We start from the raw sequence: 144,179 nt of genomic DNA on the forward strand, positions 1-144,179 counted from the left end.
CGATCACTGGCTCGCTCTTGTCATCTGCACCTCAAAAACATTTCTAGAATTCGACCTTTTCTTACTTTTGACTCTGCAAAAACTCTTACTGTTTCTCTTATTCATTCTCGTCTCGACTATTGTAACTCTCTTCTAATCGGTCTCCCTCTTACCAAACTCTCCCCTCTCCAATCTGTCTTGAATGCTGCAGCCAGGATCATATTCCTCACCAATCGTTACACCGATGCCTCTACCTTGTGCCAGTCATTACACTGGCTACCCATCCACTCCAGAATTCAGTATAAACTTATTACACTCACCCACAAAGCCCTCCATGGCTCAGCACCACCCTACATCTCCTCCCGTTGTTTCAGTATACCACCCTACCCGCGCCCTCCGTTCTGCTGATGACCTGAGGTTAGTATCCTCAATAGTCAGAACCTCCCACTCCCGTCTCCAAGACTTTACACGTGCCGCGCCAATTCTTTGGAATGCACTTCCCAGGTCAATACGATTAGTCCCCAATCCCCACAATTTTAAGCGTGCCCTGAAAACACATTTATTCAGACTGGCCTATCGCCTCAACACATTAACCTAATCTATCCCTGTGTGGCACAGCCAAAAGTTTTACCATAACCAGATTTCCCGCATCATGTTCCCACATGCTTTATGCATCCATTAGCCCTCTGTGTCTGTACTGTCACACACTTAACATTATGGCTGGTCCATACAATCAGGGCAACTGTTACCACCCACCTTTCGTGTCTACCTCTTTCCTCATAGACTGTAAGCTTGCGAGCAGGGCCCTCTTTCCTCTTGGTATTTGTTATAATCTACTGTATGTGATTATTGTTATGCTGTAATGTCTATTGTCTGTACAAATCCCCTCTGAAATGTAAAGTGCTGCGGAATATGTCGGCGCTATAAAAATAAAATGTATTATTTATTATTATTATTACATGTTGGAGGAGTGTTGGAAGGGAGCATTCCATCTGACCTGGAAGTTGACTGAGTCCCTGACCCGGAGGACACAGCATGGAGGCAGGCACCTGTGTGTACTACAGACTGTGAGTAAAGCTTTGGAACTACAAGCCCTGGTGTCCTCCATTCATTCCTGCACTAACACACTCAGTACCGCTACATCTGGGTACCAGCATCTACACCGCCTGCTCCTCTCCTCTACCCCCATATCTACACTGCCCTGGGACTACAGCTCCACCTGTGGGGAGCTTCACCATCTTGGCTGCAACCCACCACCAGTCCCAGAGGATCTGCATGCAACGCCGGCTTAACAGCTCACATGCCGAGCACCACAGGTGGCATCACGAACTATTCATTCAAACCATTACATTTCCCCATTACTTGGGTGCCCAGGGCCGCTGTGACACATCCCGCTGACCCCGGCCTGGTACCGAGCACCCCACAGCCCTGGGAGGGCGACCCATCAGCGTCCTCAAATCTCTAGTGAGATCCAAATTCTCACCAATCCTATAGACACCCTACACCTTGTCATACACCATCCAATTTCAATTTGACATAATCCAACATATCAATGAACATAGTACTTTTTCTATCTAGAAAAAAGAACGTTCAAAATGGCTAAATAAGAAGGCAACTCCCTTAGAAGTATATGAACCTATATAGAAATGGAGTATAACGCCAAAAAATTCAACAAGGAAATTATATTATAATATCAAAATTATTTGCTCTTTATTAGTACAGGTGCAAAACAAGTACATTAAAAAGTACAATCAAATGATCAGGGAACAGAGATGACACAGAGGAATGGAATCACCGCACATGTATGGTAAATACAATGGTACAGGAAAATAAATAATCCCAAATCTACATGAAGACTCATGCCCATGCTGCAAAGTCTCACACATGGCCATCTATTTTTTTGTACAAAAGCAAGGTTACTGCCAAAGGGCATAGGGAATTCATACAGAAACTTCCATTAAAGTGCTGTGTGCAGAAAAGTATGGAAAGAGAAATAAACAGTCACCATGCTTTCCCATGGAAGAAATACGTGTGCGGAGTGTCCAGTCCCCAGAGCTCCTACACACGTTTCGCGCTGGGCTTCATCGGGGGGCGTATGTGGTGCTGTTGGATATGCGGGGGATAAAATGTGTGTAACACAGGTGTCCAAAATTAGCATCGCCGCGGGAGGATGTGAGCGCATGAGAGGTGGGCCCCAGTCGCGGAACGTCACTTCCGGCCGTCATAGCCTGTGGGAGGGACAAGGAGAGATGCCACTCTCCTGACGTCATTGTCCCGCCCCAGGTAGTGCTGACGCCTTCTGGGATGCCTGCTCACAATCAAGGATCGTAAGGCCATGAGTAATTTAGATATGGCCTTACGATCCTTGATCTTGGAACTGCTTGAGTTTATTTTAACTCATAACTATTTTACTTTTAAGGACAAATTCTATCTGCAGCGACGCGGCACTGCAATGGGCGCGGCCTGTGCGCCATCTTACGCAAACCTCTTCCTGGGTCACTGGGAGAGGGAGGTTTTCGGGGATGGTGCATGCGCCGCGTCCTATGTGCAGTGCTGGTACTGCTATATCGACGATGTCTTTATGATTTGGCAGGGTACCGAGCCTGACCTCATCGACTTCATCTGTGGTCTAAATCAAAATTGCCGTAACATCAAACTGACCCACAGGGTGGCGGCGAGTGAGATTGATTTTTTGGACATCAAGATCACGTTATGTGGGGATGGTGCAATTCAAACTGACGTGTTCCGGAAGGAAACGTCTGTCAATTCTTTATTGCATGCATCATCTGCCCACAATGCATCAACCATTCGGGCCATTCCTGTGGGTCAGTTTTTGAGAATGAAGCGAATATGTTCCACCGATGAGGTCTTTGAGGATAGGGCTCGGGATCTTGCCCAGCGGTTCCGTGATTGTGGATATAGTATGAGAAATATTAAATCGGGCTATTCTCGTGCCAGGAGGACTCCTCGCCAACAACTCCTTGACTCTAAACAACATGCCGGTTCTGCAAGGGAACAACCACTGAGGTGTATTATGACCTATAATAATCAGTGGAATAAGATAAGAGAGATCATGGGAAAACACTGGTCTGTTTTACAAACAGATATTACATTAAAGGGAATCCTGCCCGATAGACCCCTTTTGACCGCTAGAAGGGGAAGAAATCTGAAAGATTTTCTCGTGAGAAGTCACTATGTGGCTAGATCCACTAACCCTTTTTGTGCTAGGCCCCAGAGGTGGGGATGTCACCCATGTGGCTCATGTCTGGCTTGCCAAAATATTGTCAGGGCAACTACGTTTAGGGCGGCCGATGGTAGTATGGAATACCATATCACAAATTATATCTCTTGTAGCACCACATATGTGGTATATTATGCTACATGTGCATGTGACTTGATCTACGTGGGACTCACCGCTAGGGAGCTTCGCACTAGGGTTAGGGAACATGTAAGGGACATAAGGGCGGCAAAGGAGATCTCAGATGTTACAATACTGAAGACTATCCCTCGGCACTTTAAGCAAGTCCATAATTGCGATCCACGGACAATCAAAGTTAAAGGGATTGACAAAGTACCTTTTGGGACTAGGGGTGGAGATTATAAGAAGGTCTTAGCCCAGCTGGAGTGCCGGTGGAAAGTCACCCTAGGGTCCATGACACCTCATGGACTCAATGAGAAGCTATCCTTTGCCCCCTTTTTGTAGTGTTAATATGTCTTTCTGGCTTTTTATATGTGTATGTATATATAAGTTGTTTTTTGTTCTTGTTTTTAATTGCTGTTTTTTTATTCACATTTTTTCAGTGTACAATTAGTATGAATTCTTGTATGTATTGCGGGGTTTATTCTGGGCGCATGAATTGGAACCATGGAGTAAAGGGTGGAGAAACAATCACGTGGAACCGTCTTTCCTGTCTGTATGCAGGATATGGAATTGAAGAAAAAGGAAAAAATTCCCTTAGTTTTTATACTGATCCTGGGGTCAAACAGACTTTGCAGAGTCATCTGTGTGTTAGCTATTTTTGTGCTTTAATGTTAATGTTTGGAGATATAGCATATTAAATGATATTTTGTATCTTAATTAGATGAGATGACATATTGCACTCTTTAGATATAATGATTAGAGTTGAGCGAAACGGGTCGAACAATTTCAAAAGTCGCCGACTTTTGGCAAAGTCGGGTTTCATGAAACGAAACCCGACCCTAGGATGAGGTCGGCCACGAGGTCGGCGACTTACGCGCCAAAGTCGCGTTTCAAAAGTTTGTTTAGCGCTCTTTTTCAGCCAATCAGGATCCCCGGACACTGTGGGCAACGTGATGACATAGGCAGGGGTCGCCACCATCTTTCAGAAGGGCATGCAAGTGATTGGCTTGCTTTGGTGGGCGTCACAGGGGTTATAAAAGGGCGTGCACGCCGACCGCCATCTTACTTCTGCCGATCTTAGCATAGGGAGAGGTTGCTGATTCTGTAGGGAGAGCGTTAGGCAGGGAAGAAGACAAAAAAACTGCTTCTGCTGCTAGCGATTTTGCCTGTGCAACACACCAGTCACTGTGTGTGCAGTGCAAGGGGAGGCTATATTGTGGTGGATCAGCGGTGTTGGTTGTTAGGCTGCCTTCTAAGGCTTCCTGACAGCTGCATTGCTGTTTCCCCACTGCTCTGCAAACTGCTTTTTTAAAACCAATCCCAATTTTTTTTTTGTCCTGCTAAGGTACTAAGCGTGCATTTATTCACACCATACAGCGGTGTACGCTCCTCACACAGTACCGGGTAACGGCTGTTATCACAGCCACAGTGAAGCTATCTGTGTGTCACTGTGGAAGGATAAGAGGAGGACTTGTTCCGTTCTTACAGACCTACACTCTAGGGAGATTCCTATTCTGCCCAATTCTACAATTCACTTTTTTCACACCTGTGCCATCGAGCCTGTGACATAGCGCTCTGATATTCAGTGGGCCTCACACAATCCAAAAGTGTCCAGTGTCCACAAGTGTCTGCAGAAATTCAAAATCTCCCTTATCCTGTAGTCACTTTTTTTCACACCTGCTGCATCGAGCCTGTGACATAGCGCTCTGATATTCATTGGGCCTCACACAATCCAAAAGTGTCCAGTGTCTGCAGAAATTCAAAATCTCCCTTATCCTGTAGTCACTTTTTTCACACCTGCTGCATCGAGCCTGTGACATAGCGCTCTGATATTCATTGGGCCTCACACAATCCAAAAGTGTCCAGTGTCTGCAGAAATTCAAAATCTCCCTTATCCTGTAGTCACTTTTTTCACACCTGCTGCATCGAGCCTGTGACATAGCGCTCTGATATTCATTGGGCCTCACACAAGCCAAAAGTGTCCAGTGTCCACAAGTGTCTGCAGAAATTCAAAATCTCCCTTATCCTGTAGTCACTTTTTTCACACCTGCTGCATTGAGCCTGTGACATAACGCTCTGATATTCATTGGGCCTCACACAATCCAAAAGTGTCCAGTGTCCACAAGTGTCTGCAGAAATTCAAAATCTCCCTTATCCTGTAGTCACTTTTTTCACACCTGTGCGATCGAGCCTGTGACATAGCGCTGTGATATTCAGTGGGCCTCACACAATCCAAGTGTCCAGTGTCCACAAGTGTCTGCAGAAATTTAAAATCTCCCTTATCCTGTAGTCACTTTTTTCACACCTGTGCCATCGAGCCTGTGACACAGCGCTGTGATATTCAGTGGGCCTCACACAATCCAAGTGTCCAGTGTCCACAAGTGTCTGTAGAAATTCAAAATCTCCCAGAAATTCAAAATCTCCCTTATCCTGTAGTCACTTTTTTCACACCTGTGCCATCGAGCCTGTGACATAGCGCTGTGATATTCAATGGGCCTCACACAATCCAAGTGTCCAGTGTCCACAAGTGTCTGCAGAAATTTAAAATCTCCCTTATCCTGTAGTCACTTTTTTCACACCTGTGCCATCGAGCCTGTGACATAGCGCTGTGATATTCAGTGGGCCTCACACAATCCTAGTGTCCAGTGTCCACAAGTGTCTGCAGAAATTCAAAATCTCCCAGAAATTCAAAATCTCCCTTATCCTGTAGTCACTTTTTTCACACCTGTGCCATCGAACCTGTGACATAGCGCTGTGATATTCAGTGGGCCTCACACAATCCAAGTGTCCAGTGTCCACAAGTGTCTGCAGAAATTTAAAATCTCCCTTATCCTGTAGTCACTTTTTTCACACCTGTGCCATCGAGCCTGTGACATAGCGCTGTGATATTCAGTGGGCCTCACACAATCCTAGTGTCCAGTGTCCACAAGTGTCTGCAGAAATTCAAAATCTCCCAGAAATTCAAAATCTGCCTTATCCTGTAGTCACTTTTTTCACACCTGTGCCATCGAGCCTGTGACATAGCGCTGTGATATTCAGTGGGCCTCACACAATCCAAGTGTCCAGTGTCCACAAGTGTCTGCAGAAATTCAAAATCTCCCTTATCCTGTAGACACTTTTTTCACACCTGTGCCATCGAGCCTGTGACATAGCACTGTGATATTCAGTGGGCTTCACACAATCCAAGTGTCCAGTGTCCACAAGTGTCTGCAGAAATTCAAAATCTCCCTTATCCTGTAGTCACTTTTTTCACACCTGTGCCATCGAGCCTGTGACATAGCACTGTGATATTCAGTGGGCCTCACACAATCCAAGTGTCCAGTGTCCATAAGTGTCTGCAGAAATTCAAAATCTCCCAGAAATTCAAAATCTCCCTTATCCTGTAGTCACTTTTTTCACACCTGTGCCATCGAGCCTGTGACATAGCGCTGTGATATTCAGTGGGCCTCACACAATCCAAGTGTCCAGTGTCCACAAGTGTCTGCAGAAATTCAAAATCTCCCAGATATTCAAAATCTCCCTTATCCTGTAGTCACTTTTTTCACACCTGTGCCATCGAGCCTGTGACATAGCGCTGTGATATTCAGTGGGCCTCACACAATCCAAGTGTCCAGTGTCCACAAGTGTCTGCAGAAATTCAAAATCTCCCTTATCCTGTAGTCACTTTTTTCACACCTGTGCCATCGAGCCTGTGACATAGCACTGTGATATTCAGTGGGCCTCACACAATCCAAGTGTCCAGTGTCCACAAGTGTCTGCAGAAATTCAAATTCTCCCTTATCCTGTAGTCACTTTTTTCACACCTGTGCCATCGAGCCTGTGACATAGCACTGTGATATTCAGTGGGCCTCACACAATCCAAGTGTCCAGTGTCCACAAGTGTCTGCAGAAAATCTAAATCTCCCCTGTCCTATAGACACCTTGTACCTTGTTTTACATTACTATATAGTTTGTAGGATTTTGTCTTCATTTCTACCAAAAATGAGGAAGGCTGGTGGAAGAGGCCGTGGAATTGGGCGGGGGTTGGCAGCTGGTAATGATGGTGTTGGTGGTGGATCTGATGGTAGTGGCAAGAGCAAAATAGGACCGAATGCAGGAGGTGTTGAGCCTGCGTCATCGTCTGGCTACATAAGGCCTCGAACGCTTAGTTTTCTAGGAGTTGGCAAACTGCTTTTAACGCCAGAGCATCAGGAAAAAGTTTTGTCTTACATTGCTGACTCAGCCTCCAACTCTATTGCCTCCTCTTCTGAAGTTGTAAAAAGTAAAAGCACTGAGTCGTCATTGGAGGCTCATGTTCATGAACCACACCTTTCCTTGTGTCCTTCACCACAACCAAGATTGAAGGATGACGCAGGCCATACTACTGATTACTCCATGGAGCTGTTTTCACATACCATGCCTGGATTATCAAGTGAAATGGTGAATTACCCAGGCCAAGATGAATCTGACATGGAGTGCACAGCCGCTGATAGATGATTCTGCTGGTACATTCACTCAGAGCACTACATTGTCCTCGCAGTGTACAGAGCCAGATTCTGACCCTGATGAGACTCAGGTGCCCCTTCCCGCACACTATACCACCATACACGGTGACACAGAGGAAGGTGCACATGACATTGAAGAGGAGGTGATGGATGACCCAGTTGTTGACCCAGATTGGCATCCATTGGGGGAAGAGGGTGCTGCTTCCAATAGCTCAGATGAGGAGCATCCACAGCAGACATCAACATCGCAACAGCTGTTATCTGGCAGGCCCGGAGCACTCCAAAGACAGGTTCCAAAAATCAAAAGAGTTGCTGGACAGCTTGTCCAGAGGGTCAAAACATCACAGCGTGCTAGGCCGCAAAATATCTGCCGAAGTAGGAAGAGTGCAGTGTGGCACTTTTTTGAACAAAATCCTCATGATCAGGCCAAGGTTATCTGTAAGAAGTGCGCAAAGACCTTTAGCCAAGGGAAACATCTGAAAAATTTGAATACCAGTTGCATGCTTAGACATTTAACCAGCATGCACTTGCAAGCCTGGACACAACACCAAACCTCAAGTGCCACATGTGCAACTGATCACAAAGAAGGTAGTCAGCAACGCTACATTGTTTCCCCCACTGTAAGCCCACCGGTTAGCACAGCAGCAAATGTTGAGGTGTCATTGCAAGGCCACAGCAGTCAGGGAATCCCACTGTTATATCAACGAAATACTGAATCTAGGCCATCAGAAAGAACACTAACTCCATCACCATCATCAACCCTCTCTCAGTCCGCCCTGTCCACCACTACTTCCACCATATGCAGCTCTCAAGTCCAGCTCACTCTCCCAGACACTATGAGTAGGTCAAGAAAGTACTCAGTCTCTCATCCGCGTACACTGGGTTTGAACGCCCACATTGCCAAACTAATCTCGTTTGAGATGATGCCCTATCGGTTGGTGGAAAGCGCAGCTTTCCGCGAACTCATGGCCTATGCAGTACCACGCTATGACCTACCCAGTCGCCACTTCTTCTCTCGCAAAGCCATCCCAGCCCTCCACCATCATGTGAAAGGCCGCATTGTCCATGCACTCAAGCAGTCAGTGAGTGGAAAGGTGCACCTCACAACTGATGCATGGTCCAGTCGGCATGGCCAGGGCCGTTACGTGTCCATCACTGTGCACTGGGTTAATGTCGTGGATGCAGGGTCCACAGGGGACAGCGGTGGTGGGATAGTGCTGCCTAGCCCACGGTATAGGAAACAGTTGGCTGTAGGCGTTCCACCCTCCTCCTCCTCCTCCAGAAGCGAAAGCTCGTCCACAGAGCGCAGTCGTACGAGCACTCCATCTGCAGCTGCCACTGTTGCACACGAGGTGTCCCCCTATCGAGCAGCTAGTGGAAAGCGTCAGCAGGCTGTGTTGCAGATGATGTGTTTGGGCGACAGACACACCGCCGAGGTGCTGGCCGAGTACTTGAAGTGACAAACTGCGTCATGGCTGGGCAGTGTACATCTTGAGGCAGGCAAGGTAGTTAGTGATAACGGCCGTAATTTTGTGGCAGCCATAGCCCTTTCAAAACTCAGCCACATACCTTGCTTGGCTCACACCTTGAACCTGGTGGTGCAGTGCTTCCTCAAAAATTATCCGGAGTTAACAGCCCTGCTCCATAAGGTGCGAAGACTGTGCGCGCACATCCACCGGTCGCCTGTACACTCCGTTCGTATGCAGAAGCTGCAGCGATTGCTCCACCTTCCCAACCACCGCCTCATTATCGACATTGCAACAAGGTGGAACTCCACCCTGCACATGGTGGAGCGACTGTGCGAGCAGAGGCAGGCCATAATACATTTGTGGGAGGATACACAGCCAGGCACTTTGAGAGCAGACATGGAGTTGACAGGTGTGCAGTGGTCGAAGCTGAAAGACCTCTGTAAAGTCCTTCAGTGTTTTGAGGAATGCACACGGCTGGTAAGCGCAGACGACGCCATCCTAAGCATGAGCATCCCACTTATGCCTCTGCTCATGCAAACTTTGACGCACCTTAAGGAGCAGGCGTCTGCAGTCAATGTTGACGAGGAGGAAGAGGTGGAGGGAATCCTTGATGACATTCAGCCATTGTCTGCTCAGGGACCTCTCCTGGACGAGTTGGAGGAAGAAGAGGAGGATGATGATGGGGATGATTACTTAGGGGAGGAGGATGCATCTCGTGGGGCAAGTGAAAATGTTGGCGTGGCAAGGTCTGGTACAGGGTTTGTGCGTGACTGGAGGGATGTGGATTTGACCGAAAAAAGTGCTCCTCCAACCAGCACTCACAGTGCATCATTGACACCGGGAACATTGGCCCACATGTCAGATTATGCCTTGCGGATCCTAAAAAGGGACCCCCGCATTGCCAAAATGATGAACGATGACGACTACTGGTTGGCCAGCATCCTGGATCCACGCTATAAAGGCAAATTGCAAAACATCATGCCACAGGAGAACCTTGACCTAATATTGGCTAATAAACAAGCAACTCTGGTAAATCGGTTGCTTGAGGCATTCCCAGCACACAGCAGCGGTGATGGTTCTCACACGAGCCGTACGGGCCGGGGGCAGCTTGGCAGAGGTGTTCATGGTGCACACAGCAGAAGTGGCGTTGGAGACAGGGGTTTCATGACAATGTTGTGGATTGATTTTTCAAGTACCGCTCACACAACTGGTAATACAGCATCGATGGAAAGTGACAGGAGACAGCAGTTGTCAACTATGGTTACAAACTACTTTTCCTCCCATATCGATGTTCTCCCACACAGGTCATTCCCCTTTGACTATTGGGCTGCTAAACTGGACACCTGGCCTGAATTGGCACAATATGCCTTACAGGAGCTCGCTTGCCCAGCTGCAAGTGTGCTATCGGAAAGAGTCTTCAGTGCAGCTGGATCAATCCTGACAGAAAAAAGGACCCGTCTGTCAACCCAAAATGTGGATGATCTAACCTTCATTAAAATGAACCATGCATGGGTTTCCAAGGATTTTATCCCACCTTCCCCTGATGACACATAGGGTGACAGAAAAATGGCTTGCTTTGGTCCACCTCTTCCTGGGACTTGACCTATTTCGCCTTTTGCATCAGCTGAATGTCCAACATCAACATTTGCCACTTTCTAAAACTCCCTAACTGTGCTGCCTCCCCCCCCCATGGCCGGGGTCACCACCTAGCGCACGACACCGTGGGAGTGCCGTTGCCCTGGACAGGTGCGTAGGCCGACTCTTGGGCGCGGGCACTGGCACAGGGTCCCTCATAGTGCAATCAAGTGTCTCTGACAGTGGTGGTGGTGCACACCCGCCGTCAGACACACCGCCGTACTATGAGGGGCCCAGTGCCAGTACCGACGCCCATGAGTGGGCCCCCCTTGCTTGGGCAGGGCCCCAGCATTTGCAATCTTTACCTCTCCCTGCTCCTCCGCTGTGTAGTCTGGGCCGTCAAATCCATACTGTGCCTGACACCGTCTGAGCCTGCCTCCTGATGTATAGACATATCTTTTGAATGTGTACGCTATCCATACATGTTATCCGGGGATACGGTACCCTTTCTCACCTTTGTGCAATCACTTGCAAGCCATACTGGGCCTTACACCGTCTGAGCCTGCCTCCTGATGTATAGACATATCTTTTGAATGTGTACGCTATCCATACATGTTATCCAGGGATACGGTACCCTTTCTCACCTTTGTGCAATCACGTGCAAGCCATACTGGGCCTAACACCGTCTGAGCCTGCCTCCTGATGTATAGACATATGTTTTGAATGTGTACGCTATCCATACATGTTATCCGGGGATACGGTACCCTTTCTCACCTTTGTGCAATCACGTGTAACCCATACTGGGCGTGAGAACGGCTGGTGAGCTGTTAAGCAAGCTACAGCTCCTGTGGTTTGCACACGTAAGTTTTTCATTTTTTTCAGGAATGACGGTTAGGCCTAATTCCGGAACTGCGGTTGACCTGCACTTACTGGGAAATCATCGTTCGCGAGTAATAATTGTAATCAGTGATCCCCATCACTAACGTTGTTCAGCGACAAACGCTGGCCTTTTCAGTGTAGCGCACATGCAGCCACAGACATGTAAGGGCATGACACACCAGTTATTGGCCAATCTCATGTGCCAGAGCCTCACGTGTCCCTCTAGTAAGTCGGACTCGGACCGCGGGGCATGACGGAGTCTCGTTCGTTAACGGAATTAAGCTTGCAATGTGTGCATCTGTTCTGTAGCTGGCATGGTTGAGGTTGCCCGTGTTGAGTCAAATTACGGCGTAGGCTCCACTCCTGGTGGTGCCCTTCTGGACATTCCTTTAAGGTTCAGCTTTGCAACCATACTGCCCACGTAAAACAAACACTTTGCCTTCATGAACGCTGTTTGGAGGGTCATGACTCGTGGGAATAACGCCGCCCAATCAGTTAACCTGCTAGAGAGATCCTTCGTTGCTCCCAAGCATGACATCACACTCCCTAGGAGGAAGGTAATGCCACTGTGGCGACCGTACTCCTGGGGCGACACAAGTGCACTGATGCCCAGCCACTGCTCGATGAATCTGCTGGTACATTGACCCAGACCACTACATTCCCCTCGCACGCTACCCGGCCTGAATCTGACCCTGATGAAACTCAGGTTACCCTTCCCCTATACAGTTCCATCTTACACGGTGACAAAGAGGAAGCTGCAGATGAAAGTGCAGGTTCGGCCCACCCGCCATCAGACACACCACCGTACTATCAGGGGCCCTGTGCCAGTGCCGTTGCCAACGAGTGGCCCCCCCCTGCTTGCTCAGGATCACAGCACTTGCAAGGTTGAAATACTGTGCAGTGAGATGGAAGATGGGGACGACGAGGAGTCCAGACTAGTACAGGGATTCCCTAGCGAGGAGACTTATTTCTTTGTTTTCAATGTTGGGACAGCAATTTTTGGGGAGGACTATACTCTGGAGAATGATAGATGGGGCCCACCATACACTGGAACATTCCAAAGGTGGACATCAGACACTGGAGCAGCATTTACAGGGCCCATTATACACTAGAGCATTAGAAATGGGGCCCATTATGTTTGGAGCATTATTTGGGCCCATAAGACAGTGGAGCTTCATCCATGGGGACCAACATATACTGTAGCATTATGTGGAGCTCATCATATACTGTTTCAAACATTATATGGGACCAATGATTCTGTATGGAGAAATAGATGGGCCTCGTCATGAGATGTAAAAAGTGAAGTATTTTTCATTGTACTATACCGCTATTTCTCTGCCGTATCGGAGCATGATGAGTTGTGGTATGTGTTAAAGGGGCGCTCTTTCGCCCAGGGCACATGAAAACCTGGAGCCAGCCCTACCCCCCCCCACAACTTTAGCCAAATAACCCCCATTTTTCAGTGCGTAACTTGTATTATGAAGTTAATTAAGGTTGACCAGCTTAAGTAAGAAGAATTGATGCTTTTGGCATTCAAATGAGCACTGTAGGTGTGTTTCCTGTCCTCCTCTCACTGCCGACTTTTATTCCCCATTGACTTACATTGGGTTTCGTGTTTCGGGACGACCCCGACTTTTCCCTATGATCGGCCGATCTTGCTCGACCCGACTTTTGGAAAAGTCGGGTTTCACGAAACGAAACTCGACCATAAAAAAACAAAAGTCGCTCAACTCTAATAATGATCAGTAATAAATTGACTATGAATAATTTCTGCAGGGCTATGTCCTGATTGAATGATGTCATATTATATATGAGAAAATGAGTGCTTTGATTATCATCATAATATTTCAATATTGTTTATACAATTGAGATATCTAGACATCATCGTATGGTGCTATTTACATAAATAGTTACAATTGTATATATCTAGACCTTTTTCTTGTTATTTGCACATTATTGCTTTTTCTTCTGTAATCACAATGGCTGTTAAGCATATTTTGTGTGGGTTCTGAGAATCACGCTAATATTGTTTGTGGAAGATTGCAGTTATATATGACCATTGGCATCAGTGTTGAACCCCTTCCCCTTCTTCTTTTTTCTCTTCCTTTTCTTTTCCTTTCTGTGCCTCTCTGTAGGCCGTGTTATTCCACCCTAACTTGCCCTTCCCCTTGCCAACCCTAGAAATGGCCGCCGCAGGGTTGCGCATGCGCGGCTGGTCCCGTTGTGAGCGGGCATCCCGGAAGGCGTCAGCACTACCTGGGGTGGGACAATGACGTCAGGAGAGTGGCATCTCTCCTTGTCCCTCCCACAGGCTATGACGGCCGGAAGTGACGTTCCGCGACTGGGGCCCACCTCTCATGCGCTCACATCCTCCCGCAGCGATGCTAATTTTGGACACCTGTGTTACACACATTTTATCCCCCGCATATCCAACAGCACCACATACACCCCCCGATGAAGCCCAGCGCGAAACGTGCATAGGGGCTCTGGGGACTGGACACTCCGCACACGTATTTCTTCCATGGGTAAGCATGGTGACTGTTTATTTCTCTTTCCATACTTTTCTGCACACAGCACTTTAATGGAAGTTTCTGTATGAATTCCCTATGCCCTTTGGCAGTAACCTTGCTTTTGTACAAAAAAATAGATGGCCATGTGTGAGACTTTGCAGCATGGGCATGGGTCTTCATGTAGATTTGGGATTATTTATTTTCCTGTACCATTGTATTTACCATACATGTGCGGTGATTCCATTCCTCTGTGTCATCTCTGTTCCCTGATCATTTGATTGTACTTTTTAATGTACTTGTTTTGCACCTGTACTAATAAAGAGCAAATAATTTTGATATTATAATATAATTTCCTTGTTGAATTTTTTGGCGTTATACTCCATTTCTATATAGGTTCATATACCATCCAATTTCAGCCTGTTACATTGAGGTGTAATCTCTACTGGGCCAGAGACAATAGTTCAGCATCCTCAAATCTATAGTGAGATTCAAAATCTCACAAATCCTATAGACACCCTCCACCTTGTCATTCACCATCCAATTTCAGCCTGTTACATTGAGGTGTAATCTCTACTGGGCCAGAGACAATAGTTCAGCGTCCTCAAATCTCTAGATTCAAATTCTCACCAATAGTAGATACACCTTCTACCTTCTTTTACAGTACCATATAGCTGGTGGTATTTTGGGTACATTTTCACAAAAATGAGCAAGTATGGTGGAAGACGCCATGGAAGTGGGCAGGGGTTGCCAGCTGGTCCCAATGGTGTTGGTGGTGGTATTGCATTTGTTTGTAGTGGCAAAAGCACAATAGCACCTAAGGCAGGAGGTGTTGAGCCTGCGTCATCGTCTGGCTCCACAAGGCCTCGAAGGCTCTCTTTTTTGGGAGTAGGTAAACCACTTTTAAAGTCGGAGCTTCAGGAACAAGTTTTGGCTTACATTGCTGACACAGCCTCCAGCTCTCTCGCCTCCTCTTCTGAAGTTTCAAAAAATAAAAGCACTGAGTTGTCAGTGGAGGCTCCTGGTCAGGAGCAACACCTTTCCTTGTGTCCTTCACCCCTACCAAAAGTGAAGGATGTGGCAGGCCACACTACCGATTACTCCATGGAGCTCTTTTCACATACCATGCCTGGGTTAGCAAGTCAAATTGTGAATTCCCAAGTCCAAGATGAATCTGACATGGAGTGCACTGATGCACAGCCACTGCTAGATTTTTCTGCTGGTACATTCACTCAGAGCACTACATTGTCCTCGCAGTGTACTGAGGCAGAATCAGACCCTGATGAAACTCAGGTGCCCCTTCCCGCATATTATACCACCTTACACGGTGACACAGAGGAAGGTGCACATGAAATTGAAGAGGAGGTGATGGATGACCCAGTTGTTGACCCAGACTGGCATCCATTGGGGGAATAGGGTGCCACTGCCAATAGCTCAGAAGAGGAGGAGGAGGATCCGCAGCAGGCAACGACATCGCAACAGCTGTTATCTGGCAGGACCGTAGCAGTCCAAAAATATGTTACAAAAACCAAAAGAGTTGCTGGACAGCTTGGCCAGACTGTCAAATTAGCACAGCGTGCAAGGTCTCAAAATGTCTTCCATAGTAGGAAGAGTGCAGTGTGGCACTTTTTTGAACAAAATCCTAATGATCAGGCAAAAGTTATCTGTAAAAAGTGTGCAAAGACCTTTAGCTGAGGGAAAAATCTGAGAAATTTGAATACCAGTTGCATGCTTAGACATTTAACCACCATGCAATTGCAAACGTGGACGGACTACCAAACCTCACATACCCCATGTGCACCTGCTCCAAATGAAAGTAGTCAGCAATGCTACATCGCTTCCCCCCCTGTAAGCCCACCGGTTAGCACACCACCAGAATGTTGAGGTGTCGTCGCAAGGGCAAAGCAGTCATGGAATCACAATGTTATTGCTACGAAAGACTGAATCTACGCCATCAGCAACACCACCAACACCATTACCATCACCAACCCTCTCTCAGTCCGCCATGTCCACCGCTAGTTGCACCATATGCAGCTCTCAAGTCCAGCTCACCCTACCAAAGACTCTGAGTAGGACAAGAAAGTACTCATCCGGGTACACTGGCTTTGAACGACCACATTGCCAAACTAATCTCGTTAGAGATGATGCCCTACCAGTTGGTTGAAAGCAAAGCTTTCCGCGAGCTCATGGCTTACGCAGTACCATGCTATGACCTACCCAGTCGGCACTTCTTTTCGCTAAAAGCCATCCCAGCCCTCCACGTGCATGTGAAAGACCGCATTGTCCATGCACTCAAGCAATCAGTGAGTGGAAAGGTGCACCTCACAACAGATGCATGGTCCAGTAGGCATGGCCAGGGCCGTTACGTGTCCATCACTGTGCACTGGTTTAATGTGGTGGATGCAGGGTCCACAGGGGACAGCGGTGGTGGGACAGTGCTACCTAGCCCTTGGTATAGGAAACAGTTAGCTGTAGGCGTTCGACCCTCCTCCTCCTCCAAAAGCGAAAGCTCGTCCACAGAGCATGAGCACTCCATCCGCAGCTGCCAGTGTTGCACATGAGGTGTCCCACTATCAAACAGCTAGTGGTAAGCGTCAGCAGGCTGTGTTGAAGATGATGTGTTTGGGCTACAACAGACACACTGCGAAGGTACTGGCCGACTACTTGCAGCGACAAACTGACAGCTATAGCCCTTTCAAAACTCAGACACATACCTTGCCTGGCTCACACCTTGAACCTGGTGATGCAGTGCTTCCTCAATAATTATCCGGAGTTAACACCACTGCTCCATAAGGTGCGAAGACTGTGCTCGCACATCCACCAGTCGCCCGTACACTCCAGTCGTATGCAGAAGCTGCAGCGATTGCTCCACCTTCCCAAGCACCGCCTAATTATCGACTTTGCAAAAAGGTTGAACTCCACCCTGCACATGGTTCAGAGGCTGTGCGAACAGAGGCAGGCTGTAATTCATTTGTGGGAGGATACACGGGCAGGCAGTTTGCAGGCAGACATGGAGTTGTCTGTTGTGCAGTGGTTGAAGCTGAAAGACCTCTGTAAAGTCCTTCAGTGTTTTGAGGAATGCACACAGCTGGTAAGCGCAGACAACGCCATCATAAGCATGAGCATCCCACTTATGCATCTGCTCATGCAAACTTTGACGCACATTAAGGAGCAGGCGTCTGCAGCCGAGGAGGAGGGAAGCCTTGATGTCAGTCAGCCATTGTCTGCTCAGGGAAGTCTCGTGGACGAGGTGGAGGAAGAAGAGGAAGAGGAGGAGAAGGAGGATGATGGGGATGATTATTTTGGGGAGGAGGATGCTTCTCAGGGGGCAAGAAAAAATGTTAGCGTGGCAAGGTCAGGTACAGGGTTTGTGCATGACTGGAGGGATGTGGATTTGCCAGAAAGTGCTCCTCCACCCAGCACTCGCAGTGCATTATTGACACCTGGAACATTGGCCCACATGTGTGAGTATGCCTTGCAGATCCTAAAAAGGGACCCCCGCATTGCCAAAATGATGAACGATGACGACTACTGGTTGGCCAGCACCCTGGATCCATGCTATAAAGGCAAATTCCAAAACATCATGCCACAGGAGAACCTAGAGCTAATATTGGCTAACAAACAAGCAACTCTGGTAAACCGTTTGTTTGAGGCATTCCCAGCACACAGCGGCGGTGATGTTTTTCCAATGAGCCGTAGGGGGCAACATGGAAGAGGTATTCGTGGTGCACACAGCCGAAGTGGCGTTGGACACAGGGGTCTCATGACCATGTTGTGGACTGATTTTTCAAGTACCGCTCACACAACTGGTAATACTGCACCGATCACAAGTGACAGGAGACAGCAGTTGTCAACTATGGTAACAAACTACTTCTCCTCTTATATCGATGTTCTCCCTCACCGGTCATTCCCCTTTGACTATTGGGCCAGTAAACTTGACACCTGGCCTAAATTGGCACAATATGCCTTACAGGAGCTCGCATGCCCTGCTGCTAGTGTGTTATCTGAACGAGTCTTCAGTGCTGCTGGATCAATCCTGACAGAAAAAAGGACCTGTCTGTCGACCCAAAATGTTGATGATCTAACCTTCATTAAAATGAACCATGCATGCGTTTCAAAGGATTTTGTCCCACCCTCCCCTGCTGACACGTAGGTTGCCAGAAAAATGGCTTGCTTTTGTCCTCCTCTTCCGCGGACTTCTCCAATTACTCAATTTGCAGCTGCTGAATGTCCAACATCAACATATGCCAATTTTTCCACCTCCCTAACTGGGCTGCCTCCCCCCACAGGGCCGGGGTCACCACCTGGCGCATGCACCCATGTGAGTGCCGTTGCACTGGACAGGTGGGTGGGAACACTCTTGGGCAACGGCACCAGCACAAGGTCCCTCATAGTAGAATCAAGTGTCTCTGACGGTGGGGGTGCACACCCGCCGTCAGACGCACCGGCATACTCTGAGGGGCCCCGTTGCCAATGAGTGGGCCCCCCCTGCTTGCTCAGGATCACAGCACTTGCAAAGTTGAAATACTTACCTCTCCCTGCTCCACCGCCGTGACGTCTTCCGCGTTTCCTGACAGTGACATTCTAGTCAGAGAGCACGATGACATCAAATCTGTACGCCCTCTGCCTAAATAGTCCAATGCAGTGAGATGGAAGATGGGGACGACGAGGAGTCCAGACTAGTACAGGGATTCCCTAGCGAGGAGACTTATTTAATTGTTTTCAATGTTGGGACAGCAATTTTTGGGGAGCACGATACTCTGGAGAATGATATATGAGGCCCACCATACACTGGAGCATTCCAAAGGTGGACATCAGACACTGGAGCAGCATTTACAGGGCCCATTATGCACTGGAGCATTAGAAATGGGGCACATTATATATGGAGCATTATTTGGGCCCATAACACAGTTAGTCCTCCCTCACAGTTAGTCCTCCCTCACAGTTAGTCCTCCTCACAGTTGGTCCTCCCTCATGGGGACCAACATATACTGTAGCATTATGTGGAGCTCATCATATACTGTTTCAAACATTATATGGGACCAATGATTCTGTATGGAGAAATATATGGGCCTCATAACTCTGTATGGCGCACTATGCGGTGGCCATAATACTGTATGGAGTAATATATTGTCCGATTTTGGAGCTATTGGAGAATTTAAAATGGATATCAGTCATGAAATGTAAGAAGAGAAGTATTTTTCATTGTACTATACCACTATTCCTCTGCCGTATCAGAGGATCATGAATTGTGTCATGTGCTAAAGGAGCCCAGTGACACTCTTTGGCCCTGGGCCCACGAAAATCTGGAGCCAGCCCTACATCCATGGGGACCAACACTACTTTAGCCAAATAACCCCCAGTTTTCAATGCCTAACTATTATTATAAAGTAAATTAAGGTTGACAAGCTGAAGGAATAAGAATTGATGTTTTTGTCATTAAAATGGGCACTGTAGGTGTGTTTCCTGTCCTCCACTCACTGCCGACCTTGGTTCCCCATTGTCTTGCATTGGGTTTCGTGTTTCAGTCGGCCTTCGACTTTTCACGATTATTGGCCGATTTCGTTCGACCCGACTTTTGAGAAAGTCGGGTTTCATGAAACCCGACTCAACCCGAAAAAAGGCAAAGTCGCTCATCTCTAGTAATAATGATTGGAAACATTATAGATAGAATTCTGAAATGAATTTAATATCTTAAACTGTACACAGTAACATTAAAACAAGGCAATTCCCTTTGTTTAATCCATTTATGATCAGTAATATACACCAAAGAGTCATTCATCTTACTCATACACATATTGACCAGGCAGTAAAAAAGTGGTGTAGGCAGCAGATACAACACATTTCTATTAGTAAATATTAGCAAATAAGATAAATATATAACAAAATATAATCCATAGCACTGAACAGTGGAAATCAGTAGCTTTGAAAATATTTAGCTAGCTTAGATACAAGATTCAACTAATCTCTGTAAAGTCTCACATACTGCATCAGGCAATTCATTTATACTTTATTTCATAGTTTTGATCATTGTGTAACATGTAGGTTATTAAAGACAATAATGCCTTGTTCTTTTTCCAGAACTATATTTTTTTATCTAAAATAAGAGAAAATGGCACAAAAAACATAAAAGTTAACTAGACTTGTACTGCTGTATATACTATAGAAGAAAGGCATATAACTACTATAGGGTCGTGGATGGACTGACAACACAGCAGGGGTTCCTCCTAAGTTCAATACTAGCTGTATAAATTCATATTCAGTTAGCTCCCTCTAGTGGTTGCTGCATGCGGTCAGATATTTATGATTGAAAGGGAATTTGTCATCAGATTTTGCTACCCCCTCTGAGAGCAGCATGATATAGGTGCAGGAACCCTTATTTCAGCAATATATCACTTACTGGGCTGTTTGCTGAAGTTTGATAAAATTACTATTGAATCTTCTGCAAATGTACATGTTTTCTGAATGCTGAGCTCTGTATAACCTTGCCCCCAGCACTGATTGACAACTTGTTTTCTTTACTCAGTGTATGCAGAAAGTTGCCAATCAGTGCTGGGGGCGTGGATGAACATGGCGGATTAGATGGCAGCAGGTTTACTAGTCCTCTAGTGATAATCTTCTGCTGATTAACTAGGGATTTTCTCAAACCTAAAGCAGCCCAGTAAGTAACCCATAACAGGAATCCGGGTTTCTGCCCTTACATTATGCTGTTCTCAGTTTAGGTGGCAAAAAATCTGAAAAATTCCCTTTTAGAAGTCAAAATTGAACAATGAACTTGGCACTGAAACAGCACTGCAGTATCATGTTTGAAAGAAGTTTGAAGCTTGATAAAAGTAAAATAGGAATTATAAAGAATTATGAAAAAGTAATAACTATGCAAAACTGAGGAGATAATTAAAATAAAAAGTGGAGTTACTCTTTACAGCTCTCTTATACACCCATTTCTAATATTGAGTCTTAAAGGGAATCTATCAGCAAGTTTTTGCTATGCAATCTGAGCACAGCAGGAGGTAGGAGCCCAGACACAGATTTCAGCAATGTGTCACTTATTAGGCCTTGTGCAGCTGTTTTCATACAATGAATGTTTTATCACCAGGAGATTATTACTATCCAGGTTAACTCCCTCCTGCCAAGTGGTGCAACCACGCCCCCTCCTCTGATAAGCAGCTCACTGTCAATAGACAATGTACACAGAAAGCTGTGGTGTGGGCGAGGGAAGCTTTTCAGCTCTGCTGCATTGCTACATCTAAAAACTCAGTTTGTGTCACAATTGCTGCATCCAATAAACTAAGTGTCACCTTGCTGGAATCATGGTCTCTTTTCCTACATTGTGCTGATCTCATATGATGAATAAAAAGCCTGCTAACAGATTCCCTTCCATAGAACAACTACAGTGGCTTGCAAAAAGTATTCACTTGGCTTTTTACTTATTTTGTGACATTGCCACCTGTGTTTAAATATTTTTGCAATCCGACTTGTGTGTGATGCATCAGCACGAAATAGTCGGTGAAGTGAAGTGAGAACAATTTAGGCTTAAATTTATCCAATCAAATAACTAAAAATTGGCATGTGCATATGTATTGACCCATGTTATTATTTAGACTTTACCTTTTCTGAAGGGCCACAAAGGCTGAAACACCATTAAGCAGGAAGCAACACTAACCAAACACCATGAAGAGCGTCAAACAAGTCAGAGACAAAGTTGTTGAGTAGTACAAGTCAGGGATGGGTTATAAAAAAGATTGCAATCTCTGATGATCCTGGAGAACCATCAAATCCATTATCATCAAATGGAAAGAACAACACAACACAAAAACCCTGACGAGAGAGGGCCGCCCACTAAAACTCTCAACCCGGGAAGGATTAATTAGAGAGGCAGCACAGAGACCAAAAAGGTAACCCTGAAGGATCTGCAGAGTTCCCAAGCAGAGACTGGAGTATTTGTCCATACAACCACAATAAGCCGTAAACTCAAGGAGGAGGCATTTATGGAAGAGTGAGCAGAAAAATCCTTTACTTACAAATAAAAATTGTAAGGCCATTTTTGAGTTTGCCAAAAGACATGTGTGAGACTCCCAAACTGTATGGAGGAAGGTGCGGTGACTCCAAAATTTTATATTTTGGCCACTGTGGTAAACACTACGTCTTGCACCACACCAACACAAGTCCTCACCCCAGGAATGCCATCTCCACAGTGAAACATGGTGGTGGCAGCATCATGCTGTGGGGATGTTTTTTTTGGCAGCTGAGAAAGGGAAAACGGTCCATGTCTGGGGTAAGTTGGATGGTGCGAAATACAGGGAAATTCTTGAGCAAAATCTGGTCAGTTTGTCAGTGATTTGAGACTGGGACGGTGATTCACCTTCCAACAAGACAATGACCCAAAGCCTACTGCTACAGCAACACTCGAGTGGTTTAAAGGGAAACGTATAAATGTTTTGGAGTGGCCAAGTTAAAGCCCGGACCTTAACCCAACTGAGAATCTGTTGTCAGACTTGAAAATTTCTGTTCACCAGAGGAAACCATCTAGTTTGAAGGAGCTGGAGCAGTTTTGCCTTGAGGAATGGGCAAAAATCCCAGTGGCAACATGTGGAAAGCTCATGGAGACTTATCCAAAGTGACTTTCAGGTGTAATTACCGCAAAAGGAGGCTCTACAAAGTACTGACTTTAGGGGGGTGAATAGTTATGCCCTGTGAAGTTTTCAGTTATTTTGTCCTAATTGTTGTTTGCTTCATAATAAAAAGAAAAGCAAATGTTCACAGTTGTAGGCATGTTCTTTACATGAACCCATGCAAACCCTCAAAAAAACAAGGAAATTTTAGGTTGTGAGGTAGCAAAGCATGAAAAATGTCAAAGGTGGGAGGGGGTGAATACTTTCACAAGCCACTGTATAGATGTTTTTGATGTGTGCAAAGCTATGTAAGTTAATAGAAAAAAAACAAGTTTCTCAGTCATATAGTTGTATAACATACAGAAATAACATCTCAACAGATTACTATAGATGGTAGCATCATAATAATACTAATACAATAATTTACACATGATACATTCCAGAATAAATATTCAGTAAAAATAATATAATTGAATGACTATTATTACAGTATCAGAAAGATCTGGATATTGGAGATGATACTTTCAAACAGTAGTGACACAGTTAACAATATATGGAAAATATATAAAACGTAGTACATTCCAGCATTGCACAAATATGCTTGTAGGGAAACTAAATGTAAAAATTTAGAAAAAAAAGATGTTGATAGCTTGTGTACGATATGTCTGAGCACTTTATGTCCACTGGCAATACATCGTGGCATACCAGTCATCCAGTAATTTTAGAACACTGTTTGGGTTGCTATGGCACCAATCTGCAGGAACCTAATGATATAATAAAAGCACCATAAATTCCTCTAGAACAAGCCAAGGAAGGGCTTTATAACCGCATCAGGGTCCGATCCCCACAATTTAAAATGCACAGTACAGATAAAGAGCAAAATGTCTGCTTGTATTCACTGTAGATACGTAACAATTTCATGATCTTTACAATTAATCTTCAGGCTTCGAAAAAGAAGTGGCCCGAAAGACCTCCAGGCAATTGACAAAGATGAGAGTCCCAGTCAGCTCCCTCCATTGCCTGGTCACCGGATATTTCATTCTGTCCAATGCACAATGTAAGTCCTGTAGAACGTCCCTGTAACTGTCCCCGTAATGAGCAGCCCAAGTAAACAGGAAGTCAAAAGCAGGCTTCCACATCATCTGCGAGAGAGAAGTCAAGGGTTAAATGAGAAGGAAGCAAGTACATTGTAGAAGCCAGGTAACCCCAGGAGGGTCATGGACAAGTGTCCTGTCCTCAGCTTAGGCAAGCCCACATAAAGTTCGGCGTCTGAACACCTAAATATCAGTAAGGCTGTGTTCACATGTTGCGTTTTGTTTTTTTTCTACAAATTAAAAGCTACAGTACCAGCAAAGGCTATGAGATTTCAGAAATCTTAAGCGCACACCTTTTTTTGTCTGACTAAATTGAAAAATTGCAGCATGCCAATTCTTTCAGCGTTTTTTCACCCTTAAAAAGCAATGAGGCAGTGCAAAAAAAGCAGCAAAAACATTACAATCAGTCTTTACAGCATTTTTTGGTGAAAAACAATTAGGTACAGCAGGATGTGAAACCCATTCTTTGTTGTGATTTTCCAAAGTTTAAGCCATAATGTCTTGGTGTCGTGACATGAGCATTAATGTTAGTATTACAGCTTCATTTAATTACTGATGTGTGAAAGTAAACCAAGCATGAGCATCGGCCAATGTGTGAAAGTGAACAATGCCCCACCAACTCAATGCCATGCCAATGTGGTAGGCAAGTAATGCCGGACCAATTCAACTCCCCACGCTGTTTTTACATGAGCAATTGTGTATTTTTTAATGAACTCATAAGAACATTTTTGTTCAGTATAGTCATTATTTTTTCAGCTAAATAATTTATTCAAGCTGCCCTTTTTTTTCAAAAAATGGGAAGCAGGGTAACCCGATCGCAGGGGAGCGCAAAAGAAAGGGAGAAGCTTGAAAGGTTTTCTTCTTTATTAAGTTCCACTACGCGTTTCGACGGATAACCTCCGCCTTCATCAGGTAGCAAGCTTTCAAGCTTCTCCCTTTCCTTTGCGCTCCCCTGCGATCAGGTTATCCTGCTTCCCATGTTTTTATCCTCTCTAGAGGTACCCGACAGGAGCAGCATCGGATTACATTTGCCAGCGCTCTGAGACCTGTCAGCCTGGCGCTCCATATATAAGTCTCACTCTGACTATTTCTTCTTTTTTTCAAAAAAGGCTGTACTGATATCCCTTGTGGACATTGCTGCAATGTCTGGAGCCTAGGGCTCAGTCCAGGTACTAGAGAAAGTGTCTGGTCTTCTGACATCTCAAGGTCAGTGGACATGGAATCTTATGAAGGGCAGGTGGCAGGTCCTTGGTGCACTGCTTAAACGGACAGAAAATTTCTGAGGCTAACAGAGTCAGTGGACTTAGGGATAGTCCAGGATGAATGAGTGGTATTGCTGAAGATGTATTGCGCTAAAGAAGTAAGAAACATGAAGTGTTGTACCCTATCCCACATTACATCCTGAAGAACTTGAACTGACCAGTAAACGTTTACCTATTGCAATGAACTTGGAGTCCCTTCAGTTGTGTGTGGCGGCTCCTGGAGACAGTGGAGGCCTGTGGCCTACAAGTGAGTGTGATGCACGCCACACCTGACAGCACACTGGGACTGGGACACGGCTTTCCTGTTAAGTGCCAGAGCGTAACCAGACAGCAGCTCGATTTCGACTACCGCTCTTGGCAACATTACACGAGTGCAATCCGATTTTTTTATAAGATTGCACTGTTACGATTTATACACTAGACCCCTAATGACAACTCTCTTTTTCTTTGCTGTGACAAGGCTGCTCAATATGAGCAATAGATATTCTTGCCAATCACTGTTTAATGTAGTAATGACATCAGTCGCTCTTTTTTGAATGCTGTCCTCTCATGAGAAGAGGCTATATCTAATATGTGAATATTGCCTAAAGGGACATCTGATAAAGTATTGTGTCAAATACCAATCTTTATTCTTCACTATATTGACAGCCAGTGGCGTAGCGTGGGGGGGGCGGGGGGGCGGTCCGCCCCAGGAGGCACATGTGTGGGGGCGGCGCGGCGCGGCAGGAATTCAATTCCTCTCCTCTGTCACTCAGTCTGTGGCCTGTGGGAGAACAGCGCGGACTCCACGGAGGTGCACAGTGCAGGCGCTTTCAAATTCTTCTACTACCTGGCTTGCTGGACTGGAGCCTCGGCTGCTGTCCGCTCCTGAGCCAGTGCTGGGCGGCGGGCGCACTCACTGCTATTGCTTTTAATGGTGATACCCACCATCTGTTTTGAGAAAATGAATTAGGCCGGGGTCACACTTGCGAGAAACTCGCATGAGTATCGCGTTTCAATACCCGGCACTGCCGCCGGCACTCGTATTGGAGCGCTCAGGTGCACAGAAATACATGCAGCCGCACACTACGGTCCCGAGTGCCGGCGGCAGTGCCGGGTATTGAGGCGCGAGACTTGTGGGAGTTTCTCGCAAGTGTGACCCCGGCCTTAAAGTTAATCAGCCAGCAGGTTTTTGCTATGTAAACTGTGAACACCATGAAGTAGGGGCTGAGGTATTGATTTCAGCGATGCGTCACTTATTAGGCTTTGTGCTAATCAGGGATATGAGAAGGGTTAGCTTCTGAGCACTGCTACATGCTACATCTAAAAACCCCGTATCACAACTGCTGCACCCAGTAAAGTAAGTGATACATCACTGGAATCAGGGTCTCTTTTCCTGCAATATACTGCTCTCAGATGAGGTAGCAAAAACCTGCTGACAGATTCTCTATAACTGTTACAAAATTGTATAATCTGTAAAGGTGCACAAATATTAAAACATGGTTGAAAGGTTTCTATCGAAATTTCTAATGCTCAGTTTTGATGTAGAAGTGGGTATTATTTGATATTTCTATAGCCAGTCTTTTATACCTTTAATGGGAACCTGTCATGCTTCGATTCTGGTTATGGGAAAGGTGCAGGGAGCGGTAAGTCATTACACAGTAAGCATAGCGGAAATCACTCCCCAGCAGTTTGATTGTCTGCTCTGCACACATATGCTGCACATACACACTGCAGAACTAGTAGGGAGTGATTCAACTGATATTTCCATGCTCCGCCCCAATGACTGATATTGTACATGGAGAATATATGTTCATTTTTTTCCCTGTAGCTGCTGCTCCAGTAAGGCAGCCTAACATTATTTTAATGCTATTTCCCTGCAGATTAGCGCCATATTTTCTGATATAAGCATTTCTGGATATTCTAGGTTCCCTTTAACATTAGAAAATAAATTTGGAAGATACCTGCAAGTTGACCTCTCCGCTCTTTCCCTGATGAGGAATCTCATAGGCCTCGATCTGTTGCTTTGTAAGTCTGGCCAGTTTCTCAGCCAGCTCTCTCCAGCGTACGCCAAGCTGTACGGCTGCAGTCAGGATTACAGTATCTTGCGTAAGGCGAGCTACTAAGCCTTGACAGTCAATCTTCAAAAGACCCTGTGCACAGTTGACACATAGGAGAAAAAATTATATTGAAATTGTGTTTAGACATCTATGCTGAGAGACGTAATCAATTCTTAGTCGAAAAAAACCTGAAGTTTACTGACAGAAGCCATGAGAAAAGTACCACGCCTAACTTGTCTAGCGAATTGTTCCAAATATGTTATTACGTCTGCATTATTATTCATCAATTGTGCCCATTTTTTGGCTGACTAAACATCACGGACCCTATGACGCTATTTAAACTCACCCCCACTAATATTGCTTTAATCTCTAATCTTCCATTTGCTCTTTATGAAAGTCTGTAGGAAGAGCCACATTTATTTATGAGTTTTGTTCACTGGCTAGCTTGGACATCATCAAATTTGACATGTCCCCATCCAAAATTTTATATTTTTCAATATCTTTTGCATGTGTGGGTGATTTACATCTTATATGTTAGGGGACTCTTGCAGCTCACTACTATTTCATGTAACATAAAGCTGGTGATGAGCACTAGAGGGTTACCACAGGTCCAGAATTCTGACATTTAAAGGGCATCCGTGAGTAGGATCAACCCTCATAAGCCATTCTATATGGGCATTGTTACGCACGTGGTTGTAGAACCAGTCCGGGGTGAGTCTGGAGGGGCGTAACTAAGCAGCCATCTTACTCTTCGCTAGAGCCGCTGATGGTGTGGGTTAGACTTGGCTCCAGATGGACACCAGGTGCCACTCCAGGACGGACCCATGGAGCTGTGGCAGCTGACCCTCAAGGGGTCAGGGAAGCAGGACCAGCCTGAACTGGTTATCAGAAGGGTATGGCTGGTAGATGGGTGAGGCATCAGGCACAAGTAGGACTGGTACAGGAGCACAGGACAGCCACAAGTATGGGATCATGGGTGTAAGTGACAGGGGTTTTTACTAGTGTGAGACATGTAATGACCAATAGGCTGCTATCCTTATCTACAATTCTCATACTGGTAATGCCACCTTTCATTTAATATAAACCCTGGATTCACATTCTCAGGGAGATAAATGTCCAGCCCATAGATCTTAACAGTTCATTTACATATTAATAAAAATGTTGATTTCTCTGGAATAGGACATCTGATTGCAGATATCAAGGAATCATTTGATTTAACTTTCTATGGCCTACATGCCCATGTAGACGGCTTAGGAGGGTTGATCCTACTAAAGTATATGTTTGTTGTGACTATTTTTTCTTGTTGGCTGAAATTTTGGATTTTTTTGTTAATTTTTTAGATGCATTCAAACATTTATGGTACAAAGAGTCAATGGCAGCTAATATTTTACAATGCAGCATGCTTTTATTATTTCTTCCTGACATTAGGAGTCATGTGAATGGGCACCGTTAAACCAAATGAAAAGTATAGATTTATAGGGATAACATATTGGACTGTGCACAATCATGTAATGTGAATTCCATTATTTGCCTAATTCACGTACAGCATGCATATGTTTTCAGTAGACCTATGCATAGAATGCTGAATATGATTAAGACTAAAATACCTACCATAACAAGATCATAATGAAATTTCCTCTTTTTGGAGTCGGCATGACAATCTTCTTTCAGCTTTTTCACAACACATGACACTCTGTCAGACTCTTTCTCGGGAAGAGTGTGACTGAGGTCGTCCAGGGACAAGTGTGAGTAACCAAGAGCATCAGCTAAAGCTCTCCAGTCCTGTACTTTGTCGGAGACATTGGATAGCACAGAAGAGTATATGTAAGTCAATTTCTTAAATGGCAGTGTGATCTGTTCCAAAAGCATCTTGGTTGTAAAATGAACATCGGAAAAATCAATGACTTGATCTTTGGAAATAATCTTAACATTTTTGCAGTGTACAAGGCCAACCTTCCCTCTTAAAACACCCACGTACCATTCTTTAACCTTGTTTTGACCTATTGCCTTAATTTTATCTTCTCCAAGAAGAGCAATTGTGTCTCCTTTAAAATATTCCAAAAAGTAGTCAATTTTCTGTTGCCTCAAAACAGTTTTTAAAGTTACAGCAAAGTTGAGCATCTTCAGGGTTTTATCCTGGAATTTAGGATATTTCACAGTGTTTCTGACCGGCATGACAGGTGTAGACAAAATTTGCTTCCGTTTCTGTAGGCAAGTTTGACTTTTTGGAGTGCAATGTATTTTTGGAGCAGGGTTAGGGGTACTGATTGGAAATTCTGATATTATTGTTGAACCCTGGCTGTCTTTGAGCTGAACAGTAAAAATAAAAGGGTTGATATCCTTGCCACCTTTCAATGAGAAAGGGAATTGGGCCCGAATGATCTTACCGGCCTTCAGCTGCTGCAATTTTATTTCATTACTGTTATCTGTCATTTTCACTGAATAACACGAGTCATTTGTAATAAAATGAATCAATAAGTCTTGCATTTGGTGAAATACAAACTGGTGCTTCCCCCAAAGTTGAAATACAAGTGGCGGCAAATTTTTTCTATGTCTTTTAATGTCATCCACGGTGAGTTTATCTGGAGTATAGTTATGTCCCATAATAGCTAGCACCGTGGTGAATGCTGGATGTATATGCTTGGGTCCATACACAGCTACAGTTAATGATTTCTGAATGTAGTCATAAACACTGCTGGACTGGTTTTGAACAGACTTGGCCTGTGCCGCACTCACAATGTATGTGACTCGACTAAGAATTGATAACTTGATTTGTAACATGTTATTGTATACGTAGCCATCAGGGACTTTTTCGAATGGACCTTCTTTGTTATAGCTGTAAAAGGTTACAATATCAGTCATGACTTGACTGTATGGATCGTTCTTTACCTCAACTGCAATTTTCATTTCCAGTAAAATATCCTCTACTGTATTGATGTTGCTTAAAGTTATTTCTAGAAGAGGACTAACACTAGTTGACAGGTTGTTGTTGAGCAAGACTGGTGGATCAAGAAAAGCTTTTAAAGAGATGTCCTGAAATTCCCCAGTTCTAACATGACCTTCAGGAACATGGAGAGTTATATCAGAGTTTGGAAGCTGTAGAGACCCTCCTTTATGTTCTATTCTGCAAAATATATGAGCATCTGATGCTTGTGTTTGCCCCCATCCAGGACTTTGACTCATTACATCCAAGTCAAGACATGATCGAGTTAATTGTCTGTGACTCAACCAAGCCATTTTGTAGGCCTCTCTATCATTCTGGAGCCACTCTAAATCTGGGGCCAAAATCTGCCCGTCAATCTCCTGAACATTAGATTGTTTGCTGTCAAAAGCATCCAGATATGAAACACTTTTAGATCTTCCATTCTTTATTGTTGCTGTTTTATCCAAGAAATGATCAATGTCAAGTTCGTCTCCTGAACTTGATACTGAATTTCTGGTTTCTGAATCCCTAAAGAGGAAGAAAGGATCTTCTTTTAAAATAGACACTCTTTGATCGGTTGATGTGTTGGCTTGAACCACGTCATCCAGAAAAGGGTTGGATTCAGAGAGTCCGTTCCAAAATGGATTTGTCTGCTTTTGAAAATTCTGGGAATGGTCTTGGAACACATCTGACCAGTTTATAAGAAGATCCAATTTGTTTCCCAAATTTTCTGTGAAAAAAAAAAGAAATGTGATAAATACAATCAGATATTCCACCATATTAACAGCCGACACTGTGGCCGCCATTATTCTGCACGGCTCATTAATGACACCTCTCAAAAATGCTGGATATTCTTGAGACATTTCTGCTATTCCTCTCTGAAGAGGCAATTTGCATATTTAATTTCTTAGAGGAGCATTGCAAATAAGTCTCCTTACATTAGCATGTCAGGACCGGTATGTCACTCTCCACAAGGAGAAACCTTACCCCTTAGACATGCTCAAAATTCTGAAATTTAGTATAAGCATGATGAAGCCTTATGTATAGATTATGCTATAATATTTGCTTCCTTGTGCTATTTATAATAGTTTTCCTTTTTTCTTCAGAGCTTCCATAGGGTTGTCTCATGTCAAAAACTTACAACATATGGATAGGAGATATGCAAACAAGTGAGTGAGCACGCTACTGTATTTCCAAATCTCCAATAGTAGTAAAAGGGAACCGGTCACAATATTTATAGCCCTTAATCTGACACTAACGCTTTATACTTAAAGGATATAGGCTCATAAACATGTTCCTATATATATTATTTGCTTCGGCATTAATTCATAAAACAAGTTTTGCACCTTAGTCAAATTAATGATCCTCGGGGTTTGTGACAACTCACTTGAAGAGTCACATGTGTTGGTTCATTGAAGTTCTCCAGCCTGGTATATGGCATTACTGCCCTGCTCCTGTGCCAGCTGGTACATGCAAGGAAAGACAAGGTGTAGTGGCACTGTGAATGCATTGGATGCTGTCAGCACTGGCTTGTGGTGACGTTTCACAGCTTGAGGGACATCAAGCCAGAAAGGTTAATTTCTCCAGAAGCTAGTGTAAAGCCCCCGTCACACATAGCGATCTCGCTAGCGAGATCGCTGTGTGTGACACTTACCAGCGACCGGCCCCCCTGCCGGTTATCGCTGATCATCCTGGAATGGCCAGGACATTTTTTTGATCGCTGGTCTCCCGCTGGCCAGCACGCATCGCTGGGTGTCACAGGCAGGAGACCAGCGATCAGCAAGCTGGCGCTGGTAACTATGGTAAACACAGGGTTTCTAAGTGGCGTGCAGCGCTTAGAAACCCAATGTGTACCTTAGTTACCAGCGCGCTGGTGCAGGGAGCTGGTAACCAAGGTACACATCGGGTTTATAAGTGCCGCGCGCCACTTAGAAACCCGATGTGTACCTTGGTTACCAGCTCCCTGCACCAGCGCGCTGGTAATTAAGGTACACAGTGGGTAACTAAGCGACGTGCATCTCTTGTTACCTCCGTGTCGCTGGTGCTGATCGCTGGTGAAGCTGCCTGTTTGGCAACTCACCAGCGATCATGTTGCGACACACCAGCGATCCTGACAAGGTCATATCGTTGTCGGGATCGCTGGTGCGTCGCTATGTGTGACGGGGCCCTAACTTTTCGGAAGAGCAGAAGCAACCCACCCCCATTATGTTTTAGCAGTAATTTATTGTATGTTTGGGCTATGCTAAAGCTTACTTTATTTTTTTAATGCATCAAAAAATAATGTATTAATATGTATACATATATGGTTATAGACAAAAGTATTTAGGAACGTCCATTTTTCATTCAAATCCATTGCTAAATAGTGATCTAGAAAATGTGAGATGTGAAATTTTATAATAGGGTTACATTCACTATTTCAATCCCAGTTTATAATGTTATAAGAAAAATACCTTAAATTTGGTTTAAAAATGTGTGATTGTCCAGTTACTGGTGCCAGGAATTTCAGATTTTCAATCACGGAAGATATAATTAGTAAATCCAATATAAGAGACTTCTTAAAACTTGGCAGTCCTCACAACTTGGTACTTATAGTAATTAAACTTTATTTTGAGACTTGGATTAACTTGAACATGAGACATTTTGCTGTTTAAATGAGATTTGAAAATTTGCACTTAAAGGGGACCTGTCACCTATAGAGATTATCTGCAAGTGTGGCACCTGGTAGAAAACAAACTTTATTCCTCTCAGGAGTTGCTGGTTACAGTCAGTACAGGTGTGCTTCAGACATCGCTCACTATACTTTTAGCGATGGCTGTAACCACGCCCTGGTACTTTGACTGACAGTAGGTTCTGCACTGATACACTGCTGAGTCAGTACTCAGTCACAGTGCCAAGACAGGCTTAAAGCAGCTCAGGGCTGTGAGTGATGAGCGGGCCCCAAGAGGAATAAAGTTCATTTTCTCCCAGGTGCCACCCTCCCAGCACATTAGCTAGGCATATTCATAACACAATTAACCTGCAGATTAACCCTATATCTGCTGGTTAATAGCATTATCTGACAGGTTCCCTTTAAGAGGGTCTGTCACTAGATTCCACAATACAAGCTACATGCATTTTTATTCCCTTAAGAAAATATGACATAACAGTACATCATTTGTCGGGTCTCTTTCTTTGCCAGCAGATAATAGCTGAGATTTCCAAAGTCAAATGGCGCTCCTTCCCTTCTGAGCCCTGTAGTGCACCCAAACAGTAGTTTTCTCCTTCATATTGGGTATCAGCGTACTCAGGAGTAATTGCACTACAAGTTGTATGGTGTACTTGCTCCTGTTAGCCTTATGAAAATGCAAAATTTGGGGCTAAAAAACATACAGATGACATATCAACGTACTCAGGAGAATAGGTCCAACAAATTATGGGTTCCATTTTCTCCTCTAACTCTTGTGAAAATATAAAAAATTGTGGCTAAAATAATATTTTGTGGGAAAAATGATTTTTTTCATGTTCACGGCTCAACATTATAAACTGAGTGTGTGAAGCACCTGAAGGTTCAGTGTACTCACCACACATCTAGATCTGCTCTCTGAGGGGTCTAGTTTCCAAAATGGTGTCACTTGTGGGGGATTTTCACTGTTTAGGCACATCAGGGGCTCTCCATATGCGACATGGTGTCCACTAATTGTTCCAGCAAATTTTGCATTCAAAAATTCAAATGGTGCTCCTTCCCTTCCTAGCTCTTCCGTGCTCCCAAACAGCACAACTAATTTTCGGGTCCATTTTTTTCCTGTTACCCTTGTGGAAATAAAAAAAATAATTGGAATCTAAAGTCAATTTTTTGTGAAAAAAAGTTAAATGTTCATTTTTTTCATCATTCCAAAAATTCCTTTGAAGCACTTCTTGAATGTGGTTTTGAGCACCTTGAGGGTGCACTTTTCAGAATGGTGTCACTTTGGGCATTTTCTATCATATAGACCCCTCAAAGTCACGTGAAATGTGAGATGGTCCCTAAAAAAATGGTTTTGTAAATTTTGTGGGAGAAAGGAGAAATTGCTGATCAACTTTTAACCTTTATAACTTCCTAACAAAAAAGTTTGTTTCAAAAATTGTGCTAATGGTAAGTAGACATGTGGGAAATGTTATTTTTTAACTATTTTGTGCGACATCTCTTTGATTTAAGGGCATTAGAATTCAAAGTTTGAAAATTGCTAAATTTTCCAAATTTTCACTAAATTTCTTTTTTATCACAAAGAAAACGCAAGTTATATCAAGGAAATTTTACTAATATCATGAAGTGCGATATGTCTTGAAAATACATTCTCAGAATCAGTGGGATACATTGAAGCATTTCAGGGTTATTCCCTCATAATGTGACGGTAGTCAAAATTGTAAAAATAGGCCTAATCATTAATGTGCAAACCACCTTCAGGGGTAAAGGAAGAGGTTAATACCATTTTGGGGTAGATATGATTTTTTAAACTCCTGTCATTGAAATTTATTGCATTGTTGTGGCAACCAAAAAAACATAATTCTGGCATTTATTTATTTTTTTCTCGTTTACCAATCAAATTAATTATTTTTAGATTTTGATGGATTGGGAGTATCTGAAAGCAGCGACACCAAATGTGTATTTTTAATTTTTTTAAATTGTCTTCTTTAGAATTGGGCAAAAGGGGGGGTGATTTGAACTTTTATAATTTTTTTGTTTTATATTTTAAAAACAATTAACTTTTTTTGTTTCAACAGACTCATTAGGAGACCTGACACTGCGATCTTCTGATCGCTTGTGCTACACATAGGGCTTCAGCCCTGCTATGTATAGCAGAAATGTTCATCTGTTATGAACAACGGCCATGAGGCGGTGCTCATAGTAGGTCTGCAATGTCAAGCACGGGGCATTCTACAAACCCCCAGTTGTCATGCAAACACATATGCACCCTGCGATCATGTGACAGGGCGCAGATGGGCAGGGCTTGTGACACGCTTCTGGTATGCACATATTTAATGCAGTTGTCATAGATTGTCAGCAGCATTTAACATGTTAACAGCTGTGGGTGGATCGCGATTCCACCCATAGCTGTTAGGGAAACATTACAGCTGATCAAATAAGCTGTCAAGTGCCTGAAAAGATGCGGGCTCAGCACCGGAGCCTGCATCAAATGTCGTGACACTACCTATGACGTATATACATGTCATAGGTTGTGAAGGGGTTAAAATTCACCTAAAATACAAAGGAACAGTGCAATCTTTAACGTTAGGCCTTTTAGAGATTATTTCATCTTCAATTTGCTTAACTATTCAGAATAACCCTAATTTTTATCAGTGGTGCCCAAACTTTTACATGCCACTGTATATGCCCCCAATCCTGTCTGCAAGACAAGAAAAATAACTTTTATAATAGTCACCTATGGAGTGGTCGGGTCCAATGGGTGTCGCTAGTCTTGGTGCGGTGCCTCCTCTCTTCTTGCGATTACCGTCCTTTTATCCTGCTTCGTGTAAATGACGCATCCTACCTCATCCACACAATGTCCCCCATTGTGCTCCTGAACATGCGTACATCTCTCTGCCCTGCTGAGGGAAGAGCAAAGTACTGCAGTGCACACATGCAGGAAAAGGCCAAAGAGCTCCGGCACATGCGTGCTGCAGTACTTTACACTTCCCTCAACAGGGCAGAGAGAGGAACGACTGGGCAGGAGTGCGCTGGTGGACACTGTATGTACGACATAAGACGTGTCATCCACATGAAGCAGGAATGGAGGACTGTGATCACAAGAAGAGAAGAGGCGCGGAATCAAGACCAGTGATGCATATCAGACCCAACCGCCCCATAGGTAAGTTTTGTAAAAGTTAGTTTTCTTGTCTTGCAGGCCCAATTAAGTGTATATATACAGCATATTAGATTGCCGTATATGAGGGCTTACAGGTCCTGGCCTTATCTGGCCGGGTCTCCTAAGACTTGTGTGACGTTGTTATGCCACATGAGCCCTGCAGCCAAACAGCGGCTGCTTCACTCTCAGTGCTTCTGGTGGAGGTCAGAGAACATCAGCAGCTCTCAAAGGTTTTTAATGCAGAAATAGTAAAATTTGAATGTAATGTACTCACTATCTTTTTTAAAGTAAAACCAGAATACTGATATTTTTTCTAAGCTTACTCCAATTCTCTCAGTGTAGGGCACACTGTGCTGTGATGGCATTTCTACAGTAAGGACACTTGCATGAATACTATCTTTATTTTGATAACCATTTAATTATTGGATAGTAAACTTGTGTGATCAGCCCCAACTACTATGAAAAAAATTATAAAAATGTGATGCTTTGTGACCTCATTTTAAATATGTAAAAAAAGATCAAATAAAAGTTAAATCAAGTAGAATAAAAGAAGCCACAGATGCTAGCCCTGCCCCTAATGATATCTAAATATTCAAATGTTATCCAAATATTCCTTATGTTAAAGTGGTCGCAGCGGCAGCGGCAGATAGCCATATGCTTTCTCATCAGAGAGAATCATGATGATTAGGCAAATCACATTCTGATCAAACTCAGATCCAAGAATCAGCATAATATGTTCTCTCGGATGAGAGAACCGTAGTACACTGTGAGAAGATGGAGATAAAAATTTCTCCATCTTCTCTATTGTGTCAGTGCGAGGAAATCAGACTATGCTCAGATGACATCTGTTGATTTCCACACAATCATTTCTCCCCTTGAGAAAGCAAGGAAAAATCCATGTGAAATGCGCTTTAGGGTTGAAATCATCCGGTTTTGTGCACTATGCCCACTCGTCCCACAGGGTAAAATGGCTTCATACCTTTTAGATTGAATGTATTATACAGCGCTGTGTATGGTCAATATAAAAAATTGGTCACTACTGTCTAATTAGCACTTAGCTTTCTAACTGTATTACACCGACCTGTGCAGTTTTTATTTATATATACAGTGAGTAGGAAAATATTCAGACCCCTTTAGATGTTTCACTCTTTGTTTCATTGCAGCCGTTTGGTAAATTCAAAAAAAGTTCATTTTTTTCTCATTAATGTACACTCTGCACCCCATCTTGACTGACAAAAAACAGAAATGTAGAAATTTTTGCAAATTTATAAGGAAAAAAACCCTGAAATATCACTTGGTCATAAGTATTCAGACCCTTTTCTCAGTATTGAGTGGAAGCACCCTTTTGAGCTAGTACAGCCATGAGTCTTCTTGGGAATGATGCAACAAGTTTTTCACACCTGGATTTGGGGATCCTCTGCCATTCTTCCTTGCAGATCCTCTCCAGTTCTGTCAGGTTGGATGGTGAATGTTGGTGGACAGCCATTTTCAGGTCTCTCCAAAGATGCTCAATTGGGTTTAGGTCAGGGTTCTGGCCACAAAGTTGTTCTGAATTCATTCCTTTGCTATTTTAGTTGTGAGCTTAGAGTCATTGTCTTGTTGGAAGGTGAACCTTCAGCCAAGTCTGAGGTCCAGAGCACTCTGGAAATGGTTTTCAGCCAGGATATCTCTGTACTTGGCCACATTCATGTTTCCTTCAATTGCAACCAGTCTTCCTGTCCCTGCAGCTGAAAAACACCCCCATAGCATGATGCTGCGATCACCATGTTTCACTGTTGGGATTGTATTGGTCAGGTGATGAGCAGCGCCTGGTTTTCACCACACATACCTCTTAGAATTATCACCAAAAAGTTCTATCTTTATCCCATTAGACCAGACAACCAGGTCTAGGAAGCCTTCTGTTGGTCCCAAACTTCTTCCATTTAAGGATTATGAAGGCCACTGAGTTCATAGGAACCTTGAGTACTGGAGAAATACTTTTGTAACCTTGGCCAAATCTGTGTCTTGCCACAATTCTGTCTCTGAGCTCCTTGGCCAGTTCCTTTGACCTTATGACTCTCATTTGGTCTGATATGCACTGTGAGCTGTGAGGTCTAAAGGGCCTGTCACACTAAGCGATATCGCTAGCAATATCGCTGTAACGTCACTGGTTTTTGTGATGTAGCAGCGATATTGCTAGCAATATCGCTATGTGTGATACTTACCTCCAACCGGCTCCCCGCTTTTTATCGCTGATCGCGCGAGAACGTCCTGGGCCGTTTCTCGTCGTCACCTTCCTGCTGGGCTTCCTGTGGAGCCGAACAGTGATGCGTGGACGCGGGCTGGAGGACGTCAGGATCGCCTCGTCTGACAGGTAAGTAGCGACCCCAGACCCCTGCGATGTCGCTGGTGAGATCTGCCTGTGTGGCAGCTCACTAGCGACCACTTAGCGATGCCCCAGCGATCCTGACTGCGTCATATCGCTGGTCGGGATCGCTGGTGCATCGCTAAGTGTGACAGTACCTTTATACTGTATAGACAGGTGTGTGACTTTACAAATCAAGTCCTATCAGTTGAAATAAACACAGCTGGACTCCAACAATGAAGGCGTAGAACCATCTCAAGGTGTGAATTAAGTATGAGTGTCTGAGCAAAGGGTCTGAATACTTATGACCATGTGATATTTCAGTTTTTCTTTTTAATAAATTTGCAAAAATTTCTACATTTCTGTTTTTTTCAGTCAAGATGGGGTGCAGAGTGTACATTAATGAGAAAAAAATGAACAGGGGAACCAGGGGAAGAGTCTTGAGGAGATCATTTGCATATTCCCAGTGCCTTCTGGGATAAGTGAAGAGTCTCCGCGAGCTCAACGATCACTGGGTTTTGGCCGTTGCAGCTGAAAAGAGGAAATCGTAATTTGGGCTCATCTTTCATCGTTTTTAAGAAATCTCAAGATGGAAGAGGCCAGGAGCCATTTGGTGAGCTGCATTTCTTGCTACATGTTCACAGACTTACCAGTGGAAAAGCCAAACTTCACATGCCACAAATGCAAGCTTGTGTCCCTGTTGGAGGAAAAGTTGCAAAATCTCGAAGAGAGGTTAGCTACGTTGAAGATCATTAAGGAAGGTGAAGAGTTCTTGGACAGAGCAGAATTATCTCTTCATGTTACAGAAAGAGAAGAAATTCGAAGTGCACCTGAAGAAACAGAGGAATGGAGACATGTGACCCAGAGAAGCAGGAGGATCAGGAGGCAGTCAGCACCCATACTGCTCAGAAACCAGTACCAGGCTCTCACGCAGGAAAACAATGAAGAAATACATCAGGATAAGACTTTGCCAACAAGCAGCAACCTTGTACGCCTTCAGAGTCCTCCTGGATGGAGAAAGAAAAATGTTGTGAAGAAGAAACGGAGAGTGGTGGTCATGGGGGATTCCCTGTTGAGAGGAACTGAGGCCGCTATCTGCAGACCGGATATAACTTCAAGAGAAATGTGTTGTCTTCCAGGTGCAAAAATTAAAGATGTGTCTGACAGGATATCAGGACTCTTCAGACCTACAGATGACTACCCATTCCTGCTACTACATGTGGGGACAAATGACACTGCAAGAAACGACCTGGAAACCATCTGTAGAGACTTTGAAGACTTAGGTAAGAAAGTGAAAGAACTGGGAGCGCAGGTGGTCTTCTCTTCCATCCTCCCAGTGGATGGCCATGGAACAAGGAGGTGGAATAAGATTCTGCAGGTGAACAACTGGCTACGTCGATGGTGCCGTCAGCAACGATTTGGATTTCTGGATCACGGAGTGAACTACTTATACGATGGACTACTTGCTAGAGATGGGGTGCACCTTACGAAGACTGGTAAGCATGTATTTGGAAGTCGCCTTGCTACACTTGTAAGGAGAGCTTTAAACTAGAACAACATGGGAAGGGAAGCAAAAGACCAGAAAAAGCCAAACACCTGACAAATGCTATTGAGAACTCTGCTATTAGAAGTGGAAAGGAAGAACAAAGACAAAAGAATCTAATTAATAAAAATATTGGAGAAAGAGAAACCAATCACAAACTAAAATGTTTCTATACTAATGCACAAAGCATGGGCAACAAACAAGGAGAATTGGAACTACTAACACGGGAAAAGAAATATGATGTCATTGGAATCACTGAAACTTGGTGGGACAATACACATGATTGGAATACAAGACTAGAAGGATACAACTTATTTGCAAGAAACAGACTTGATAAACGAGGAGGAGGTGTCGCATTGTATGTTAGAAACGCGTATATCTGCACAGAGATTGAAGCTTCAGAGACTGGGAGTTCTGTGGAAACTGTTTGGGTAAGAATACAAGGACAGAACAATGGAAAGGACACCATTGTAGGCATTTACTACAGGCCGCCTGTGCAAGCTGAAGCTATGGATGAACTCTTTATGCATCAAATGGCCAAGTTCTCCAAAAAATATGACATAGTTGTCATGGGAGATTTCAACTATCCAGACATTTGTTGGGAATCTCTCTCAGGCAAAACTAACAGGTCAAGGAAATTCTTATCCTCTCTTGCTGACAACTTTATCTTCCAAAAGGTAAGGGAGAAAACAAGGGGAACTGCTACCTTGGATCTAATCCTTATAAACAGGGAGGAAATGGTTGAGGAGGTAAAAGTGGCTGGGACCCTAGGAGGTAGCGACCATGCTATTTTAGAATTTTGGATAACTAGAGGCGGAAGACCTGTGAAGACTCAGACGTCAAGGTTAGATTTCAGAAAGGCAGATTTTAAGGGATTCAGAAAGAGAATTGGAGGGATCCAATGGCTGGATATCCTTAAAGACAAAAATGTCCAGGAAGGATGGGAAATCTTGAAAAATGAAATTCTCAAAGCACAGTTGTTAACAATTCCGAAAAGAGGGAAGAATAGGAAGCAGTTAAGGAAACCAGGATGGATGAACACAGAACTTAAGCACATGCTAAAAAGGAAGAAAAAAATGTTTATAAAATGGAAAGAGGGAGGCATATCTAAAGAAGAATATAATGCTGTCTGCAGAACCTGCAGGGCACAAATCAGATTATCTAAAGCTGAAAATGAATTGAGGCTTGCAAGAGATGTCAAAAGCAATAATAAAGGATTTTGGGGATATGTCAAAAGTAAAAGAAAAGTCAAAGATGCTATAGGATTTTTACAGGATGAAAATGATGAAATGGTAAGACAGGATGTTGAGAAGGCTGAACTTTTAAATTCCTATTTTGCATCTGTTTTCTCTCAGAAAGGAAATGTAACATCAACTGTTATTCACTGTCCTATTAAGGGAATAGAAGAATCCAGGATATCTATAAACAGAAAGATAGTGAGGAAACACTTAGCTAGCCTAAATGAATTCAAGTCTCCAGGTCCAGATGAATTACACCCCAGAGTACTGAAGGAGATAGCAGAAGAAATTTTTGAACCCCTCTCTATAATCTTTGAAAATTCTTGGAGAACAGGAGAAGTGCCAGAAGACTGGAGAAGAGCAAATGTTGTTCCTATCTTCAAAAAGGGGAAGAAGGTGGACCCATGCAACTATAGGCTGGTGAGTCTGACTTCTATACCAGGAAAGATCTTTGAACAAATTATTAAACAACATGTATGTCAATACCTGGATAAGAATGAAGTGATTAAACAGAGTCAGCATGGGTTTGTAACTAATAAGTCATGTCAGACTAACTTAATTTCCTTCTATGACGGTATCACTGATTGGGTGGATCAAGGAAATGCTGTAGATATAGTATATCTTGACTTCAGCAAAGCATTTGACAAAGTCTCTCATACAATCCTTAATGAAAAAATGATTAAGTATGGAATGGACAAGGCAACTGTTAGGTGGATTCATAACTGGCTTAGTGATCGGACCCAAAGAGTGGTCGTAAATGGCTGCACATCCAGTTGGAAGAATGTCTCAAGTGGGGTACCACAGGGCTCTGTCCTGGGCCCTGTATTGTTCAACATCTTTATCAACGATTTAGATGAAGGCATTGAGGGTAAACTGATTAAATTTGCTGATGACACAAAGCTAGGAGGGATAGCTAATACTAGAGAAGAGAGAGAGAGGATTCAAAAAGATTTAAATAAACTGGAGAAGTGGGCAGCAACAAACAGAATGGTTTTTAACAGGGAGAAATGCAAAGTACTACATCTGGGCAATAAAAATGGAAAAAGCATATATAGAATGGGAGGAATAGGGCTAAGTGACAGCACATGTGAAAAAGACTTGGGTATACTAATAGATCACAGACTGAATATGAGTCAACAGTGTGATGCAGCAGCAAAAAAGGCAAATGCAATTCTAGGATGTATTAACAGAAGCATACAGTCTAGATCACGTGAAGTCATTATTTCCCTCTACTCCTCTTTGGTCAGACCTCATCTGGAATATTGTGTCCAGTTTTGGGCACCACATTTTAAAAAAGACATCAACAAACTGGAGCAAGTTCAGAAAAGAGCGACCAGAATGGTGACCGGTCTGCAAACCCTGTCTTATGAGGAAAGGTTGCAGGATTTGGGAATGTTTAGTTTGCAAAAGAGAAGACTGAGAGGAGACTTAATAGCTGTCTACAAATATCTAAAGGGCTGTCACATTGTAGAAGGATCAACTTTATTCTCATTTGCACAAGGAAAGACTAGAAGCAATGGGATGAAACTGAATGGGAGGAGACACAGATTAGATATTAGAAAAAACTTTTTGACAGTTAGAGTGATCAATGAGTGGAACAGGCTGCCACGAGAAGTGGTGAGTTCTCCTTCAATGGAAGTCTTCAAACAGAGGCTGGACAGACATCTGACTGGGATGATTTAGCGAATCCTGCTTTGAGCAGGGGGTTGGACCAGATGGCCCAGGAGGTCCCTTCCAACTCTACGATTCTATGATTCTATGATTCTTAACATTTAAGAATTTGCCAAATGGCTGCAATGAAACAAAAAGTGAAAAATTTAAAGAGGTCTGAATACTTTCCATACCCACTGTATATACTAAATATTCTGTTCACCTATGTTATGAATATTACCCTGTCCGAGATAATTCTTTTACTGTTTGTTGTGTCTGTTTGTCTTTTTGTACACTTTTTTTTACTTTTTGGCTACCTGTGTCCAATAATAAAAATATAAGTTTTTGAAACCTATATACTCCGCATTTGCTCCTGTTTTGAATATCATTCACTTGCATGGCCGAGAACGATCCGATAATCAGATCAAGCTTGGACATGCAGCGTTTTATTCCTCAGGCCAGCTCTGTCCGTGGAAAAAGAAAAGCGGACATGTGCACAGCTCCATGGACTAACATTGGTCTGGGTGCAATCCAATATTTTGTTGGATTGCACTGGGACTGATAATACGGCCGGCTGGACCTGTCCTAACAGAAAGGGGACCCAATGTGATACACTATTTTATTGGCACTTTATGCTACAAAACATTCGGAAAAAAAAACTTTTTTTTTCATTCTACATTTACAAAAATGAAAAATACTAATATAGAAATTGCATAATAATAAATCTCGTAGGTATTACAAAAAGTACTGTTTGCACATTTATAAACCCATCACTAATTTCATTAAAAAAAATGGAAGAGTTTCACATTATTAGCACTTTATATCTAAAGTGCAGCAATTTTTGCTATTTCTATATAATTTTGAGTCTTGCTTAAATACCAAAAGCAGTACCAGATGAGACAACATAAATTATCTCTTAGCCACTAAGAAAGTGATGCATGGACGCCGACAGTTTTCCATTAAATGTATCTATATAAAAAAATATTACATTCACTCTTTGTGGAGGCTGGCTGGCAAACAGCTGACAACGAACTCTTACGCTTAGTATATCATTCACTGTATATTCTTCGTATGTTGAAGAGCAAAGAATGCAGAAAGTTACTATAGTTAATTATTTTTCTACAAGAATGTCTCAAGATCAGTGTAATCTTTGTGTTACTCTATGGGCTATCAGTTACAATGAACAATGGCCAAATCGGAATCTTGGGTCTTTAACCCTTTCCCTACAGGGCGATTTTACATTTTATGTAGTTCTATTTTTTCCTCTCCTTTTTTTTTTTTTTTTTTTTTTTTTTTTTTTAAGAGCCATCATTTTTTAATTGTCCTGACAAAATAGAGGTGTTGTGGTTTGTTTGTGTGTGGGATGACTTGCAGGTCTCATTGGCGCCATTCTTTTGCCATTCGATTCCAAGTGCGTTGAGATTGCAAAAAAAAAAAGCAATTTCAAATTTTTTTTAGGTTTTGACTTCATCGGATTCATTATATGGTCAGAATGACTTGTCAACCTGATTCTCCAGGTCAATCTGATTACAAAAATACCAAACTTTTTTTTTTAGTGGTGAATAGAAAATTGGAAAGTCACATAAAAGATAATAATAATTTTCATGTGTCACCATTTTTTACGTTCTATTACTAATTTTTTGGTGTGATGGAGCTGTGTGAGGGTTTATATTTTGCATGGAAAGCGGACAAAGATGGACGGTGGCATTTATGTGAGTAACAGCTGAGTACGGAGTTCAGCTCCTGAGCTTGCATCAAAGACAAGGACCCGACAAATGACGTAATAATATGTGTCGGAAAATGGTTTAAGCGTACTTGTTATTTCACCAGAAACAAGATAAAAAGAATGGTCTTGTTTTCCCAATACCATAAAATAAGTTAAAAATTGCTTTAGGGGCAGAAACCAGTATTGAAACACAAAAAGTCCCAAAATAATATTTCCAAGGACAAAAACTCACAATACAATTGAACCACAGAACAACGAGAGTAAGTATATGAGCCACCACCACAGAGTATAGACCATAAAATCAATTTTATTATTCTATCAAAAATTTAAAATTAATAAAACAGTGCTGGACACCAATATGAACAGGAACACATTGTTTATCCTGAACAATATAATATTGTGGACAGAAAAAGAGCCAAATAAGTCAGCTCACATAAAACCTTAGACGTGAACTAGCCACCATTTTAAAGAAAGTGCAATATGCTAATAAATAGACCAGACTGTGTAAACGATAGACAAATAAAGTGCTGTAATGCTAAATGCTAGTATCAGGATCCTGTCAACGCTGGCGGACTGCTGTGGCTGAGCAGGGTAGCTCACCCAGACTACAGGGGCCCGGGGTCCGAAGCTACAGACAACAGGACCTGCGATACTGAAGATAGAAAGAAGTACAAGGACCTACGATCATGTGACCACAGGGGGCGTGGCTTTGCATCCTGTTGCAGGAGATGACTGTAGGATTCTATTACAGGAATCCTGGAGTACAGGCTAGGGAAACTCAGGTCAGACAAACGAGGGGTCATACACCGAGAGGGCGGCACGGTACCAGAGGAGCAGACAGAGAATAGTCAGAACGTAAGCAAAGAATCATACACTGAGATAGCAGACATCTCTCTGTCATCCCCTGAGGAAGAAGTAGCTCATACTTCGAAACGCGTTGGGAATAAAAACATTGATCTTTCATCTCAACTGTAATCTTGCATGTTATTAAAGCAGCGCACGAAGTCCAAAAATAGCTCCATTGGATTTTATACTTCGGCGGTCATTTATCTGACCCTTGGACGTGCAGCAGCTTATCATTAATCCTATGTGCCTTTTCTCTCTGACAACGGGTGAGTAGAATTTATATATTTCTATAATCTTATCATCGGATAAGACCCTATTTGCGCTTTTCTGTTTCTATAGTGCAAACTACTGTGCTTTGCACATGTCAAATTCGCTGAATACCAGAGTTTGATCCGAAATTCCGATTGCACTTGGCCAAATAAGCCAATGAGTCCGTAGAAACATCGGACTGCACTAGTATGACATCTGAGCGCATTATGATTTCCAAGTTCGGACAGAATGGAGAAGACAGAGAAATTATATTCTCCATTTTCTCATCTTAGGGAATCAGAGTACACTATGATCACACTTTGATCAGAGTTTGATCAGCGTGCCATTTGCATAATCCACCCAATTCTCTCATATGAGAAAACACACAGTCATTTGCACAGGCCTTTAAATGCATTTTTTTAACTACTCATACTTGAAAAAATGTTCAGTGTAACTTTTTTATTAATAAAAAGGCAGGGATTTCTATCAAATAAGATCAGAATACCTGAAAGTGCAGTGACCAAATAATGTATCATAATGGGAATGGTGCAACATGCAGAAAAAATAAAATCCAGATACTTGTGCTTACCTGGATTGTTTGTAGGGGCACTTGGCCCATCAAGATCAATGAGTGTTCCTTCCGATTTGCTTCTTGAAATGCCACCAGAGCGAAAAGACTGTTGCCGCCTTGACATTTTCCTGCCAAATGAGATACATAGCAAATTCATTAAAGTTTGCACTAAACCATGTCATAGAAACCTGACTTCACTTCTAACTCCTATCGTGCGGTAACTGTTTGCAATGTTATTATTATTATTTATTTCTATGGCACCATTGATTCCATGGTGCTGTACATGAGAAGGGGTTACATACAGATTACAGATATCACTTACAGCAAACAAACTTACAATCACAGACTGATAGAGAGGGGAGAGGACCCTGCCCTTGCGGGCTTACATTCTACAGTATTATCGGGAAAAATCAGAACGGACTGCTAACAGAGGCAGGGTGCCAAGATATGAACGTAATCAACATATTCTGTGATTTTAAATAATAGCCCTGCAACCGAAAGACTGGACCATATGTAGTTAAATGTGGACAATCGGAGTATGCCAAAGGAAAAACAAGAAAAGAAAACCGACCATTAAGTCCAAAGATAGTACGGTAATAACATAATGTCTAGTAGTTATAATAAAATACAGGAATGATAATGGGAGCAACAACAAAAAAAAAATCAATGTGTATAAAAATAGTTAATTAAAAACAAGGCCGAACACCCATATAAGAGAATTGGCCATAAGCAGAAAATGCTGCAAAGTATTCAGGCCAAAAGGTGCGATTCTCATGAAAAAAAATCATGGACAAAGAATGGTGGTTTACTATCAAACATGGATGTAAAGTGCGTACAAGGAGTGGAACAATAATCTATCATAAAGTGTTTAGTGCTGAGGTGTCAGGATGAGGGAAACTCCAGTGTAAAAAGGATATCAAATGAGGTCATCAGAAAAAAAAGAGCAAGCCCCTGAAAAAGCCACCCCATACCGGATCCTACCTGTTATATATAACTTTACAACAATCCCTATGTGAATGTCTTCCTGCATTTCTCACACTAAATAGGGTCTTCATTAGTGGTCAGAAACTGAATAAAATAGGAAATATAAGAAAATATGCAAAATCTACAATTTTTTTATACATCTGGGTCATTTATTGTGGTTATGCCACTTACTTTATACTTATTGACGATTTGGTTTTTCCTTAGTTCTGTTAAATAAAAATCATCACAGACAGGCCTTTTAAGGCCGGGGTCAGACTTGCGAGAAACTCCCATGAGTCTCGCATCTTAATACCCGGCACTGCCGCCTGCACTTGGGACCAGAGTATTTCTATGCAGCCGCGCACTCCGGTCCCGAGTGCTGGCGGCAGTGCCGGGTATTAAGATGCAAGACTCGTGCGAGTTTCTCGCAAGTCTGACCCCGGCATAAGTCCTCTGCTCTGGCTCATAAGAGTGAAGCCCCCTCTCTAGTAAGTCTATATGGTCCAATTTGGCATTTGGTAACAGATTTTAAAGGGATATTCTCATTGTATTAAATTGGTATAGTTAGAGCACGTAAAAATAAGCAAGTATGTTACTAAGCATGTAATTAACTTGCTATTTTTATTTGTTTTTTCTATCAGCTTTTATTATCCTGCTATGAGAGTTTTTATCTTACACAGTGCACAACCCATAGGAATGACCACCAGAACCTTGCAAATATGCAAAGTAAAACTGAAGAAATGGGCCAGCACCCCTATTGTTGAAAGTGAAATCTGCAGGTGCATATTCACACTGTGGCCATTAAAAGCTGTGATAAAAACAATTACGGTAACAAATACCCTGTAGTAAGTAAACAGTAGTAGTGCATGTAAATAACAGAACTATTAGTCGACACAACTAAGTACCTTATGCTATTTACATGTATTACTGCTATTTATTTACTTACTGCAGGGTGCTTCTTCATTGTTTTTATCCTACCTTTAGTATGTACAGTTTTTATCTTTCAGGCTGAGGAGTTAACTCCTGAGAAACCAATTGTCTCTCTCCAGTCCATTGAGTTCTATGGAACAGTCAGCTGTTTACCACACCCTCAGCTACTGACCAGCTGCTGTTATCAGTCTTGCAAAACTACCAGCCCCTAGCATCAGCATTTTCCAGAGCAGTTCTCCTAATCACTCATTCAAAGACCTTGTTATCTCCATATGAAAATATATTAATAAAAGTGTCTACTTCATAGCAAGCATTGCCATACTGTTAATGCATCATAGTAGCATTAACTCAGCAGTAGAACAAGGTTACTGAACCAGAACTGTCACTCAAAAAGGATTGCCTACTCCCAAGAAGCAAGGAAGTGAAAGAGACTGGAGAGCTGTATGGTGCTCAAGAAGCACCTTGAGAATAACCCTTTAATTAAGCACTAAATATGCTGTAAGCCTCTTGTCTTCAGACTGATTAGGACTGGGGTTGCATGATTATGTTGTCCACAATTTTAAATAGTGGTGTCACAAGGACAACCTCTGGCACATGCTCTATTAGCTTGGAACCCTCCTGTTGTGGCAGACTCCAGGTGTCCTTGTAACATATGGGTAACCATTCATCTAGTTTATGACCACCATGTAATATGGCACAGCTTGCTTTAGCAATATAAGCAAATTGCTAGTGCCGATGCTCGTGGGAGTGAACAACCTAACTCAGCAGCATCATTATTTTCAAAAGGAATATCCCGGATGAGACCACCACATCACAATGTAGACTCGCTGCCACGTCTACTAGATCTAAGGTCAAGAACCACATTTTGACATTTGTGTTGGATTCTTGTTTGATCACTTTTGGATATTATTGGACAATTTCACATTCTTTTACAAGCATTGCACCTCTTTTACCAAACCATCAAACAGAAAACCAGCAACCAATCAGAGCTCAGATTTTTTTCTTCAGAACAGTTTTAAAGATGAAACATGAGGTCTGATTGGTTGATTTAAGACAATTAATTGGTCAAGCGACTTTTGGAAACTAGACCCTTATTTTTGTTACAAGTAGCAGTTTACAGCTGAGTGATCAGCCATATGCCTGTTTTACAGCATTGCACTTTTTCAAACTTTGTAGAGAGCCATAACTAATATTACTAACAATTTTAGAATTATTTTATTTCTCTGGACAACCTATCCAAAAATCACAGAAGGCCAACCTTTTTTACGGACACGTTGTAAAGCTATAATTAGTCGTTTAGACTATGAGCGATAAACAGAATGTGTACAGCTTAAAATACTGATGCGACAACATTTGTAACAACTATAGTTAAAGCGTAAAATACTAATAATGACAATCATAATAATTTATACCAGCTTCTCGAGCTAAAAAAAAAAATCACACAGACATCAATTTAATGGTTATAAAATCACATGACTGCATTATGTCATTCTTAGGCCATATTCACACGTTCAGTATTTCTTCAGCATTTTACATCAGTATTTGTAAGCCAAAACCAGGAGTAGAACAATCAGAGGAAAAGTATAATAGAAACACGTCACCACTTCTGTATTTATCACCCACTCCTGGTTTTGGCTTACAGATACTGATGCGAAATATGGATCAAAAATATGCTGTGTGAACATGGCCTTAGTCTAGCGGCATGACTATAGGACTATGTAAGGACCACTTAATGGGTGTATATCGGATCAATCTTGGGCATGAAGAAAATTTTTCCTATGACAGTCTCTGTCTGAGGGAAATATTGGACATGTGTACAGCCCCATAGACTAACATTGGTCCAAGTGCGATCCCATGTTTTGTCAGATCACACTCATGACCAAAAATACACTGCTCTGAACCTACCCTAAACGTGACCGATGAGCGCCCCTTCTTGCCTTATCAGTGCTTGGAGTTCATCACAATTTCTGTGTCTTTGTTTGTACACCCACTTTTGAGGATTGATCACAGGTTCTCAATGGGAACTATAAAGAAATATTATGTACTACTATACTTGAATTTAGAAAGCTGCCATGATCTTAAATTATCAATGCTTGCAGCTTCACCTCCATCTTATGTTAGACACCGGAGAAAGCTTTCTGTGTTGGCACATTTCTGTGTTGGCGCTGTGAAGGGGAATGATTTGCTAATTTTAGTGACTAAGCCAGCCCCCTCCACTTGTAATAAAAAAGGGGAGGGAACGGCTTAGCTATTGAAATAAATTTACCCCTTCACAGACGGCATTGATGACAGGAACGCACTAATATTGTAAGTTCAAATAACCCAGAACAGGTTTAAAGGCCACCACTCAACTATGGGAGCGAAAGGTGATGGTGAGCTCACTAGATTAATCTATATTCAGTGGCTTATGGAGGCATTATATCAACACACAACTTACCCACAAAGCTGCAGGGACTCTGCATGATCTCATATAGGCACATTACACACATGTCTGGCATGCGCGGGAGGCATAACCACTATGGCTTGAGCAAGATGATAACCTATACAAATCAACCAACAACTTCTAGGTTGATAATTATTAGTTTGTAAGACACGGACACCAAACAGGTCACGTGGAGTCACTGTTAAGTACAGACTTGTAGACTCAAAAGTACACACCCTACAGCTGTCATGTCACACGGCAAGATGTAGAAAATCATGAAATTCCAGTTGCAGAAAACAATCTTGATATCTTTGTGATATCATCTCCCTTCTGTGTCTCCATTATAAGTGTGCAAATGTTTGGATTCTACATGTCAATGGTCTACACCAACAAAACCTCAGTCATTAAAAGAGTTAAATGTTTTCTAAATTTTCCCGCAAATTTAAATGAGCTTGCTTCTCTCTACACCATGGGATTATGCTTCATAATATGAGTGTGTGCCTAAATATGCAATTACAGTGGAGATGAGCAGACCCGTGGATGTTCGGGTTTGCCTGGCTTGACCGATCTACCAAAGGCAATTCAGGTACCAGAACGGTGCCCAAAACCCATAAAAGTCAATGGGGCCCAAACTTGGTGCTGTAAAATGGCCATAGAAAGGGCTAGGGGGCCACCAAAGAAAGCAGAGTGCTACCTCTTTCTCTAACTCTCTCCTAAGACAGACTTCCAGGGGAATCAGAAGCCTCAAGGGTATACAATTAAGGCATTTATTCACACTAACGACATTAAGGCATTGAGGTGCCTTTTTAAGGTAAATTGTCCATTTTTTTACTTTAAAAATGGCACCAGTCCAGACTGAAATGCGTTGAGATGGATAAAAAATACACCATCAAGGTTTCTTCATTACTGCAATAAGTAAATAGGCAATTACATAGAGCAAATACAACAAGCATAAAGTGGCTGGCCACCCAAATCCATATTAGATTATATGCAATTCTCCATTTCATTTATAGCTTAGCCTGTATACAGGGGACTATGGAGTTAACAAGGTAGTACCTTATCATTCAAGCAATTTTAAATGGGCAATATATAGCTAGCCTAATTGACACAGGGTCGGGAGTGACCACCATGTCATGCCAACTTTATCATTCCAATGGGAGAATAGATTGATGGCTCCATGGCTTAATTTGATAAAAAATAAACCAACTACCTAATTTTGTTTTGGTATTTACCGAGATAGACATGGATCAGATACCCTGGAATATATTGGTGGTCAAGAACTGCACTCCATGAACTTAAAGGACTGATGTTTAAGGGTCCCGTCACACTAAACGATGCACCAGCGATCCCAACAACGATATGACCTTGTCAGGATCGCTGTTGCCTCGCTACATGATCGCTGGTGAGCTGTCAAACAGGCAGATTTCACCAGCGATCAGGACCAGCGAGGACGCTGGTATCCAAGGTAAATATCGGGTAACTAAGCAAGCACGTCACTTAGTTACCCACTGTGATGAATGAAGAAACTGTGTCGACAGCAGCTACCATGAAAGGACATATCCTTAACCTCCCAAACCCAACAGATGTCCAGGCCACAACCTTCTCTGTTTGTGGGAGTTGTATTGCATACTTCCCCCTCTCTTATGTTTGTGTTGCATATTGGAAGGAAAGCGACAGCAGACTGAAGCAGAGGATTTGCCACTACAGAGCCATGAGTAACATTGGGGATCACAATTACAGCGTCAGTCAACTTCAGAGCAGGAGTAGAGCCTGATATAAAAGGAGAGAGGGAACTTCCCTGCAAAGGTCTTGCAGGGAAGTGCCCCTGAACAATTGTACTGACATCTACATTGGTCTCTGTAGACTCTGTATACTGTCACAGCCATCCTTTTTCTCATGTTACTGTACTAGCCATGATGTTGGGGCCTCTCTTGTTTTTCGAGAATGTTAGTTGCTATACTACAGTAGATGTTAAAAGAAGCACGAACCCAATAGGGCAGCACGGTGGCTCAGTGGTTAGCACTGCAGCCTTGCAGCTCTGGGGTCCTGGGTTCGAATCCCACCAAGGACAACATCTGCAACGAGTTTGTATGTTCTCCCCGTGTTTGCGTGGGTTTCCTCTGGGTACTCCGGTTTCCTCCCACACTTCAAAGACATACTGATAGGGAATTTAGATTGTGAGTGATTTGTTCAGTGATGAAAATGTGTGCAAATTGTAAAGCGCTGCGGAATATGTTAGCGCTATATAAAACTAAAGATTATTATTATTAATACTCAAGGTGACAGGATGTGGGGAGGTAAGGTCTTCATTTGTGCAGTGTCTGTAAGGCTGGTATGCATTATGCAGCATGGATTTCTTAAAGACAAACGTTATGTTTGAATGTCAATTGGGCCTGAGGCAAGTGGCGTTCATCAAAGAATTTAGTAAAGTAGAATGACTCGTTCCATCTAAACTGCATAATTCATGAGCATTACTTAGAAGTTCACCGAGTCCTCAGAGATGCAAACAGTTTAGGACTCCTTGTAAATGTGCCATGAAAAAATGTACATGATCTGCAACACTTAAAATTTCTAGCAACTTTGTTCTAATAAGATGTTCCATCAAATAAATTAGCACATAGGGACTCTTAAGTCTCTCTATAAACTGTACATTTATTCCTAAGAAACCAGTGTTATTTAAATGCACTTTTGCTTTTTATTTATTTAGTTACAGCAGGGTTTTGCTCATTTTCTTGTAGGTTTTGTATGCCTTATGGCCAATGTGAATATGCATTTATATGCTGCATATATACCATTTTAAACCAAGCTCAATTTTAGTGTTTTTTCATTGTATTTTAGTATTCTGTGCAAGCCGGGGTGTGGCCTCCCTCTCCTGAGCTGTAAATTACAGTTAAAGGCTTCCCCAGACTGGTGTCAACAGGTTGGGACCCTGTCTTTTTTGTCTGCCCTTATTCACACACTGAGGTCAACGCTGACACATGGTAAGGGTTTTGTTCGTTTTTGCTGGTTTTTTGTTCATTCTGCCTCCAAAAAATCAGAATAGAAAGTGAACAAAAACTGTCATGTGCCCGAAAATGGTACCAATAAAAACGTCAACTCTTTCCGCAAAAAACAAGACCTCACATGAGTCTGTGGGCCAAAATATGGAAAAATTATAGCTCTCAAAATATGGTGATGCAAAAACTATTTTTTGCAATAAAAAGCGTCTTTTAGTATGTGACAGCAGCAAAACATAAAAACCCGCTATAACTCCTCTTCCACACGTCCTGATATTTCCGATACCGAAGATGTCAGTGTCCGTGTGTGTTGTACTTGAGGCACACGAGTGGCATGCGTGTGCCACATCAGTACCACAAGGATGGGCGCTAGGGAAGAAGTGTTACATTAAGCGCTGTTTTTCGGCGCCGGGTGCTGAATACGGCTCTCATGATTCTCCTCTGCTCTGCCGGCGAACAGTGAGAGCAGGAGAGAATGATGAAAGTTACATTTAAGTAATAAAAGAGACAACAGGCGGCGGCTGATGGGACTATTACTCCCATACAAATAGCAGCCCGCAGCTGCCCAGAAAAGGCTCATCTATTAGAAGCGCCAATTCTGTTATGGCGCTTTGCCCAGCTCTTCCCTCTTACCATATTTATTTACAGCGCAAGAGTGGCAGATGAATACTCCCATCTGCCTTTCCTGCTGTCACTGTTATTAGCAGCAGCAGTTGTAGGCTGATGGAAGTTATAGTCCCAACAGCCACTGCCTGCTGTCTCTTTTATTACTTAAATATAACTCTCATCATTCTCCCCTGCTTGCGCTGATCACTGACAGAGCAGGGGAGAATGATGAGAGCCATGTTCAGCACCTGCAGCCGGGGAACAGCGCTTACTGTAACGCTTCTTCCCCAGCACCGATGCGTGTCACATGGATGACATGAGGGGGTTCTGCTGTTTTGGCACCTCATGGGCTCTCCCAGTGGGTCATGGTACCTGCAAACCACAACAATAAAATCTTGCACTCCTCGCCTTCTGAGTTCTGCAATGTGCCCAAACAGTGGTTTATCCCCACATATGGGATATCAGCGTACTCAGGACAAATAACTTCTGGGGTCCAATTTCTTCTGTAACCCTTGGGAAAATAAAAAATTGGGGGCAAAAATATATTTTTGCGGAAAAAATATCATTTTTTTATTTTTATGGCTCTACATTATAAACTTCTGTCAAGCACTTGGGGGTTCAAAGTACTCACCACACATCTAGATGGGAAATATGTAAATATATGAGTTCATTCATCCTCATTTTTCACAGTCTTCTACTAGGCATTGTTCCTACTGCCCAGTTTCCTATTCCACACTGATGAGGGGAAATACCCCGAAACAGCTGTCTGTGGATGGATACCATGGTTTGGCATAGGTGGTTTCCTTCACTGGAGACTGTCCTTCCCGTGGTTGTTCCTTCCCAGGGAAAGACCTGGCTAGTCATTGCTTGCGTTGAGAAACATGTGATGGTGTCTCCGCGGCTTGTGTTTTGCATATATTTACATATTTCCCATAAGGGTGGGGGCATTGCCCTAGAATCACTGTGCTGAGAAACATGTGATGGTGTCTCCGCAGTGTTGGATGTTGATCTCCATGAGTTCATTCATCCTCATTTTTCACAGTGAGGCTGCGCAGCCTCCCCGCCTGACCTGAGGTGAACTCACGAGTGTGGGAAAATATTCAGAAACTTTCCCACGCTAATCAGTTCATCTCCGGTCAGGCGGGGAGGCTGCGTAGGCAGCTTCTCAGTCATTCCTCCGTGGTTTACAGCTGGGCCGGTAGCATTAGCACCAGTCCCAGTTGTAAACTATTTAACCCCTTCATATGGATTGTGGCGTGGGACATGACTGTACGGCTGACAGGTATGGGATATTGTTGCTTTTTTATTTTGGATTTTTTTTTTCAGGAGAATGTTGGCTTCGAATGGATTAGGAGTGTATAAAGATGTAAAAAATGTGTGTTTATTTCATTAAATTTCTTTTTCCTTAATGTGTGAGTGTTTTTTAACCCCTTTCTGACTAGTGGATTAATAATGAATAGGTGTCTTATTGACACCTCTCCATTATTAACCAGGGTTAATGTAACCTTACAATAGCAAGGTGACATTAACCCCTTATTACCCCATATGCCACCTGCTACAGGGCAATGGGAAGAGAGCGGGTAAGTGCCAGAATTACAGATGCACCTTTTCTGGGGTGGCTGGGGGCAGATTTTTTTTTAGCCGGGGGGTCCAAAAACAGTGGTCCCTCTCTTGGCTATTAATATCTGCCCTCAGTCACAGGCATGCCCTCTCTGGCGGAGAAAATTGGGCAGGAGCCCATGACAGTTTTTTCCGTGACACCTACAGCTCCAAAATTTTACACACATACACTACTAACATTATTAGTGAGGGACATAAAAAATGGATATGCAATGGTTTACTATATGTAAACCATGACTCATTTCCTGTTGGGATCTGTAACGATTTTACAGTTGCTGACAATTGAATTTTAACCTTTTCTGCTATCTATATCTCTATGAAATATATATATATATATATATATATATATATATATACACTGTATGTGTGTATCACTGACTATATGTATATATATATATATATATATATATATATATATATACACACACACACACTGTACTGCTCAAAAAAATAAAGGGAACACTTAAACAACATAATGTAACTCCAAGTCAGTCACACTTCTGAGACATCAACACTGATTGTGATTCAATTTCTCTTGCTGCTGTGCCAATGGAATAAACAACAGGTAGAAATGACAGGACAGTCACTAACATCCATGTGTCTGCTCACAAGATGATGGGAGCTGCCGCATAGATTAATATTGGTCCTAGTGCTATGCAATTTTTTTCTCACAGAGCACTCGTCTGTATTTCTCTCTACTGTGACTCCGGCCTTACAGAAGTCCCGAATGTGTGCTATATGTTCTAAGTGTGGATGCCATGAGTTCTATGGTGAGTGGAAATTTTTTGACATGTACCCTTTGTGCCAGTAGGAGAGTTTGAATTTTTTAGTTGTTTAAATGTTTTTTGATAGAACACCATAGGAGTGAAAAGGTATGCCAAGAAACCCCCATTTTATACAACAATACAAGTTTTTGTTTTAGATTTTTAAATGTTTTTTAATACAAAGTTCCTTAAAGGGAATCTGTCACCCTTTTTTTGCCCTATTAGCTGCCGGCATAGACATCGGGGGATTATCTACAGCATTCTGTAATGCTGTAGATAAGCCCCCGATGTAACCTGAAAGAGAAGAAAAACACGTTATATTATACTCACCGAGGTGGGCGGTCCGGTCTGATGGGTGTTGCGGTCCGGTCCGACGCCTCCCTTCTTCATGCGATGACGTCCTCTTCTCCCATCCTGAAATGGCTCCGGCGCAGGCGCATTGCTCTGCCCTGTTGAGGGCAGAGCAGAATTCTGCAGTGCGCAGGCGCCAGACCTCTCCCGACGCCTGCGCACTGCTAGACTCTGCTCTGCCCTCAACAGGGCAGAGCAGTGCGCTTGCGCCTGAGCCATTACAGGATGGGAGAAGAGGACATCATCGCATGAAGAAGGGAGGCACCGGACGGGATGGCGACACCCATCGGACCGGACCGCCCACCTCCATGAGTATAATATAAAGTGTTATTCTTCTCTTTCAGGTTACATCGGGGGCTTATCTACAGCATTACAGAATGCTGTAGATAAGCCCCCGATGTCTATGCCGGCAGCTGAAATGCCAAAAAAAGGGTGACAGATTCCCTTTAACCCTTTAATGACCGCTGATATGCCTTTTAATGGTTGCAGTTAAGGGCCTTATTCCTCATCAACGCTTTTTAACAGCACTGAGAAATAAGTCAATAGCATCCTCTCAACATTGGAAAATCTCCAAGATTTCAGATACTGGGGCAGCTGAGACCATGGAGAACATGATGAGTGATGATTTTTCCAGTCCTCTGTCACTCGGTCACTGTTATTCATCAAACAACGGTGATCACGTTAAAAAAGTAAAGCCTGATTTAAAAATCATTTTTCTCTCCTCTGACATGATCTAACATGTCAGAAGCGAAATGATGTCTCCAGGCCCCCCATGGTACATCAGTACTGGTGACGCCATCTCCTGGCCCTCTTCCTCCTTATCCTAAAACAAAATGGCGGGCACATGGGCAGTGCAACGCCAAAAGTGTGCCAGCCGGCACGCTCCCACAGCAGGGATTCTTTCTATTGGTCCCTGACTTTTCATCTTTGTGACAGATCCTAAAATACAATAAAATTAGATATCAACAATTGTAGTCCCTTTTCATTTTTCCAAATTTGTGTTACCCCAGAAGTCCTACAATTAACTGCCCACCTAACCACTTTATATGCCCAACAATATATTTCCCAAAAGCCCACATCCTTTCATTCCCGTTCATGGATCCCCACAAATTTCCCTGAAATATAACATTTTTTGGGCCTTACCATCAACATAAGTTTAGTAAAAAAAAAATCCACTTTCAGTTCCTACTGGGCAACAGAATCTGTCCACAGCACCCCTGCATTTGCATTCCTATACCCTAGAGCAAAATGTTGTAGTCGACAAGTCTGTCATGAGTTTCAAGGGCTGTCTGTCATTCCGTGAGATTATTCCCTCCAAGCTTGCCAAATACAGTGTCAAATTATACAAAATGTGCAACAAGGTACATGTGCACCTTTCTAACTTATGAAGGTAGGGATCGCTAAGTAAACCCACCAAACTGCCCCCAGACAATTGGCAACCAGGGAAAAGTTATCTGGGAACTAATGATGCCATTTCTTCACCGGCAGTTACTACAAAAACTAGTGCAATAAAATTTGAGATGTGTTCCCAGAACGTACAAAAAGATTCATGAAAGCGACAGTGAAAAAAATTTAAATTGTGATTTTTCAAACTTGTATTGCATCAACTGCATAAAATATGGTGGTATTCACTACCTCTCTAGATAAATACATTAGAGGGTATAATTTACAAAAAAGACATTTATGGGGGTTTCCTGTTGTTTTTGAATCACACGGGCTCTGCAAATATGACAATCTATTCCAAAGAGAGCAAAATTTGTGTTCCAAAATTCAAATTGTGCCCTTTCTGTTCCAAGCCCTGGCATTTGTCCAAACAGAACTTTTTGACTACATGTGGGGTATCGCCATAAATGAGAAATTGCTGTTAAAGTTAAAATCCCTCTAACATCCTAAAAAAGAAAAATTATGTTTCAAAAATGATGCAGATGTAAAGTAGCCATATGGGAAATGTTATTTGTTAATTATTTTGTGTGGTAGAACTATCTGATTTAAGGGCATATAAATTTAAATTTTGAAAACTGTTAAAATTTTGAAATTTGTTGCAAAAATTCAATATTTTCATAAATATACATAAATCATATTGACCAAAATTTACCACTAACATGAAGTACAAGATGTCATGGGAAAAAACAAACCATTTCAGAATCTGTGGGATCCGTTGAAGTGTTCCGGAGTTATTACCACATAAATTAACACTATCTGGTCATTAAGGTCAAAATTGGTTAGGTCACTAAGGTGTTAAGCTGCATAATGCTCAGAAAACGTATTAGTTCCTCTACAAGTTTTATTTTTTTAACTGTGTAATGAAAAAAACATGCCCCTTCCATGTCTGCAGAACGTTGCCACATGGAATCCATCTGTCACCTTTTCTAATCTAATAAAACGTAAGATAAAGGCACGTGTCTATGGCGGAGCAGTTGACTTTACTTTTTACGTAGCTTGCTTTTGAATATATTCCTGTAAAAAAGCAGGTGCAGGATTTACTCAACACAATAGTGTGAGCCTTTGTAGCTGGAACTAACACCTGCAGCTTCACAATGGGCACTTACAAGGACCACCGTCAGCATCAAGAGCTTTCACCTTTGACATTGGTGGCTTTTATTCTCCATATCGTGGCTGATATAAGTTCTCTTATGATTTGTAAAGTGAAAATACAGTAGATATAGATACAGTGGGGAAAAAAAGTATTTAGTCAGTCAGCAATAGTGCAAGTTCCACCACTTAAAAAGATGAGAGGCGTCTGTAATTTACATCATAGGTAGACTTCAACTATGGGAGACAAACTGAGAAAAAAAAATCCAGAAAATCACATTGTCTGTTTTTTTTCATTTTATTTGCATATTATGGTGGAAAATAAGTATTTGGTCAGAAACAAAATTTCATCTCAATACTTTGTGATATATCCTTTGTTGGCAATGACAGAGGTCAAACGTTTTCTGTAAGTCTTCACAAGGTTGCCACACACTGTTGTTGGTATGTTGGCCCATTCCTCCATGCAGATCTCCTCTAGAGCAGTGATGTTTTTGGCTTTTCGCTTGGCAACACGGACTTTCAACTCCCTCCAAAGGTTTTCTATAGGGTTGAGATCTGGAGACTGGCTAGGCCACTCCAGGACCTTGAAATGCTTCTTACGAAGCCACTCCTTCGTTGCCCTGGCGGTGTGCTTTGGATCATTGTCATGTTGAAAGACCCAGCCACGTTTCATCTTCAATGCCCTTGCTGATGGAAGGAGGTTTGCACTCAAAATCTCATGATACATGGCCCCATTCATTCTTTCATGTACCCGGATCAGTCGTCCTGGCCCCTTTGCAGAGAAACAGCCCCAAAGCATGATGTTTCCACCACCATGCTTTACAGTAGGTATGGTGTTTGATGGATGCAACTCAGTATTCTTTTTCCTCCAAACACGACAAGTTGTGTTTCTACCAAACAGTTCCAGTTTGGTTTCATCAGACCCTAGGACATTCTCCCAAAACTCCTCTGGATCATCCAAATGCTCTCTAGCAAACTTCAGACGGGCCCGGACATGTACAGGCTTAAGCAGTGGGACACGTCTGGCACTGCAGGATCTGAGTCCATGGTGGCGTAGTGTGTTACTTATGGTAGGCCTTGTTACATTGGTCCCAGCTCTCTGCAGTTCATTCACTAGGTCCCCCCGCGTGGTTCTGGGATTTTTGCTCACCGTTCTTGTGATCATTCTGACCCCACGGGGTGGGATTTTGCGTGGAGCACCAGATCGAGGGAGATTATCAGTGGTCTTGTATGTCTTCCATTTTCTAATTATTGCTCCCACAGTTGATTTCTTCACTCCAAGCTGGTTGGCTATTGCAGATTCAGTCTTCCCAGCCTGGTGCAGGGCTACAATTTTGTTTCTGGTGTCCTTTGACAGCTCTTTGGTCTTCACCATAGTGGAGTTTGGAGTCAGACTGTTTGAGGGTGTGCACAGGTGTCTTTTTATACTGATAACAAGTTTAAACAGGTGCCATTACTACAGGTAATGAGTGGAGGAAAGAGGAGACTCTTAAAGAAGAAGTTACAGGTCTGTGAGAGCCAGAAATCTTGATTGCTTGTTTCTGACCAAATACTTATTTTCCACCATAATATGCAAATAAAATGAAAAAAAAACAGACAATGTGATTTTCTGGATTTTTTTTTCTCAGTTTGTCTCCCATAGTTGAGGTCTACCTATGATGTAAATTACAGACACCTCTCATCTTTTTAAGTGGTGGAACTTGCACTATTGCTGACTGACTAAAAACTTTTTTTCCCCACTGTATATGGGTAAGGAATAGCTGTGCTAAATGTGGAAAATGGCAGACGTATATCAAGTACAGACTGTTCAATGGTACCAAGGCCAAGGGAGATGGAGAGGATCAAGTCTAAAAACCGGACATTTTAAAACAAATCCGGTGTTTCTCTCGCCACCCACCCTGCACGTTGAGGGCTCAATTAATCATTTAAGTCACTTTTTCTTTTTTTTTATCTTGTGGTATTCGCTGACATATTTTGCGCCAAATGATTTTTTTTTCTGCTTTTAACTCATTTTGTGACTTTTTAGAGCTAAAGGGATGCAAAACTTGCTCATAAGTTTCTGGTACATTTCAAACGACTCCATAGGGGGTGATCGATTTGAGTACATTTGTGACTTTTCGAAAAGTTGCAAATGATAAATCGGGTAAAAAATATCGAGTAAAAAAGCAGGTGAACACAGAAAATGGGCTAACAAGCTAAGCACAAATGGAAAGATGAATTTGGTGCCAACAAAGATAAAAAAAAAAAGAACCAGAGCTAAAAAACAAACAAAAAGAAAATCAGATGTAAATGCAATAATAAATCAGACCCTATTTATCTACAGTCACTTATATATTAAATACTGTAGCCATACATACAGGTTTTAATATAAAAATAATCTATGATGTAGTCTTACAAGCAGAATTGGAGACCTGAGATATTTACAGCCATCAGTTTTCTTACAGTTCGTACTTTGGGCATTGTTGTGTTTGTACGATGTTTTGGTTGCCAAGTCGTAGTGTTTAGGTCCTTACAGATGGCTTTCCATAAGCCCATGTTCTATAGTCTTAGTTTCCACACACTGCAATGGTGAATGCTAGGCCACCAATAACTAATGTTCACAAATTACTAAAAATGATTGCGCAGCTGCGAGTAGCTGCATCATCATTGAATTTAGGAGGTAAAGCCGTACCAAAGAGAAGTAGTTCCAACCATCACATTAGGGGTGACTTAATTAAATATTTGACTAAATAAAGCAGAATAATTTTCAAGCTGATAATTCTGTACAGCCACCAAAGGATGGCATAAATATTGAAATGGCCCTTGGCAGGAAAAAAGGTTCTCCATCCCTGGATTAAAACATATACTCATAAAAGGTGAACCATCACATCTAATGCCTCCAACACTTCAGGACTGTAAAACGATTTGCTTCCCCTGGTGTGGCATCCAATATTGGTGTGGCATCCAATATTGCCTTTGTGGTAGTCAGACCAAGGCATTCTTCATTTCTGCTAATGGCATCCCCTGACTGGCATCCTGTGCACCTCTTGTGCTCACTAGGTTTCTAGATGTTGCATGAACAGGGTTGGACTGGCCCACCAGAGAACCGGAGAATCCTCCGGTGGGCCCTGGCTTCTCCGTCAGGAGAGTTCATAGTGCAAACCTTGCAGTTGCTATGGGGTTCTTCAGTGGGGGAGAAAGGTGGGCCCTCAGAATCAAATTCTCTGGTGGGTCCAATGTTCTTCAGTCTGACCACTGTGCATGAAGCTTAGTTATGAGGCCTCACAGCATCAATACACCGTGAGTGCTAGTAAGGGCATGTGGCACCCTGGATGTAGGCTGCAGAAGTGAAGATTGCCTTGGTCTAAATGCTGCAGGAATGGATGCCAGACAAAAACAGCAGGAATCTTTTTTGCTCAACTCTTCAAGACAGACTTCCCTTCCTCCACCAACAGAATACATGTTTCTTAAAAAAATATTCAGGATTGAGAGTCCTCAGTAGTTGATACCTTTTAATGGCTAACTGAAAAGATGGTAACACATTGATCAACTACTGAGGACTCTCAATCCTGAATATTTTTCTATCTACCGGCTAAAACGGTACAAAGACATACATCTTACATGTTTCTTAAAAGGCATCTATGGACTTGCAATGAACAATCATTTCTTTTCCTTTTATTCTAAAATTACCTTCTTGTTTTTGAACAATTTTGCAAAAATATCATAAAATATTATAAATGCATGACACTTGAGCCTAAGCTTCACCACCAGTATTGTGTCCCTCTCTATGGTGCAAATGTAAATGGACAGCAAAGTTATTATTTGCAATCACAATACAATGTCAAATTTGTTTAGTGCAGCTAAAAATGTTTCTAGAATAAAACCGAGCTCACAAGTTGGAATATGAATTAGACGCATACAGAACATTTTCTTAGGCTCTTGAAAACATCCAGTAGTTTCCTGCTCGGGGACATATTTTGTGAGTCATATACACACATGTCCACACAGGTGTGGTCTTTGTGTCAAATACCGGTAAAAAAACAAACGCAATGACATCACACAGGGAGCGACACAGGAGAATGTCAACAAGCTCTCACATTCAACCTCAAATAGCTAAATAAAGCGCGCACCGTAACCCGTGTCCTAAGAAACAATGGAGCACATGTCTAAAATTAGTTAGGGTACATTCGCATGGGGCTTTCATGTAAGTACACATTTTTTTCCCACAACAATTTCATGATTACAGTCATAGTTTTAGAAAACCACAATATTGGTGAAACTGCCAAAACCTGCAGCTGGTTACTAATGCAGCAGGTCTCTGCTACCATTATCAACTCGTAGGAAAACTTTGTACAGTATATAATGGTGCTGAGCTGGGAATATTCTGTGTGTGATCAAAAATGTTTTGAATAACTTTATTGATTTAAATCCATTCTCTCTGTGATTGATAGCCTTCCATGCATGAGCATACACACTTCAATACAGCTGCCATTCCTCCAGTACTACTCACTGGTCATTGAATCTCAGCAAAAACAAAGAGATGAAGAGGACCTGTCACCAGGTCAAAAGGGACCATTGTTTGCTTTTATTTTAGTCCTGCTGGTCACTTGAGTACTCAGGGTTTTTTTTTTTCGTTTTGTTTTAAATTCACCGTAGTATTCTAGAGGTATGGGCCTTTTTAGTAAGCGCTCATTTTCTAATTTATAACCATTGTTTGTGGTTTTTGTTGACTAATGTTCTGCATATCAAAGGAATGGAGACTTCCTATAGTTGTCAAAATTTTGGCTCAAACTCACGCATTCAAGTATTCAACTGAAAACCACCGCAGTGAAGGCCTGGCAGAGCATCAAAAAGGAGTAAACACAGCATCTGGTGATGTCCATGAGTTCAAGACTTCAGGCAGTCATTGCCAACAAAGCGTTTTCAACCAAGTACTAGAAATAAACATTTTATTTACAATTATTTAATCTGTCCAATTACTTTTGGTCCCTTTAAAAACAGGGTGGCACATGTTAAGGAGCTGAAACTCCTAAACCTTTTATCCAATTTTAATGTGGATACCCTCAAATGAAAGCTGAAAGTCTGAACTTCAACTGCATCTGAATTGTTTTATTTAAAATTCATTGTGGTAATGTCTAGAACCAAAATTAGAAAAATGTCTCTGTCCAAATATATATGGACCTAACTGTATGTGTTGTCTGTTTTCGCTGGCTGTTTTCTAGGACAAGCTTGGAAAGCCACCATAAATTTATTTATTTATTTGCATATGAATGACACACTGATAGTAACTGACATTTATCAAAAATGGATGAAAAACACATGTTGCACAGTGAGCCGATCCATTTTTGTAGATAAAAAAAATCTGTGATTATCAAACGTGAAAAATTGCAGTGGTAAATGGTCTTTTTAAAGAAGAGACCAATATACACATCTATGTTGCATCTGTTTTTTTGTCATCCATTTTTACAATCTGTCTGAACTTTTTTCATCCATTGAATCTTAGCAATGGATAAGTTAAAAACAGGAATAAAAAATAGGATGAAATTTTGAAGTACAAAGTATATCTTTCGTGTTTCATCTGTGTTTAACGGATCCCCATAGTTTGATGGTGAAATCAGATGAGAAGAGGACATGCTTTGAGTCTCACACAGGTTCAGAATTAGAGTGGATGTGTGTTTAGAACAATGAGTCTAAGGAAAAAAAAACTGACATCACATGGATGTGTACAATGGATGTGTGAATGTAGTTTAAAGGAATTATCCAGGACTTTGTTTTTTTTTTGGCTATTGTGCTAAGAACTTACTGGCAAGTAGTTGTCAACTACGTGCAAAATCTGCCTTTTGACAATTTTTCTGGCTTCTGCTGGTGATTCTTCTACTTCTGAGGACATCACATTGACAGAGCACCAGCTTCTTTTCCTCTCTGCTCTGTTGATAGGACTTCTAACTGCAGGGAGCCGGCTGTCAATCTGCATGACATCGGCAGATACACTACATCGAAGAGAAAGACCTGCTCTGTTGCAGTGCTGCCTGAGCCAGAACAGATTCTCACAGGGCCGAACAGGTGGGTAGTTACCAATTACGTGCCGGTAAGATCTTAGCCCAATAACCAAAAACGACCCCTTTAACTAATATGGACTTGTATATGGCTGTATTAACAGGATGATTTTTCACCAGAAAAACGCATGTTCAACCATCAACCTACTTCTATCAAACATATATGGTCACGTTATCCCATAAAATACTCATGTAGTAATATGCTTCAAGGATTTTTGTGCCATTAGAGTTAAAAAAAGGAAAGGTACAATTAGATCAGTCAGTGGCAGGTATGCTGCTTGTTCACAGTTTCCAGGCAACAACAGATTTCTTTCAACTCTTCAAAATAATACACCTGGAAAACACCAATACCGCACATAGGTACTAAGGCTATTTTCACACATCCGTTTTTTTAAATACGGCACGATGCGGCGAAAATTGTGAAAACCGCATCCGGAATTGGATCCGGCTTTTTCACATAGAATGTAATGATCGCCGCATCGTGCCGGATGGACATTTGGCGCCTCCGGATTTTGCCGGATACGGCAAACATGCACCGTCCGGTGTCTGCAAAAAACATTGGCTACAACGTTTCTTTGTAGCGCCGGACCGGCTTTTTCAGCAGCGCATGCCCGGGCACTGTGAGTTTTAATCCCACAAGTGCCCGGCGCATCTCTCTCCCCCTCCCCTTCTCTCTCTCCCTCTCTCTCTCTCCATACGCTCCATACCATTCTTTGGCTGGCTCTCTCATGCCCCGCTGTCTCTCTGGCTGCTCTCTCGTCCCCCGCTCTCTCTTTGGCTGCTCTTTCTCCCCCCGCTGTCTCTCTGGCTGCTCTCTCGTCCCCCGCTCTCTCTTTGGCTGCTCTCTCGTCCCCCGCTGTCTCTCTGGCTGCTCTCTCATCCCCCGCTGTCTCTCTGGCTGCTCTCTCATCCCCCGCTGTCTCTGTGGCTGCTCTCTCATCTCCTGATCTCTCTCGTCCCCCCGGTGCTGCGGCTTCTTTAAATGTCCTTCAAACTGCATCAGGCGCCGCATGTACATCCGGTGTCACCGCTGCAGGCTGGATCCGGCGGCCCAGCTTTTCGCTGCACGCCGCCGGACCCCTGACACCGGATGTGTGAAAGAGGCCTAAGACATATTAGGTTGCTAAGTTGCTAACATTGAGCTATAGCAATAAAGAGGATCTGTTACCACATCAACAATTATAAAGTTTTGCTTTTATTTTATTCCTGCTGCTGCCCTGAGTATTCTGTTTTTGTGTTTTTTTTTAAGTCCATCGTACAATTCAGAGATATTGGTCTTTTAATTTACTGCTCATTTTTATGGACTTTATCATAGGGGCTTTACTTACAGGCCTACATTGCAGAGCAGCTGAAAGACACATCCCCAAAGAACAGAAAAATTAAAAAAATGAAACAGAAAAACTGAAAAAATGTGAACTGGTGACAGAGAGTAATCTTTTAATCTTATAAAATGTTATAATTTCTTACAGTAAAGTATCAGTAAATATGTAACAGATTTATTGATTCATCACATATAGGCCGATTGGGGCCCTACGGATCCTACCCCGACACATGATATCAGAAGATAGTAGGATTGAGCAGTTTGAATTCATTTTCTTTACACTGGACACAACTTTCTTCCCTCTGCCCATTAAGAATAAATGAATACTGGAATGAGTGAAGTGTTCACATGTATGGGGGACCTGGTAGAGATAGCTGTTTTGTAAATTACTGATAGCCACCTAAGGTGATGGTGCGCAACCCCTTAGGGAGGCAGAACGGCATGATGTCACAGCTCGTCTAAGTCAAGCCAGAAATCTTTAGGCTATGTGCACACGTAGATTTTGGTCCTGCCGATTTTTCCGCGCGGATTTGTAAAAATCTGCAGGTAAAATATCAGGACAAAAGACCTGTGGTTTACCTGCGGATTAGCCTGCGATTTAGCCCTGCGGTTTCACACCTCTACAGTGGAGAAGGTGTGAAACCGCAGCAGAATCCGCACCGTGTGCGCATAGCCTTAGCTGCGCACCACTCGTCAGACCCTCCCGATTCATTAAGAAGTGTGTGCATCTTCATTAATCAGGAGCATCTGACTTCAACCCACCCCCCTCGTCAACGCTGGCAAGAAAATTATTCATCTTGGTTAACCGGGACTTGTGACTTTTTCAGTCCGATTTCAACTGGAATCTGCCTAAAAAAGCACAGCAAAAAATGAACATAGTACACAGCAAAGTCAATATGAGTCTTCGGAAACCTTGCAGGAGTTAAAAGAAGAAAACATGTTTATTTGGAAGCTGCCCACTCTACTTAATTGAAAATAAAGAGCGGGAGATGCCAGGGGTGGAGTAGTCGCAAAAACGATAGCAAAGCCACCTTCGAAATTGCTTGAGAAAAAAAGACCATGGGTACTTTCCTAAAGCAGCTTCATCTTGGAAATCCATGGGTCTTAAAGACATCGTGTGCACGCACTCTATCAAAACTATTCAGGAAAAGGAAAAACTTCTCCTAAAAGCTCCCCCTATGTAAGTGCACATGGCACTTCAAAAAAGAGCTGCATAAGTGCCACATAAACTTAATTTAGTACAAAGCAATATAGTTTTGCATTGCTGTGCAATCCGTTCATGTTATGCAGCACGTTCATTCCATCCTATGTCACTTCATTTCAGGATTTGGTAACTATGAAATAAAGATGTGACATGCTCATTACTCATTACTTCACAGTATAGAGTGAAAGCCCCTGCATGAACGGTGGCAAAGCCTGAAGTGAGTTTGCCTGGAAACACCTCAAAAAACCCTGTGAGAACATAGCCTAAGTTTACCTCTGTATTTCTCCAGTTACATACAAAAAATTATAATATAAATATATAAAGCTCAATGTGTGTGTGTATGTATGTACATGTATGTATGTATGTGTGTATGTCCGGGATTGGCATCTGCAACGTCGCAGCTACAGCCACAAAATTTGGCACAGTCACACGTCTGGACCCCGAGAGCGTCAAAGGCTATGTTGTGAGGCGAAATTTTAACCCCGTGCGTTCCAATTCACCAAACAATATTGCCTATTATTCTTATCATTTCTATGGTGTTATCGTTCTTCTGTAAAGCTGGAAATAACACAATTTATTACCGTGCCAACACAGACCACCCTCTGACACAGACTGCAGGGGAAGCCCAGTATCACACAGGAAAGGATTAGATACACGGCTCAGCAGACAGTATCTCACAGAATAGGATTAGATACACGGCTCAGCAGTCAGTATCACACAGGATAGGATTAGATACACGGCTGAGCAGTCAGTAACACACAGGATAGTGTTAGTTACACAGCTCAGCAGACGGTATCACACAGGACAGAATTATATACATGGCTCAGCAGTCAGTATCACACAGGATAGGATTAGATACACAGCTCAGCAGTCAATATCACACAGGAGAGGATTAGACACGCGGCTCAGCAGTCAGTATCACACAGAATAGGATTAGATACACAGCTCAGCAGTCAATATCACACAGGATAGGATTAGATACACAGCTCAGCACACAGTATCACACAGAATAGGATTAGATACACGGCTCAGCAGACAGTATCACACAGGAGAGGATTAGATACAAAGCTCAGCAGTCAGTATCACACAGGATAGGAATAGATACACAGCTCAGCAGACAGTATCACACAGAATAGTATTAGATACTTGGCTCAGCAGTCAGTATCACACAGGATAGGATTAGATACACAGCTGAGCAGTCAGTAACACACATGATAGGATTAGGTGCATGGCTCAGCAGTCAGTATCACACAGGATAGGGTTAGATACATGGCTCAGCAGACGGTATCACATAGGATAGGGTTAGATACACGGCTCAGCAGTCAGTATCACACAAGATAGGATTAGATACACTGCTCAGCAGTCAGTATCACACAGGATAGGAATAGATACACGGCTGAGTAGTCAGTAACACACAATAGGATTAGAAACACAGCTCAGCAGAAAGTATCACACAGGAGAGGATTAGGTACACAGCTCAGCAGACATTATCACACAGGATAGGGTTAGATACACAGATACACATGTTGTTTATCAAAAGGCTCTTGAAGGAGTTGAAAATAAGATACTATCAATACTTGGGTAATCGTTTATTTAATTTGTGTTGCAAACCTGTAGTGTTGAATATATGATGTGAAATGTTTTTATGTGCAATATAATAATTAAAATTTGTTATAACTAATCACAGTTTGTTACTATGCCCAGGCAACGCTGGGCTCTTCAGCTAGTGTATATATATATATATATATATATATATATATATATATATATATATATATACACACTGCATATATACACTGCTCAAAAAAATTAAGGGAACACTTAAACAAAAGAATATAACTCCAAGTAAATCAAACTTCTGTGAAATCAAACTGTCCACTTAGGAAGCAACACTGATTGACAATCAATTTCACATGCTGTAGTGCAAATAGAATAGACAACAGATGGAAATTATTGGCAATTATCAAAACACCCTCAATAAAGGAGTGAGCACAACCCCCATCAGTGAACGTCAGGCACTCTGACCATCCTCATGGAGTGGGTTTCTAACCGTTTGTGCAGACACATGCACATTTGTGGCCTGCTGGAGGTCATTTTGCAGGGGTCTGGCAGTGCTCCTCCTGTTCCTCCTTGCACAAAGGCTGAGGTAGAGGTCCTGCAGCTGGGTTGTTGCCCTCCTTCGGCCCCCCTCCATGCCTCCTGGTGTACTGGCCTGTTTCCTGGTAGTGCCTCCAGCCTCTGGACACTACGCTGACAGACACAACAAACCTTCTTGCCACAGCTCGCATTGATGTGCCATCCTGGATGAATTGCACTACCTGAGCCACTTGTGTGGGTTGTAGAGTCCGTCTCATGCTACCACGAGTGTGAAAGCACAACCAACATTCAAAAGTGACCAAAACATCTGCCAGAAAGCATTGGTACTGTGATACTGAGATGTGGTCTGTGGTCCCCACCTGCAGAACCACTCCTTTATTGAGGGTGTTTAAGTGTTCCCTTTATTTTTTTTTGAGCAGTGTGTGCATATATATATATATATATATATATATATATATATATATATGCACACACATACAAACAAGACCAGATTGTCATATCATCCCTAAAATAGCTCTGCCATAATACTAACCCATAGGGTTTGATTGATTGATCTGAAAAATACCTAACTTTCATGTCGGACTTCTTTTAATGTTTCCACTATGGAAAAAGTCCATGAAGTAAAAGTTTCTTCCATGCCTACAGTACATGTGATGAGTATGTGTATACAATACTGTGACAGCAACATCACAATCAAGAACAGAGAAAACAATAAGAAAACCTTGAACATTAAAATAGCAATACTTGGATAACACAAAAAAACAACTCTAGGCTAGGCTTGCATCCTGTTTTGGCATCACATTAAGGCTATTTGCTCACGTTAGCGTTTTTAAATGCTTAGGAAACGGGTCTCCTTCCCAGAAAACACGCTTTTTTTTCTGCGATTTTTGTACGTTTTTGATGCGTTTTTTTCCGCGCGTCTTTTGGACTATAGGAAATAGCCAAAAATGCAGACCTAAGTGGAAATTAATGAACATGCTGCATTTTTTTACCGCTAAGTGTTTCCTTAGCAGTAAAAAACGCATCCATTGGCACAAAAAGGCCAAAATGCATTAAAATGAATGGGATGCTTCTTTTAAGCGTTTTTGATGTGGTTTGACCCCGAAAAACGCATCAAAAATGCTTAAGAAAACGCAACGTGGGCACACAGCCTTACGGTACAGTCAGATGGCTGTATAAATCGAACAGAGATAGAGATTATATCTATGCAGCTGTCATGCTCGGGTCCAATCTCAGTCCAATTTATACGGCCATCTGACTGCACTCATAGCAGTAGTGAAGGGCGAACCCGTGGATGCTCAGATCCAGCAGATTTGACCTAACAGTTAAAAAAAAAAAGTTTAGTTTGGGTACAAGAACAGTACGTGAACCTGACTTCCATTCAGATGAATGGGGGCCCAAACATCCATTGTTTTTCCATGCTGTTATCTGCATCACAGCGCAGTAAACACTGGCTCTGATCAGCAGTAAGACCTTTAATGCTGGTCAGAGTGCAGTGGCTCCCACGCTGTCAGATGATTGCGTGAGCCAGTAGCTGTGACTGGAGGTAAAAAATTTACCTCCGGTCACAGGAGTCGGCTGATGAGACTACTACTCCCATCAGCCTGCCTCTGCTGTTGCTGATAACAGCGAGAACAGGCGCTGGCTGAAGGGAGTATTCATTAGCCAGAGCTATAAATAACTAAATAAAAAAAACTGCATGAGTTCTCCTCTATTTTTGATAGCCAGCAATGCAAAACTGACAGCTGCGGGCTGCAATCTTCCGTTGTCAGCTTTATCATGGCTGATTATCAAGAATAGAGGGGTTCCCTCAGCATTTTTAAAATTATTCAAATAACTAATTTAAAAAAACAGTGTGGAGTTCCTCAAATTTTGACAACCAGCTAAGCTAAAGTAAAAAGCAGTGAGGCTGGTACTCTCAGGCTGGTAAGTAGCCATGGATATTGGCCTTCCCAGCCTAAAATATAGCAGCCTACAGCTGCCCCAGAAACAGCACATATATTAGATGGGCCAATTCTGGCACTTTGCCTGGCTCTTCCCATTTGCTCTGTGATGGTGGCAAGTGGGGTTCATATTTGTGGGATTGATGTCAACTTTGTATGGTCATGTGACATCAAACCTACGGATTAGTAATGGAGAGGCATCTATAAGATGTCTCTCCATTACTAACTCCATAGTCAGATTGTAAATAAACACAAAGCCAGAATAAAGTGCATTATTTAAATTAAAAATACACACCATTTTACTTTTTTATTTAAAAATAAAAAAACAAAGTTATATTCACCTAACGCCCATTCTATTGAAGCCCTCATCCAAGGTGAAAAACGGAAATTAATAAATAACAATAATACCCACATAATGTCCATTACATTCAGGACCTTGTCTCATGTAAAAAATGAAAAATAAAAACACAACCATATCCCTCGCCTGTCTGACATACTTTCCAATGCCATAATCTATGTCTGCAATAAGTGGTTTTCAACCTGGATGCGACCGTCCAGGCGGAAGACCACGGAAGAATGAGCTGCTGTTATTTCAGCATCAGTGACTAGCGGTGATGTCATCAAGGTTACTGCAGGTCCCAGCTCACTTCATTGTGATCCAGGCCGATGAACTACGGTGACCTCTGTGAGATCACCGTTAGCAATAGTCTCACGGTGCAGCCCTGAGCTCAGTAGGTTTACCGCAGTTCACAGTGAAAAATTTCTTATGGTGAGATTTGGCCAACTGCAGAGCCATGCCTACAAGCGCTATAATAAATGTCTCTTACTACAACAATTCAGCTGGCATTTATCTTCGGTTCCAATGATCAGACCCACAATGAACAGCTTTAACCTATTCAATAGAAAATTAAACATTTGCTGGGACCACAATACCGATTAACACAGATACAGTTATTAGAGAGTGGATCCAGCATCAGACAAGGATACTGTAAACTGAAGTCTCAGTGATTTTGAGGTCTCACCTATTTACTGAACATGTCCACTTTTTATTGCACCATAAACATTATGGTTATTATTGCACACACAGGACTTATCAATAACATCCAGTAGATAATTTGAGGATCGACCTTTAAGAAATAGACTCTAGCAATTGGTCCTAAAGTCACCTCCAAATATATTTGTCTTCTAATGGACCTTCGGTAGTCCATTAGAGTATCTGAGTCTAGACAGATCAAAGGAGGATCTTCTTGTATTCTGTTTAGGCTGTCTGTCACATTTTGCTCAGAGATTAGGCTCATAAAGATGTCCAGTTGTTTGCCTTAAATGTGTATGTTTTTTTTTACCTGGTCTAAATGTCTCTGTTCCTCTGCACAATGTGCATATCGCTCTGGAAATATGACCCAACTTTTCATTTAAGCCCTGTACGCCAATTTAGGCTCGCTAGCCAAACTGGTGTGATCATTCTCAACTCTTCTGTGTGGGCATCTTTTTGAAGTTCATGTCTCCATGGCTAAGAAGTCTAGATTTACATTCTAGGAAGAGGGGGCCTTTTCTTAGATATGAAACAAAACAAAAAACAAAAATGCCAGATTCAGGAGGACAGTGGCGCTTCAACCAGGTAAATAATTACAATTCCCATGTACGATAATCCAAATCTGAAAGCAAAGAAGGGGCAACTCATGATTCATGCCAATTTGTGACCAAACTTTTTATCCACTTTATGCAGTGTCATCCCCACGTTTAACCAGTTCAAGATATTTTAATTACCGTAGTTTATGACTAGGAACATTTTATATCACCACAAAAATATATTTTAAATTGTATTTCTATTTTTTTACAATTGAGACATACTGTAGAAGAAAGTTACTGATCAAAAACGCAGGGATCAACCACAAAATATATTTTGTTCATTGCAAGAAAAACTACACCATATAAAAGCATTTAAAAGTCATAAAATGACACATGTGAAGCACACAGGACTCATAATAGAGTCAACAAGACAAACCCCATAGTGTGTGAATAGTTACAGCGGCTCAAAGAAATATCATAGGGGACAGTGAATAAACCTGTATAAATGTTATAGACCGGATGTCCATAATAATAAATGGGCTAAAAATGACCAGAACAAGATATTGTGATGCAGGTTCTGCAAGGAACCAATATAACCAAAGCAACATTCATAATAACAAGTTGTTCACAGTTACATAATAAACCCAAATAACAGAGCCACATGGAAAACAAGGCACATTGCAGGCAGTCACACAAATGGATTCCAAATCCTATATATAAAGTATGATCATACTACAACCTGAATAGCTGAAGTCAAATACCTAAAAAATGTGCAAAAATAGAATCCTGCCTGCATTGACCCTGTAAGAGATCGCTCACATGGGGGAGCTTGTGGAGTGCCCGACGCGTGTCGCCCCTGACGAAGCCACCTTGCAGTGGCAACACGCGTCGGGCACTCCACAAGCTCCCCCCACGTGAGCAATCTCTTACAGAGTCAATGCTGGCAGGATTCTATTTTTGCACATTTTTTAGGTATTTGCGTTCAGCTATTCAGGTTGTAGTATGATCATACTTTATATATAGGCTTTGGAATCCATTTGTATGACTGCCTGCAATGTGCCTTGTTTTCCATGTGGCTCTGTTATTTGGGTTTATTATGTAACTGTGAACAACTTGTTATTTTGAATGTTGCTTTGGTTATATTGGTTCCTTGCAGAACCTGCATCACAATATCTTGTTCTGGTCATTTTTAGCCCATTTATTATTATGGACATCCGGTCTATAACATTTATACAGGTTTATTCACTGTCCCCTATGATATTTCTTTGAGCCGCTGTAACTATTAACACACTATGGGGTTTGTCTTGTTGACTCTATTATGAGTCCTGTGTGCTTCACATGTGTCATTTTATTATGACTTTTATTTATATGGTGTAGTTTTTCTTGCAATGAATAAAATATATTTTGTGATTGATCCCTGCGTTTTTGATCAGTAGCTTTCTTCTACCGTATGTCTCAGTTCTTGTTTATACTGATTGCAGGAGCATCCCCTCCTCTTTATTCAGTGGTGCCCTCCTGTGCTTCATATATATAATTTTTTACAATTATTTTTACATATCGAACATGTGTTTTTTTGTGGGGGCTAGTTTAGAGACGGATGGTTAAACTGTCAGCAACTTTCTTTTTTTCCCTGCTTTTTGTTTCATTTATTTCACTCATTGTGCCTTACCTCCCCACCTCCATATAGTCATGACAGACCTTCGAGGGCATTGCAAAATGTAAATAATTTTATATTTTTTTAAATCCATTTACCCCTGTAACTGGGGTGGCACATTAGCTGCAGTTACATGGGAAATTCAACCCCTAACTGCAGAGCTGATCGGGATCTGGTAGGACCCAGGAGCTCCTGCTACATCCTGGTACCTGAAGATCACTTGATCTCTAATTACAGAGAAGGAAGCGCTCTTCCAAATCTGTGTACACAGCACTCCTGTGTATGCAGTGACTGAGAAGCCAGAGGTAGTAATAAACCATCTCAGCCTTCTCTATAGGGAGTCCTGCTGTGTCTGCCATCCAACTCTCTGTTCCTTAGGCTGCAAAATCTAAATACAGCTGATGACTCTGCAACATGTGGGTCGTCTAGACATTTATACTCTATAGACAGTCAAGAAGTAGTTAAAGGGAACCTGCCAGCAAAAAAAAAATGGTATTTACCTGCAGCCATTGTGCTAATATACAGGCAAATACTATTTTAGATATATGAGAACTGGAAGTTCAGCTGCAGGGAGAAAATTAAATTATATTCTCCCTGCAGCCATCTGCTTTCAGTCATTGAGGCAGTGCCAGGGCTGTGAATGAACCATCAACCTTTAGCATATAATGACTGTACTAAAATCACTCTGGCTGTCCTATAACTGACATTCTGCCCCCAACACTAATCAATGACTGAAGAGAGTAACTTCACAGAGAACATAAGTGTATGTGGGCAGAATTTCTTTTTCAAGCGGCTTATTCTGCCTGAAAAAGTGCTAAAAACGTAAAAATAATGAAGATCTGTACAGGAATGTCAAAATGACCCGCTGTGCATGTGTTCTGTCTTTTGTCACTTTTTTTTTAACCTCTTCAGTAGAGTTGAGCGACTTTTGGTTTTTTAGGGTCGCGTTTCGTTTCGTGAAACCCGACTTTTCCAAAAGTCGGGTGGAGCAAGATCGTCCGATTATAGGGAAAAGTCGGGGTCGTCCCGAAACACGAAACCCAATGTAAGTCAATGGGGAATAAAAGTCGGCAGTGAGAGGAGGACAGGAAACACACCAACAGTGCCCATTTGAATGCCAAAAGCATCAATTCTTCTTACTTAAGCTTGTCAACCTTAATTAACTTCATAATACAAGTTACGCACTGAAAAATGGGGGTTGTTTGGCTACAGACTGTGGGGGGGAGGGCTGGCTCCAGGTTTTCATGTGCCCTGGGCGAAAGAGCGCCCCTTTAACACATACCACAACTCATCATGCTCCGATACGGCAGAGAAATAGCGGTATAGTACAATGAAAAATATCTCACTTTTTACATCTCATGACGAGGCCCATCTATTTCTCCATACAGAATCATTGGTCCCATATAATGTTTGAAACAGTATATGATGAGCTCCACATAATGCTACAGTATATGTTGGTCCCTATGGATGAAGCTCTACTGTCTTATGGGCCCAAATAATGCTCCAAACATAATGGGCCCCATTTCTAATGCTCTAGTGTATAATGGGCCCTGTAAATGCTGCTCCAGTGTCTGATGTCCACCTTTGGAATGTTCCAGTGTATGGTGGGCCCCATCTATCATTCTCAGACGGTGTTAGGCCCAGTATGGATTGCACGTGATTGCACAAAGGTTAGAAAGGGTACCGTATCCCCAGATAACATGTATGGATAGCGTACACATTCAAAATATATGTCTCAGGAGGCAGGCTCAGACGGTGTTAGGCCCAGTATGGATTGCACGTGATTGCACAAAGGTTAGAAAGGGTACCGTATCCCCAGATAACATGTATGGATAGCGTACACATTCAAAATATATGTCTCAGGAGGCAGGCTCAGACGGTGTTAGGCCCAGTATGGATTGCACGTGATTGCACAAAGATTAGAAAGGGTACCGTATCCCCAGATAACATGTATGGATAGCGTACACATTCAAAATATATGTCTCAGGAGGCAGGCTCAGACGGTGTTAGGCCCAGTATGGATTGCACGTGATTGCACAAAGGTTAGAAAGGGTACCGTATCCCCAGATAACATGTATGGATAGCGTACACATTCAAAATATATGTCTCAGGAGGCAGGCTCAGACGGTGTTAGGCCCAGTATGGATTGCACAAAGGTTAGAAAGGGTACCGTATCCCCAGAAAACATGTATGGATAGCGTACACATTCAAAATATATGTCTCAGGAGGCAGGCTCAGAAGGTGTTAGGCCCAATATGGATTGCACGTGATTGCACAAAGGTTAGAAAGGGTGCCGTATCCCCAGATAACATGTATGGATAGCGTACACATTCAAAATATATGTCTCAGGAGGCAGGCTCAGACGGTGTTAGGCCCAGTATGGATTGCACGTGATTGCACAAAGGTTAGAAAGGGTACCGTATCCCCAGATAACATGTATGGATAGCGTACACATTCAAAATATATGTCTCAGGAAGCAGGCTCAGACGGTGTTAGGCCCAGTATGGATTGCACGTGATTGCACAAAGGTTAGAAAGGGTACCGTATCCCCAGATAACATGTATGGATAGCGTACACATTCAAAATATATGTCTCAGGAGGCAGGCTCAGACGGTGTTAGGCCCAGTATGGATTGCACGTGATTGCACAAAGGTTAGAAAGGGTACCGTATCCCCGGATAACATGTATGGATAGCGTACACATTCAAAATATATGTCTCAGGAGGCAGGCTCAGACGGTGTTAGGCCCAGTATGGATTGCATGTGATTGCACAAAGGTTAGAAAGGGTACCGTATCCCCGGATAACATGTATGGATAGCGTACACATTCAAAATATATGTCTCAGGAGGCAGGCTCAGACGGTGTTAGGCCCAGTATGGATTGCACGTGATTGCACAAAGGTTAGAAAGGGTACCGTATCCCCGGATAACATGTATGGATAGCATACACATTCAAAATATATGTCTCAGGAGGCAGGCTCAGACGGTGTTAGGCCCAGTATGGATTACACGTGATTGCACAAAGGTTAGAAAGGGTACCGTATCCCCGGATAACATGTATGGATAGCGTACACATTCAAAATATATGTCTCAGGAGGCAGGCTCAGACGGTGTTAGGCCCAGTATGGATTGCACGTGATTGCACAAAGGTTAGAAAGGGTACCGTATCCCCGGATAACATGTATGGATAGCGTACACATTCAAAATATATGTCTCAGGAGGCAGGCTCAGACGGTGTTAGGCCCAGTATGGATTGCACGTGATTGCACAAAGGTTAGAAAGGGTACCGTATCCCCGGATAACATGTATGGATAGCGTACACATTCAAAATATATGTCTCAGGAGGCAGGCTCAGACGGTGTTAGGCCCAGTATGGATTGCACGTGATTGCACAAAGGTTAGAAAGGGTACTGTATCCCCAGATAACATGTATGGATAGCGTACACATTCAAAATATATGTCTCAGGAGGCAGGCTCAGACGGTGTTAGGCCCAGTATGGATTGCACGTGATTGCACAAAGGTTAGAAAGGGTACCGTATCCCCGGATAACATGTATGGATAGCGTACACATTCAAAATATATGTCTCAGGAGGCAGGCTCAGACGGTGTTAGGCCCAGTATGGATTGCACGTGATTGCACAAAGGTTAGAAAGGGTACCGTATCCCCAGATAACATGTATGGATAGCGTACACATTCAAAATATATGTCTCAGGAGGCAGGCTCAGACGGTGTTAGGCCCAGTATGGATTGCACGTGATTGCACAAAGGTGAGAAAGGGTACCGTATCCCCGGATAACATGTATGGATAGCGTACACATTCAAAATATATGTCTCAGGAGGCAGGCTCAGACGGTGTTAAGCCCAGTATGGATTGCACGTGATTAGACAAAGGTTAGAAAGGGTACCGTATCCACGGATAACATGTATGGATAGCGTACACATTCAAAATATATGTCTATACATCAGGAGGCAGGCTCAGACGGTGTCAGGCACAGTATGGATTTGACGGCCCAGATTACACAGCGGAGGAGCAGGGAGAGGTAAAGATTGCAAATGCTGGGGCCCTGCCCAAGCAAGGGGGGCCCACTCGTGGGCGTCGGTACTGGCACTGGGCCCCTCATAGTACAGCGGTGTGTCTGACGGCGGGTGTGCACCACCACCGTCAGAGACACTTGATTGCACTATGAGGGACCCTGTGCCAGTGCCCGCGCCCAAGAGTCGGCCTACCCACCTGTCCAGGGCAACGGCACTCGCACGGTGTCGTGCGCTAGGTCGTGACCCCGGCCATGGGGGGGGGGGGAGGCAGCACAGTTAGGGAGTTTTAGAAAGTGGCATATGTTGATGTTGGACATTCAGCTGATGCAAAAGGCGAAATAGGTGAAGTACCAGGAAGAGGTGGACCAAAGCAAGCCATTTTTCTGTCACCCTATGTGTCATCAGGGGAAGGTGGGACAAAATCCTTGGAAACCCATGCGTGGTTCATTTTAATGAAGGTTAGATCATCCACATTTTGGGTTGACAGACGGGTCCTTTTTTCTGTCAGGATTGATCCAGCTGCACTGAAGACTCTTTCCGATAGCACACTTGCAGCTGGGCAAGCGAGCTCCTGTAAGGCATATTGTGCCAATTCAGGCCAGGTGTCCAGTTTAGCGGCCCAATAGTCAAAGGGGAATGACCTGTGTGGGAGAACATCGATATGGGAGGAAAAGTAGTTTGTAACCATAGTTGACAACTGCTGTCTCCTGTCACTTTCCATCGATGCAGTATTACCAGTTGTGTGAGCGGTATTTGAAAAATCAGTCCACAACATTGTCATGAAACCCCTGTCTCCAACGCCACTTCTGCTGTGTGCACCACGAACACCTCTGCCAAGCTGCCCCCGGCCCGTACGGCTCGTGTGAGAACCATCACCGCTGCTGTGTGCTGGGAATGCCTCAAGCAACTGATTTACCAGAGTTTCTTGTTTATTAGCCAATATTAGGTCAAGGTTCTCCTGTGGCATGATGTTTTGTAATTTGCCTTTATAGCGTGGATCCAGGATGCTGGCCAACCAGTAGTCGTCATCGTTCATCATTTTGGCAATGCGGGGGTCCCTTTTTAGGATCCGCAAGGCATAATCTGACATGTGGGCCAATGTTCCCGGTGTCAATGATGCACTGCGAGTGCTGGGTGGAGGAGCACTTTCTGGCAAATCCACATCCCTCCAGTCACGCACAAACCCTGTACCAGACCTTGCCACGCCAACATTTTCACTTGCCCCATGAGATGCATCCTCCTCCCCTAAGTAATCATCCCCATCATCATCCTCCTCCTCCTCTTCTTCCTCCACCTCGTCCAGGTGAGGTCCCTGAGCAGACAATGGCTGAATGTCATCAAGGATTCCCTCCTCCTCTTCCTCCTCATCAACATTGGCTGCAGACGCCTGCTCCTTAAGGTGCGTCAAAGTTTGCATGAGCAGACGCATAAGTGGGATGCTCATGCTTAGGATGGCGTCGTCTGCGCTTACCAGCCGTGTGCATTACTCAAAACACTGAAGGACTTTACAAAGGTCTTTCAGCTTCGACCACTGCACACCTGTCAACTCCATGTCTGCTCTCAAAGTGCCTGGCCGTGTATCCTCCCACAAATGCATTATGGCCTGCCTCTGCTCGCACAGCCGCTCCACCATGTGCAGGGTGGAGTTCCACCTTGTTGCAATGTCGATAATGAGGCGGTGGTTGGGAAGGTGGAGAAATCGCTGCAGCTTCTGCATACGAACGGAGTGTACAGGCGACCGGCGGATGTGCGCGCACAGTCTTCGCACATTCTGGAGCAGGGCTGTTAACTCCGGAAAATTTTTGAGGAAGCACTGCACCACCAGGTTCAAGGTGTGAGCCAAGCAAGGTATGTGGCTGAGTTTTGAAAGGGCTATGGCTGCCACAAAATTACGGCCGTTATCACTAACTACCTTGCCTGCCTCAAGATGTACACTGCCCAGCCATGACTCAGTTTGTCGCTTCAAGTACTCGGCCAGCACCTCGGCGGTGTGTCTGTCGCCCAAACACATCATCTGCAACACAGCCTGCTGACGCTTTACACTAGCTGCTCAATAGGGGGACACATCGTGTGCAACAGTGGCAGCTGCAGATGGAGTGCTCGTACGACTGCGCTCTGTGGACGAGCTTTCGCTTCTGGAGGAGGAGGAGGAGGAGGGTCGAACGCCTACAGCCAACTGTTTCCTATACCGTGGGCTAGGCAGCACTGTCCCACCACCGCTGTCCCCTGTGGACCCTGCATCCACCACATTAACCCAGTGCGCAGTGATGGACACGTAACGGCCCTGGCCATGCCGACTGGACCATGCATCAGTTGTGAGGTGCACCTTTCCGCTCACTGACTGCTTGAGTGCATGGACAATGCGGTCTTTCACATGATGGTGGAGGGCTGGGATGGCTTTGCGAGAGAAGAAGTGGCGACTGGGTAGGTCATAGCGTGGTACTGCGTAGGCCATGAGTTCGCGGAAAGCTGTGCTTTCCACCAACCGAAAGGGCATCATCTCAAACGAGATTAGTTTGGCAATGTGGGCGTTCAAACCCAGTGTACGCGGATGAGAGACTGAGTACTTTCTTGACCTACTCATAGTGTCTGGGAGGGTGAGCTGGACTTGAGAGCTGCATATGGTGGAAGTAGCGGTGGACAGGGCGGACTGAGAGAGGGTTGATGATGGTGATGGAGTTGGTGTTCTTTCTGATGGCCTAGAATCAGTCTTTCGTTGATATAACAGTGGGATTCCCTGACTGCTGTGGTCTTGCAACGACACCTCAACATTTGCTGCTGTGCTAACCGGTGGGCTTACAGTGGGGGAAACAATGTAGCGTTGCTGACTACCTTCGTTGTGATCAGTTGCACATGTGGCACTTGAGGTTTGGTGTTGTGTCCACGCTTGCAAGTGCATGCTGGTTAAATGTCTAAGCATGCAACTGGTATTCAAATTTTTCAGATTTTTCCCTCGGCTAAAGGTCTTTGCGCACTTCTTACAGATAACCTTGGCCTGATCATGAGGATTTTGTTCAAAAAAGTGCCACACTGCACTCTTCCTACTTTGGCAGACATTTTGCGGCCTAGTACGCTGTGATCTTTTGACCCTCTGGACAAGCTGTCCAGCAACTCTTTTGATGTTTGGAACCTGTCTTTGGAGTGCTCCGGGCCTGCCAGATAACAGCTGTTGCGATGTCGATGTCTGCTGTGGATGCTCCTCATCTGAGCTATTGGAAGCAGCACCCTCTTCCCCCAATGGATGCCAATCTGGGTCAACAACTGGGTCATCCATCACCTCCTCTTCTATGTCATGTGCACCTTCCTCTGTGTCACCGTGTATGGTGGTATAGTGTGCGGGAAGGGGCACCTGAGTCTCATCAGGGTCAGAATCTGGCTCTGTACACTGCGAGGACAATGTAGTGCTCTGAGTGAATGTACCAGCAGAATCATCCATCAGCGGCTGTGCATCAGTGCACTCCATGTCAGATTCATCTTGGCCTGGGTAATTCACCATTTCACTTGATAATCCAGGCATGGTATGTGAAAACATCTCCATGGAGTAATCAGTAGTATGGCCTGCGTCATCCTTCAATCTTGATTGGGGTGAAGGACACAAGGAAAGGTGTGGTTCATGAACATGAGCCTCCAATGACGACTCAGTGCTTTTACTTTTTACAACTGAAGAAGAGGAGGCGATAGAGCTGGAGGCTGAGTCAGCAATGTAAGACAAAACTTTTTCCTGATGCTCTGGCTTTAAAAGCGGTTTGCCAACTCCTAGAAAACTAAGCGTTCGAGGCCTTATGTAGCCAGACGATGACGCAGGGTCAGCACCTCCTGCATTCGGTCCTATTTTGCTCTTGCCACTACCATCAGATCCACCACCAACACCATCATTACCAGCTGCCAACCCCCGCCCAATTCCACGGCCTCTTCCACCAGCCTTCCTCATTTTTGGTAGAAATGTAGACAAAATCCAACAAACTATATAGTAATGTAAAACAAGGTACAAAGTGTCTATAGGACAGGGGAGATTTTGAATTTCTGCAGACACTTGTGGACACTGGACACTTTTGGATTGTGTGAGGCCCAATGAATATCTGAGCGCTATGTGACAGGCTCGATGGCACAGCTGTGACCAAAGTGACTAGAGGATAAGGGAGATTTTGAATCTCTGCACACACTTTTGGACACTGGATGGACACTTTTGGATTGTGTGAGGCCCACTGATATCTGAGTGCTATGTGACAGGCTCGATGGCACAGCTGTGACCAAAGTGACTAGAGGATAAGGGAGATTTTGAATCTCTGCACACACTTTTGGACACTGGACACTTTTGGATTGTGTGAGGCCCAATGAATATCTGAGCGCTATGTGACAGGCTCGATGGCACAGCTGTGACAAAAGTGACTAGAGGATAAGGGAGATTTTGAATCTCTGCACACACTTTTGGACACTGGATGGACACTTTTGGATTGTGTGAGGCCCAATGAATATCTGAGCGCTATGTGACAGGCTCGATGGCACAGCTGTGACAAAAGTGACTAGAGGATAAGGGAGATTTTGAATCTCTGCACACACTTTTGGACACTGGACACTTTTGGATTGTGTGAGGCCCAATGAATATCTGAGCGCTATGTGACAGGCTCGATGGCACAGCTGTGACAAAAGTGACTAGAGGATAAGGGAGATTTGGAATCTCTGCACACACTTTTGGACACTGGATGGACACTTTTGGATTGTGTGAGGCCCACTGATATCTGAGCGCTATGTGACAGGCTCGATGGCACAGCTGTGACCAAAGTGACTAGAGGATAAGGGAGATTTTGAATCTCTGCACACACTTTTGGACACTGGACACTTTTGGATTGTGTGAGGCCCAATGAATATCTGAGCGCTATGTGACAGGCTCGATGGCACAGCTGTGACAAAAGTGACTAGAGGATAAGGGAGATTTTGAATCTCTGCACACACTTTTGGACACTGGATGGACACTTTTGGATTGTGTGAGGCCCACTGATATCTGAGCGCTATGTGACAGGCTCGATGGCACAGCTGTGACCAAAGTGACTAGAGGATAAGGGAGATTTTGAATCTCTGCACACACTTTTGGACACTGGACACTTTTGGATTGTGTGAGGCCCAATGAATATCTGAGCGCTATGTGACAGGCTCGATGGCACAGCTGTGACAAAAGTGACTAGAGGATAAGGGAGATTTTGAATCTCTGCACACACTTTTGGACACTGGATGGACACTTTTGGATTGTGTGAGGCCCACTGATATCTGAGCGCTATGTGACAGGCTCGATGGCACAGCTGTGACCAAAGTGACTAGAGGATAAGGGAGATTTTGAATCTCTGCACAAACTTTTGGACACTGGATGGACACTTTTGGATTGTGTGAGGCCCACTGATATCTGAGCGCTATGTGACAGGCTCGATGGCACAGCTGTGACCAAAGTGACTAGAGGATAAGGGAGATTTTGAATCTCTGCACACACTTTTGGACACTGGACACTTTTGGATTGTGTGAGGCCCAATGAATATCTGAGCGCTATGTGACAGGCTCGATGGCACAGCTGTGACAAAAGTGACTAGAGGATAAGGGAGATTTTGAATCTCTGCACACACTTTTGGACACTGGATGGACACTTTTGGATTGTGTGAGGCCCACTGATATCTGAGCGCTATGTGACAGGCTCGATGGCACAGCTGTGACCAAAGCGACTAGAGGATAAGGGAGATTTTGAATCTCTGCACACACTTTTGGACACTGGATGGACACTTTTGGATTGTGTGAGGCCCACTGATATCTGAGCGCTATGTGACAGGCTCGATGGCACAGCTGTGACCAAAGTGACTAGAGGATAAGGGAGATATTGAATCTCTGCACACACTTTTGGACACTGGATGGACACTTTTGGATTGTGTGAGGCCCACTGATATCTGAGCGCTATGTGACAGGCTCGATGGCACAGCTGTGACAAAAGTGACTAGAGGATAAGGGAGATTTGGAATCTCTGCACACACTTTTGGACACTGGATGGACACTTTTGGATTGTGTGAGGCCCACTGATATCTGAGCGCTATGTGACAGGCTCGATGGCACAGCTGTGACCAAAGTGACTAGAGGATAAGGGAGATTTTGAATCTCTGCACACACTTTTGGACACTGGACACTTTTGGATTGTGTGAGGCCCACTGATATCTGAGCGCTATTTGACAGGCTCGATGGCACAGCTGTGACCAAAGTGACTAGAGGATAAGGGAGATTTTGAATCTCTGCACACACTTTTGGACACTGGATGGACACTTTTGGATTGTGTGAGGCCCACTGATATCTGAGCGCTATGTGACAGGCTCGATGGCACAGCTGTGACCAAAGTGACTAGAGGATAAGGGAGATTTTGAATCTCTGCACACACTTTTGGACACTGGACACTTTTGGATTGTGTGAGGCCCAATGAATATCTGAGCGCTATGTGACGGGCTCGATGGCACAGCTGTGACAAAAGTGACTAGAGGATAAGGGAGATTGGATTGCTTTTAAAAAAGCAGTTTGCGGAGCAGTGGGTAAACAGCAGTGCAGGAATGTCAGGAAGCCTTAGAAGGCAGCCCAACAACCAACACCACTGATACACCACTATATAGCCTCCCCTTGCACTGCACACACAGTGAATGGTGTGTTGTGCAGGCCAAATCGCTAGCAGCAGAAGCAGTTTTTTTGTCTTCTTCCCTGCCTAACGCTCTCCCTACAGAATCAGCAGCAACCTCTCCCTATACTAAGATCGGCAGAAGTAAGATGGCGGTCGGCGTGCACGCCCTTTTATACCCCCTGTGACGCCCACCAAAGCAAGCCAATCACTTGCATGCCCTTCTGAAAGATGGTGGTGACCCGTGCCTATGTCATCACGTTGCCCACAGTGTCCGTGGATCCTGATTGGCTGAAAAAGAGCGCAAAACAAACTTTTGAAACGCGACTTTGGCGCGTAAGTCGCCGACCTCGTGGCCGACCTCATCCTAGGGTCGGGTTTCGTTTCATGAAACCTGACTTTGCCAAAAGTCGGCGACTTTTGAATTTTTTCGACTCGTTTCGCTCAACTCTACTCTTCAGTATTTGAAAACTGTGAAGTGACTGGTCCATTCCTCTGACAGCTTCCACTTGGAAGCCACAGCTATTTTATATATAGAATGCATGAAAACTCATAAAAAAGACTATTTGGGTAAAATATCGCCAGCATTTTCCTGAATTGTCTTCCTATAGCAATAATTATGCAGATATGCCGATCTCTAAAAGACGAAATGTACAGTTATCCTTTTTTCATCTTCTCCATATAGTCGAACTTCTTATTAGAAAACCAGATGTATTTAAAAAGGTATTTCCCTGCAGATTAGCACTATTGCTCCAGGTGAACACTTAGGTTTACTTTTAAAGCAAAGAAGTTGCTCAAACAACTCTATGTTGTCTTCCATCAAGTATGGTCTACTGTACACCTGGGATAGAACAGAAGTAAACCCTGTAACATGCATGATTTATTTTCAGCTAGACCAGCTAAACCCTATAATAATCTTTGGCGATTGTACCAGTACTCGTAATATTATATTGATCACCTACATAAATATCAATCATTGATCATTTCATCCTAGAACAAACTGATACCAAGTCACCCAATGGCCTCTCTCACGGACACTTTTTTTTCCCTTTTCAGCGAGGTGTATTATGAATCATCAAAGATGTGAGGATAATATAACTTTCTTCCTGTCATTATCGGCCAGCGTCAATGTGTGACTTCTACCAGCCTCTACATCTTAGAGTCTTCAAGCATACTAAAAAATGGCACCAATACTGGGACATTTATCATGGAGAACTTGATTAAAAAATAACCCTAGGTCTCATAAATAAAACCTCAGTAGCTTCCTATTCATTTTCTTTAAACACGGATACAAAATACAGAGCAAAGAACAATGGAGGCAACTGGCGATTTTAGAAAATTGTACTGGTTGAATGCATGATTTTATTTATTACACAGAATTGCTTTATATATACATATATACTGGGGTTTATGCCGGTCAACTGATGAGGTCAACAACTATTTTAGGGTAGTCTCAACATGATAATGCCAAGTAGATAAGTAGCAAAAAACTTTAGCAAATATATTTTGCAAAGTTTTTGACTTATAGATTAATGCAAATTTTATTAATGCAAATATATGAAAAACCTGGCATAATTACACAGCAATAGGTCTTAGGCCACGGTCACACGTTCAGTATTTGGTCAGTATTTTACATCAAAATTTGTAAGCCAAAATCAGGAGTGGAACGATCAGCTGAGAAGTGTAATAGAAACACGTCACCACTTCTATATTCATCACCCACTCCTGGTTTTGACTTACAAATACTGATGTAAAATACTGACCAAATACTGAAGATTTGAATGTGGTCTTAATGTCCTATATAGCCATCATCAGCATCTAGTTTATTACTAAGAATAAGCTGACTTTTTCTGAGTTTATAGTACAACTCAATAGTCAAATAAATATTAAAAATATAATTTGATATTCAAAGAACCTAAAGTCACCATCACCACTGACACATTGTATGAGAGACTTTAATCAACGGAGCTTTTCGTGTAGTGATAGACGGGGAAGCAAGTTCTGGTCTACATACACCTGTAGCTTCCACGTCTTCTCATTCATAGTCTTCCTGACACAACCAAACTAATATATATGCTCAATGAATATATATCAACTCTATAGAATTTTTCAGTAGTTGTGTAGGCTTCTGAGAATCTAGCAATATGAGGAAACCATCTTACCTTGTGTAGGAGTTCAGCTCAGATGAGGAGATTTCATGATATTCCTCTCATGCTCTACTACTCCTGTTTGTTTACCTAGTCAAGCAGCTAACTTTGGAGTAATGATTACCTTGTTGAGCAAGACTAGGCAAACTCCGACACACCTTACCCTGTCCCTGCTGGCTGACATACCAGAGCGCAGGGTCTGCTGGGACTTGAAGTTTTTCTTTGTGTTCTTCCAGGCCCTCTGACGGAGAAAAAGACTCATTACCCAAAATTCTCATCTGCCTACCTGTGTGAACACCTGAAACCAAGGAAAGAGTTTCGGTTGAAGGAGGTATCAGGAAAAATATATGAAAACTCTTACTTGTAAGGTATCACATTTATATGGCAGGAAGCGTAGCTAATACATTTCGTAACACACTTCACCATAGTGTATTGCGAGATGAAAACGGACATACTATTCACTTTTTTTTACATTTCAAATTATACTTACTGTATATATAAAATTTCAAATCTAAGAAATAAAAGAGAAAAATGTGAATAGTATCTGCCAATCCATTCTGCAATACACTATTGTGTAGACTGTTATGAGGTGTGATATAATATACAGTATATACACACATCAGGGATGGACAGTGACAGCTTGGGGCCCCTGTGCAAGAAATGAATAAATACACTCACTGGCCACTTTATTAGGTACACCATGCTAGTAACGGGTTGGACCCCCTTTTGCCTTCAGAACTGCCTCAATTCTTCGTGGCAGAGATTCAACAAGGTGCTGGAAGCATTCCTCAGAGATTTTGGACCATATTGACATGATGGCATCACACAGTTGGCGCAGATTTGTCGGCTGCACATCCCTGATGCGAATCTCCCGTTCCACCACATCCCAAAGATGCTCTATTGGATTGAGATCTGGTGACTGAGGAGGCCATTTGAGTACAGTGAACTCATTGTCATGTTCAAGAAACCAATCTGAGATGATTCGAGCTTTATGACATGGCGCATTATCCTGCTGAAAGTAGCCATCAGATGCCTGTTCTTAGCTGAGAGGAGTGGTACCCAGTGTGGTCTTCTGCTGCTGTAGCCCATCTGCCTCAAAGTTCGACGCACTGTGCGTTCAGAGATGCTCTTCTGCCTACCTTGGTTGTAACGGGTGGTAATTTGAGTCACTGTTGCCTTTCTATCAGCTCGAACCAGTATGCCCATTCTCCTCTGACCTCTGGCATCAACAAGGCATTTCCGGCCACAGAACTGCCGCTCACTGGATTTTTTTTCTTTTTCGGACCATTCTCTGTAAACCCTAGAGATGGTTGTGCGTGAAAATCCCAGTAGATCAGCAGTTTCTGAAATACTCAGACCAGCCCTTCTGGCACCAACAATCATGCCACGTTCAAAGGCACTCAAATCACCTTTCTTCCCCATACTGATGCTCGGTTTGAACTGCAGGAGATTGTCTTGACCATGTCTACATGCCTAAATGCACTGAGTTGCCGCCATGTGATTGGCTGATTAGAAATTAAGTCTTAACACACAGTTGGACAGGTGTACCTAATAAAGTGGCCAGTGAGTGTATGTCTGGGTTCCTCTCTTTCTATGCTAACAAAGCTACAGACTATATACAGCTCTGGCAAAAATTAAGAGCTTGTCTGATTTTTCTCTTTATAGGTATATTTTTGAGTAAAATGTAAATTGCTCTTTTATTCTATAAGCTACTGACAACATGTCTCCGAATTTCCAAGCACTAAATTTTGTATTTATTTTCAGAAAATGAGAAATGGCAAAAATAACAAAAAAATGCAGTGCTTGCAGACCTCAAATAATGCTAAGAAAAGTTCATAATCATTTAGAAACAACAATACTAATGTTTTAACTCAGGAAGAGTTCTGAAATCAATATTTTGTGCAATAACCATGATTTTTAATCACAACTTTCATGCGTCTTGGCATGCTTTCCACCAGTCTTTCACACTACTTTTGGGTGACCTTATGTCACTCCTGGTACAAAAATTTAAGCAGTTCTTCTTTGTTTGATGGCTTGTGACTATCCATTTTCCTCTTGATTACATTCCAGAGGTTTCAATGGGGTTCAGGTCTGGAGATTGGGCTGGCCATGACAGGGATTTGATATGGTGGTCCTTTATCCACGCATTGATTGACCTAGCTGTGTGGCATGGCGCATTGTCCTGCTGGAAAAACCATTCCTCAGAGTTGGGGAACATTGCCTCAACAGTTTTTCCAGGATAACCTTGTATGCGGCATGATTCATACGTCCTTTGCAAAGATTAACCTGCCCAATTCCAGCCTTGCTGAAGCATCCCCAGATCATCACCGATCCTCTACCTAATTTCACAGTGGGTGCAAGACACTGTGGCTTGTATGCCTCTCCAGGTTTCTGTCTAACCATTAGATGACCAGGTGAAAAGGACATATGGGGACCAGGCTGGACAAGAGACATATGGGTGTCAGGACAAGGGACATATGGGGGACAGGCTGGACAAGGAACGAATGGGGCCAGGCTGGACATATGGGGGCCAGGCTGGACAAAGGACATGGGAGTCAGGTTGGACATATGGGTGCCAAGATGGGGGAACATAAGGTCACTGGATGGTGGTCATAGGGGCCCAGAAGGAGCACATTATTAGAAGGCCAGGATAAGAGACTTAATTATTTTATGGGGGTCAGAATTAGGTACATACATTATTAGTTAGGAGACTGTTTTCAATGAGGGGGAACAAAAGAGAGGTCCTGTTAATCTGCAGGGTGGCACTATCACTTTTTTCTTCATCTGTGACAGTGTAGAAGTCGGGGAAAAAATGAGGAATGTGTTCTAGAAGTGAACAGCTATAAATGACTGTTATTTTCTGCAAAGACAAGTCCCGGCAGGAAAAAGTGATAGCGGTCTGTGCAAGAAAAGCAAAGATGAAGGACTTCACCTAGAGACATCACTCTATCACATGTACTTGCACACTATACAGTATACATAGAGCTCTGGTATATAATGCAAATGATGATCCCTGTATTAACTATGCAGTGACACTATATACAGAGCTCCTATGTAGAGGCCTGTGCTGTGTATATCATGTGGGGCTGTGCTGTATACCATGTGGTGCTGTGCGTACCCCTGTCTGAGGCGCTGAGGTGGCGTCGGGCGACCCCCTTGCTGGGTGTGGCTCTCTCTCTGATGACTCATGCAGCCCCGGAACCTTGCCGCGTGAGTCGTGACGTCAGCGCGACAGCGCTGTTCTTGATGGCTGCTTTCCAGCTGCCAGCGTGTGAGACGAGGACACCGCCGATCTCTGCTCTCCCTGCTGCTGCTCCCGCTCCTACTCTGCTCTGGTCCAGTGAGTAGAGTCTAGAAAGTGGGTGATGGGTGGTCGGTGTCCCTGAAGAAGAGGGGGAACAAAGAGTCTCCATGGAAGGGTCCGGAGGAGGAAAAGGAGGGAAGAGTGGTTCGGAGGAGGAAGAGGAGGCCAGAGGGGTGCGGAGAAGGAGGAAGAGGAGGCCAGAGGGGTCCAGAGGAGGAAGAGGAGGCCAGAGGAGTCTGGAGGAGAAAGAGGAGGCCAGAGGGGTCCGGAGGAGGAAGAGGAGACCAGAGAGGTCGGGAGGAGGCCAGAGGGGTCCAGAGGAGGAAGAGGAGGCCAGAGGGGTCTGGAGGAGGAAGAGGAAGCCAGAAGGATTCAGAGGAGAAAGAGGAGGCCAGAGGGGTCCGGAGGAGGAAGAGGAGGCCAGAGGGGTCCAGAGGAGGAAGAGGAAGCCAGAGGGGTCCGGAGGAGAAAGAGGAGGCCAGAGGGTTCCGGAGGAGGAAGAGGAGGCCAGAGGGTTCCGGAGGAGGAAGAGGAGGCCAGAGGGTTCCGGAGGAGGAAGAGGAGGCCAGAGGGGTCCGGAGGAGGAAGAGGAGGCCAGAGGGGTCCGCAGGAGGAAGAGGAGGCCAGAGGGGTCCGGAGGAGGAAGAGGAGGCCAGAGGGGTGTGGAGAAGGAAGAGGAGAGAAGAGGGGCCCGGAGGAGGAAGAGGAGGCCAGAGGGGTCCGGAGATGGAATAGGAGACCAGAGGGGTCCGGAGGAGGAAGAGGAGGCCAGAGGGGTCCGGAGATGGACGAGGAGGCCAGAGGGGTCCGGAGGAGGAAGAGGAGGCCAGAGGGGTCCGGAGGAGGAAGAGGAGGCCAGAGGGGTCCGGAGATGGAAGAGGAGGCCAGAGGGGTCCGGAGGAGGAAGAGGAGGCCAGAGGGGTCTGGAGGAGGAAGAGGAGGCCAGAGGGGTCCGGAGGAGGAAGAGGCCTGTGCTGTGTATATCATGTGGGGCTGTGCTGTATACCATGGTGCTGTATACCATGTGGTGCTGTGCTGTATACCAGGTGATGCTGTCCTATATACCATGTGGGGCTGTGCTTTATACCATGTGGGGCTGTGCTGTATACCATGATGCAGTGCTATATACCAATGGGGGGCTGTGCTGTATACCAATGGGGGGCTGTGCTGTATACCATGTGATGCTGTGCTATATACCATGTGGGGCTGTGCTTTATACCATGTGGGGCTGTGCTGTATACCAATGGGGGGCTGTGCTGTATACCAATGGGGGCTGTGCTGTATACCAATGGGGGCTGTGCTGTACACCATGTGATGCTGTGCTATATACCATGTAGGGCTGTGCTTTATACCATGTGGGCCTGTGCTTTATATCATGTGGGGCTGTGCTTTATACCATGTGGGCCTGTGCTGTATACCAATGGGGGGCTGTGCTGTATATCAATGGGGGGCTGTGCTGTATACCAATGGGGGGCTGTGCTGTATACCAATGGGGGGCTGTGCTGTATACTATGTGGCTGTGTTATATACCATGGGGGTACATTATACATTATATTCTATGGGGGAGGCTGTGTTATATAATATGGGGGGCTACATTATATTCTATGGGGAGGTGGGCTGTATTATATTCTATTCGGGGCTACATTATATTCTATGGGGGGCTGTATTATTTTTATTATATTCTATGGTGGTGATCGCATCATACTCTATGAAGGGGCAACATTATACTATATGAGGAGGCTACATTGTATTCTACGGGGGGGCCGCATTATATTTTATGGGGGGCTAGATTATATTTTAGGGGGGCTTTATTATACTTTATGAGGGGGCTACATTATATTCTATTGGGGCTGCATTATACTATATGAGGGGGGGCTGCATTATATTCTATGGGGGTTGCATTGTATTCTGTGGGGTGGCTACATTATGCTCTAAGGGGTGGCTGCATTATACTATAAGAGGGGGGCTGCATTATATTCTATGGGGTTACATTATATTGTATGGCAGGGCTGCATTATACTCTGTGGGGTGGCTGCATTATGCTCTATGGGGTGGCTGCATTATATTATATGTGGGCTGCATTATACTGTATCGAGGACTACGGGGAATACATTATACTATATGAAGAACTATGGGGTGCATTATACTATGGGAAGTGAATTGTACTACATGGATGACTGGTGGTGTATTATACTATATGGAGGACTATGAGGAGTGTATTAAACTATATGGAGGACTGAGCAGTGTATTTTAATATATGGAGGACTATGAGGAGTGCATTATACTATATGGAGGACTGAGCAGTGTATTTTAATATATGAAGGACTGAGGAGTGTATTATACTATATGGAGGACTATGGGGCACATTATATTATATGGAGGACTATGGGGTGTAAACTGTAGATGTGCTGCTGAGAACATGATACTGTATGGGGATTGATCCATTAGTGATTGTTCTGTCCCCATCATTCTTTCTCAGATGGTGGAAAGAGGCCGGGAAACAAGTGTTGAACGACTTCAATATTGTCGATCACACTCATTTAGCGTCCTGAACTCAGCGCATGTAACTACAATCGAAATGCTTCTGTGTGATGTGCAATATGTTAGCATTTGGGGCCCCATTTTAAAATTGGCCTAGGGCCCCACTTTGCCTAAAACCGGCCCTGCTCATACACATGACATGATGCAGCATCACAGATCACAATCTCTGCCACTGCCAGGGCCTCCTACATAAGATACACACACACCACACTCTTATATGGCCTAATACAGTATGTCATATGAGGCCTGTATACCGACTGTACAGACCACACTATCATTCTCCTGTATGCCGTACATAGGCAGAGAGTGCGGTCTGTACAGTATCTAAGAGGTCGACACTCAGTATGTCTTATAGGGGGCCTAATAGGAGGCCGACACTCAGTATGTCTTATAGGGGGCCTAATAGGAGGCCAACACTCAGTATGTCTTATAGGGGGCCTACAGTTTGTATGTCTTATAGGAGGCCGACACTCTGTATGTCTTGTAGGGGGCCTAATAGGAGGCCGACAGTTTGTATGTCTTATAGGAGGCCGACACTCTGTATGTCTTATAGGGGGCCTAATAGGAGGCCGACACTCTGTCTTATAGGGGCGTAATAGGAGGCCGACAGTCTGCATGTCATATACGAGGCCAATATGCCATACATACCGCAATATCGGCATCCTATATACTGTACATACCACCCTCTCAGCCTCTTATAGAAAGTATCTGTTATAGGAGACCGAGAGTGCGGTCTGTATGTGATATAGGATGCCAAGAGTACAGTCTGTACAATATATAGGAGGCTGAGAGTGTGGTCTGTATGTGAAATTGGATGCCAAGAGTGCAGTGTGTACAATATATAGGAGGCTGAGAGTGCGGTCTGTATGTGATATAGGATGCCAAGAGTGCAGTGTGTACGATATATAGAAGGCTGAGAGTGTTCTCTTTTGCACACTGTACAGCTTGCTAAATGGCACATGTTTTAGTGGGAGAGCCCAAAAAATGAACACGTAATAAAACCCTTTATGGTAGCCATAGGGTGGGCCCCTAGAGTCAATTCCCCTGGTGGGCCCTAGGCACCCCAGTCCGACCCTGCGTGCCAGTGAGTTATCAGCTTCGCCCAAAACGGGTACTTGCCGAGCAGAGGAAGATGGCAAAGGATGGTGCCCACTCACAAGGATGCCGTGCGTTCCCAGGCTCGGGCTCCTTCCTTCCTCTCTCAATATGGCGTTAATAACAACGCCACTGATTCATTCTCGCACTGTCAAGCACTGGTGCTGCCCGGAGGCTTCTCACACTAGCAGTTTTTAATCAATTTTTAGATCAAACACAGGAGTGAAAATAACAGAGATAAGACATGTCAGTCTCGCCTTAAGGCTGGGGTCACACTTGCGAGTGTGATGTGAGAAACTCACGCGAGTCTCTCACATCAATACCTGGCACTGCTGCCGGCAATCCGGACCGGATTGTGCGACTGCATAGAAATACATGCAGCCGCACACTCTGGTCCTGAGTGCCGGCAGCAGTGCCGGGTATTGATGCAAGAGACTTGCGTGAGTTTCTCGCATCACACTCACAAGTGTGATGCCGGCCTAATACCTTTCATTTGTTCATCCCTTAACAACCTTGAACATATAGGTACGTCTCCCTGTATTTGATGCAAGCTCTGGCGCTGAGCCCGCATCTTTCCCTGCATGTGACAGCTGATCTGAACAGCTGCCGTGTGCCACTAACAGCTGTTAGTAAGTGAAATGCCGTTTTCAATCTCTTACAGCGGCGTTTAATGCGCGCCGTGTGGGTACGTGTCGCAAGACATGCTGAGCCCCTGCTATGTATAGCATACGCAATCAGATGATCGCAGCTTCAAGTCTCCTAAGGGGCTATTGAAGCCAATAAAAAAATTTTAAAAAAAAGTTTTTAAAATATTTAAAAAAATGTAAAAAAGCACAATTTAAAATCACCCCTTTTTCCCTATGCAAAATAAAACAATAGCAAAAATACAAATTCAGTATCACTACTTTCAGAAATGTCCGATCAATCAAAATATAAAGTACCGCAAATTAATCTGATCAGCAAACAGCATAACAAGAGAAAAATCTGCTTTGTAACATCATTTATTTTATTTTTGTTAGCCATTAAAAGGTATCATACCAACAAGATTATATTGTTTTTCTCACTGAGAGAAGCCAGAATTTATGATTTTTTTGGCCACCATAACATTGCAATAACATGCAATAACAGGCGATCAAAACCTCATATCAACCCCAAAATGGTATCAACAAAAACTTCAGTTCAGGTTGCAAAAAATAAGCCCTGACCCATCCCTAGATCCCAAAAATGGAGATACTACGGGTCTCGGAAAATGACAAATTAAATTTTTTTCTCTTTTTCTTAAAAAATGTGGATTTTTTTTTTCACCATTTAAATAAAAAATAACCTAAACATTTTTGGTATCTGTGTACATGTACTGACCTGGAGAATCATATTGGTATGTCAGTTTTAGCATTTAGTGAACATGGTGAATAAAAAACCCAAAAAAACAATTGTGGAATTGCACTTCTTTTGCAATTTCACCATACTTGGAATCTTTTTCCCTGTGTTTCAGTACATTATGTAGTTGAATCAATGGTGTCATTCAAAATTACAACTCGTACCGCAAAAAACAAGCCCTCACATGGCCATATTGACAGAAAAATAAAAAAGTTATGGCTCTGGGAAGAGGAGGAGCAAAGAATGAAAGTGTAAAAACGTAAAATCTCAAGGTGGTGAAGGGGTTAAAGGGAATCTGTCACTCATTTTTAATGATATTGGGTCGCCCTCCCAGAGCTGTTGGGTACTCGGTACCGGGCCCGATGAGCTTCAATAGGAGATGTCACGGCAGCTGTGACCCGGCCCGTGGCTCTGGGCGTCCATTGTAATAGGGGTTGTTTCAGTGTGCTTGTAGTGATGAAAGTTTATAAGTGATTCGTGACGCAACCTGTGGTGTTCGGCAATGAAGATGTAAGCCGACGCTGCAGACAGATCCTCTGGGACAGATGGTGTGGTGCAGCAGTGATGGTATAGCCATCCACAGGCAGGGCTGTAGTCCCAGGGCAGAGTAGATGAGGTGACGCGTAGATGGTCTAGTGTCAGGTACAAGGGATGTCGTAGTGCTGGGCAGGTTGGCGCAGGAATAAGTGGAGGACACCAGGGCATGTAGTTCCAAAGCTTTACTCACAGTCTGTTGTACAAACAGGTGCCTGCCTCCGTGTCGTGTCCTCCGGGTCAGGGACTCAGTCAACCTCCAGGCCAGATGGAATACTCCTTTCCAACACTCCGCCAACATGTACCTTTCTGAACGTCTCCTCTTATAGCGCCTTTAGGTGAAGTACTCCAAGTACTGAGTTACACTGGAGTTCCTCCTGTCCGATGTTCTTATGAACTCTACTTGTACAGCAGACAGCTGTAGCCTGCTTTGGGGACTCCTTGCTACTAAGTACCGGCTCACTATTATGTTGCTGTTGTGCCCCCAAGTCTTGTGTGGGAATAAAGCGGTCGCTACTTCTATTCCTCCGGTGTCTGCTGCAGGACCATTAGTATCCGTACAACCTCAGGGACCGGGCCCCAGCCTTGTGCTTAGAACTTCTAGGAAGGGTTCTCTTCTAACCCACGTCCTCTGTTCTCTTTTACTCCTCACGTTCCTCACTGATCTTCCTCTCTATGGAGAGTCAGGCTTCCAGTCTACATTGCTCTCTCTCTCTTCCTCTCACGTGCCAGCAGACCCAGGTCACTGGGATCTTCTGCAGCACTTCCATGCATCTATCCCTCTCTCCAGGGATCTTCTTCTCTCCAACTCTCTAACCAACTGACTGACTGACTACACTAAACTCCTCCCGCTCTTTGTAATGTCATCTAACTCCACCCACCTCCCAGCACGTTTCGTGTTCCAAGCAGGGAGCCACCAATGGGTGCTTTGCTATTCTCCAAGCAGGGAGCTGCCGAAGGTGCTTTGCTACACTACTTTGTGGTGTGGGGTGCAGGTGTTGGAGTGTGGTCAGGAGTCTCCACCTTACCTGGATGGTGGGATACCACACCTCAGGAGGAGGTGCAGTACCTCTGTGGCGACTGAGCCTCAGGGGCGCCACAATATCATGTACAGATATCACCCAATTGTGCGTCCCATAAGGATTCTATTAGGACTTTTGATTCCCCCCGACCCCGCACCTTTGATGCATAAATACCTTTTTTATCTTGGTGGAGATGTATGGAAATTGCCTCGGTCCGGACCGATGGGCGGGGCTTATTCGCCTTCTTCCCCACCCTGCTTGGCTTGCTGAATGTAATCTTCATCTGTGAATATCACAGATGCCATAGTTTTCCGCGCTTGCGCATTGAAAAGGCCAACGGCGCTTGCGCAGTATGCTTTGCCCAACTGTGGGCAAAGCATATAATCGGTACTGCGCATGCGCCAGTATTTTTCAGCGCGGTCCATGCCCCGGAAGTCTTCACATGCAGGACACACTTCTGGGGCATAGACCGTGCTGAAAAATACCGGCCCTAGAATTCAAGTCCTTTTCCTCTCTGGAGAATCAATTTGCATTTCCTTTGTTTTGAATCCTATCCGGTTTAACAAAAAAATAATATGCAAAAAGTTACATGTGTAAATCCTGACTTAGGTCTTATACACGTGATTAAATATCAAAAACTGGGCACACTCATCGATTTTGGTGTGAGAAAAATAAATTTGAATACATACAGTAGCCACTAGTAACAAACGTTTCGGTCAAGTAAGACCTTCATCAGTGTGTTAGGGTAAATGCAAATTCATGTGAATTCTCACATAAGGTATCACAGTGACAGAGGGTAATCTTAGTACGCAGTTCAATAGAGGAATTGGTGGTCAGTGACCGCTATGGTACTAAGACCGCTAGTCAGGGAGGTATGAGGAAAAGCGCGGTATTGCTATCATAATAGGCATACCGTGCTTCTCCTCATGCCACCCAGACTAGCGGCGGTACACCGCGTCATATGAAGCACAGCAGCGCAGCTGCTTAGTACCACAGCGGTCACTGACCACCAATTCCTCTATTGAACTGCGTACTAAGATTACCCCTCTATCACTGTGATACCTTATGTGAGAATTCACATGAATTTGCATTTACCCTAGTACACTGATGAAGGTCTTACTTGACCGAAACGTTTGTTACTAGTGGCTACTGTATGTATGAAAATTTATTTATCTCACATCAAAATCGATGAATGTGCCCAGTATTTGATATTTATACTTAAGGTTTGGGAACCTACTGCTGGCACCTATCTCTACATTGGATGTGCTAACATCTGTTATACACATGACTATCTTAATGATTCATCCTTCTGATTGATATGGTGTAATGAAATGGTCCTTAAACAAGTGTATCTGTAGAAGTGTACCTTCATATGCCTATAATTCATGTGATGGCTTATGGAATACTTTTTTTTGTCAAACTCTGTATTTCAGATTTATGGAGCTCATACAGGGTGGGTGCTGGCTGTGCTTTACAGCCTACAGCTCCCTCTAAGGCTGGTTTCACACTAGCGTTTTATTGTGCAGCGCATCGTGCGCTATCGGTCGCACGCGCAATGGTCCCCTGTCTTTAAAATGGCGGGTGCAGTGTCTAGCGACTGCACGCGTGCCTCAGCGTTTTCGTGCGCTGCGCATTTTCCAGGTGTGCGACCAGACACGACGGACGTTACATGTTGCATTTTTTGTTCCGCCCAACGTCGTTAAAAAATTGCATGCACGCGTGTGCGCATGCAATGCAAAAAAAAAAGCATAATAGTCTATGGGGTCTCTGATGTGCGCTGTGAAGTGCGCACATCAGCGCTTTGTGAGCACACGCGATTTCAGAGTAAACATTGTCTAGACACTTGTTTAATCCACCCCTAAACAAGCAACATTGTTTTGGAGGAGTGTACATAAAATAAGGTGTCTGTAGTGCCAGACCACTTAATCTACTGACAGTCTGCAAGAGATAAGAAGCCCTGGAAGAGAAAATACACCCACCCAGCAAGAGACAAGACACAACTTTGGATAACAGCTTCAGCAGCTAAAATGTGAGTATTCTAAAATCTATATATGTGTGCCTGTCCTTTGAAATTTATTATGTACTAATGTTTCCTTTTTTTTATTCCAGCATGTCTTTTGGATCCGAATATTCGTCATCCCAAGAAGAACTGGCCCAAGCAGAGCGTGAGGTGATGATCTTGCTGCCTTTGGGTAAGTATAGCTGCCTCTATAAATGGATAATAATTTGTGTTCTTTTATAGACCTCAGCATCGGACCCGGCAAGTGAGGCGGAATAGCGGGAGCAGCCTAGCCAAGTCCCGGCGAGGAGACGCAATGTAAGTATCCAGTCTTTGAATGTCCCTTTTTTCTACATTTTTTTGCTTCCTTTTTTTCTGTCCAGTTTTTCATCTTCTATATCTTTCTTCTTTTCTGTTTTCTTTTTTTTCTATTTCATGCTCCACAATTTCCAAGATTATAGTTTTTTTTTTTCTAGGTTCCACAACGGGATGAAGACATCTATCTCGACAGCGAGCACCTGATCCGCCTTGTCCAGGACCGTGTCCCATGTAGGACAGTCGTGATCAGCAGTACAAAGACAAAAGGCGTTTAGTAAGTATTTCCCTGCTGTGTGATGCCGCATTGACTCTTGTTCCTGAGGATACTGTTGTGTTTCCTGATAGATATATTCTATCAGGGAACATAACAGTGTCCTCAGGATCAACAGTGACTGCTTTGTGTTTTTTACTGCTGTATTGATCATGCCTTGAATCTTGTTCATGAGGATACTGTTGTGTTTCTTGATAGAATATATCTGTCAGGAAACATATCAGTGTCCTCAGAAACAACAGTGACTGTATTTTTTTACTGCTGTATTGATCATGCCTTGAATCTTGTTCATGAGGATACTGTTGTGTTTCTTGCTAGATATATTCTATCAGGAAACATATCAGTGTCCTCAGGAACAACAGTGACTGCATTGTGTATTGTAATGCTGCATTGATCATGCTTTAACTCTTGCTGCTGATGATACTGGTGTGTTTCTCGCAAGATATATTCTTGCAGTAAACACACCAGTGTCCTCAGGATCAACAGTGACTGCATTGTGTATTGTAATGTGGTATTGATCATGCTTTTACTCTTGCTGATGATGATACAGGTGTGTTTCTTGCAAGATATATTCTTGCAGTAAACACACTAGTGTCCTCAGGATCAACAGTGACTGCATTGTGTATTGTAATGCTGTTTTGCTCATGCTTTTACTCTTGCTGCTGATGATACTGGTGTGTTTCTTGCAAGATGTATTCTTGTAGGAAACACACCAGTGTGCTCAGGATCAACAGTGACTGCATTGTGTATTGTAAAGCTGCATTGATCATGCTTTAACGCTTGCTGCTGATGATACCGGTGTGTTTATTGCAAGATATATTCTTGCAGTAAACTCACCAGTGTCCTCAGCATCAAGAGTTACTGCATTGTGTATTGAATTTTTTTGTGATGCCGCATTGAATGTTTGCCAAGTTCACTCAGGTGTGTGTGATGATACAGATGTTGCCATCAGTGCATTGTATAACGTTTTTTCTTTGCTTTTTCAACAGTGAACAAAGTCCGCACACGTTGGCGCTCGATGAAGGACCGCTTCAACACTGATGTTCGTGCTGAGGGACATGTTCGCAGTGGTTCAGAGGCAAGGACCAGAACAAAGTACCGCTATCATCGCGAGTTGGCATTCCTAAGACCGGTCCTTGCCACCAGAGCGTAAGTATTATATATATATATATATATATATTTTTTAATAACCTGTGCTTTTCTATTCCACAGTTGATGCTTCTTGTAAATGCATGATAGTAATGTTTTTCTTTTCTTTCCACAGCACCTGGAGCAGCACCCTGCAACCTGTCCCTGGGGCGGTCCTTCATCGATCGACCTCGGACCCATCACAGCCATCTGACAGCCAGGAAGCAACTTGCAGGTCAGCCACACGGACAGCTGGTGACCAGGAAGCTGGTCAGTCAGGTGTTCCCCTGTCCCAGGTCTCTGCCACTGGTTATGCGGGCACTACCCACCAGCGGCAGAGGGCCTCGGACAGGCCTGTCTTGCCCGAGTTCATGCACTTGAGTGAGGCCTTTCATGCCAGCCTCAAGTCGCTGTCAGACAGAATGGAAATCGTTTTTTCACTCATGGAACGCGGTTTTACCCACATGGAACACTGCTTCCACTCTGTCAACCAGCTCCTTGAACGGCTGGAGGCCGACTTCAACAGACCAGCGCACCATTTCTTTAGTAAAATTGAACGGGACATGGTGGAACACCTTAGTCCTGAGCAACAGCTGAATGTGTTACAGGCCTGCAACACTGCTTACTTACAGGCTATGCAGCAGAATCAGTACGTGCAGCAGTCAGTGGTGTCATTCCCACCTGGGCCACTACTGACTCGCTCCACCACAGTACTGACTTCTGCTGCATACCACTGCACGGCCACCTGCATTCCTAGCCAAGCCGGACACCACTACACCACATAAATGCTGAGTGCTGCTGGACACTCCACCCCCACCACCACCATGGCGAGCTCTGCTCCTGTCTGGAGCACCACCACCGCCACCGTTCCACCATCTTGGCGCACCGCCACCACACAACCTGCTTGGGCCACCACCACCTATTCTCCTGTTGGGAGCGCCGACACAACATCTCCATCTAGTTGCACTGCCAACACTCAGTATCATTATGGGAGCACCGCCACCAATTCTCATCATAGGAGCACCACCACCACTCCTCATCATAGGAGCACCGCCACCACTTCTTCTCCTAGGAGCACCGTGACTACTCCTCATCATAGGAGCACCGCCACCACTTCTCCTAGGAGCACCGCCACCACTCCTCATCATAGGAGCACTGCCACCACTTCTCCTCCTAGGAGCACCACCACCACTCCTCATCATTGGAGCACCGCCACCACTTCACCTCCTAGGAGCACCGCCACCACTCCTCATCATAGGAGCACCGCCACCACTTCACCTCCTAGGAGCACAGTCACCACTTCTCCTCGGAGGAGCACTGCCACCACTTCTCCCACAAGAAGCACCAACACCACTTCTCCTTCTAGGAGCACTGACACCACAGATTCTCCTTCAAGGAGCACTGCCGCCGCCACCACCGAGCAGCAGAGGGGTGACCCACATTCCCTCTTTTTCTCATAACGGACACGGTCCACCAGCTCCAGGCGGTCGAGCAATGTAAGGTGGTCACACGGTGGTAGTCAGTCCAGGCAGGAGACTCCTGTCCCAAAGAAGCACAAGAAACAAAAGACTTTGTTTGTCACTCCCCCCTCTCCTTCTAATGTTTCTCAACCTGCCTCCATTTCCATCCCTGAGCTCCCTTCCCCCACTACTTTAGTCGCCCCTTCACCGAGAACCCCTTCCTCAACTTCCAGCCGTTCCTCATCTCTCCACACCCCCAAAGTATCCCACTCTTCCCCAAATGTCCTTCAAAATAAAATTTTATTTATTTATTTTTTTTTAGCATAAATGTGCAATTCTGCTTTCACAAAATACTGTTTGATTAATGTGTCTTTCGCCGCCTACACACACTGCACCGTACACTTTGCGTTTTTGCCACCACATAGCTCCATTACTGACACATGTTTCTTGTGTCAGTCTTGGCGATATGTGTAGTCAAAAACACAAATCTATATGACTTGTATTTTCCCCATCAGTCTCTTCAGTCAGCTAATATTACACAGACTGAATAGAGGATGGTGTTGAGTGCAAGGCGTATCTATTGTTACCTTGCCAGGTATTATAAAAAGTTAATTGACTATGGTGTGTTTTTAACATCATCATTTAACTTTTTGTGATACAAGGCAAGGTGATTCTTGATATACCTTGTAATTAACCACATCCTCTATTCAGTGTGTGTTGATAAACTGAGGAGATGATGGGGAAAATACACGCCATATGTACAATACCCTGGCCTTGTATCATAACTATCACACCTGGACAGGTGAATACACATGAGTTTTAGCCTGCAGCGTCGGTTCAGTCTGCATATATTTCTATCAGACTGTAGTGATGCTGCAGTTTCCCTTTTATGTGTATTCTCCTGCCCATGTGTGATAACCTTCTGATGTCAGGATGCGTTACTTTTGGCATCCTAACTTCAGCATGACACCTGGCTTGGGTATTGTAGAAGTTGTATAAACTTTATTATGTCTACAGTCTGCGTTCAAACTGAAGCCACAGTGATGATACTATAAATAATATTTATAGTCACAGCGTTGGGTGTCATAAATAGTGAGGGATGATACTGCATTCCCAAATCACTATTTTTAACATCAGGCCAGGTAACACCAAAATTAGTTGTATTATCTCCACCGTCGCTGCAAATTGAACTCTAAGTGTAGAGATTATAAAGATCATACATACAACTTGTGTGTATGTATAGTCACTTGGTCAGGAGTACTAGTAAATTCACGATGCACAAAACACAGCATCATGAATTCACTGGTACACCTGGCCAGTTGATTACTGTATTGAAGTGTAAAAAGACAGAGTGCACTCGGTACAGGTATCAACACAGGTTTTTAATTAACATACACACAAAAGAAAACATTTTTACACCATTTGATCTTGCCATTCCACCCGTCCTACATCTGAGTTGAAGTAGGCCGCAAATTGGTCCCTCATTTGGCCAACTTCAACGGATGACCTAAGAGGGTGCTGAGTAAATTCAGGCAATGGATTAGGAGCTGCATCATCGAGTTCAAAGTTCGGGTGCTCTCTAGCCATCACAAAATTATGTAGAACTACACAGGCCTTCACCACCTCATCCATGGTTTCCAGTTTCAGATTAATGGCTGTGCCGAGAATGCACTATTCTGGAGACAAGTATACCAAAGGCACACTCAACAGTTCTTCTGGCCCTGGTCAGCCTTTAATTAAAAATTATTTTGGTGTGGTCCAAGTCCCGGCTGGAGTAGGGCTTGAGCAGGTTTTCGCACATCTGGAATGCCTCATCCCCAATCATTACAAAGGCCTGTGGCAGACCTTTGGTGTTGGGAAGAGGCCGTGGTATGGGGAAATTAAACTGGTTGCCATACAACCTCCGGCCCATGTCAGAATTCTTAAAATCCTGGGAGTAATTCCCATTGCCAAATGCCCCAATGTCAACTGCAACAAACATACAGTCTGCATCCGAAATGGCCATGAGTACTATAGAAAAGTACTTTTTATAGTTATAGTACTCAAAGCCTGTTCTTTTTGGCTTTATAATACGGATGTGTTTCCTATCAACTGCACCCAAACAGTTTGGGAAATTGCAGACTGTCCAGAATCTTTCAGCAATTTCCATTCACTTTTCTGCGGTGGGCAGGGGCATAAATTCGGGACAGAGAACGTCCCACAAAGCCCGGCAGGTGTCCGCAACAATTCCAGACAAGGTTGATATTCCAATCCGGTACTGGAAGTGCAGTGAGGAGAGGCTCTCTCCAGTAGCCAGGAATCTGGGAAACTGAGAAACAGCACAAATTAATATTTGTGTATATGGATTTTTACAACACCAAAAAATAAAATTTAAAAAAAGAAAAAAAAAATGGCATGCAAATAAATCTGCAGCCTTTTCTTTACTACATGACATAGAAATAATACTGCAGCCATTGGTTAACTACATGGCAGAACAATAATTCTGTCAGCTTTGGAATAGTACATGTGAGAACAAAGAAAATTATGCAGGCATTGGTTTTGCAATACTACGTACCGTAATGTGACCAGGAGTCATTCCTCAGGAGGAATCGCACAACGGAGCTGTGTGTCCTGTCTCCGGATGGCATCTTGGACATGACCAAGCAAATACCTGAAGCTTTGTTCAGACATCCGTGTGTAATCAGTAAATTTATCCGGGATTCACTGTCTCTCTCTCTCTCTTTGTTGATGGCAAGCAACTGCATAAGCCTGAGCCATCCTGATGTCCAGATCCAAGTTGAAGTGAAAACTCTTCCAGCGCAGATCCATGTTGTCAAGAGAAAATGAAAGCAAATGTGAAGAATTCAGCTGTAAACTGGGTCTATATAAAGAATTCCCATAACACAAGCCCACTGCCGTCCCATTGGTGGAGTCTGTTGCAAGAATTTTTGAAGGATTTTCCTCCTGTGATTGTGACACCATGCACATAAAAAAATGCAAATGCATGGAAAAACATGTGAAAACGCATACAAATGCTGCATTTTTTGTTGCAATGCGCACGATTATGCAATGAAAAATTGCAGCGTTTACAAGCGTTTGTAAGCATTTTTTGCATGTGTATTATGTGCGCTCGAAACGCTGCGCAAAACGGCAAGTGTGAAACTAGCCTAACTGCAGCAATTAAAACCTGCTCTCATCACTGCTGTTTAACCTTTTAGAGGTTTCTGTGAATCTCTGATAGCGACATTGAAGTGATTACGATTCATGTGCACGGCCACACAGACATCCATACCCAAGTAACATGTTTGCAGGCTATTGAAAATTGAGGACCTACATCCATGAAGCTTAATCTAGATGTACTGCTGCCATAGTGACTGAATAACTGGAAACTGATGATAATAGTTGTTTGTTGTGGCTAGTGCATTCCATTTCAACATACAAAGTACTGCCTTGGGAGATGTCAGCCAACACCTAAGCTCCACAAGATCTTAGAATGACCTTAATTTTAGTGTGATGCTGCAGATCAGAAACACTGATAGATAAACTTGTATGCTTTGGTGTGAACCTTTGCGACTGCAACTGGTTTGGTGGGATGGCCAATCTGAGGTGCAGTGCCTATAGTAACCACTAGTTGGCAGATAGACAATGCAGGCACAAAAGAATACAGGACAAATTTCCGATGAGATAAAACCAAAGCTTAGAAACAGTACATAGAAACTATGAGTTTGATTCAGTAAGACTGGCGTTGTGCATGTCCATTTTAATTAATGAGACCGCTGGACTGAGGTGCAAAATAATTCATTAAGAGGCACACACCACTAATGAATTAGCAGGGCCGGCCCGAGAGATTACGGCGCCCTAGGCGAAACTATTTTGGTGCGCCCCTACTATTCTTGGCAGTAGATGAAAACTTGGGATATAAATTTAGGAGAAAAATAAACCACAACAACAATGATTAATTAACTCTCTCCTAACTCTTTAATCTTCTGAGAAGTTGTATAGGACAAATATATACAAAGTAATCAATAACACAAAACAAAAACGACCATAGGTAATTAAAATTATTGTTTCCTTGCCTTTTTTTTTTAAAAGGATGACACTAAGTCACCGAGATTAATTTGTTTAGCAACTTCAGATTCTATCGAAATTGTTGCCAACCCAACCAACCTCTCTTGCGTCATATTTGCCCTTAAATATGTACACTTTTCTTTCCATCCCTAAAACTTTTTGCCTTTTGAAAATATTTTTTATAATTTTTTCTATTTTTTCTCTGGCGCCCCCTTTGGGTCGGCGCCCTAGGCGGCCGCCTAGTTCGCCTATACGTTCGGGCCGGCCCTGTGAATTAGGCACATCTTACATCTAGCGTGTGACACCACCAGAATTGTTACTCCAGTCAAGTACTAGAGTACATCTCTGGCAAAATTTACACCATTGTGGTGTAAATTTTCATGAATTAGGTACGTAGACTTAGTTACACCCATTTACATCCATGCTCCATCTATTTTGGAAAAGTTGTCCGGGACTGGAATAAAAATGCTAAAAGTCACAAAACATTTTGCAACATTTCAAGATATTTTAGTTCAGAAAACTGGTGAAAACGTCTTCATAAATTGGGCCCCATAAGTTCCAAGTATGGTATCGATAGGGCAAGCTAGGGGAGAAGTCAGAATTAAACCAAGTTCAGCATCCAGTTGTAGAACAAGCCACAGCAGGCAAATCCAAATGGGGTGTGCCATAGGTAGAATTCAGGAAAAGAGCCAAGTCATAAAGAATAAGTAAAACGGGAAAGAGGCAGACAAAGACCAGCGCTGGCTTAATCTTCAAGTATCTGGAATCTGTTGGAGACGAGTGAACAGTGCAATCAGTGCTGTTGGCAGCACTCTATACTGTAACCTGCTGTACTGCATTCGTCAGTCTCCTGCTCACACAGCAATTTAAGTCTTTCCCTGAATTTCAGCACAGTTGGAAGAATGCTGTCAAAAATGTGTCTTTATAATATGAAACTAGTGAAAAGTAAGATGCATTGTAGAATCCAGTTATGACAAGCAATGACATCCAGCATCGACTGACAATCAATCGCAATGTAATTATCCGGAAAAGCAGCGTGTTCTTGCAGTGTCAGCAATTCCAAATTCCTAGTTCTAATGTACATGATAATAGCAGTCAGGTCTCAATTGACAATAAGTATATAATGTCTCAAACCCCTTCGTGATCTTATTTTTGCAATTAATTGTTATTTACAAGTGCTAAAGGCAATGTGGTTAAAGGCGTATTCCCATCTCCAAGTCAGATCATATCCCAGTAAGTAGGAGGTATAGTAGGAATAATAATGTTAACAAATGCCTCCAATTAGAAACACAGAATGCCAGCACTCACCTGATCTGCAGGTAAATCAGTCTATTTTTATTTTCTTTTCATAATGGACAATAACATAAAGTGCGGTAGTGCAAATATTGCAAATGCAGGTGCAGGGATTGCAGAAGAAAACTAAAGACATGGCAGGCACCGACCGTTTCTACAGGTTCTGTGCATAGAAACATAATACTGTATAGTTTTTCTGATTCACTATGTCACTTACCCCATGTTCAGGGCATAGCTGTAGCTTAGGTAGCCATGGTTATGACCACAAGCAACTAGCTAAGGCCGGGCTCTCACTGCGCTATGGCAGTCCGTTTAACGGACTGCGTTACACCGCGGTATAACGCGGTGTAACGCAGTCTGTTAATGCTGCCATACACCACCATTATATGCTATGCGTTGATAGGGCTGGTTGACGCTATGTGAATCTGGCCTAACTGTCACCATATGAGTGGTCCTAACCACCTAAACTACTGTAATGCCCTGCACATGGGGTAGCAAATCAGTAAATATACTACTTTTCTAGCTGGAGGCATTTGCTAATATTATTATTAATAATAATAAATTTACTACATATTGGGATAAGATCTTGGAGATGGGATTACCCTTTTAACTGTTTGTCCCTAATTTAGGTTTTCAGGCAATTACCTGCGTGCTTCCATAAGTGCTTACATTGTAAAACTCCTCGAGGCAAATTCTAAATATCTGATTCGGGAACTAATGATAGGGTTTAAAATAGAAGATGTACATTATTAATAGACTTTGCAGAAAGTGAGAAGCATCTGCATGAAGATATTCAATAAAATCTAAACGTTTAAGCGTCAGAATACTGAATTATGCATTTCAATTCATTGTCCAGTTAAAAAAATGTATACTGAAATGTTCTGTTGGGGAACGGGCTGAATAGCTCAGCTAATTAGCTAGGTAAGCCGCCTTTTCTGTAACAAGTGTGAAGGGGTTGGCTTAGATATACAAGTGAGCCACTCGGCAAGGACAAGCCAAAAGTGGACCTGTTCGGGACAATGGATCAAAAATTTTAACCCCGTGCGTTCCAATTCACCAAACAATTTTGCCCCTATCTACATAATAGGGAAAAAGTGTGTGCGTATCAAGTCATAATGGTTGCCATGGCGACGCTGATGTCATCATAGGTTGCAAGCCCCGCCACTCATTATGATGTCATAATGGTTGACTATGGGATGGAGGATGTGTGATGAGTATATGGGCACGGGACTATGGGATGGAGGATAATTATAATTTGCTATAACTAACCACAGTTAGTTACTATGCCCGGGCAGCGCCGGGCTCTTCAGCTAGTTCTTGATAAAATGTAAAATATTCCAGATTTAAGCATAGTGATCGAAAACTCAAATTAGGCACTCTGAGTTACATCTCAGCTCCTTTGAATGAATAAAGTCATGAAGAGGCCTTCACAAGGGAATGTCACACTAGTTGTACTCAAGGGATTATTGAAAGGGATAACATAATGTACTGTGGCTGGACTCCTCCAGTCTTCACTACAGGCACCGTAACAGCTCGACATTGCACTGATTTGGACGTGGAACAAGTGGTAAGGCCATCATACGTTTGACAGATGCCATTTTTCAACATAATGTCTTCCATAAGACACATCTGGGATGTCATTGGTCAATGATTACAAATGAAGCTGCCATCAGTGAATCTTGATGATTTGCCCAAGTGCTTTCAGCATTGTAGAACATTCCTCAGACAACCATTAATAACCTCATTGATAGAAGCCAAGGTGTGTAACTTCACGGATTTGTGCATATGGTGCTCATATTTGATCTTTAATAAATTAAAATGTTTTGAAAAATGTGTTTACTTTTATCATCATTTGCATATTATTACAATTTCTATCCATCCTGTGATTTCCATAATTCCATGACTTTTCCTTCTTAGTTTTGCAATTTCAATATTGTGGATTATATTTGTAATCTGGTCTATCAAAACAAATTTGCCAAACCATCTAGATTTCCAGTAACTTCTCTTTTTCAGCTATTTTGAAAATAGGATTAATAATATTTTAAGTAAAGCACATCTATAATAATAAATGCCCTAAGCAGCTTCCGGTTGTAACAACTTCCGTCCAGTTGTAACCGGTGACGTCACCACACACACACGCACATGTTAACCCTCAACACACCACACCGCCTCAACACACACTCCTCTCACCTTTCACCTCCACTCACGTCCACTCACTCTTTCACTCCACATACTTTCCTTTCTCTCACTCCATTTCTCATACTCACACCGTCATCGTCGCTGCCCCGACATCTTCCTCCGCCGCCGCGATCCTGGATCCAGACGTTCTCCAGGCCGCCGACATGTTCTTGCGCCGACGCCATCTTGGATTTCGTGAAATCCCGCGATATTCAAGATGGCGTCGCCGCAAGAACATGTCGCTGGCGTGGACGACTCGGGATCCAAAAAGATGGCGTCGACGAAATCTCGCGAGATTACGCCGACGCCATTTTGGATCCCGATGTCGTCCACGCCGGCGACATGTTCTTGCGGCGACGCCATTTTGGATCGGCGAAATCCCGCGATAGTCAAGATGGCGTCGCCGCAAGAACATGTCGCCGGCGAGGACGACGTCGGGATCCAAAATGGCGTCGGTGAAAACTCGCGAGATTACGCCGACGCCATTTTGGATCCCGACATCGTCCTCGCCGGCGACATGTTCTTCCGGCGACGCCATCTTGACTATCGCGGGATTTCACGATACTCAAGATGGCGTCGCCGCAAGAACATGTCGCCGGCGTGGACAACGTCTGGATCCAGGATGGCGCCGGCGGAAGAAGATGTCGGGGATCGTGGAGCAGCGGCGATGACGGCGTGAGTATGAGAGACGGAGTGAGAGAAGGGGTCGTATGTGGAGTGAAAGAGTGAGTGGAGATGGTGAAAGGTGAGAGGAGTGTGTGTGTTGAGGGTTAACATGGCAAGAGGTGTGATGCTATCGCATCCTCCCGATGCGATAGCATTGGGCCATAATCTAGTATATGTATAAAAGCAATATTTCCTATTAATCTAAATGTTTTGTTTCCCGAGGTGGAAGTGAATGTTAACAAAACTGATTCCATCTGGCTACGTATACGCCTCTTCAACACCTGTTAACAATAGACTGCTTGTAGCATATGAAATGTTCCAGAAAGAGCTTGTTCCATATAATAATATAGGCTGCGTCATCTCCAAGTGGCATTATATAGAAAATTAGGTGTGCTTTATGGCCCACATGCCAAGAAATAATGAGCTATTCTATCTAGTAAAAGTGTGCGCTGAAGAAAAAATAAAGTTTGCATTTGCCATTTTATTCGTGTTCAGAAACATTAATTCCAGAAATGATCTCCTGCTGTATGTCTTATTTTTATCTTGTCTCAAGGCCAATAAACCCAATAGGTAAATGTATATTAACAGTAGCCAACATCAGCAGAAATAATGATGAATCAGTTGCACAAGCACCTTGAGAAATTATCTGCGCCAACAAAAATGAAGCACTTAGTTATCAGGTTCCATTAGTCAGGAAATAGTAAGGTAACACCTTAAGGCACAAGACATTAGCAGCCTCTTTCATCTCACATGTCCAAGGAGTCTCACATATTAATGTATTTTAACAAGGTGGACAAAATAGAAGACAGGAATATAAAATAATAACTTTTTAGTTAGAAGTAATACACATAGAAAACTGAGAATTTCATACAAATGAATGCCAGGTTTCCATATATCTTGGCCATCTGTGTCAACTGTGTTGTGCCACAACTTCTCTCAAAACAGCATCAGCTGTCATCTGGCTCTTTCCAGGAAGAGGGGGAAGAGTCTTGAGGAGATCATTTGCATATTCCCAGTGCCTTCTGGGATAAGTGAAGAGTCTCCGCGAGCTCAACGATCACTGGGTTTTGGCCGTTGCAGCTGAAAAGAGGAAATCGGAAAACCAGGGGAAGAGTCTTGAGGAGATCATTTGCATATTCCCAGTGCCTTCTGGGATAAGTGAAGAGTCTCCGCGAGCTCAACGATCACTGGGTTATGGCCATTGCAGCTGAAAAGAGGAAATCGGAAAACTGCGCGCCGAATTTTGGCTCATCTTTCTTCGTTTTTAAGAAATCTGAAAATGGAAGAGGCCAGGAGCCATTTGGTGAGCTGCATTTCTTGCTACATGTTCACAGACTTACCAGTGGAAAAGCCAAACGTCACATGCCACAAATGCAAGCTTGTGTCCCTGTTGGAGGAAAAGTTGCAAAATCTCGAAGAGAGGTTAGCTACGTTGAAGATCATTAAGGAAGGTGAAGAGTTCTTGGACAGAGCAGAATTATCTCTTCATGTTACAGAAAGAGAAGAAATTCGAAGTGCACCTGAAGAAACAGAGGAATGGAGACATGTGACCCAGAGAAGCAGGAGGCTCAGGAGGCAGTCAGCACCCATACTGCTCAGGAACCAGTACCAGGCTCTCACGCAGGAAAACAATGAAGAAATACATCAGGATAAGACTTTGCCAACAGACAGCAACCTGGTACACCTTCAGAGTCCTCCTGGATGGAGAAAGAAAAATGTTGTGAAGAAGAAACGGAGAGTGGTGGTCATGGGGGATTCCCTGTTGAGAGGAACAGAGGCCGCTATCTGCAGACCGGATAAAACTTCAAGAGAAATGTGCTGTCTTTCAGGTGCAAAAATTAAAGATTTGTCTGACAGGATATCAGGACTCTTCAGACCTACAGATGACTACAGATTCCTGCTACTACATGTGGGGACAAATGACACCACAAGAAATGACCTGGAAACCATCTGCAGAGACTTTGAAGACTTAGGCAAGAAAGTGAAAGAACTGGGAGCGCAGGTGGTCTTCTCTTCCATCCTCCCAGTGGATGGCCATGGAAGAAGGAGGTGGAATAAGATTCTGCAGGTGAACAACTGGCTACGTCGATGGTGCCGTCAGCAAAGATTTGGATTTCTGGATCACGGAGTGAATTACTTGATGGACTACTTGCTAGAGATGGGGTGCACCTTACGAAGACTGGAAGGCATGTATTTGGAAGTCGCCTTGCTACACTTATAAGGAGAGCTTTAAACTAGAACAACATGGGAAGGGAAGCAAAAGACCAGAAAAAGCCATACACCTGACAAATGCTATTGAGAACTCTGCTATTAGGAGTGGAAAGGAAGAACAAAGACAAAAGAATCTAATTAATAAAAATATTGGAGAAAGAGAAACCTATCACAAACTAAAATGTTTCTATACTAATGCACAAAGCATGGACAACAAACAAGGAGAATTGGAACTACCAGCACAGGAAAAGAAATATGATGTCATTGGAATCACTGAAACTTGGTGGGACAATACACATGATTGGAATACAAGACTAGAAGGACACAACTTACTTGCAAGAAACAGACTTGATAAACGAGGAGGAGGTGTCGCATTGTATGTTAGAAACGCGTATATTTGCACAGAGATTGAAGCTTCAGAGACTGGGAGTTCTGTGGAAACTGTTTGGGTAAGAATACAAGGACAGAACAATGGAAAGGACACCATTGTAGGCATTTACTACAGGCCGCCTGTGCAAGCTGAAGACATGGATGAACTCTTTATGCATCAAATGGCCAAGTTCTCCAAAAAATATGACATAGTTGTCATGGGAGATTTAAACTATCCAGACATTTGTTGGGAATCTCTCAGGCAAAACTAACAGGTCAAGGAAATTCTTATCCTCTCTTGCTAACAACTTTATCTTCCAAAAGGTAGGGGAGAAAACAAGGGGAACTGCTACCTTGGATCTAATCCTTATAAACAGGGAGGAAATGGTTGAGGAGGTAAAATTGGCTGGGACCCTAGGAGGTAGCGACCATGCTATTTTAGAATTTTGGATAACTAGAGGCGGAAGACCTGTGAAGACTCAGACGTCAAGGTTAGATTTCAGAAAGGCAGATTTTAAGGGATTCAGAAAGAGAATTGGAGGGATCCAATGGCTGGATATCCTTAAAGACAAAAATGTCCAGGAAGGATGGGAAATCTTGAAAAATGAAATTCTCAAAGCACAGTTAACAATTCCGAAAAGAGGGAAGAATAGGAAGCATTTAAGGAAACTAGGATGGATGAACACAGAACTTAAGCACATGCTAAAAAGGAAGAAAAAAATGTTTATAAAATGGAAAGAGGGAGGCATATCTAAAGAAGAATATAATGCTGTCTGCAGAACCTGCAGGGCACAAATCAGATTAGCTAAAGCTGAAAATGAATTGAGGCTTGCAAGAGATGTCAAAAGCAATAATAAAGGATTTTGGGGATATGTCAAAAGTAAAAGAAAAGTCAAAGATGCTATAGGATTTTTACAGGATGAAAATGATGAAATGGTAAGACAGGATGTTGAGAAGGCTGAACTTTTAAATTCCTATTTTGCATCTGTTTTCTCTCAGAAAGGAAATGTAACATAAACTTTTCTTCACTGTCCTATTAAGGGAATAGAAGAATCCAGGATATCTATAAACAGAAAGATAGTGAGGAAACACTTAGCTAACCTAAATGAATTCAAGTCTCCAGGTCCAGATGAATTACACCCCAGAGTACTGAAGGAGATAGCAGAAGAAATTTTTGAACCCCTCTCCATAATCTTTGAAAATTCTTGGAGAACAGGAGAAGTGCCAGAAGACTGGAGAAGAGCAAATGTTGTTCCTATCTTCAAAAAGGGGAAGAAGGTGGACCCAGGCAACTATAAGCCAGTGAGTCTGACTTCTATACCAGGAAAGATCTTTGAACAAATTATTAAACAACATGTATGTCAGTACCTGGATAAGAATGAAGTGATTAAACAGAGTCAGCATGGGTTTGTAACTAATAAGTCATGTCAGACTAACTTAATTTCCTTCTATGACGGAATCACTAATTGGGTGGATCAAGGAAATGCTGTAGATATAGTATATCTTGACTTCAGCAAAGCCTTTGACAAAGTCTCTCATACAATCCTTATTGAAAAAATGACTAAGTATGGAATGGACAAGGCAACTGTTAGGTGGATTCATAACTGGCTTAGTGATCGGACCCAAAGAGTGGTCGTAAATGGCTGCACATCCAGTTGGAAGAATGTCTCAAGTGGGGTACCACAGGGCTCTGTCCTGGGCCCTGTATTGTTCAACATCTTTATCAACGATTTAGATGAAGGAATTGAGGGTAAACTGATTAAATTTGCTGATGACACAAAGCTAGGAGGAATAGCTAATACTAGAGAAGAGAGAGAGAGGATTCAAAAAGGTATAAATAAACTGGAGAAGTGGGCAGCAACTAACAGAATGGTTTTTAACAGGGAGAAATGCAAAGTACTACATCTGGGCAATAAAAATGAAAAAAGCATATACAGAATGGGAGGAATAGGGCTAAGCAACAGCACATGTGAAAAAGACTTGGGTATACTAATAGATCACAGACTGAATATGAGTCAACAGTGTGACGCAGCAGCAAAAAAGGCAAATGCAATTCTAGGATGTATTAACAGAAGCATACAATCTAGATCACGTGAAGTCATTATTTCCCTCTACTCCTCTTTGGTCAGACCTCATCTGGAATACTGTGTCCAGTTTTGGGCACCACATTTTAAAAAAGACATCAACAAACTGGAGCAAGTTCAGAAAAGAGCGACCAGAATGGTGACCGGTCTGCAAACCCTGTCTTATGAGGAAAGGTTGCAGGATTTGGGAATGTTTAGCCTGCAAAAGAGAAGACTGAGAGCAGACTTCATAGCTGTCTACAAATATCTAAAGGGCTGTCACATTGTAGAAGGATCAACTTTATTCTCATTTGCACAAGGAAAGACTAGAAGCAATGGGATGAAACTGAAAGGGAGGAGACACAGATTAGATATTAGAAAAAACTTTTTGACAGTTAGAGTGATCAATGAGTGGAACAAGCTGCCACGAGAAGTGGTGAGTTCTCCTTCAATGGAAGTCTTCAGACAGAGGCTGGACAGACATCTGACTGGGATGATTTAGCGAATCCTGCTTTGAGCAGGGGGTTGGACCAGATGGCCCAGGAGGTCCCTTCCAACTCTACGATTCTATGATTCTATGATTCATTAGTTTCTACTGCTGGATCAGAAAACATAAATTGAAACCTTTTTTATGAGTCCAGCACAACGGATTCATAAAATGAATGTGAACGATCCCTTAGCAAATTATGGGGTATGTTCCCAAATAAGTTTGGCTGGATATACGGAAACCCAGCCTACGTGTGTGAACAGGGTTTGTGGCAGCAGATAGAGTCTTTATGGCTCAGCATTGCTTCATTTTAGCTAGGTATTCTCCCCTCAAATTAAAGGGGTTGATCACCATAACTTTGTTTTAAAATTTGCATTGTAGACATACTTTTGTAGCACTTACTAATATATTAGTAATACAGGTTCTCCTCCTGCACCTTTTAAAAAAAACACTCCTCCTCCCATCAAAATGTTTATCCTCTTAATATATTGCAGGCATCATATTATATAGCTCTGCGTACATACAATTGCTCATTTTGCCTTTCTACCCAGATAATTCTTCTGTTTTCCATTAAGTCTATGATATCACATGATTAAAAACAGGCTAACTGAATCTTTCTAAGCTCTATGTAGAAATAGGAGGTCCATTTTTCTTTCACGAGACATACAGTGGGGAATGAAAGTATTTAGTCAGCCACCAATTGTGCAAGTTCTCCCACTTAAAAAGATGAGAGAGGCCTGTAATTGACATCATAGGTAGACCACAACTATGAGAGTCAAAATGAGAAAACAAATCCAGAAAATCACCTTGTATGATTTGGCAAGATTTTTTTTTACAAATTATGGTGGAAAATAAGTATTTGGCAACCTAAAAACATGCAAGATTTCTGGCTCTAACAGACCGGTAACTTCTTCTTTAAGAGGCTCCTCTGTCCTCTACTCATTATATGTAGTAATGACACCTGTTTGAACTTGCTATCAGTATAAAAGACACCTGTACATAACCTCAAACAATCACATTCCAAACTCAGGCCTGAAGTATAAAGTAGTCTAATCACTTATACAGCGTGAGGAATGGCATAAAAAATAAATAAAACCAATTCTTCACATGCTGTTGATCTTTTAATTCTGTCTCCCAAAGATCGCAGTAACGCTCAGCGCACATTTATCCTGATAAGCGCTTAGATCAGGGTTTCTCTGAAATATGTGGTTCAGACAAACCCCCAGTGGCAGATTCCCTATAATGAGGCAGATAGAGTCAAAGTGGACTACGTCTGACCTGAGATCCAGCGGTGTCCGTCTTTTTAGGTGTGTATAAATGCGCAGTCAAACACATTTTTCTGTACTTCTGAAAAAAAGGATAAGGCTGGAGTCACACACAACGAATAAAAAATCGGTCCCATTTTAACGGTCCGAAATCGCACAAAGGTATCTTAACCAGTGATGCATTTTTGATGCGATTTTTCTTCATTGATGCCATTTTAATCGCATGTAAGGATCCTTTTGACATCCGTCTGGCGAGATTTTCTCACTGGATAGCAAAATGGACATATAATAGAGCCCAATGACAGGTTACCACACACAAACGAATTAATAGATCTAGACACACATATATATTTATATATATATATGTATATATATATATTTTATACATGTCATAGAGACACATTTATACATATATTTGACATTCATACAGTTCATCAAAGCAGAATAGCCGCAGAAACATTTGCCGGCTTTTGTATAATTATGCTCCTGCCCGACATGAAATGACACATGGTTTACATATAGTTAACCATTTAATTTCATGTTTTTTTGTAATGTCTATCACTATTAATTACTGTAGATGAGTGTTTGTGGGTAAAATTATGGAGTTGTAGGGGTTAATTTAAGGGGATAATTCGTTGTATTAAATTACGGGGACTCCCTGCAGCCTCAGTGACGTCAGCAGGAGTCCCTGCAATTAAATACAACAAATTAACCCCTTAAATTAACCCCTACAACTCCATAATTTTACCCACAAACACTCATCTAATTAATAGTGATAGACATTACAAAAAAAACATGAAATGAAATGGTTAACTATTTGTAAACCATGTGTCATTTCATGTCGGGCAGGAGCATAATTATACAAAAGCCGGCAAATGTTTCTGCGGCTATTCTGCTTTGATGAACTGTATGAATGTCAAATATATGTATAAATGTGTCTCTATGACATGTATAAAATATATATATATATTGTGTCTAGATATATTCATTCTTTCTTTATTTAACCGGTCTCTGTGATTTTACTGTATTGGAATAAAGAATTGCCGGCTTTTGCTAAAGGACACCGGGTGCGATTTAATCGCAACTCACACATCGGGTCCGTTTTTAGTCCCATTTTTTCTCGCCCCCATAGACTTGCATTGTCGAATCCGATCCGAAAATCGGTGACAATCGCAGCATGCTGCGATTGTCTCGGTCAGAGGATCGGATGCGATAAAAAATCGCATGATGGGAGCTGCCCCATAGAATAACATGTGTTGTGAGTTCATTTTCCCCTTCATTACTGAGGCCCGAGGAACTCCCTCTTCTGGTAAAGAAAGGTAGTGAGCCTGATTATCAAACACCTGAGGCTCATGATGATGACTGGCTGAGTGGAGTTACTGACTGGATATAGGGCTGCCGACGCTCTTCTGCCCTGTGGGTGATTTCTCTGTGGGATCCTTGGAGACCAGTCTGAATTCCTGCTCCTCTAAAGCTAAGTTTGCTGCTCGGCCTTTTGCTTTGGTGCTTTGACTTTGTTTTGCTTTGTTTTTCTGGATTTCTGCCTTTCCCTGCTGGGGTGTGCTGAATTCATTTTGCTCTGTCTTCTGAAAATACCTGAGTGCTGATTTAGTTTTTGAAGCCTAGCTGCTTCAGGGCCTTTTTCATATCAGCTTGTTGGCTTATGTCTTTGATAGGGTTTTGGCAGATTGCAGACAGCAGCCTTCCTGTCCTTTCCTATCTAGGTAGTTTTGGGCCCCGTCTTTGCTCAGTCTATCTTTCTGTCTGTGTTAGTATTTTCATCTTGCTTCACCGTCATTATATGTTGGGGGCTGCCTATTGCTTTGGGGTCTGCTCTGGGGCAGTTTAGATTTCCCCTTTCTTTCTTTAGGCCTATGTAATTCTCCGGCTGTGATCGAGAGGTCTAGGGCATCGTAGGAACCCACCACGGCTACTGCTAGTTGTGTTGATAGGTTCAGGGGTCTGCAATCTGATAGTTGCCAACTTCTCTGGTTTTCTGGACTTAGCTTGTATTTCTGCTTTTGCCTCCTACGGTGACTCATTCATAACAGAATCACCCGCCATACCGCAGATCCTAGGGTACTCAATAGCAGGAAAGAATTGTAAAAAAAAAAAAAAGTGTGTATATTTTTTCCTCTATATCTCTGAGGCCATAGGGGGAATTTTTTTTTTTTCTCTCAATGGAGATAAAGCAATTGTCTGATCGTGTGGAGCAGCTCGCTGTGGAAGTGCGGGGAATTTCCGCCTACCTTGCTCATTCACATGCTGCTGAACCAAAGATTCCTACACCTGATGTATTTTTTGGGGATCGGTCTAAATTTTTGAATTTCAAAAATAATTGTAAATTATTTTTTGCCTTGAAGCCTAACTCGTCAGGGAGCTCCGCGCAGCAGGTTAAAATTGTCATCTCTTTGCTGCGTGGCGATCCCCAGGATTGGGCATTTTCTTTGAAACCAGATGATCCTATTCTGACTAATGTGAACACATTCTTTCAAGCTTTGAGGTTGTTGTATGACGAACCTAATGCCATTGATCAGGCTGAAAAGACCCTGCTGGCATTGAGCCAGGGTCGTGATTCTGCAGAATTGTACTGTCAAAAATTCCGAAAGTGGGCAGTACTTACTACCTGGAATGATAATGCCTTAGCTGCTCTCTTTCGGAAGGGGTTGTCAGAAGCCGTAAAAGATACTATGGTGGGATTTCCTGTTCTCTCTGGTCTTGACGATTCTATGTCATTAGCCATTCAGGTTGATCGGCGTTTGCGCGAACGCAAAGCTGCACGAGAGGTGTTGCCACCTGTTGAACAAATGTCTGAACCTATGCAATGTGATAGAGTTTTTTCCAGAGAGCAGCGTCAGGAGTTCAGAAGGCGTAATAAGTTGTGTTTTTTCTGTGGAGATGCCTCGCATATTATTTCTGTCTGTCCTAAACGAGAGAAACACTTTGCACACACGTTTTCTGTTGGGGGTGTTCAACCTAAGTTTCTTCTGGCTATTACTCTGATCTGCTCCCTGTCCACATTTTCCGCCAAGGCTTTTGTGGATTCGGGAGCAGCCCTAAACCTAACAGACTTGGATTTTGCTAAACATTGTGGATTTCCGATGACACCTCTGCAGACGCCTATCCCTTTGAGGGGGATTGATGCTACTCCTTTGGCTAAAAATAAACCCCAGTTTTGGACCCAGGTGGTAATGCGGGTCGCCCCAGACCATCAAGAAAATTGCAGATTTTTGGTGTTGCATAATCTGCATGATACTACTGTTCTGGGGTTTCCCTGGTTACAGATTCATAATCCAGTTTTGGATTGGAAATCTGTGTCTGTGGTGAGTTGGGGTTGTCGGTGTGCCTTTATTGAGGCTCCGGTGTTTTCCACCTCTCCTCAGTCGCATGATGTTCCTGATTATTTGGCGGACTTTTATGATGTATTTAGTGAGAATGAGTCTGCGTCTCTGCCTCCTCATAGGAGTTATGACTGTGCAATTGAACTGAGCCCGGGGTGTAAATTTCCCAAGGGTCGGCTCTTCAATTTATCTGTACCCAAGCACGAGGCTATGCGATCCTATATTAAGGAGGCGTTGGAGAAGGGTCATATTAGACCATCCTCGTCACCCTTAGGTGCCGGGTTTTTTTTTGTAGCCAAAAAGGATGGATCATTAAGACCTTGTATTGATTATCGTGCACTCAACAAAATTACTGTTAAATATCAGTATCCGTTACCCCTGATTTCTGATCTATTCTCCAGAGTTAAAGGTGCTTGCTGGTTTACCAAGCTTGACCTCAGGGGGGCGTATAATCTTATTCGCATTAAGCTTGGGGATGAATGGAAGACGGCGTTTAATACTCCGGAGGGACATTTTGAGTACCTGGTGATGCCTTTTGGGCTCACTAATGCCCCTTCTGTCTTCCAGTGCTTCATGAACGATATTTTCCGAGATTTTGTCGATAAATTTTTGATTATCTATCTGGATGATATTTTGATCTTCTCCAAGGATTGGGATTCTCATGTGGAACATATTCGGACTGTGTTCCGGATCTTGAGGGAGAATTCCCTGTATGTCAAAGGATCTAAATGCCTTTTTGGAGTACAGAGGATTTCTTTTTTGGGATTTATTTTGTCCCCGTCAACTATTGAAATGGACCCGGCCAAGGTACAGGCCATTCACGATTGGGTTCAGCCCACTTCTTTGAAGGCCCTCCAGAAGTTTTTGGGTTTTGCTAATTTTTATCGGAAATTTATAGCAAAATTTTCTAGTATTGCCAAGCCATTGACTGATTTGACTAAGAAGGGTGCTGATGTGTTAAATTGCTCTCCGGAGGCTGTTTCTTCCTTTCAGGAGCTGAAGCGAAGATTCACCTCCGCCCCGGTTTTGCAGCAACCTGATGTCTCACTTCCATTCCAGGTAGAGGTGGATGCTTCTGAGATTAGTGCAGGAGCTGTATTGTCCCAAAAGGATCCTGTAACATCTAAAATGAATCCCTGTGCTTTCTTTTCCCGAAAGTTCTCTCCATCTGAACGTAACTATGATGTGGGGAATAGGGAACTGTTGGCCATGAAATGGGCATTTGAGGAGTGGAGACATTGGTTGGAGGGAGCTAAGCATCAAGTCGTGGTCCTCACTGACCACAAGAATTTGATTTACCTAGAGTCGGCTAAGCGCTTGAACCCTAGACAGGCTAGGTGGGCCTTGTTTTTTACACGTTTTGATTTTGTGGTTTCTTTTCTTCCTGGAACAAAGAATGTCAAGGCAGACGCCCTCTCTAGGAGCTTCTTTGCTGATTCGCACAAACAAGAAGTATTCAGCTCACCCCTCTTCACTCCTGATCACACCTCCGACGCACGGAAACACCCTGACCCGGGTGTATAGTGCATGCACAACATAAAGAAGGATTTTTCCAGCGTCTCCAGGAGATAAAATAATAATTGCTTTATTGAGAATATAAAATCTTCATACCATCAGGTAAAAACGACATAAAGAGGCGTATGGAGGGGAGCAATTTCCTACGCGTTTCACCCTGAAAGGGCTTAATCATTAATCTTTGCTGATTCTCCTGTGGTGACCAAGCCTGCTACCATCTTAGGCGAAGGGGTAGTTCTTTCTGCCATCTCGCCCGATTTGAGACGTGCTCTGGAAGAGTTCCAGGAGGACAAACCTGAGCGTTGTCCCAGTGGAAAGTTGTATGTTCCTGACCAGTGGAAGAAGAGAGTGATGTCTGAAGTTCATTGCTCTGCTTTGGCTGGTCATCCAGGTATTTTTGGTACTAGAAATCTGGTGAGTCGGTTTTTATGGTGGCCCTCCTTGTCTCGTGATGTCAGGAATTTTGTGCAGTCCTGTGGGACGTGCTCCCGGTCTAAATCGTGTTCTTGCTCTAGTGGGTTGTTGATGCCTTTGCCTGTCCCCAAGAGGCCATGGACCCATATTTCAATGGATTTCATCTCTGATATGCCTGTCTCTCAGAGGATGACTGTTATTTGGGTGATTTGTGATAGGTTCTCTAAGATGGTTCATCTTGTACCACTCCCTAAGTTGCCGTCTTCCTCTGAGTTGGTGCCCCTGTTTTTACAACAGGTGGTTCGTTTGCACGGGATTCCTGAGAACATTGTATCTGACAGAGGAGTCCAGTTTGTGTCTAGATTTTGGAGAACTTTCTGTTCCAGGCTGGGAATTCAGTTGTCCTTCTCCTCTGCTTTTCACCCTCAGACCAATGGGCAGACAGAGAGAACAAACCAGACCTTGGAGTCATATTTGAAATGTTTTATTTCTGCTGATCAGGAGGATTGGGTTTCATTTTTGCCCTTGGCCGAATTTGCTTTAAATAATAGAGCTAGTTCTGCCACTTTGATGTCACCTTTTTTTTGTAACTTTGGGTTTCATCCTCGATTTTCTTCAGGGCAGGTGGAGCCCTCTGCCTGCCCAGGTGTTGACACTGTGGTGGAGAGAATGCACCAGATCTGGGACCAAGTGGTGGATAAGTTATCTCTCTCCCAGGAAAAGGCCCAGCGGTTTTCCAACCGACATAGGACCATTGGTCCCCAGTTTAAGGTTGGTGATATGGTGTGGTTATCATCAAAAAATATTGCTATGAAGGTGGCTTCTCCTAAGTTTAAGCCTAGATTTATTGGACCTTACAAGATTGTGGAGATTATTAATCCGGTCTCTTTTCGTTTGGCTCTTCCTGTCACATTTAAAATCCATAATGTGTTCCATAAATTTTTGTTGAAGAGGTTTGTTGAACCTGTTGTTCCGGGGGTGGCACCTCCAGAGCCTTTATTGGTTGAAGGTAACATGGAATATGAGGTAGAGAAAGTACTGGATTCCCGTCTGGCTAGACGGAGACTCCAGTATTTGGTTAAGTGGAAGGGTTATGGTCAGGAGGATAATTCCTGGGTCTCTGCCTCTGATATTCATGCCAAAAGATTGGTGCGTGCCTTTCATCGGGCTCACCCTGATCGCCCTGGTGGCGTAGTTGAGGGTTCGGTGACCCCTCCTCAAGGGGGAGGTACTGTTGTGAGTTCATTTTCCCCTTCATTACTGAGGCCCGAGGAACTCCCTCTTCTGGTAAAGAAAGGTAGTGAGCCTGATTATCAAACACCTGAGGCTCATGATGATGACTGGCTGAGTGGAGTTACTGACTGGATATAGGGCTGCCGACGCCCTTCTGCCCTGTGGGTGATTTCTCTGTGGGATCCTTGGAGACCAGTCTGAATTCCTGCTCCTCTAAAGCTAAGTTTGCTGCTCGGCCTTTTGCTTTGGTGATTTGACTTTGTTTTGCTTTGTTTTTCTGGATTTCTGCCTTTCCCTGCTGGGGTGTGCTGAATTCATTTAGCTCTGTCTTCTGAAAATACCTGAGTGCTGATTTAGTTTTTGAAGCCTAGCTGCTTCAGGGCCTTTTTCATATCAGCTTGTCGGCTTATGTCTTTGATAGGGTTTTGGCAGATTGCAGACAGCAGCCTTCCTGTCCTTTCCTATCTAGGTAGTTTTGGGCCCCGTCTTTGCTCAGTCTATTCTTTCTGTCTGTGTTAGTATTTTCATCTTGTTTCACCGTCATTATATGTTGGGGGCTGCCTATTGCTTTGGGGTCTGCTCTGGGGCAGTTTAGATTTCCCCTTTCTTTCTTTAGGCCTATGTAATTCTCCGGCTGTGATCGAGGGGTCTAGGGCATCGTAGGAACCCCCCACGGCTACTGCTAGTTGTGTTGATAGGTTCAGGGGTCTGCAATCTGATAGTTGCCAACTTCTCTGGTTTTCTGGACTTAGCTTGTATTTCTGCTTTTGCCTCCTACGGTGACTCATTCATAACAGAATCACCCGCCATACCGCAGATCCTAGGGTACTCAATAGCAGGAAAGAATTGTAAGAAAAAAAAAAGTGTGTATATTTTTTCCTCTAACAAACATGGGTTTGAATGCAATGCGATTTTTTATCGCATTGCATTCGTCTGTTTTATTCGCCAGTGTGACCCCGGCCTTACTCTGAAAAGAGGCCCGACTAACTCTGCTGCCTCATTATAGTGAATGGATCCCTCGGGAGTTTCATCTGAATCATGTCACAGGGAGATTTAGATGGGAACACTGATACAAGGCTCAGCCCTGGATAAATGTGTTCCCAAATGTTATGTAAAATATTACCAATAAAAGCTTTAACTCAATCCACAAAGAAAGCAAGTCCCCACTCAGGTTTGTCATCTGTTATTGAAAATATAGGGGGCTTCCTTGTTACTGGTAGCACTAAGGTTCTGGAAAAGCGAAATGGCTCCTTGCCACAAAAAGAAAATCAGCAAATTCTGCACTCCCAAATCCAAATGCCCCCTTCCTTCTGAGCTCCACAATGTGTATAAACCACATTTATCGTCCATATGTTTGGAATTTCTGTGACGATGGCAGCCCACCTAATTTAAAGGTGCAGGTCTCCAGAAGCATGAGCTGGACACTAAAATATACTGGACACTACAACGTATTGGTGACTACAACGTTTTGGTGACTACAATGGAAGTTTGCCATTTTTACTCAGCAACATCCACTACTGCTTGTTTCTAGAAAACACCCATGGAGTCAAAATCGTCACTACACCTGTAGAAAATTTCCAAAGGGGAAAAATTTCCAAAATTGGGTCATTTGAGTGGGGATTCTGCTCTTTAAGCACTTAGAGGCACGGTATATGGAGTCCGCAAATTATTCTAGTAAAACTTGCACTCCAGGAGGCAAATAGCACTCCGTCCCTCCCAAGTCTCGCCATCTGGCGAAGCAGTACTGTGCAGCCACATATGGGGTATTTTTACATTCAGTAGCAATTGTCGGATACATACTGGTGCCATTTTTACCCATTTTCCACTGTAAAAATGTAAAATCTAGGGCTAAAACTACATTTTGGTGGTAAAAATTTAATTAATTTTGCTCAATGTTATAGAATTCTGTGGCATACTATGATCACTGCACCACATCATGAATTTATTGCTAGGTGTAATTTGTAAAATGGGGTCACTTATGGGGTCAGACCCATAGTTCCACCACCCTCTCAGCGCCGTCTTCAGTACATAGAAGTTGGAGGGACTATGGGCATGGGGAGCAGTGAATTTTAATTTTCTTAAACAACTGGCACAGTGTTAGCTGAAGCCGCCGGATCCTGCCTTGTGTGACTCGCTCCTCTGCCGCTCCTCTCCCATCCACAACCACAGGGGACATATATATAAGCTATATTCAGACTATAAGAAGCACCCCCCACTTTCCTCCAAAATTTGAGAAAAAAAATGCATCTTATAGTCAAAAAAAACATGGTACATAAATGTCTGATGGGCACAAATTCTACTTACAGGACTCTTTCCTACAAAAAACTGCACTGTGGTGATACATTCACAAGTTTTTGACGAGGATTTAGAAATAGTCTCTGCTCCTAAATCTTTATAAAAACTGCGTCGAATACTCTTTGAATATGTTTCCGACTGATTTTAATGGCAAAAGGTCCTGTAGGACACGTGCACACATTGACTATTTGATGAATTTTTTACCTCAGTATTTGTAAGCCAAAACCAGGAGTGGGTGAAAAATGGCAAAAGTGGTGCACGAGTTTCAATCCTTGTTTTGACTTACAAACACTGAGCTAAAAAAAAAACCTCACCAAATACTTGTGTGCACGTGGCCTTAGTGCTGTTTTTTCATGCTATTTTGAACATTTTCAAGTAAAACTAACAGGAAGCTAATTCAGATAGTATTTGCAGCATTTTTTATGTGGATTTCCAGAAAAATCATCTTCTAATTCCTAGTAAAAAAAAAAAACCTGTGTAAATAGGTGCTAAAAAGAATGAGGTAGTGAATGCACAAATCTCTCTACACTAGATCATGGATTTTTTGCTTACTGTCTAATATTTCACAATTCCATAATCTACAGATATGGAAGGCCACCTGTCTAGCTTACAAACTCCTTTCTGAAGTGCTCTTTGGGTGACGAAGTGCCAATCTCTTAATGTGGGCTCAAGCTCACTTGCGAGAGACTCGCACGATTGTCAGAAAACCTGGCACAGCCGCCGGCACTGGGACCGGAGCATACGGTGGCATAGAAATACTTGTAGCCACATGCTCCGGTCCGAGTGCCGGCGGCAGTGCCGGGTTTTTCCAAAAATCGTGCGATTCTCTCGCAAGTGAGTATGAGCCCTGTATAAGGGATCCATAGATGTCCTCACAGGGGACACACAGAATGGTCACTGGGGTGCAGATTGTGCCCCACAGTTTTAGAGTAAACTGGAAACCTCACAACCAATTATTTCAGATCTGTATTTTTTTTTAGAACTATAATAATTTGTTTCTCAAGTTTTTTTTTTTTTAGTACATCAATTACCTTCAATATGGTCCAGTAACAGAACTGGAGTCATATGCTATGCCTGTATTTCACCAAGCAAATGACTTACGCACTCAATTTACCAAGCACACTGCTGTGCCAGCCATTTTATAGATATTGTAAGTATTCTGAAATACAATAACAGGTGCAGACTAGCGGTCACCTTCCTTTTACCCTTGAGAAGGCTTAATTAAGTAAGGAGTGGAGAAATAGGTGGGGAATGGTTAACCTCTTAAAGCCCAAACTGACATGTTCTTTAAAATTGGATACATGCTTTCCATTTAATAGCATCAGGTATATAAATTGCTTTGTAAATGTAGAGTCAGGAAGGTGCTGTTTAAGGTTTTATTCTTCACTGGTGTTTCCAAATAAAGAGCAAAAGGGGTAATGTGTAAAGAGCATTTTTAATTGTTAAAGGGAACTTGACATCACAAAACTGCCTAGTAAGCTAACTCATTGGGTGCCAAAAACTTTGATTGCTATTATCTTTGCAACAGATTGGTGAAATAAAATAAAGACCAACATGTTATTCTGCTGCCATTATTACATCCTGTGTTCAGTTCTACATGAAAAATTTGGTGAAATATCTTTTTTAAATGAATGACAATATTTAAATATACTACTAATTCTTGTTCTGCACCCGTAGTGAAAAATCTGCCTCTAGGTATTATTTTAATATACTATACTGTTAGGCGTCTGGTTTCTGCGTCTGCTCTGCAGGAATCCAGAGCCTCACATTCTGCAGTCTCCTGCTGTCTATCTACTGCAGAGAAGATTACTTTGCAGCAGACCGCTCCAGAGACTAAGTTCCTCTGTGCTCCTACTGGGCATGCTCGCAAGGCGATCTCCCATTGGAGATCGGGAGTCATGTGCCCAGGTCCTGTTCCAGATCTCATTGGTCCATCTCAGAGATCTGGAAGGTCCCGCACGGCTATAAAAAGCACGCATGACCAGTCGGCCATGCGCTAGTATAGACTATACTTGCTATGTGTGAATAGTGACGGATGTATGATACTGGTGACTAGGTATGAGCGACTTTGCCTTTTTTCGGGTCAAGTCAATTGGGAACCAAGGTCGGCAGTGAGTGGAGGACAGGAAACACACCTACAATGCCCATTTTAATGCCAAAAACATCAATTCTTATTACTTAAGCTTGTCAACCTTAATTTACTTTATAATAACAGTTAGGCATTGAAAACTGGGGGTTATTTGGATAAAGTAGTGGGTGGGTAGGGCTGGCTCCAGATTTTCGTGGGCCCTGGGCCAAAGAGTGTCAATGGGCTCCTTTAACACATGCCACAATTCATGATCCTCTGATACGGCAGAGAAATAGCGGTATAGTACAATGAAAAATACTTCACTTCTTACATCTCATGACTGATATCCATTTTAAATTCTCCAATAGCTCCAAAAACGGACAGTATATTAGTCCATACAGTATTATGGCCACCGCATAGTGCGCTATACAGAGTAATGAGGTCCATATATTTCTCCATACAGAATCATTGGTCCCATATAATGTTCCATACAGTATATGATGAGCTCCACATAATGCTACAGTATATGTTGGTCCCCATGGATGAAGCTCCACTGTCTTATGGGCACAAATAATGCTCCATATATAATGGGCCCCATTTCTAATGCTCCAGTGTATAATGGGCCCTGTAAATGCTGCTCCAGTGTCTGATGTCCACCTTTGGAATGCTCCATTGTGTGGTGGGCCCCATATATCATTCTCCCGAGTATAGTGCTCCCTAAAAATTGCTCCCAACCTTTAAAACAATTAAATAAGTCTCCTCGCTAGGGAATCCCTGTACTAGTCTGGACTCCTCGTTGTCCCCATCTTCCATTTCTCTGCACTCGGACTGTTTAGGCAGAGGGCTTACAGACGTTATGTCATCGTGCTCTCTGACCAGAATGTCACTGTCAGGAAATGCGGAAGACGTCACGGCGGTGGAGCATGGAGAGGTATTTCAACTTTGCAAGTGCTGTGATCCTGAGCAAGCAGGGGGGGCCCACTCATTGGCGACGGCACTGGCACAGGGCCCCTCATAGTACGGCAGTGTGTCTGACGGAGGGTGGAGGGCATTCCCACCGGCAGAGACACTTTTGCGTACTATGAGGGGCCCCTTGCCAGTGCCATCGCCCATGAGTATGCCCCCCACCTGCTCAAGGAACCTGCACTTTCATCTGCACCTTCCTCTTTGTCACCGTGTAAGGTGGTATAGTATGCAGGAAGGGCAAGCTGAGTTTCTTCAGGGTCAGATTCTGGCTGTGTAGAGTGCGAGGCGAATGTATTGGTATGGGTAAATGTACCAGCGGAATCATCTAGCAGTGGCTGGGCATCAGTGCATTTGTAGCGCCCCCAGGAGTACAGTCGCCACAGTAGCATTACCTTCCTCCTAGGGAGTGTGATGTCAAGCTTGGGAGCAACGAAGGATCTCTCTAGCAGTTAAACCAACACACAACACAGTTCTCACTCCAGGCCAGCAGGGAGAGCTCTGAACCTGACTGCTGAGGAACTGCTCTCTGTGGTCGGGAGGAGGTAAGTTAGGGCAGTCTGTGAAGGGAAGGGGAAGTGTGTGAACATGAGAAGGGGAGCTGGAGGATGAGCAGAGTTAAGGCTCACTCCTAGCTGGAGCGCATGGTCCGGATTCCGGTCTCCGAGTTTGTAGGGACACTGATGTTCCTGCAGCAGAAACCGGAGGCAGTAGCAGCTGTAAATGCTCTGTACCCAACTAAGGCTCGGAGGACCCAGCAGCGACGTGTGGGAGCCAGAAGGAAAAGGCTACGGCTGACTGCCATACGAGAAAGTTCCAAAAGAGAGTCAACAGGGGGAACTTCATTGAACTCAGCACTGCAAGTACCTCAGATAAGCGCTAGAATGGAGGCCAGACTACGTATCTGCAGAGAGAGAATTCCAAATTTGCTTCCAGGCTGACCAACTCCTTCTCGATCTGTACTCTGGGTCCTGGACGGCACTTACCAAGTACAGGTAAAGGAACTGCACGACTGTGTCTGTCATCTTTCTCCTGCGCGTGGCGCACGGCTCTGCTACATCCTGCACTGCACACCATCTACCAACTCTTTTATCTGCCCTGCGACTACGGCCCTACCTGTGCAGGGCTTCTACATCTTAGCTGCACCACAACATCTGTCCTAGAGAAGCGACACTGCAGCGTGGGTCAATCTGATTAGAAACCACAGGTGGCATCACGTATCATTCACCTATAAACGTTATTCACCCATTTGCATGGACGCCCAGGGCCACGGAACGGGTCATCACCACCAACGTGACACATCCCTCTGAGACACCGGCCCGGTACCGATTAACCCCACTGCCCTGGCTGGCCACCCACACTCCATGTCAGATTCATCTTGGACTGGGGAATTCACGATTTGACTTGATAACCCAGGCATGGTATGATAGAAAGAGCTACATGGACTAATGTGAAGTGTGGCCTGCTGCATCATTCACTTTTGGTGGGGGTGAAGGACACAAGGAAAGGGGTTCTTACTGACTAGGAGCCAGCACTTGACGACTCAGTGCTTGCATTTTTGTAGCTTCAGAAGAGGAGGGCAAATTTGCTGGAGTCTGTTTCAGCAATGTAAGCCAAAACCAGTTCCTGATGCTCCGGCTTTAAAAGTGGTTAACCTACTCCCAGAAAAGGTAGCCTTCCAGGCGTTCCGGAGCCAGACCATGACGCAGGCTCAGCACCTCCTGCCTTAGCTGCTATTGTGCTTTTGCCACTACCAGAAGATGCACCACCACCATCAGCACCAGCTGGCCCCCCCACGTCCGCGGCCTCTTCCATCATACTTCAAAATTTTGGAGAAAATGTACCCAAAATAACATCAGATATATGGTACTGTATCAGAAGCGTACAGCTCTATACAGTCAAAGGATAATTGTCAATCTCCCTATATATTCCATCAGTCACACAGAGACGCTCAGAGGCTCAGTATGGATTAGACAAGAATATAAAAAGTAGAAAAAGTGTACAGTAACATCAGATAGCAGGTATATATAGTATAGTTTAAACATTCTAAATCTCCGTAGATATTTCAGGAGGCAGACACAGACGCTCTCAGGCTCAGTATGGATTACAACACAATATAAAAAGCCGTAAAACGGTAATGGATCTGAAGAGTACAGCTGTACACAGTGTAGGGGACATTGTTGTCAATCTCAGTATTTATTTCCACAGTCAGAAAATAACTCTCACTTGGTCAGTTTGGATTAGACCAGAATATAAAAAGCAGGAAATGGGTAATGTATCACAAGCATAGAGCTGTATACACTGGTTTTGGGGTAATTTTTAAATGTACATCTAAATTGCAGGACTAACCCACAGTGTCAGAGACACCGCACTACACTCGCTCACAGAGCTGGTGCACGTGTCCTGAGTACAAAAACAGTGCTAAAAGATACCTGTGGAGCAGGGCAGCAGAGGTGACAATGCGTGCTTCAAACTATTAGTGTCAGGGTCCAGTCAGCGCCGGAAAGTAAAGAGGCACAGGAACTGCGGACACTGAAATTAGCAAGCTGGCACAGGACCTATGGTCAGGTGACTGCAAGGGGGCGGGGCTTAGCGTCCTGCTTTCAGATATGACAGGACACCATACAACAACTCAGAGTCAGGCAAAACGGACGTCACAACAGTACGGGCAAACGAGGCACAGGAAGGACAAACAGACGGGTAGTCAGACAAAGCCAAAGGTCATACACAAGAGGGCAACGTGGTACCAAGGGGACGAGTAGAGAGAAGTCGGGTCACAAGCAGAGAGTCATACACGAGTGGTAGCGCAGTACAAGAGGGCCAGGCAGAACTCGTAACAGGGACAGAACCGGATCAAAACCAAACAAGCAAGCAAGATATCAGGCACAAGGCACACGTACGCACAAGGTCAACTAACTCAGCCGAGGGCAGGAGTATAACTGACACCGGACCTAGGTCCAGTGAGCATTAAATAGCCGCCCTCTGCCAGAGAGAGGCGGAACAATTAACCCCCAGTCTGATCAGGACGGGCCAAAGCGAAACCCCATCCTGGATCATGACAGTACCCTCCTCTCAATGGGGGGCCACCGGAGCCCCAGGTCTCTCAGGGTACTTGGCGTGAAAGGCCCGGACCAACCGATTCGCATGGACCGATCGAGCAGGAACCCACGACCGTTTTTCAGGACCGTAACCTTTCCAATGTATCAGATATTGAAGGGCATGACGGACCAACCTAGAGTCAACGATTCGTTCCACCTCGTACTCCGACTGCCCGTCTACCAAAACCGGTGGTGGGGAAGCTGATGATCCCTCCCCACCGGACCTCACAGGTTTCAAAAGGGCCTTATGGAAAACATTTGGGATCCGCAGAGATGGTGGGAGCCACAACCGAAAAGCCACCGGGTTAATTGCTTTGGTAATTACATAGGGACCTATAAACTTGGGTCCAAGCTTCGCAGAGGGGACCTTGAGACTTATATTCTTGGTGGACAACCATACCTTATCCCCAATCTGAAACACCGGTCCCGCGGATCGCTTTTTGTCCGCAAAAAACTTAAATTTGTCCTGGGCCTTCGTAATGTTACTCTGGACCTCCCGCCATACCTCGCCCAACCGCTGGATCGTCTCATCCGCCCCAGGACACCCAGAATTCAAACGGGAAAATTCTCCAAAATGAGGATGAAACCCATAATTACAGAAAAAGGGAGATGTACCCATAGACTGGTTAATGCGGTTGTTAAATGCAAATTCGGCCAACGGTAACACAGAACACCAATCATCCTGTCGGGCTGAGGTCAAGCAACGCAAAATTTGCTCCATAGATTGATTGGTCCACTCGGTCTGCCCATTAGTCTCAGGATGATAAGCGGATGAAAAGGACAGACCAATACCCAACCTCTTGCAAAAAGCCCTCCAAAATCTGGAAACAAATTGCACTCCTCTATCAGACACCACATTCAAGGGCACCCCATGCAACCGCACCACATGCTCAACGAACAATCTGGACAACGTTTCCGCATTAGGTAGAGCTGCCAAAGGTACAAAATGTGCCTGCTTACTAAACCTGTCTACCACAACCCAAACAACGGTATTACCCTTGGAGGGGGGAAGGTTGGTGATGAAATCCATGGACAAATGAGTCCATGGTCTCTCAGGAATTGGCAGTGGTACCAATTCCCCGGCTGGCCAGTTATGGGGGGTTTTTGCACGGGCACAAACATCACAAGCAGACCCATATTCCCCAACATCAGAGGCTAAAGCAGACCACCAGAATACTCTAGCAATGGCCTTCTGGGTAGCTGAGATCCCTGGATGTCCACCCAGAACTGAGTCATGGAACTCCCGGAGGACCTTGAGGCGAAACTGAGCTGGCACGAAAAGCTTATCCACCGGCTTAGTCGGAGGTGCCAGAGACTGAGCCTCCCGAATCTCCCATTCCAACATATTAGAAATATCTGCCACCACCACCCCAGGCTGAAGAATGGAGGATGGAGGTTCCAGGGGGACACGGGATCTAGACTGCGTGACAAGGCATCCGCTCTGACATTTTTAGATCCTGGCCGAAAAGTGATCGAGAAATTGAACCGGGAAAAAAAAAGTGACCATCTAGCCTGTCTGGGAGTCAACCTTTTAGCTGACTCAATGTAAGCTAGGTTTTTGTGGTCAGTAATTACTGTTATAGGATGGACAGCCCCCTCCAAAAAATGCCTCCATTCTTCAAAGGCCAACTTTACGGCCAGAAGTTCTCGATTCCCCACATCATAGTTTCTCTCCACTTCTTTGAGAAAAAGGCGCAAGGTCTTAAATTGGTCAAAGTGGCGGGTCCCTGGGACAATACCGCCCCCACCTCCACCTCTGAGGCGTCTACCTCAACAATAAATGGTTCAGACGGGTCCGGTTGAATAAGAACCGGGGCAGACATGAAACATTTTTTTAAAAACTGAAATGCCGCTACCGCTGCGGTTGACCAATTCTTGTTATCGGCCCCCTTTTGAGTCATGTCTGTGAGGGGTTTAACCACCTGTGAGAACCCCCTTATAAATTTACGGTAATAATTGACGAAGCCTAGGAAACGCTGCAGAGCCTTCAAATCACAAGGCTGAACCCACTCGACAATGGCCTGCACCTTATTAGGATCCATGCGATACCCCTCAGCAGACACATTGAACCCCAGAAAAGACAGCTCCTGGACAAAAAATAAGCATTTTTCTAATTTAGCAAAGAGACAGTTCTCCCGGAGCCTTGGGAGAACTGACCCGAACATACCCAATGTGAGCCTGTTTATCAGGAGAGTAGATCAATATGTCATCCAAATATACCACCATAAAACATCCAATGAAATCAGAGAACACATGATTAATGAAATTTTGGAAAACCGCTGGAGCATTGGTCAGATCGAAAGGCATCACCAAGTTTTCAAACAACCCTTCAGTAGTGATAAAAGTGGTTTTCCACTCATCTCCGTCCTGGACTCGGATAAGGTTATACGCTCCCCGTAGTTCTAACTTCTAAAACCACTTAGCTCCGGACAACTGATTGTATAAATCAGGAATAAGTGGAAGGGGATACATATTCCTCACAGTTATCTTATTTAACTCACGAAAATCGAGACATGGGCGTAAACCACCGTCTTTTTTCTTTACAAAAAAGAACCCCCGCCGCTACAGGAGAAACAGAAGGACGAATGTGTCCCTTACGGAGACTCTCGGAAATATATTCTTTCATCGCGACCCGTTCTGGACCCGAAAGGTTATACAAGCGGGCTTTGGGCAATTTAGCACCTGGAACCAGGTCAACGGCACAATCAAATGGGCGGTGTGGTGGTAAAACCTCAGCCTCTTTTTCGGAGAAAACGTCAGTATAGTCTTTCAGGCACTCCGGAATACCTTCCAGACCCACGGACGACACAGACACCGTAACAAGACATTTTTCAGAACAATAGGGACCCCATTTAGCAATGTCCCAATATTCCCAATTAATTACAGGATTATGCAATTGTAACCAGGGGAACCCTAACACCTGTCCCGCAGGCAGGTTGTCCATAACAAAACATGAAATATGTTCCTGGTGTAAGGAACTCACTTTAAGGAGAAACTCTTCAGTGCAAAACATAACGTTATTCTTAACCAGTGGTGTTTTGTCAATGGCAACAATGTGAATAGGAGTCTCCAACCTAACTGTCCCTAACTTATATCTGGCCACCAAGTCCGAGTTAATAAAGTTCAATGATGAATCGCAATCCACGAAGGCAGAAGTGGATGTAGAGACACTCCCACAACAAAGTTCCACTTGTAACAACATTTTAGAGAAGGCAGAAAAGGGTACCTGAGAGCCTGGGTGACCTCCATGACAATCACCCGGGCTCAGTCGCTTTTTGGTCAGTGGACCGGAGGGGCAATCCTTTTTCCAATGTCCAGAATCGCCACAGTGAAAACAGCATTTTCCCATTCACCGTTGTCTCCTTTCACTTTCTTTGAGGTCGATGGTTCCCATCTCTGTGAATTCCAATGTATGACTGGCTCCCCTTCCTTGGGAGAATAACGGTCTCTCAATTTGCACCACTCCCCTCGCCCGTAGCCTGCGATCCATTCGGACAGCCTGTGTCATAGCCTCTTCCAGGGAATCAGGCGGAGGGTGGAAAGCCAAGGCATCTTTCAGATGTTCAGACAGGCCTCTACGGAGCAAACCCCGGAGGGCGGCGTCATTCCAGCAGACCTCAGCAGCCCAGCGTCTGAACTCTGAGCAAAACCATTCGTCTGAGTGCTTTCCCTGGCACACACTCATACGCATTCGATCAGGCTCATCATAAATATGCCCCAGGACTTCAAAAAATGCATCCACATTCATATGCTCAGGGGCCGTGGTCAGAAGGGAGAAAGCCCAAGCTTGGGGGGCTCCCCTTAACAAACACATAATGACCCCCACTCTCTGACCTTCATCCCCAGAAGAGTGTGGTCTCAATGAAAAAAAAAGCTTACAGCCCTCCTTGAAAACTCTGAATTTCCTTTTATCTCCAGAAAAGGTATCTGGTAACTTAACCGGAGACTCAGGGGAAACTAATGTAACATCCCGAGCCCCCGATGAGAATACCCCCTGCACCGTGCTGAGAGTGAGCCAGGACTCGTTGTTCTCCAAGGAGTTTCTGAGACATCTGAGTCAGGTGTCTCACCTGCTCAGAAAGAGCATGCATAGGATCCATCACATACACAGGAGAATGGGAGCAGAGAAAAAAAAATGGTATGGGTCAGTTATAATGTCAGAGACACAGAGACACTGCACTACACTCACTCACAGAGCCAGTGCGCGTGTCCTGAGTACAGAAACAGTGCTAAAAGATACCTGTGGAGCAGGGCAGCAGAGGTGACAATGCATGCTTCAAACTATTAGTGTCAGGGTCCAGTCAGTGCCGGAAAGTAAAGAGGCACAGGACCTGCGGACACTGAAATTAGCAAGCTGGCACAGGACCTATGGTCAGGTGACTGCAAGGGAGCGGGGCTTAGCGTCCTGCTTTCAGATATGACAGGACACCATACAACAACTCAGAGTCAGGCAAAACGGACGTCACAACAGTACGGGCAAACGAGGCACAGGAGGGACAAACAGATGGGTAGTCAGACAAAGCCAAAGGTCATACACAAGAGGGCGACGTGGTACCAAGGGAACGAGCAGAGAGAAGTCGGGTCACAAGCAGAGAGTCATACACGAGAGGTAGCGCAGTACAAGAGGGCCAGGCAGAACTCGTAACAGGGACAGAACCGGATCAAAACCGAACAAGCAAGCAAGATATCAGGCACAAGGCACACGTACGCACAAGGTCAACTAACTCAGCTGAGGGCAGGAGTATAACTGATACCGGACCTAGGTCCAGTGAGCATTAAATAGCCGCCCTCTGCCAGAGGGAGGCGGAACAATTAACCCCCAGTCTGATCCAGACGGGCCAAAGCGAAACCACGTCAAGGATCATGACACATAAACTGTCACACGCTCAGGATGGATCACACCACAATATAACAAGAAGATCCGCAAGAAATAATCACACATGTGGGACAATGTGCCAGGTGTCAATGATATACTTAGAGTGGTGGGTGGAGGAGGACTTCCTGGCAGAAAGGGTACAGTATCACCCGATACCAGGTATATATAGCATATTTTAAACATTAAAAATGTACGTCAATATATCAGGCATAGTGTTGAGCCACCCCGCTAGTGTTCGAGTTCATTTTGGTTCGTCGAACAGGAGGCAAGTTCATCGAATGTTCGTCGAACGTTTGACGAACACCGTCGAACACCATTGAAAACAATGGCAGGTAAACACAAACACATACTAACACATAGAAAAGAATTACAAAACACCTTAAAAGGTGTCCCAAAGCAGACAAAATGCTCAGAATACAAAAATAACATATGGAAAGGGGCAACTACATATAGAAAAGAGGTGGAGGAGTAAAAGGAGGAGGATGAGATACAGATATAGGCATGTCATGCCCTTATGAAGTCAAGAAAGGCTGGAATAAAAATGTAAAATACAAAAAAAAATAAAAATCTGAAATCGAAGATGATCATATACTGTCAGACTTCCCACCATAAATTATGCCAACTGTCGATCGGGCGGCGTTATTCCCACAAACCTCCGAACAGCGTCCATGAAGGCAAAGTGTTTGGTTTCCGGGGGCAGTATGGTTGCAAAGCTGAACCTTAAAGGAATGTCCAGAAGGGCACCACCAGGAGTGGAGCCTGCGGCTTAATTCGACTCCACCCGGGAAACCTCAACCATGCCAGCTACAGAAAAGATGGACAGATTGCAAGCTTTGTCGATTCAGTGGGTGGTGGTGGATGTCCGTTTTAGTTGTGCTAGTGATTTGTCAGCTTAATTCCGTTAATGAACGAGACTCCGGCATGCCCCCGCGGTACGCGTCAAGCTTACTAGAGGGATACACGAGGCTCTGGCACGCGAGATCGAGTAATAACAGGTCTGTCATGCCCTTACATGTCGGGGGCTGCATGCGCGCTACATTGAAAGGACCAGCGTATGTCGCTTACAGGTGCAGATAACCCGCTGAAGTGATGGGGATCTGGGATTCCAATTCTTCCCCGCGATCGAGGATTTCCCAGTAAGTGCAGGTCAACCGGAATTCCGGAATTAGGTCTAACCAGCATTCCAGAAAGAATGGAAAATTAAGTGTCAAAACCACAGGTGCTGTAGCTTGCTTAACAGCTGGGCTCCTATGCTGAGTAGCACGCAGTTCTTACATAAACAGGCGGCATAGCTTGGTTCACGGGTGGGCAACTCTGCTCAGTAGCAGACAGTGCTTACATAAACAGGCGGCATAGCTAGGTTCACAGGTGGGCTCCTCTGCTGAGCAGTAGACACCGGTACTAGTCCCAAAGTATTCACTGGGCTAAATGGAGTTAAAAAATGGTTCTTACATAAACAGGCGGCACAGCTTGGTTCACGGGTGGGCTCCTCTGACGAGCAGCAGACACAGTTACTAGGCCCAAAGTATTAACTGTGCTAAATGCAGTAAAAGACTGGTTCTTTCATAAACAGACGGCATAGCTAGTTTCACTGGTGGGCTCCTCTGCTGAGTAGCAGACAGTACTACAAGGCCCTAAAGGATTTTCTGGACAAGATGCGGTAAAAAATTATTAGAAACACACACGGTGTAGCTCCTTGACAGGTGCACTACACCGCTTGCTACCACACACCGCTACTATGCCATGAAACAGTCTATTAACATTGAAAACCATTATTGATGTGAAAATGAAGTTACGCTTTTGGTGAACGAACCGTTCTCGAACGGAAGCTCAAACAGCTGAATTTTAAGCAAAGTGTTCGAGTTCGACGAATGGCTCAAACACCGCCCAAAACAGCTGGAATTTTAACTTGGCGAACAGGTCGACTCGAACACCGCTCATCTCTAATCAGGAGGCAGACTCAGACATTCTCAGGCCCAGTGTGGATTCGACAAGATTGTGGAAAGTTGAGAAAGGGTACAGTATCACCGGATAACAGGTATATACACTCACTGGCCACTTTATTAGGTACACCTGTCCAACTGTGTGTTAAGACTTAATTTCTAATCAGCCAATCACATGGCGGCAACTCAGTGCATTTAGGCATGTAGACATGGTCAAGACAATCTCCTGCAGTTCAAACCGAGCATCAGTATGGGGAAGAAAGGTGATTTGAGTGCCTTTGAACGTGGCATGATTGTTGGTGCCAGAAGGGCTGGTCTGAGAATTTCAGAAACTGATGATCTACTGGGATTTTCACGCACAACCATCTCTAGGGTTTACAGAGAATGGTCCGAAAAAGAAAAAAAATCCAGTGAGCGGCAGTTCTGTGGCCGGAAATGCCATGTTGATGCCAGAGGTCAGAGGAGAATGGGCAGACTGGTTCGAGCTGATAGAAAGGCAACAGTGACTCAAATTGCCACCCGTTACAACCAAGGTAGGCAGAAGAGCATCTCTGAACGCACAGTGCGTCGAACTTTGAGGCAGATGGGCTACAGCAGCAGAAGACCACACTGGGTACCACTCCTCTCAGCTAAGAACAGGAAACTGAGGCTACAATTTGCACAAGCTCATCGAAATTGGACAGTAGAAGATTTGAAAAACGTTGCCTGGTCTGATGAGTCTCGATTTCTGCTGCGACATTGGGATGGTAGGGTCAGAATTTGGCGTAAACAACATGAAAGCATGGATCCATCCTGCCTTGTATCAACGGTTCAGGCTGGTGGTGGTGGTGTCATGGTGTGGGGAATTTTTTCTGGGCACTCTTTGGGCCCCTTGGTACCAATTGAGCATCGTTGCAATGCCACAGCCTACCTGAGTATTGTTGCTGACCATGTCCATCCCTTTATGACCACAATGTACCCAACATCTGATGGCTACTTTCAGCAGGATAATGCGCCATGTCATAAAGCTCGAATCATCTCAGATTGGTTTCTTGAACATGACAATGAGTTTACTGTACTCAAATGGCCTCCTCAGTCACCAGATCTCAATCCAATAGAGCAACTTTGGGATGTGGTGGAACGGGAGATTCGCATCAGGGATGTGCAGCCGACAAATCTGCGCCAACTGTGTGATGCCATCATGTCAATATGGTCCAAAATCTCTGAGGAATGCTTCCAGCACCTTGTTGAATCTCTGCCATGAAGAATTGAGGCAGTTCTGAAGGCAAAAGGGGGTCCAACCCCTTACTAGCATGGTGTACCTAATAAAGTGGCCAGTGAGTGTATATAGCATAGTTTACACATTAAAAATCTATGTCTATATATCAGGAGGCAGACTCAGACGGTCTCAGGCTCAGTATGGATTCGACGTGATTGTAGAAAGTTGAGAAAGGGTACAGTATCACTGAATAGCATGTATATATAGCATAGTTTAAACATTAAAAATCTGCGCGTATATTTCCGGAGTCCGACAAAGACACTCACAGCCTCAGTATGGATTAAACAAGAATCTAAAAAGTAGAAAAAGGGCTATGTATTCGAAGCGTTCACCAGTATACACTGTTGGGGTATTTTTCAATCTTCATATATATTTCAGTCTCAGTAAGACAGTCCAGACTCTCCGCAAGAGGAAACAAGATGGATACAAGTACAGACGGAAAGTCGAGTGATTGCAGAAATTTTGGAATTACTAATCACGGGAAAAACTCCCAGGAGAATTCTCAGATGTGAGGCTGACCCTCAATTACTTTGTCTGTGGAGACAGCGAAAACAGTTCTTGTGAAGAAATGTTTGCTGTATCGCAGTACAGTGGAACCCATCACCGTTACTCATCTCCATCAAATTGTGATCACAGGGAGAGATGTAGACATTGTCCTCACTGCCTATCATGATCTGTCAGGTAACTTTGGAGTGCAAAAGACAGAAGCCACAGGCCATAGGCGATTCTATTGGACTGGCATGAGAGGACACATTTAAAAATGTGTGCAGGAATGTCACACGTCTGTGAGTCGGAAAACCGTGAAAGCTGATGATAAACCACCACTGCATCTCATTGTGAGTCGACGTCCATAACAAATGGAAGCCATTGATCATCTGAAGATAGAGCCCAGCAGGACAGGGCATAGCTACATCTTAACCATCATCTATCATTTCACCAAATTTGTATTGGCAGTCCCAGTGAAGTATTTAACAGGCCAGACTACACAGTGGTGGAGCAGGGAGAGGTAAGTATTGCAAGTGCTGGAGCCCTGAGCAAGCAGGGGGGCCCACTCGGGGGCGGCGGTACTGGCACAGGGCCACTCATATTACGCCGGTGTGTCTGACGGCAGGTGTGCACCCCCACCATCAGAGACACTTGATTGTACTATAAGGGACCCTGTGCCAGTGCCGTTGCCCAAGAGTGGGCCCACCCACCTGTCCAGGGCAATGGCAATCGCACGGGTGCATGCGCCAGGTGGTGACCCCGGCCTTGTGGTGGGAGGCAGCCCAGTTAGGGAGGTGGAAAAAATGGCATATGTTGATGTTGGACATTCAGCAGCTGCAAATGGAGTAATTGGAGAAGTCCGCTGAAGAGGAGGAAAAAAGCGAGCCATTTTTCCGGTAACCTACGTGTCAGCAGGGGAGGGTGGGACAAAATCCTTTGAAACCCATGCATGGTTCATTTTAATGAAGGTTAGATCATCAACATTTTGGGTCGACAGACGGGTCCTTTTTTCTGTCAGGATTGATCCAGCAGCACTGAAGACACTTTCAGATAACACACTAGCAGCAGGGCAAGCTAGCTCCTGTAAGGCATATTGTGCCAATTCAGGCCAGGTGTCAAGTTTACTGGCCCACTAGTCAAAGGGAAATGACCGGTGAGGGAGAACATCGATATGGGAGAAGTAGTTTGTTACCATAGTTGACAACTGCTGTCTCCTGTCACTTTCAATCGATGCAGTATTACCAGTCGTGTGAGCGGTACTTGAAAAATCAGTCCACAACATTGTTATGAAACCCCTGTGTCCAACGCCACTTCGACTGTGTGCACCACGAACACCTCTTCCATGTAGCCCCCTATGGCTCGTGGGAAAAACATCACCTCCGCTGTGTGTTGGGAATGCCTCAAACAAACGGTTTACCAGAGTTGCTTGTTTGTTAGCCAATATTAGCTCTAGGTTCTCCTGTGGCATGATGTTTTGGAATTTGCCTTTATAGCGTGGATCCAGGATGCTGGCCAACCAGTAGTCGTCATCGTTCATCATTTTGGCAATGCGGGGGTCCCTTTTTAGGATCTGCAAGGCATAATCAGACATGTGGGCCAATGTTCCAGGTGTCAATGATGCACTGCGAGTGCTGGGTGGAGGAGCACTTTCTGGCAAATCAACATCCCTCCAGTCTAGCACAAACCCTGTACCCTTGCCATGCCAACATTTTGTCTTGCCCCCTGAGAAGCATCTTCCTCCCCTAAATAATCATCCCCAACATCCTCCTCCTCCTCCTCTTCCTCTTCTTCCTCCACTTTGTCCACGAGACTTCCCTGAGCAGACAATGGCTGACTGTCATCAAGGCTTCCCTCCTCCTCTTCCTCCTCGGCTGCAGACGCCTGCTCCTTAATGTGCGTCAAATTTTGCATGAGCAGACGCATAAGTGGGATGCTCATGCTTATTATGGCGTCGTCTGCGCTTACCAGCCGTGTGCATTCCTCAAAACACTGAAGGACTTTACAGAGGTCTTTCAGCTTCGACCACTGCACACCAGACAACTCCATGTCTGCCCGCAAACCGCCTGACTGTGTATCCTCCCACAAATGAATTACAGCTTGCCTCTGTTCGCACAGCCTCTGAACCATGTGCAGAGTGGAGTTCCACCTTGTTGCAATGTCGATAATTAGGCGGTGCTTGGGAAGGTGGAGCAATCCCTGCAGCTTCTGCATACGACTGGAGTGTACAGGCGACCGGCGGATGTGCGAGCACAGTCTTCGCACCTTATGGAGCAGGGCTGTTAACTCTGGATAATTATTGAGGAAGCACTGCACCACCAGGTTCAAGGTGTGAGCCAGGCAAAGTATGTGTCTGAGTTTTGAAAGGGCTATGGCTGCCACAAAATTCCGGCCGTTATCACTAACTACCTGGCCTGCCTCAAGATGTAGACTGCCCAGCCATGACTCAGTTTGTCGCTGCAAGAAGTTGGCCAGTACCTCCGCGATGTGTCTGTTGTCGCCCAAACACATAATCTTCAACACAGCCTGCTGACGCTTGCCACTAGTTAGTGGCAAGGTTCTCCTGTTCGATAGTAGGACACCTCATGTGCAACACTGGCAGCTGCAGATGGAGTGCTCGTGCGACTGTGCTCTGTGGATGAGCTTTCGTTTCTGGAGGAGGAGGGTCGAACGCCTACAGCCAACTGTTTCCTATACCGTGGGCTAGGCAGCACTGTCCCACTGCTGCTGTCCCCTGTGGACCCTGAATCCACCACATTAACCCAATGCGCAGTGATGGACACATGTAACGGCCCTGGCCATGCTTACTGGACCATGCACCTGTTGTGAGGTGCACCTTTCCACTCACTGATTGCTTGAGTGCATGGACAATGCGGTCTTTCACATGCACATGGAGGGCTGGGATGGCTTTTCGTGAAGAGAAGTGCCGACTGGGTAGGTCATAGCGTGGTACTGCGTAGGCCATGAGTTCGCGGAAAGCTTTGCATTCAACCAACCGGTAGGGCATCATCTCTAACGAGATTAGTTTGGCAATGTGGGCGTTCAAAGCCAGTGTGCGTGGATGAGA

General features: G+C 43.8%; 1 protein-coding gene across 1 annotated transcript; it reads right to left on the minus strand.

The window, feature by feature from the left end:
* Positions 1 to 19,922: 19,922 nt before the first annotated feature.
* On the minus strand, positions 19,923 to 88,106 carry MACC1 (MET transcriptional regulator MACC1). Its single transcript, XM_073581447.1, has 5 exons — positions 88,013 to 88,106; positions 46,192 to 46,301; positions 28,873 to 30,914; positions 27,166 to 27,354; positions 19,923 to 24,008 (listed from the first exon to the last, which is right to left on the minus strand). The coding sequence occupies exons 2-5, from the start codon at positions 46,295 to 46,297 to the stop codon at positions 23,799 to 23,801; spliced, it is 2,547 nt and encodes an 848-aa protein (XP_073437548.1). The 5' UTR covers positions 46,298 to 46,301; positions 88,013 to 88,106; the 3' UTR covers positions 19,923 to 23,798.
* Between the last annotated feature and the right edge of the window lie 56,073 nt (positions 88,107 to 144,179).

The sequence above is a fragment of the Dendrobates tinctorius genome, unplaced genomic scaffold (assembly GCF_039654945.1).
Source record: "Dendrobates tinctorius isolate UK_male_01 unplaced genomic scaffold, ASM3965494v1 ptg000070l, whole genome shotgun sequence".
Taxonomy (NCBI): domain Eukaryota; kingdom Metazoa; phylum Chordata; class Amphibia; order Anura; family Dendrobatidae; genus Dendrobates; species Dendrobates tinctorius.

Coding starts and splice junctions, on each gene's coding strand:
- MACC1 (XM_073581447.1), bottom strand. CDS start 46,297: ATGTCAAGGCGGCAACAGTCTTTTCGCTCTGGTGGCATTTCAAGAAGC. Junction 30,915..46,191: donor TGCCCCTACAAACAATCCAG/GTAAGCACAAGT, acceptor TTTTTTTCACAG/AAAATTTGGGAAACAAATTG. Junction 27,355..28,872: donor TTCATTATGATCTTGTTATG/GTAGGTATTTTA, acceptor AACTGTGCACAG/GGTCTTTTGAAGATTGACTG.